The sequence below is a fragment of the Trachemys scripta genome, chromosome 10 (genome assembly GCF_013100865.1).
Source record: "Trachemys scripta elegans isolate TJP31775 chromosome 10, CAS_Tse_1.0, whole genome shotgun sequence".
NCBI classification, from domain to species: domain Eukaryota; kingdom Metazoa; phylum Chordata; order Testudines; family Emydidae; genus Trachemys; species Trachemys scripta.
The window spans coordinates 12,564,664-12,708,842 of NC_048307.1; the positions used below are offsets into that span (position 1 = coordinate 12,564,664).

General features: G+C 40.8%; 2 protein-coding genes and 1 long non-coding RNA gene across 10 annotated transcripts in view; 2 read left to right on the plus strand and 1 right to left on the minus strand.

Moving 5' to 3' along the window:
* Window positions 1-6,035: 6,035 nt before the first annotated feature.
* Window positions 6,036-71,771, minus strand: GPR146 (G protein-coupled receptor 146). Of its 6 annotated transcripts, none has more exons than XR_004647457.1 (5): window positions 71,192-71,770; window positions 28,260-28,386; window positions 16,237-16,340; window positions 10,858-12,391; window positions 6,036-10,588 (listed from the first exon to the last, which is right to left on the minus strand). XR_004647457.1 is itself a non-coding variant. In XM_034784058.1 (5 exons), exon 5 carries the CDS (start codon window positions 12,345-12,347, stop codon window positions 11,346-11,348), a length of 1,002 nt encoding a protein of 333 aa, XP_034639949.1. In that variant the 5' UTR covers window positions 12,348-12,391; window positions 13,490-13,592; window positions 16,237-16,340; window positions 28,260-28,386; window positions 71,192-71,771; the 3' UTR covers window positions 6,036-11,345. The 6 variants fall into 6 exon arrangements, 5 of the variants coding, with proteins under 5 accessions (XP_034639949.1, XP_034639947.1, XP_034639946.1 ...); XM_034784058.1 differs by adding an exon at window positions 13,490-13,592 and having other exon boundaries at window positions 6,036-12,391; window positions 71,192-71,771; XM_034784056.1 differs by adding an exon at window positions 17,406-17,483 and having other exon boundaries at window positions 6,036-12,391.
* On the plus strand, window positions 70,098-121,209 carry C10H7orf50 (chromosome 10 C7orf50 homolog). Of its 3 annotated transcripts, none has more exons than XM_034784060.1 (4): window positions 70,098-70,270; window positions 83,121-83,308; window positions 115,824-115,905; window positions 120,767-121,209. In XM_034784060.1, exons 1-4 carry the CDS (start codon window positions 70,190-70,192, stop codon window positions 120,947-120,949), a joined length of 534 nt encoding a protein of 177 aa, XP_034639951.1. In that variant the 5' UTR covers window positions 70,098-70,189; the 3' UTR covers window positions 120,950-121,209. The 3 variants fall into 3 exon arrangements, with proteins under 3 accessions (XP_034639951.1, XP_034639953.1, XP_034639952.1); XM_034784062.1 differs by lacking the exon at window positions 70,098-70,270 and adding an exon at window positions 71,819-71,968; XM_034784061.1 differs by lacking the exon at window positions 70,098-70,270 and adding an exon at window positions 74,393-74,552.
* Window positions 121,210-128,856: 7,647 nt separating this feature from the next.
* Window positions 128,857-144,179, plus strand: part of LOC117884155 — a 21,219-nt gene continuing 5,896 nt past the window's right edge. The window contains exons 1-2 of the long non-coding RNA XR_004647503.1: window positions 128,857-128,988; window positions 130,845-130,982. This is a non-coding gene — a long non-coding RNA (uncharacterized LOC117884155). The remainder of the gene's footprint in view (window positions 128,989-130,844; window positions 130,983-144,179) is intronic.

A 144,179-nucleotide genomic window follows, 5' to 3' on the forward strand; every position in this document is an offset into this window, starting at 1 on the left:
AAATGAGAAATATGAGCTCCTTGTCCCTTTCCCTTAGGCTGCTTTGTCTGTTACTGCTGTTGATTTAACCATACCATATATTCCTGCTCTTTTGAGGCATCAGTGTAATTAAGAATCACTGTGCCTGTGTACCACAATAGTCTTAGAATTTCCCATGACAGCTGCCTAGGGTGACCACCTTTTCAAATGGCAAAAGTGGGACATGTGCAGGAGCCCCATCCCTGCCCCTCCTCTTCCTCCAAGGCCCTGCCTCTGCTGCTTCTCTTCCACTTGAGGCCCTGGCCAGGTCAGAAGCTGGAGCCAGGCTCTGGTGAGAGCTGCCTAGGGAACCTGGGCCACTGTGGGGAGTCCCGCACCCTCCACCTCCCTTGGGCTGGGATGCCTGAGAGCAGCCTCTGGCCCATGTCTCCACCCCCTGGGGCGCGCTGCCCAGGGCAAGTGTAGGGCTGGGGCTCCCCACAGCAGCTCAGGCTCCCTGGGTGGCTCTTACCATGGCCCAGCTCTGACTTCCGGCGTTGGCAGGGGGTGGGGCCTTGGAGGGAAGAGGAAGAGCAGGGGTGGGGCCTTGTGGCGAGGAGGGGGCTAAGGCCCACCTCCCCATCCCAGCCCCCCTCCAGGAAGAGACTGATGCTACCAGTGAGCCTCGGGCATACACAGAGCGGTGCGTCAGAGAATCCGTGACAAACGCTATCCCAGAGTCATTCCGGTCAGGACCAGGACTTAAACTCTGTATTTTGGGACTGTCCTCTCCAGTTCAGGATAGGTGGTCACCCTACAGCTGCTATACATTTAATAATATCCTGTGGTCGGGACAGGAACAAGTGCTCTGTTCTTGGCTGAAGAGAAGACTGGAGATATTTGACGAACTTGTTTTTAATAGGTGATTGAGGATGTGTTTTGCTTTTCAATTATTTATTTATTTATTGCTTCTCAGGCTGCTATTTAATCAGAGAGAGGAAGAAAGATAAAACTACTACAGTAGTAGGTTAAGAGGGGGTTAATATGTATACGTTGACTATGTGCCAAGAGATTGCCATGCTTGTGCTTTCTATTGACTGCTTTATCTGATTGACTAGTGTTGTTCAGAGGAATCATTCACTGACCATGTTTAGGCAATCCTGTCTCAGCAAAGTGTTTGCTATCCAACACCTTCAGGTATTAAAGAACATATTACTACAACTAGGGCTGCGGTACGCACCGTTTGTGCACTGATTTAACTACATTGTTTTATAAATTGGTCTACTTAAATCCATGCAGACCCCATGTGCGGATATTATTTTGGATTGAGTGCCCTAATAGATTTAAGGTAAATCTGTAAAAATATTATTTAAGCTAAATTGATTTTTGACGATCTTAAACAGATTTAAGAGTTTCTATGCAAGGGAGGTTTCACTGATTTAACTATATTGGTGCACACATAGGAATTGTTATTCTGGATCAGAAACCTCAGGGTTGATCTAGTCAAGCATTCTGTCACCAGCAGTGCCCAGTACCAGATGCTTCAGAGGAAGGTGCAAGAAACCCCTGAATTTTTTTTGGTTTACTGTTTTTTTAATTTATATCTCCCTCTGAATAGTAAGTCAGGTTAAATAGTTTGCTGTTACATTCAAGTTCTTTCCATGAAATCTATCTGTGTTTCAGGTTTGTTTTTTTACAGGAGGGTTCACCCTTATTCATCTCAGCCTTGCAACAGCAATGTGTGTGCTCTCATGCCTAAAATACTTGATTTTCATTCCCTCCCACGAGAGCTTATAGCAGTGCTCCTTCTTGTGTGCAGAAAGGAGCAGCATGTTGGCTCGCATGGTTTTGAGCAACTATGATCAAATGATGCCTGCTCTGTATATTTTACATTGACTGGGTTTTTAAAGCCCACAGTGATGTGGGCCCTGGCTGTATGCGAGGCCTCTTCCTATGTTTCTTTCTGACTGGTTTCTATGCTCACACATCACCTGTCTTTTCGAGATCCAGGAGTACTGTAGTATTTTAATCAGCAATTATTCTTTGACTGTGATGGGCCTTAATGTATGGAATTCACTCTCATAGAATATCAATCTATCTGTCCCCTTCTTCTTTTAAAAAAAACCCCTTAAATCTTTTTTTCCAATGGTGCGTTTTAACATGATTGCTGGTGACCTTATATTTATTACCTTCCTCTCTCAGCCTCATTTAGCACATTTATCTTCTGTTGCAGATGCCCTTTCTTTGCTTAAAGACTTTAATAGTGCATTTTATTATTTTAATATATCACATAGGACCTTAAGTTCCCACAGGGGGTGGGAAATGGAGGATTTACTTTAGAAACATAGTAGTAGTAATTCCTCTCTTTCTGTTTTGACCTGCAGAACATTTTATTCATGCTGCTATAGTTATGTATCTGGTTATTTCCAAATGCCCATGTGACCTGTTTAGGAGAAGTCTTTCAAGGCTTGGATTTGCTACAACAATCATGTTGAAGGAAGTGGTTACAGCAGAGTTGTTCCCCAACGTAATTAAATGCTATGTGATCTTGTAGTTGAGACCTAACTTTATTTCAACAGTCCGGCTTTGTCCAAGGCTGTAGCGCAGTTTTTGGACAACCATGGTTTCCAATAGCTGATTTCCTTGATTCCCTTGTTACAAATGAGCCTCTACTGTAGGTTGTCAACCCTCTAGGATTGTCCTGAAGTCTCCAGAAATTCAAGATTAATCTTTAATTAAAGATTGTCATATGATGAAACCTCCAGGAATACGTCCAACCAAAATTGGCAACCCTATTCTAGTGTGCAGAACCATTTATATGTCTAATCTAGATTTAGTGGGAATTTAGTGTAGACTATTTCAACACTATTATTTTTAAATTATATTTTATTAAAGTAAACTAACTGCTATAGTGAACTGTAAAAATATTCAGCAGGTGACCACAAGGTGGAGTTTCTAAAGAGTTTACAATCAGGGCCTTGATATTTCTTTAGCTCTAATTCTAGAATTAATTTGAATATTGTTTAAAAAACATTTCATATTAATGCTGAAACAAAACTTGTGTTAAAAAAAAAAAAGGGACTTGTTCTCTGTAACTCTCACCAGTTAATTTTAAAATGCAACAGATTGTACCAGCTTCAAGATCAGTTTAATCAGGGTAAAACTGTCAAACCTGGATGCCTAAAATAAGACTTCTAAATTCGTGTTTAAATAGCTAAATAAAATGGGCCTGGTTTTCCGAGGTGAGGAGCCCCAGTGCCTCCTCTTGACTTCATTGGGATTTGTGGGTATTCGGCACCTCTGAAAATGAGGCCACTTCTATTTAGGAGGTTAATATGTATTTGGAAGCCTGATTTTAGCCCTCCAGATTTGAACATTTTAGCCATATGTTAAACAAAGTTGTTCCAGTATTGAACCTTGCAGGTTTCAACTTTGTACTTTGCTCCCTGTATACCTCCCTACTCTTTTCTCCCACCAGGACTCCAGGTTGGCACTGATTTCCCCCCCCCCCCCGCTGTTTTTTAATCTCCTGTGTAATAAGCCCTCAAATGCTTTAAAATCCAGGTTGAACTGATTCACTTTCCTCTTGTCAGTGTTTGGTTGCAGTTTCAAAGAACTCTTAAGTATACTTAAAATCATTTGTACCATTTTGTTTTTTAAAACTACAAATCTTCTTATGAGAAACTAGTAAATTCAAAATCAGTCTCTGGGTGTGACATGCAATAATGTGGGAGCTGCACCTGCTAGAGTTAAAGTTGTTAATAAATATTATCTCCAAAATTTTGAGCATTCTTGTTGATATAATTAAAGATGTTGGTACTCAAACCCAGAGAAAAGTATACGGGAAATATTATTGCTTCTGATATACGAAATATTTAAATGAACAAAATAGACAAGAAAAGTGGTTCTATTTCCAACTTTATGAGGGTATTACAAATAATGAAATGTTTAAAAATAAAAAAAGGGAAAATGCCTCTTTTGGCTCATTTTTCTATATATGGAAAAATAACATTTGGAATATGTTGAAATGCTTTGATTGGTGGACAAGGGAAAAATTAAAAGTAATAAGTATAATACATGAGACACTTTACACTTAAATTCATTTGCTACATGGCAATCTAATGTTGCAGTTGTTTGACATAAATTTGATTGCTTTTATTCATAGATGAACCTGGCATTATTTAGTAAAAGTAGCAATAACTTGCACTTATTAAAAGCTTTGCAAAAATTAAACTTTCCAGCACATATTTGCGGCATGTAAGTGTTTTACTCACTTTTCAGCTGCATATATGGAGGCAAAAATGATTACTTGGCTTCTCAGGAATTAATTACAGAACTCTGCTCTCCCTTTCACGGTTGTCAATATTATTTAATTCCAATAAAGTCAGTGGCATCACTCAGAATTTCTACTAGTATGAGAGCAGAATTTGGCTCCAAACCTAACTACTGTACTATTGTCACTCTTTCTTAGTAAACATACATAATACAACTCCATTTAACTGAGTCTTGTTTTTTTTAAAAAGCTCAGTTATTTCCCCCAGGATTTTCATATATAGTCACCTGGCATATTTTCACTGCACTCTGACACAAACAACTCCCATGATTCTGTCCTCCCACCTCAGAATACTAGTAACTCTCACCTGAAGTGAATGAGAGTTAACATCCAGCAAGCAATAGGATCTTGGAACTGTGCACCCAAAAGGGCTAATTCGGAACTCTCGTACACCAGTTTTATACCAACGTAATTCAGAAGACTTCAGTGGACTCACTACTGATTTACACTAATGTAAATGAGATCAGGTCCAGGGTTCAGCCTCTACAAAACTCGTGGCCAGTTAGCCTGTTGTTTATAAACTAGTTTATCTTCATTAATATGAAACCTTTTGAACAAATGGGGTTGTAGTGTATAAAGCAAGATGATGAACACGGATTGTCTTTTTGTTGTGTACCATGGAAATGGAAAGTTCAACAGATGAACACAGGATGGATCATCTGAAACAGCCTTTAATATATTGCTCAACTAATTTGTTCATTGAGTGCTGGCTCTCTTATTTAGACTAGTAGAGTAGTGGTTCTCAACCAGGGGTACACGTATCCCTGGGGGCAGGGCCAGCTCCAGGCACCAGCCGAGCAAGCTGGTGCTTGGGGCGGCAGATTGAATGAGGCGGCATTCCGCCCAATCCTAGGGCGGCATGGCCGCTTTTGTGTGTGTGTGTGTGTTGTTACGCTCCGGCCGCCCTGTAGGGGGCGGTGGCGCGGAGGACGGGAGTGCCCTGCAGTAAGCCCGGCAGGGCAGCCCGCGTCCTTCCCTCTCAGCCGACCAAAGCGGCGCAGAGCCCTCCCAGCAGGCGGCGGGGCGGGAGGGGCCACGGGGCAGTGCCCTGCTGAAGCCCTGGCTGCCCTCCTCTCTCTCTCCCTCCCCCTGCACCCTGGCTCCGGCCGCCCCGCGTTTTTTTGTTTTTGTTTTTTGTTTTTTGTTGTTTTTTTTTTTGCTTGGGGCGGCCAAAAAGCCAGAGCCGGCCCTGCCTGGGAGTATGCGGAGGTCTTCCAGGGAGTACACCAACTCACCTACATATTTGCCTAATTTTACAACCGGCTACATAAAAAGCACTAACGAAGTCAGTACAAACTAAAATTTCATACAATTACTTGTTTATACTTCTCTATATATTATACAGTGAAATGTAAGTACAATATTTATATTCCAGTCAATTTATTTTATAATTATATGGTAAAAATGAGTTTGGTTTTCAAATGGAAAGTATGGAAGCTAGTGATTTTATCAATTAGCCAACACAAATCAGTCTGAAAACCAGCGGTAGCGATAACATAAGCAGATGCAGAGGTGAACAGTTTTGTTAGTTTATTGATTTGACATAATTGGCTCTTCTGAAAGCAGAGAGGCTACAAACCATAAATCAACTCAAAAATACTAAACTCTGTGAGAAAATAATACTGTTAATAATGGCACTTTTCTTGTGCTGACTTTCTAATGTATAGCATATGCAAATAGAAATTTATACAGTACACTTTAATCATTGAAAGAGGTTTACATTTAAATGGTGATAGACGTATCATTTTTTTGAAATAATTTAATAAATTCTTTGCAAATTTTTTTACATCAGTAGGCTACTTTTATCTGCATATATACAGTACTTTACCAATATTAATTCAAATGCAAAACAGATTGGCTCATATTTACAAAGCAATCAGAAACCTTCAGGCATTGAAATGGAAAGGCCCCACTTTTGATTTACTGGTGTTTGCTATGTTTGAGAACTTGTCATATCAAGGATTCGTTCATAAAACTCCTTATATTTTCACTATCCCATATTTAATTTTCCCCCAAGGACAGTTTCTAATGTATGTGCTCATATATTTTTATAGTTGTATAACCACTACAAAGTTGTTGCCCATTTGGATGTTTACTTCAATGTTTATTTTTTTTTAAATCACTACTGATCTAATATTCAAAGAGAGTGCATGCGAATACAGTAAGCCTTGTTAGCATTTCCCGAGAAAAGTAGTAGGGCAGTTGCATGTCATAGTGTCTATGGAGCAGCCAAAAGATTAGGGTCACTATTGAAAATAACAACCCAGTCTAATCCAGAAACAAAAATGAGGGGGTGGGGAGGGGAATCAATTGATGATATCCTCATATTTAAAATATTTCTGAGGATCTGTGCAAAAATATTTAACTTCAGGCACACACACATACACAAACTAGGACTTTAAAACAGTCTTCACATTTGTAGAGTATGTTGAAGAAAACTGATTAGAACTTTCTTCCCCTCCCCTCCCCCCCCATAAAAACAGCATCTTCCATTGTATTGGACAGCATTGAATTACAATGTCAAATCATTCCAATAAAACTGAAATGTCATAAAAAGACAACGGAACAGAAGCTAGTGAAGCTAAAACACAGTGAATGGTACCACGGATAAAGTGTGAGGCCCCACGTGAAAGAGTAGAAGAGCAAAATGAAACATGAAAATCAAATTTTATAGTACATTAAAAGTGACAAGAAATGATAATCTGATGAGGTTATAAAAGATCAATAGTGTGAAGCAGGGAATTTCATGTAAGTGGAAAAGGACAGAAATTAATGTGGCATTTTATAGTTTGCAAATGAAGAGGCTGCATGTTTGTGAAAATTAGGGATAAGATTATGTGTAGGGTGACCCGATAGCAACTGTGGAAAAAACTGGACAGGTGGTGGGGGTAGCGGGGTAATAGGCGCCTATATTAGAAAAAGTCCCAAAAAACGGGACTGTCCCTATAAAAATGGGACATCAGGTCACCCTAATTATGTGGGGACATAAAATTAGAAGTGAGCAAGGAAAGCAAATAGTGAGAGTTAAAATTGACAATGCAGTTAAATCTCTAAGCCAGGCTTAACATTCTGGAGGTGTGTTTTAAAGAGGCAATCAGTCTGGCGTGACTCTATAGTCACACCAGGTAAAGCCAGTTTCCTTCCTTCTAGAAATTGTTTCCTTGGATGCTGGACTGCACTTCAGTAACAACTTTTACAGGACAGAAATGCTGGGTTTAATGTTGCCCTTCAGGAAATGGATTTCCTTTTGGTAAGAAGAAGAGGAGAGTTTATTCTGCTAGATGGGTATAAGAGAAGTTTTATTATCTGTTCACTTGTGGGTGGGAATTAAAGAAGGCTCTCCTGCAATTGTTACAAGTACTCAGAGTAGACAAGGAAACAGATGATTTCTAAAAATGCCCATACAGAGCCAGGTTAAAGCACAGGCACAATAGGCCCTCACAAACTGAGTGCAGCTGGTGCCATGAAGTATCCCTTAGTCTGCAGACCGCCTGAAACAACAGCTCTGAGAGGTACGAGGTGCTCTGTTCATTTCAATGCGATGTTAACTCCAAAACCTATTGTTCTGGGAAGCCCCACCACCAGAAGCAGAAAGTGCAGTGGACCTGGTGTACACATCCACCTACCCATCCAAGCTGATACATCTCAGATGCTAGGTTAAATACTAGTCCCCACTGTTCAAAAAAAAAAAAGAGGGAACATCTGCTGCCAGCCTTGCTACTTTTGAGAGGGGGTGTGTGCATGTCTGTTGCCTCTCCTGTCTCTGGGAAGCAAGGGAGGCTCCCCTGCCACAACTACTCCAACCAGGGATGGGACCGCAAGGGTAGAGCCACCAAGAGTCTTGTGTCCTGGCACACCTTGTTCCCCACATTGCCTCCATCTTTTTCTGTGCCCATAACATTGTGCCGTTGTTTAAAAGATTTCTACAGCAAATGAATGGAATAAAGTTTAATGACTTTAGAAATGCTGCAAAGAAAGTTAGAAGCAGTTTTTCAAGCAACTAGTCTGAGCTCTTTAGGACAAGTAGCACTTGACTGAACAGAGCCAGCAAGCTCTTGGGAAAGAGGATCTCATATTGAATTAAGCTGGAGCTGCGAGAGGATGCAGTTGCTATGGCAAAAAGAAAGATGCATTTGTGTCCCTATGCCTGTGTTTTCAGAGAAATGATTTGAGCGAGTTCCACTTCAGAAATAAGTTTCAAGAAGATGAGATAGTAGAGCATGAAGAGACTTGGCAACATAGCAAAAATTATTTAGAGGAGGAGATTCATGCTTGTTAATTGGCGCTTTCCATCCTATAAAGAAGCTGCTAATGAGGTAGTGAAGAGCTCACTTTTAAATCTCTCTACCTTTTCATTTTTACATTTAAAATAAAGGCAAGATTTTTGATACTATGGCACTGAGAGGCTCCATAGTACTGGAAAACATAAAGGCAGATACTGAATGTGTGCAAAATTTAACGGCTGTCTGATATGCTGGTCAGAAAAGAGATTTGAGAGATGACTGTTACAGTATTCTATTTATTACAGTAGATTATATTTAGTGAGATTCAAGGCACATGATATATGAAGAGCATGAATGATCATGTGGCTGAAAGGGGTGTATTGGCTCAAAATTAGGTGAAATGTAAATCAGACACAGTAACAGGGAAAGGTCAGGTTCATTCCCATCAGCTGGTATGAGGGAGATTTGTGAACTAATCAACACACTGAACCTATGAAAAGGATCAATATGATTGAGTTGAATAGTCCTTCAAGTGGTTTAATGTACAGGGAATTAAGAGTAAAATTATTTTGAGCAAAGTCTTAATTAAAATAAGTAATTATTAAAAATATAGAACAAGATACCAAAAAGAACAGTAGAGGATAATCAACATGTTCATGGGAGAGCTGAATAAATTACTATCCAGAGAGGAGAAGCAGAGACAGGTGTGTGGAGAATTGAATGGAATAGTACTGAAGGGGAGGAGGGAAAAGAAGTGGTAAATAGATTGTGAGCTCACTCTTCCTGGTTCATATAGTTTGTAATCTATACAGAAACAGACAAAAAACCTGAGACAGTGTATGGTGAAATGGTACTATTAATAACTAAAAGGGTTTTAAAGTTATTTTTTCTCCTTATTTCTTCTGCAGCAGAATCTTGCTAATTTACACTTTGGTAAACTGTAAATACGCACTAATGTGAAATTTTAGTTTTGCAATTTAACTTCTAAACCAATGGAATTCTGCCACTGTGTTGAGACAGGGCCAGTGTAGATGATGTCATGTTCCCCACAAGCCAATAGAAGAGTACCAGCTCATCTTCTGGCTTCTCTGCTGTCTGCCCAAAGGGAGGGCACTTACAGTTAACCATTGGATCAGATGCTCTCCCTGAACGTTTCCTAGCCCCAAAACCTCTCTAATTTGCATTCCCCTGTTCGTGTAGGTCAATGAGGTTCCACTGTTTGTGTTTGCAGAATCTCTGTTTTTCAAATACTCTCTCAACTGTAAAATTTGGCAATCTGCACTGAATTTCTTCATCACTATTGTGAATTTAAAAAATTCAATTGATACAGTGCATTCTGGAGTCAGGCTGCAAGGAGTTCCACGAAATATTTAGCAAATAACTAGTGCTGGTTTGAATGAATAAATATCTATTTTAAATATTATTCCTATTATGGATTATTTTCCTTATTTCTTTTATGTATAACTTGGCTTATTCTATATTAAATAAAATACAAATTATTCTTGCTTATGTAAACAAAGCAATTTCAACTGGTTAAATTTAGAAGCTAAAAATGTATGTTTAATAATACTAGAAACTATAGAATTTTTCTTTTCATTCTGCATCATTTTACATTTCCTGTCACTTCAAGTGCTTGAATTTTGGTACTTAAAAAGTAAGATAGTGATAACTAAGCCTATCTTAAGAAAGACTGCTCATAGCCTGACACATTTTAAAGGAAGCAACATATTGTTCTTCCTAGTAACTTATGAGACTTACAAAGGGCTCCAGGTCCTCGCCCATTTTAAAACAATACCTACATCGAAAGCTTTCCCCCTCCCCCCAAAGTTTAACAATGTCCCATGATTAAAGAGACTTCAATTTATTACTGTCACCAGCATATCCCTTAAAAATGCAAAATGTTCATTAGAAACGTATTTATTTGTTTAAAATAATTCACTCTATTTACATGAACTTTTGTGGACCATAACACTTAGCCAAACATTCTTCAACCATGTACATTTTACTTTCACTCTAACTTCATGAACCATTGTATCCTTCGTTTTAATATGCAGAGCAAATATCTCTTCATTCCCTTAAAATAGTTAATAAATATTTCTGAATCATTGAAATGTTTTTATGATACACAGAGAGCAATGAAGACTTAAATGCATGTTTGTTAATTGTTACATCTAGGAAAATTTGATTTGTCAAAGATATTAAAATGTAGCTAAGTCTGCATGAGCATATCCTTTCTTAGAATTGCATTTTAGGTTCCTCTTCCCTTCTTTGGGGAAGGGAGAGGAAGCAAATTAATTAAATACTAAAGTAAATTATAATTAACACTTCACTATTAAAACTTACATAGTTGAACAGTCTGATCTTTAACAGAGATCATCTTCATTGAAAAGATGCTGTCTTCACCACCACCAAGAATAGCTCTACTTTTAAAATTAAAACAATTGTGTTCCTTTATATGGAGAGTAAAATGCTTCTTTTTCCTGTATAAGATAACAAAGTGCTGTGTATTCAATCAAGGCTTCATTTAACCCCTTAGTGATTTCTTCAGACAGGATTATTAGAACTGTGAAGACAAAGCTTATGCTTTTTAACTGACTCAGTGCATTGAAAATACTGGAAAACACAGGTATTATAACATGTAGACAGACGCTTAAGAGATTTTTTGCAACCATTTTTACTATCTGTAGGTTTAAACTGTGGAAGCTCTTTTCAAGCCTCCTTGCTAGGTGCTCCCAAATAAACGATCTTTAAGAATCAACAAAACATTGTCACATACTGAGTACAGTATACAAAGTACTGCAGTAATTGAGGACCATGAGATTCTTTCACATCTACGTCATAACTTGCTGAACTACTGTGCGTTCATGAGAACATCCTTGATTTCCACAGTGTATTCTTTTAAGCAGCCGTCGTAATTTGTGGGGAAAGTTTTTGTTAATATATCGGTAGAGTAGAGGCATTACAAAACTACTTGAGAAAGCCAACAATTTTGATAAACCCTTCATAAAACGTAATATTCGAATGTAATTCTCATCTGTAAGTTTTCCTTGCACATTAATAAATGTGTTTACCAAAAGAGTTACATAGTAGGGTGTCCATAATGTAAACTGTGTACAGACTGTAGCAATCAAAAGCCTGTGCATTGAAGGATCTAATCTTCCAGTGTCTTGGTCCAGTGGTGTAGCTTCATGACGTATTCGCAAAATTAACACAAATGCGTACAGTACAGCAAGAGCTGGTACGACATACCCAATAAAAACCATAATGGCATCTGCTGCTTCTTTGTTTTGCATCTTGGAACATTCAATTATTTTAGTGGAGACATGATTGCAGACGTAGAATAAGAGAGATGAAAAACTTGTAAGCATAGCTCCTCCCCAGATGAACCCACAGACGTGTTTTGTGTTGTACACGCTTGACATATAAGTTCTTGGTAAAGCACGTTCAATGTAGTAGTCCAGGCTGAGCAATGTAGTAGAGTACATGATAACTAAAGATGAAACATTGAATAAAATGAGTAATGTAATATAAACTTCATTGTTAATATTCCAGATGGCCCATTTTGTATTGGCAGGTCCTAGAAGGTACATTGGTGCCATCGCACTGATGATGAGGCCAGCAATTGCAATATTGACAAAGTAAACATCCGGCATTGTCATAGTTGCTTTGTTACAGAGATTAACTAGGACCAGCAGGGCATTGTAACAAAAGCCAACTGGAAAACAGATGATGAGGTAGAGTAGGGAAAAGATGAAAAGAACCAGATGGAAGTCATGGCAGAGATGCTGGTTCTCGCTGTTCTTGGTACTATTGAAAGCTTCACAGTGCCACATAGTGATCTTAACTTTTGTATCTTTTCTTCTGGTTACCAGCTTTTCTGAAGGGAGAGAAATAGCAAAAGTAAATAAATTGTTCATGTTTTAAATTCTAAATAAAATAGAATCCAAGCATGAAGAAAACATCTCAGACACCATACATGATCATTTTATGTGCTATAAATGGCTAAAATGCCTGGGCTCTTGTTAGTCTAGAAGAAAATTGTTTATGGCCCAAAATTATGTTTGAGGAATTTTAGTACATGTGCTGAATTCTTAATAATAATATAATGAAATAATGAATAGTTTGTTATAAGGCATGCAACAGAAGTTAACACATAAGCTATACCTCTCAAAAATAAGCTCCAACAGATATATAGTACAACACATTTGACTACTATTACGCAGCACCCTTAATAAACAAACACAGTACAGAGGGAGCCAGTAGTAAGCTGGAGAAAAATGGAAGGTTTTAAGATGAATTTTAAAAAGTGGAAGTGACACAGAGAATGGACTGTAGAATTCTATATGGTGGAGTCAGCATAAATAAGAGAGTGATTTCCCCAGCAGAGAATGTAAGAAGGGAACAGCCATGAGGCCAAGATAGATCAGAATGGGAGGTGGGAGCAGGTGGCTAATAGGCCAGTGGTAAGGTGGACCAAGGCCACAAAGAATTTTGAAAACTAAATGTATTTCTAGTGGTGTTTCCAAATGAAGGCTTCAAATCTATGAACACTTAGATACTTTACCCATTGATTTCAGTGGGACTACACATGTAAGTAAAGTTATGTATGTAGTTCAGTGTTTGGAGGATTGGGGCCCAATTTATTAATTGTTACCTTCCTTACCTAGAGAATAATTTCAGAAAATATAAGTACCGGTAAGGGGTTTTTTTTGTTTTTTTTTTGTTTTGCAATAGCATTTTAAAATATTCCTTTCTCAATTTCCACATTTAGCATGATTTTGTTAGAGTTTTGCCCCTATTATTAACATTGAAATCTGCAGTTTAATAAGAGATATGGCTAATTTTCCACGTTGTGTGTCAAATATTGCACTATGTTACATTTATAATGTATATTTCAAAAAAGGAGTTTATTTCTTACAAATTATGGAGGGAGTAATGCCTTTTCCATAATATTAATTAAAGATTGTTAGCTTACCATGATAAGTCTAAGATGAGGATAGTGTAGGAGTTCAGAAAGGTTTGGTGTCCCGCAACTTGAAAGACATCTCTGAGATGCATGTTTCAAGTCTCTACTTTTCCTAACTCATAGAGAATATACATAGACGATCCTTATTATTTCCAGCATAAAGAAAATACTGAAGTCAGCACTTCAAATAAAATCAAGAAATGTGTACATTGACACTAAATACACATTGTAATGTTATGAGAGCCGGGTATCAGGACAGTCTCATTTCATTTCAGAAGGGTAAGAATTATTCACCCTTCCTCTTCCTGAATTGCTTGAACTCTTTAAAAGGAACCCTGATCTTTAAACTCTTTAAAAACCCTGTACACTAGAGTTTGTCCAGCTACTCCATGCTTAATAAACATAAGGATAACTTTTCTACTAAAACCAGTTTTAATCTAAAACAAACCGAAACAGAAGCTCTGAGTTTGCGAAAGTATGGAAGAAATCTCCCTCTAACATTGTAAAAATGAAAATATCCATGGCTGTGGTATCAGCACTGGGGTATTCCCACAGTACTATATTGTACCATCAGTTTTTAAGCAGAACTCCCCATTGAAGTACATGGGGAGGTCTGTTTAAAGATTGCTGACATCTGTCCCCCAGTGTTGATCTGTATGGGGGTGATCTTATATGTCAAACACAGAGCGATAGTTAGATGCTCAGTATTAGTTTAAATTCTTTGTTTTTAATGTATGAGGGAGAGAATGTGAGCACACATAAGCACACTTTATAAAAAGAAATAAAAGGGAGACAAGATTAATCAAATATGTAATAAAGATTTCACAATTAAAATGAATGTCACTAGACAGCATGTTTAACTAAATGAACTGCCTTGGATTGAATTACACAAAATGAGTTTTGTAAACACAATAGGGCCACATTTGACTCTCAGCTTCACAGGTGTAATTCAATTGAAATGTCAAAGGAGTTGCACAGAATTTGACTCTGAGTCTGTAAGGCTTAATCCCCATACCTATTGCTGCTGGTTAGTGGGTGTGTTTGTATTTCCAATTACCTGTATCCATCATGTTCCTGCAGCAAGAATCAATCCAAAAATAAAATTGGGAAAATGAATCTCTTAACTCACTTTTAAGAATGGACTTTTCTCAGAAAAACTTTTTTTTTTTTTTCAGCAGAAGTACAAGGTAAATGTTTAATAATTGTTTTAAAGTAGCCTTATTTTCCTAGCTGATTGTATTTTTTCCTTTAGTGTGTTCATAAGCTACAGCATTGCAATGGTACACAGTATCTTAGTTTTGTTTAAGTTGTCTCTTAAAGCTTGATATTATCCTTGAAAAATCTAAAGCAGTCTAGTGGTTTGAGCATTGGCCTGCTAAACCCAGGGTTGTAAGTTCAGTCCTTGAGTGGGCCACTTAAGGGATCTGGGGCAAAATCAGTACTTGGTCCTGCTAGTGAAGGCAGGGGGCTGGACTCAATGACCTTCCAGTTCTAGGAGATAGGATATCTCCATTAATTTATTTATTTTATTTATTTTCTTGTACAGGAAGTGTACGCTATTTTAAATATGTTGAAAATATTGCTGGTGACAGCAACCACAAGTCAACTCATTACATTTTCAGTGAGTTGGTTCAACTAATTTTGCAGACTGAGAGCTAGACACTGCAAATGGATCCACCCAAGTCTACCCCTGCACCCATGTGGAGCCCCTCTGACTGCAGTGGAGCTATGTATAGACACGGGTTTTCCCAGGGAAATCCATTTTGTAGTATCTAACCCTAAGTGACTAATAGTCATTACCCCAGACTAAATTACGTTAGACACAAAATACTTCCCTTTCTATTGTCTCATACTGAAAAGAATGCCATTTTCATCTGTGCATTTAATGTTTGGTTCTGCAAATGTTTAAAGATTAAAACCATTATGTTTATATCATTTAAATTAAGTTAAATTTAATGTCATACTTACATCATAGGAACTGTAGGCAATTTTTTTTTTGTCCAGTAATTTTCTTGTAAAATTACAGAACTCTCATTAGAAATGAACATAAATGAAGTGATTCTAAACTCCATAATAAACATACTTTCTGGGGAAATATATAGTTAAAAGGTGTCTAAAATACTAGACAAACTACTTTTTTGAAACAAAAGCACCTGGTTTTTAAGCATGCTTATTATTCACATGAGAAACTACTGTACCTGATGATGCATTTGAAGAAGTGAGGTTTTTACCCACGAAAGCTTATGCCCAAATAAATCTGTTAGTCTTTAAGGTGCCACCAGACTCCTTGTTGTTTTTGTAGATACAGACTAACACAGCCACCCCCTGATACTGTACCTATTGGGTATACAGCTATATAGTGTCCAATCCTGCATTCCTTATTCAGCCGAACCTCCTGATCATTTCAAAAGGAGTTTTGCCTGAGTAAAGACTGTAGGATTGGGTCTTTAGGATGCTTGAAATTGAGTTGTCTCACTTGATAAATCTGAAGCAGTTATTGTTCAGTTTTAGATCAAGTCTCATGCAAAAATAAATCCTGTAGTTCCCCCATACGTTGTAGTTTGACTGTTTTCCCCAAATGCCCTCCTCTCCAGCTTCCCTTTTTTACACTAGTATTATATTTAAATTTAATACCCAATTCTGGTTTTATAAATCAACTCCTTGCCCACTACTCCTAAATTTCTGCTTGTCTTTCACTTTCTCGTGGCCCCAACTTTATTTCATTAGCTTTGTTGTAAGACCTTTTAAATTCTTACCTTCAGTTCATGTTGCGCACTCCTTTGTACTTCAAGGTCCAAACACAGTTGGTAACTAACATTTCAGAGGAAGGAAGTAGACTGAAAAGGGCTGTCTTGTTTCTCTGTGAAAACATTGTGATCTCCTATCAGCAGAACACATACAGCATGGTATTTTCTGTGCGTGTGTGCGCTGCACTTGTTTTTCCTCTAGTAAATTACTCACAAAGTTTCTGCTTCACTTGGCAAGCTACTGTGGCTCCTCCCTTTCTCTGTTTACAGCTATTTTTAAGAAATGAGAAGCCGTGCTCAAAGGGGAGTGGACTGTTCGATTAAGCTGCTAAATGTTAGAGCTTCAGGTTTACCACTAAAGCATATAGGCTCCTGGAGCACTCTGGTTGTTTGGTAATCAGACAGTTGCATTTGCATTTTTTCTCCCCTACTTCTTTCTCATTAAATGGAAGATTTAACTTGCTGGGCAGCAATTGTTCAAGGATGTATGCAGTGTTTGACTTTGGAAACTATAATTGAGAAATTCAGCTTAAGGTTTTATTTTTGTAGGAGATGCATCCTAGATAGTACAGCATATCTAAATACAGATTACAAGACACTGAAGTGTCCCTACTACTTACATAAGAACTAGTATGTATTATGAGTTGTTAAAAACAAATTCAGAAAATTTACTTTCAGTTTAGAGATTGAAAATATAAAAGGCATTGTAGTGAAATGTGAATGTATAACTGTATGTTGCATTGGGCTTTGTGCAGGCATTTATATTCTAATTTAAAAAATCAGGAAATGGAAAAATTAATGTTCTCTAAGCACTTTTAATTCACTTCCCAGGTGTGTGTACGGACAAGATACGTGAGGTAAAATCTTGTTGGTTCCCCTTCTGTTGTTAAGAGAAACAAGCCTGTATATGGATGGACAGACAGACACAGCATTTCTGAGAGCTTGAACTATGCTGGCTGAACTATGGTTTGGCAATTTATTTTGTACTTTTCATTTTTACTCTAGCTGTTCTTTTGTTTGTACAGAAGCCATTCAGACTATTAACATACTTTTCCCAGATGAAGCAAAATAGAAGGATTTACTGGAAAAAAGAAGCTATTACCTGATTTTCAATGTACATTTTAATTGACAGTATCAACCAAAAGCAAAATATTGCTTTACTTTTTGCCTTCACTTACTTTATAGCTGTGGTGCAGATGCTTTAGTTTCCCTCATTGTTATTAGGGATTTATTCATCTGTATAGAATAGATTCTCTCTAAGCCAGATAGATAAACAGGGTTTCAAACAGTGATATTTTAAGTTTTGATTATTTTTCATTTGACTTAAAAAAAAATAAAGCTTCCGCCATGAGACACTGGAATTTTTGCTGTGTAAACTCGCAGAACCTTTTGTCTAGAAAATAATCTTTTGCTTAAACTATAGATTTATCATATATGTGTGAAATAGCTAACTAAACCAGGCTGTATGAGCTTTGATAACTCATATTCACAAGTTAAAAATATTGACTGTCAATCACATCTAACCAGTAAATTAATCATGTGTACTTTTAGGTCTACGACTCTTGCACATTGCTACCTGATCCTGCATTGTTTGGAGGTCTCTAAACTCCTGTTGGCTTTATAGAGATTGAAAAGAACAATATTGTATAATGGGAATGAAGGTGCCTAGCACCTTACTGGGCTGTATAGAATTTCTTCAGATCAGGCTTGAGATAACAACTGGAAAAGAATTGTCAGAAGTGTGGCAATGATACTGTAATCCTAGCTTGATAGTTAATCAAGTGTTTGTATAGTACTTTGAGAATTTAAGTGCTGTTATTGATTGTAATTATGGTGCTTTCCCCCCAGAATTACCAGTCACTAGTCCCGTGGTTCCCAAACATTTCATGCTGCACCCCTCTTTGAGCTGAAGAGGGTGGCTTAAAACTATATGGAAATATCTATGCTCAATAAAACACCTTGTAACATAAGGGCAATGAGGCCCTAGAACAGGGGTGGGCAAACTTTTTGGCCCGAGGGCCACATTGGGGTTGCAAAACTGTATGGAGGGCTGGGTAGGGAAGGCTGTGCCTCCCCAAACACCACCCTAATTGCCCCCTCCCACTTCACGCCCCCTGACTGCCCCCCTCAGAACCCTCAACCCATCCAACCCCCCCTGCTCCTTGTTCCCTAACTGCCCCCTCCCAGGACCCCCACCCCCTGGAGCCCCACCCCCATCCAACCCCCCTGCTCCCAGTCCCCTGACTGACCCTATCCACACCCCCGCCCCCTGACAGGCCCCCCAGGACTCCCACGCTTATCTAACCCCCCTGTTCCCTGTCCCCTGACCGCCCCCCCCTCAGAACCTCTGCCCCATCCAGTTGCTCTGTCCCCTGACAATCGCCCCCCCCCCCCCATCCAACCTCCCAGCCCCGGTCCCCTTACTATGCCGCTCAGAGCAGCATGTCTGGCAGCCGCGCCACCCAGCCGGAGCTAGACACGCTGCCACTCTGCTCAGCAGGAGCGCGCAACCCTGCCACCAAGAGTGCTGCCCGCACGGCAGTGTGGCTGGAGGGGAGGGGGGAGAGCAGGGGAGGGGCTGGGGGCTAACCTCCCCTGTCGGGAGCTCAAGGGCCAGGCAGGATGGTCCCGCAGACCAAATGTGGCCTGTGGGCAGTAGTTTGCCCACCTCTGCCCTAGAAGCACAGATAAAATGCCTTTAGCATTAGTGCAGAGGAGAATACTACTTGATGCAGGGTGTTGGGCTGAGTAACCCAAGAGGCCTCTTCCAACCCTGTCATTTATGATTATATGGTGCAGCTGGTGACCAGTTTGACTGGTGAGGTACTTGTAATTGTTTGTATGCTATAAGACTGGTGGTGTAAGGTAGTGAATTGAGTGCAGTATGAGAGAAGCAAAGAACAAGTGACTCGTTCACAAAATACTATTGAATCAAACAGTAGGTTTCAAAAATACAAGCGAAAAGGCCAGAGTTGGCCACAAGGTGGAACAGACTAATTTCTCCACAGCTCTTGCAATCATAACTTATTTTGGCCCAATCTTGTGAAATGCTGAGCGCCTTCAATTCACTGGTAAAACCTCATTTGGAATAATGTGTACAATTTTGGTCAGCCATGTTCAAGAAAGACACAATTAAATTGGAACAGGGGCAGAGAAGAGCTAGTAGGATGATTAGGGGAAGAGGATGGCCTATCCTATGAGATGAGACTGGAAGAGCTTGGTTTGTTTAATCTAGCAAAATTAAGACTGAGAGGGGATGTAATTGCTCTCTATAAATATATTGGGGGGGAGACGGGAAATACCATGGGAGGGTGAATAACTGTTTAAGCTAAAGGACAACGTTGGCACAAAAACAAATGGATATAAACTGGCCATGAAGAAATTCTGTCTGGAAATTAGAAGAAGGTTTCTAACCATCAGAGGAGTAAGGTTCTGGAACAGCCTCCCAATAGGAGTTGTGGAGGCAAACAACTTAACTAATTTAAAGAGAGCTGGACAAATTTATAAGTGTGATTGTATGGCGGAGTTGCTTGTGATGGTAGGGGGTAGGACTCAGTAGCCCAGGAGCTCACTTCCAGATTGTTTAATGTTCCTAAATGTTCATGTTTCAAGGTTACAGCCGGCCACCTGCAGGGGTCAGGAAGAGATTCCCACTCCCCCCACCATGCATGCATGTTTGTTTTTAAATCTCCTTCCTCTGAAGCATCAGGGTTGGCCACCGCTGGAGATAGGACATTGGTCAGGGTGTACCAGGGCTCTGAGGTAGCACCAAGCATTCTCTTTGGCTGGTTCTTGCTCACATGCTCAGTGTCTGATAGCCAAATGCGTAATCGGGAAAGAATTTTCCGCTAGGTCAGATTAGCAGTTATCTTGGCTTTGGGTTTTTTTTTAATCTTCCTTTGCAGCATGAGGGTGTGGGTCACTTGCCAGGATTATCTGGATATATCTCACTTAATCATTTCCCAGCCATTATGGCGTCCTCAGGTACTGGTGCACTTCAGCCTATCCTACGAGAGGAGACTGGAAGAGCTTGGTTTGTTTAATGTAGCAAAATTAAGGCTGAAAGGGGATGTGATTGCTCTCTATAAATACATTGGGGGGGAGACGGGAAATACCATGGGAGGGTGAAGAGCTGTTTAAGCTATGGCAGAGAATAGTCTAGTCTCCTGTGGGCTGTAATACATTGGTCTAAAATCTGTTGTGTTTCGTGTTTGGGTGCTGGGGGGTGTTGGTGGTATGTGATACCAGAAGGTCAAACTAGGTGATCTGGTGGTCCCCTTCTGGCTGTAAACTATGAGACCGACTCCGTGACACTTATTTTTATTTAAAAAAAAAAACAATGAAGCTTCCAAATAGTACACACAGCTAATATTTGCAACCCTTTGTTTCTGTACTGTGACATTTGTCTCCTCTCCCCCAGTTGTGTTGTGCCTCCTTGTCCTTATTTAGATTGTCAACTCTCTGGGAGTTTATATATGAACAGGGCCAGGCAAATGAGACTCCAATCATGACTGGGTCTTGTGAAGACATTCCTTTAACTATTTGGGTAGAGAGAAAAACCATAATCTAGAAATGACGACAAGGGTTTTTCAAGATGAGCATTCCTGCTGACTGTTCTATGTAACACTGCAGCGTGTCTGACTCCAAAAGGAAAAGTATCTCAGAGTTTGTTTTATTCAGAAATGAATACCCATCCGCAGTGGTTCTCAAACTTTTGTACTGGTGACCCCTTTCACATAGCAAGCCTCTCATTCTGACCCCCTTTATAAATTAAAAACACTTTTTTATATATTTACCACCACTATAAATGCTGGAGGCGAAGCGGGGTTTGGGGTGGAGGCTGGCAGCTCATGACCCTCCATGTAATAACCTTGTGACCCCCTGAGGGGTCCCGACCCCCAGTTTGAGAACCCCTGCATCAGAGGGTATATTCCCTTTCTTCTTTCTCTCTTTTATTCTTTATTTGGTCTGTTTCTCTCTCCTCCTCTCCTCCCTCCCCCCCTTCTTTTAAACTAAAATATGAGAACATTTCAGATAAGCTCAATAAAATGGAAGATTGCTTACAGGGAGAAAGACAAAAGGATTGATTAGTTTGGAAACCACAATAACAACTGCCAAAGGGCATGTTGCCGATTAAACTGCATTGTCTCTGGGACTAACTGGCAATGTGGTAGCAAACAGTAATCTGGAAAATCTTGAGAACTAAGCAGGATTGGCAATTTCCCAGGAAAAACTAATTTAGGACATGGTGCTGGTAAATATCAGCTTCAACTGGGAAAGGGAAAAATGATGGCATCAGTGCCCAGCAAGTCCTGCAAGCATAGAATGAATCTGTTCAAACTTTGGATACATCCATTCAAAACTGAGGAACAGGCTCAGTCTATCCACTACATCAAAGGTGCTCTTCTGCTACAGAATACTGCATGGCCAAATGGACCTGAATTGGTGGTCTATAACCCTGCATACCTCTGATTGCTTAGTACTTCAAGCCTACAACTCTGCATTATTGTCATTTACACATAATCAGATGTTTTTGACTCTTATTCATATAATATTGAAAACTGAAATATGAGTCATGACAGGCATTTATATCTTAAATAGTAATAATGACTGGAAGCAGTGTAGAGAAAGGAAACTAAACAAACTTTACATGATGATGACTTACACAATCGCCTTTCCCAGAACAGGAACATTTGGAACACAAGAAGTGACAATTTAAATGTCAACATTGTTGATTACTTCACTCTTGATCATTTAACATGAATATCCGGTCATTGCCATTATACTACCATCCCAATCCACCTGCCATGCCTTTTTGTGTGCTGCTTTTTCCCAAACAAACAATTTCTCCAATGACAGGTTTCAGAGTAGCAGCCGTGTTAGTCTGTATCCGCAAAAAGAAGAACAGGAGTACTTGTGGCACCTTAGAGACTAACAAATTTATTAGAGCATAAGCTTTCGTATGCATCCGAAGAAGTGGGCTGTAGCCCACGAAAGCTTATGCTCTAATAAATTCGTTAGTCTCTAAGGTGCCACAAGTACTCCTGTAATTTCTCCAATGCAGTTACTCGCCATCAGTCCAAAATTCTGCAGTACATTGAAAACTAAGAAGTTGAGGCAGCATAAAATGACTGTACTTTATATCAAGGTGAATAACAGAAAGGTTGCTGTATATCTTGTAGTATTCATTTTCATATTTGGGTCAGTAAAAACTTCCATTTTTAAATTTAAATGACCCCACTGCAGAATTTCCTGTATGCTACACTAGTATGTCACATAAACTGTTTGCTGTGGAGCACTTCACATCTTCAACCTTAAAATACATGCACATGAAATTCAAAGCTGAACATAAATCGAATTTTCTTTTAATATGAAATACTGTGAACCTAGAGACCTAACAAAGAAGCAGAGAAATATAAGTAACTTAGAAAATAATTCATTCTATAATGATGTGTTTAGCAATAACTTTCAACAGATTTAGGCCTGTTGATGAATTTGGCTTATCCTATGTAATGGAAGTATTTAGTCAAACAATTTACTCTGACTTCTTGAAAATAATGCACCATTTGGGTCATTACGTATTAAAAACAGAATCTTATTCTATGTATCAGTCTTTGGGACGATTTGTTATCTGATTGACATTTAAACTAACACAGTTTTCATCTTGTCTTGCAAACTCTTGCAGACCACAGAATACCAGTGCATAGAGCAGTTATGATTGCTTTTAAGAGAAAATATTTTACCTTTTATGGAGCCAAAACCAAAATAAGAATGGGAATGGGTACATCAAGATCACAAGATACAAACAAATACTAAGGTACTATTTGTGAAAGCACAGAAAGTTACAAGACATTTCAGAATTAAAGCCCTGAAATGTTTTCATTTAATCTGTAAAAGGAAACTGATGGAATCCTGTCCATGTAAAATATACCATTCACATCTTCTTTTATGGGGCAGCACAAGTGGCCAGATTTCAGAATCTCCATCATACTTAAGAGTTACTTGTTGAGCAGGGGAAGCAGGTTTGTATAATTTTTGGTGGTGCCCAGAATGGGTCCAAGTCCTTCCTGCCCCCCCCCCCCACACACACACCTGCCTAAGGCTATGGGAGAGAGTTTGGGTGTGAAAGAGGTGTGGGCTCTGGGAGGGAGTTTGGGTGCAGAAGAGGTGAGGACTCTAGGAGAGAGTTTGGGTGCGGGCTCTAGGCTGGGGCAGGGGGTTGGGGTGTAGGAGGGGGTGCAGGCTCTGGGAGGGACTTTGGGAGAGGGAGGGAGTTTGGGTGTAGGAGGGGGTGCGGGTTCAGGCTCTGGGAGGGACTTCGGGTGTGAAAGGGGTCAAAGGTCGGGCTCTGGGAGGGAGTTTAATGCTGGGGCAGGTGGTTGGGGTGCAGGATGGGGTGTGGGGAGCAGGCTCTGGGAGGGCGTTTGGGTGCAGGCTCTGGGCTGGGGCAGGGGTTTGGGGTTCGGGAGGGGGTGAGGGTTGCGGCGCTTACCGTGGGTGGCGTGGCTCCCAAAGCTACCCAAGGGGTCTCCACGCTCGCTGCTGCCCACAGGCGCCGTCCCCTTGGATCTCATTGGCCACAGCTCCCGGCCAATGGGAGCTGCGGAGTTAGCAATCGGGGTGAGGGCAGCACGTGGACACACACACACACACACACACACACACACAGGGGTCACAGGGACATGCCGTACCAGCCACTTCCGGGAGTGGCATGGAGTAAGGGTGGGCAGGAAGTCGCCTTAGGCCCGCTGCACTGCCGGTGGTAGCGGCTGGGGCCCCCGGGACCTTTTAAATCGCCTGGGGGTGTTCTCCGAGAGACACTCCGGGGGAGGTGCGCGGGGCGGCAGGCAGGGCTGGGGAGAGATCTGGCCCCATAACTACAGCAGAGCTCCCAGAGCCACTATATTATTCTATAGATTATAAATAGGAAATGTTGGAGTCATTCTTTTACCTTTTCTAATGTCTAATCTCCTCAAGTCAAGTGGCCACTCTTGTCATTTGAGCCTGCACTCAAAAACACAACAATGTAAAACTCCAGAGCCGACAATTCCACTCAGTTCTACTTCTTGTTCAGCCAATTGCTAAGACTTGTTTACATTTACAGGATATAATATTGCCCTCTTCTTATTTACAGTGTCATCAGAAAGTGAGAACAGGCATTTACATGGCACTTTTGTAGCCGGCATTGTAAGGTGTTTACGTGCCAGATATGCTAAACAATTGTATGCCCCTTTATGCTTTGACCACCATTCCAGAAGACATGCCTCCATGCTGATGACGCTCGTTAAAAAAAATGCGTTAATTAAATTTGTGACTGAACAACTAGGGGGAGAATTGTATATCCCCTGCTCTGTTTTACCTGCATTCTGCCATATATTTCATATTATAGCAGTCTCGGATGATGACCCAGCACATTTTGTTCATTTTAAGAATACTATCACTGCAGATTTCACAAAACGCAAAGAAGGTACCAATGTGAGATTTCTAAAGATAGCTACAGCACTCAACCCAAGGTTTAAGAATCTAAAGTGCCTTCCAAAATCTGAGAGGGATAAGGTGTGCAGCATGTTTTCAGAAGTCTTAAAAGAGTAACATTCCGATGCAGAAACTACAGAACCCGAAACACCAAAAAAGAAAAATCAACCTTCTGCTGGTGGCATCTGACTCAAGATAATGAAAATGAACATGTGTTGGTCCGCACTGCTTTGGATTGTTATCGAGCAGAACCCGTCATCAGTATGGACGCATGTCCCCTGAAATGGTGTTTGAAGCATGGAGGGACATGTGAATCTTTAGTGCATCTGGCACATAAATATCTTGCGACACCGGCTACAACAATGCCCTGAGAACACCTGTTCTCACTTTCAGGTGACATTGTAAACAAGAAGCGGGCAGCATTATCTCCTGCAAATGTAAACAAACCTGTTTGTCTGAGCGATTGGCTGAACAAGAGGTAGGACTGAGTGGACTTGTAGGCTCTAAAATTTTACACTGTTTTATTTTTGAATGCAGTTTTTTTGTTCATAATTCTACATTTGTAAGTTCAACTTCCATGATAAAGAGATTGCACTACAGTACTTGCATTAGGTGAATTGAAAAATACTATTTCTTTTGTTTTTTTTACAGTGCAAATACTTGTAATCAAAAATAAATATAAAGTGAGTACTGTACACTTCGTATTCCGTCTTGTAATTGAACTCAATATATTTGAAAATGTAGAAAGCATCCAAAAATATTTAAATAAATGGTATTCTATTATTGTTTAACAGTGCGATTAATTTTTTTAATCGCTTGACAGCTGTACTTTCCATATTACAATGTCATAAAATCATTTATGATTAAGAAGTGGTACAGACAGAACCCCAGTTCATCACACCATTTTAATCAACTTTATAGATTTTAAGAAAGTGTTCATTAGTGTCCACGGAGAGACTCTGTGGAATATTGCTAGAAGCTATGGGACACCAGACAAGCTGATCAACATAATAAGGAGTATATATGATGGAAGTAGATGCATAGTAAGATCAGATACAGGCCTGGGTGAGTGGTTTGATATTGTGACTGGAGTTAGACAAGAGTGTTTGTTATCAACAGTCCTCTTGGCGTTAACAATAGACTAGGTGATCAAGTGATCATTGTGGACAGTGTCAAATGGGTTAGCAGGGATGAGTTACACAGCCTTGACTTTGCCGACAGTATTGTTTTACTAAGTATGACATGGAACGACATGTGGCCCTTACATCAGAGGTAGAACAGGAAGCAGCAAAAATTGGATTGAAAGTAAAAGCTGAGAAAAAACAAGTTTATGAAGGTCGGAAACTAGACCACAGATGGAAAGGTGTACGTGGCTGGAAGAGAAATCGAACAGATAGAAGAATTCTGCTATCTGGGGAGTGTGATGACATTTGAAGGTGTCTGTAATAAAGATATTCATATGAGATTAGGAAAAGCAAACACCACTTTGGAAGGATGGACAACATCTAGTCAAACAAAGGTCTCTACACCAAGCTAAAAATCAGACTATACCATGAGATTGTACTGAGCAAGCTGCTGTACAGAACAGAGACTAGTCAAATTTTCCCATAAGTATTTCTGTGCTTTCTTGAATGCCCCCCCATATGTGTGGGGAAAGCATTCCATAAAAATCCAGAAAGCCACTACATTATTCTCCTTCAAATCCTTCTGAAAAACTCAGCTATGCTGGGATGACTACAAAACATTTGATAATGGCTAGGCAGTTGCCACCTATATTAATTGTCTCACTGTTATCTTGTTCTCTCTCCATCTATCTGTTGTATGTTTTGTTTGGCTCTCATCATATATTTAAACTGCAAGATTTTGGGGCAGGGACCTGTCCGTTGTTTGTTTACAGTGCCTAGCACAAAGGGGCCATAAATCCTGATTGATGCTTCTATATACTACCCCAATACAAATATATAATAATGAAATGATCAGCAGTGAAATAAATATCAGTACTTACAATTACATTGTAGTCTTTAAATTGACTAGTAATTAATTTATCACACAGCCAGGTTTTTTGCAATGGATGACAAATTGTTTTTACACAGCGCACGATGTAAAATATATATCAGTGCTGAACCACAGTTAGCAACAGGGACCTTGCACTGGTGGGATCTCGTATATGGAGATACACCTATCTCATAGAGCTGGAAGGGACCCTGAAAGGTCATCAAGTCCAGCCCCCTGCCTTCACTAGCAGGACCAAGTACTGATTTTGCCCCAGATCCCCAAGTGGCCCCTTCAAGGATTGAACTCACAACCCTGGGTTTAGCAAGCCAATGTTCAAACCACTGAGCTATTCCTAAACAGGGACCTTGGGACTACTAGAACATAAATTTAAGCATATGCAGGATTGGGGCCTAGATTTAGCTTTTTCAAAATATGTACAGTTCTCTTTTCCGTTCCTTGAAGGTCATTATTACAGATCAAGAACAGAAATTCAAAGGAATTATCTTATTCAAAATGTTTGACTGCCATTTTCCTTGGCTAATTTGGGGACCAGTCCAACTTCCATTGATTTCAGTGGGAGACTTTTCTTTTGACTCTAATGTGAATTGAATTGGGCCAACAGAGTGCATCACAAGAATGTTACGGTGATAAAGGAAATAGCATTTTTGTCCTTTTTTTCCTGGTTCTTTAATTTATAAAGAGAGTCCTAAAGTTCAACTGACAGTTAAAGTCCTAGTGTACGCGGGGCCTAATTTCTATTAGGTGCAGTAAGAAAATACACACAGTGATGAGCATAGTTTATTTACCTAATCAGCTTAAAAAAAATAGTTTATTTGAAATAGTTTATATTTGTTATTGCTGAAAAGTACTAAGCAAATCTGTATCATGATGAAATTTCAGTCTGGCTTACTTTCTGTTGTAATACAGAGTAAATGAAAAAGCAGGTTAATAATTGGTTCGGTGACTAATTGGTTTTGTTTCTGACTGTAGTATATTGCAATGTCTTTCAACTACTTCCCAATTATATTTCACAGTACAGTTTACTGTAGTTTTTGCTATTGTAGCTGTGAATAAAATATTATGTAAAAAAAGAACATTTTTTTCCAATAAGTATACTGGTTTTTCAGGGGATGTATTTTTTCTGTTTTGTTAAAAGAATAAACAGACTAAATTCTCTGCTGGCAGAACTCCATATTTAAAATAAACAATGAGGGGTTAAAAATAAGGATATAATTAATTTATCTTTTAAAATTGTACAAAAATGAAAAGAAACAATAGTTGAAAAATCAAGGTTAATATGATGGAAATGAATGAGGATTAATGTGCGCACAAGAGAGTCTACTGTAGTATTTTCCTTTGAACAGTCCATAATCAAAGCAGCAACATGCACACATTTTAAAAATATGGTTTCTCTTTCTAGAGGTGCATCATATAAGCTGCATGTTGTCTTCTGATGAAGAAACTATTCAGCTCCACAGAGTTGGTGTTTGTGTTACCTAAATCATTATGCAGGCTGCTTGAAAAATGAGAGCAAGCTACAATGTGAACTGGTAAAAACTCACCCGGTAAGCACGACCCTGTTGTTTGAGGCTGTAGCAAATGGGTTTCTTGATCGCAGGCAGAAACATTTTGCTGGTATTGGAACCTTTTTCAGAATAAGTTCAGCAAAACCTCCGATATCTCATTTCTCTATTAAGAATAAACAATAGCAGAGCTTAGAAAAAGAACGCTGACTCCACTGCACCACTCTTGTTAGTGTTACTGAACTCTGTATATACATGTGACTTCCCCCCACACATACACAGACATGTATAATCCTTTAAGCTTTAGCTGCATGCTCTGATTGGCTGAGAGGTCTATTACAAAAACAACCCCTCCACCGTGATATCTCTAAGTGATTAAGTCAGGAGGGTTAAGGGGCATTAATCATGGGGTCTGATCGCTATTCTGAGGCCTATTCTGTGTAACAGTATGCACAATTATGTACACTTTGTGGGGGGGGGGTGTTTAAAAGCACATATTAAAAAAGCATTATGCTGGTTTGAGAACTGTTAGACCTATAATACAGTTACATAACATAAAGCAAATACTAAATGGATCCAGGGTATAACTAAGGTTAGGGGTGAAAATAAGAGCCATTGTACTTTAGGGCAGTCTTTAAAACATGCTTACAGTGGTTTATACTACTGTAATATGGCACGTTCTAGGAACATGTTCAGTCATTCAACAAGAATATGTCATGATTTTAATAACAAGATATCACTAAGGAAGACTATATCAATTGCTCATTCAATGTTATAAACATTTTTTATTTTAAACTAATGAGATTTTAAGTATCTAAATTAGTTGCATTTGAATAAAGAGTGTATTGTACATTGATTCCAGTTATTTAGCTTGGATTCACCTGACCCTGAAATAATTTGCCTGTACTTCAGACCATAATGAGCAATTTAATTTATGTAGGTTCTCCTTCCTCCCCTAAGCAATAATCAGCAATGTATAACACAACTTTTTATTAACAGAAGAAGGGAGTGATCCTCCTCCCATTGAAGTCAATGGGAAATTTGTCATTAATGTCAGTGGGAGTAAGATTAAGCCCAAAATGTATTTTTTCAGCTCCTGAAACCATTAGTTGCTTATTTTTATTCTTAAATTATCTTGTAAGATAAATCTTCACAATACAAAAGACATTTAAATCAACCTAGAGTGAACAACTGAAAAGCAGAACCGTATATTGTTTAGCAGTATTTACAGGTAAACCACAATTGCCTAATTAAATAATGTTGTGGCTTATTGAGGAGATTAGACATTAGAAAAGGTAAAAGAATGACTCCAATATTTCCTATTTATAATCTATAGAATAATATAGTGGCTCTGGGAGCTCTGCTGTAGTTATGTCTGTCAGCATTTCCATTATATGCTCTATTGTTAGTTGGCTGTTAAGTTGTTAGATAAGATGCACATTTCCCCCCGCAGAGTTGTATTTATATGGAGTAAGAAAGGTTCGGCAGCTCTGGATGATGATTTTTCTATTGTTAAAATGGCTTGTACAATTTTATATTTATATATGAATTACACTTTTGGCAGTTAGCCCATTATGTGGATAGGATTTTATTTATTTTGTATTTTGAAACACACAAAAATTTGATCTGTTGTGATTTACAGTTGAGAAAACACCCAGGATGGATGTAGAGATTATAAAATGTAATGTGAAATATGCTTTACTGGTGAATTCATAAACCTCAATAAATGGGCTTTGTGGAGACAACAAATGTAAGGGTTGAGGGATGAAATGGTTCTCCCCCTTCCATCCGTTAGCCAGACCACAAGGCTCCCTTGCATGTTTTATTCTACAGCTGGAATAGTGGCCACAGCTTGTGTTATAGGGGTCTCTGCACCCTGTGCCTCAGTTAAGGCAGGATCCCATGTCCCATGCCCCAGTAGTTCTCACTTTAGCCTGTTCGGAGCTCCTCTGAGGCTGCTTTGCACACTAAGGGCATGGCTACACTTGCAGATGTAGAGTGCTTTGAGTTAAACCCGCCTTCGTAGAGCGTAGTAGGGAAAGCACTGCAGTCTGTCCACACTGACAGCTTCAAGCGCACTGGCGTGGCCACATTTTCAGCACTTGCAGCGGCATTGGGAGAGGTGCATTATTGGCAGCTATCCCAGCATGCAAGTGACTGCAACATGCTTGTCAAATGGGGGGGGTTGGAGTGTGACTGGGAGTGTTGTGTGTATGTGGGGGGAGAGAGAGTGGGTTTTTGGGGTGCTGAGAGTGTGTCAGCATGCTGTCTTGTAAGTTCAGACCCCCTTTCCCCCTCACGCCTCTCTCACTCACTCAAAGCAAACAGTAAATGCTTGCTTTTTCTCAGAGCTGATAAGCAGCCGGCTTCACCGAAACGGAGCTTTGAAAGGGCATTTCCGCATTCCTGCAGCTGATTTCACAACAATGATAAGAGTGGCCACTTGACTTAAGGGGATTATGGGACATTTCTGGAGGCTGATCACAGCGCAGTAACGCAACACCTCGTTCACACTGGCACCACGGCACTCCAGCGGGGCGCAGCAAAGGTTATTCCACTCGCCAAGGTGGAGTACCAGCAGTGCTGTAGCTGCAGAGTCCGAGCACTCTACGTGCCCTGCCAGCGTGGACAAGGAGTGAGCGAGGGCAGCCGGGGCTGCTTTATTGCATTGTAACTCGCAAGTGTAGCCAAAGCCTAAGGGTGCATCTACACTTCAACAAAAAACCCTGGCAGAGCGTCTCAGAGCCCAGGTCAAGTGACTCAGGCTTGTGCTCTGGGGCTAAAAATAGCAGTGTAGGTGTTCCTGCTCAGGCTCTGAAACCAAGCAACAGGGGAGAGTCTCAGAGACAGAGCTCGAACCTGAGCAGGAACGACCACACTGCTATTTTTAGCCCCATAGCACACTCAAGTCCGTTGACCCATGCTCTGAGACTTGCTGTTAACAGGGGCTTCTTTTGTCCTGTAGACGTACCCCTCAGAGCCCAGGTCTGTAGACTTGGATTCGTACTACAGAGTTTAAAATAGCAATGTAGACATCACCACCACCACTTGCTGGGTTTCAGAGCCCAAGCTCCAGCCCCTGGGGGAACGTCTTCACTGCTATTTTAGACCCGGGCTCTGTAGACCCGGGCTCTGACTCATCGTCACAGGGGTTTTTTTGCAGGGTAAATGTACCCTAACGTACCCCAGCTCTCCACCCCCATCTCCAACCAAGCAGAAGCATTACAGGGCTTGAGTGGTTCTTAGAGCTTTGTGGATCCTCATCAGCATAAATTTCAATGTTAATTTCTAGGAATACTATCAGTCAAATGTACAATTTTGTTGATGTTAGCTTGAGGAATATACAGTATGAGATATAACAATGTCGTTGGTATAGTCCCCTTTGACGATTCCATAAAGCTGTTGCATGTTTCTAGTTAGAAGTAATGTGGATAGCATAAAAGTCTTATTTGATTAGAGCAGAACCTTGACTACTAAGTGCATTGTAATGGCTCAAATGAAGCTGAACTCATTGAATGGTTCAAATGAAGTCTCTTCTGGAGTATCAGCAGACCTGATACAGTCAGTGGAAAAGTCAGGTGTGTATTCTGTATACAAATGTTAAATAATAAAAACAGTCTTGTATGGACTTTGGTTTTGTTCATGCAAGTATGATAAATAAACATTAGGTTTTTAAGGAATGTTTAATAATATATATAATACAATAGCCTATATCTGCTGAGTTAGGTTAAAAATGACTAAATCAGTTGAATTCATCAGCAGACTGAAGAAAAAATAGGGCTTAGTTGTTTAATATTTTTGTGGTGGCTGCAATATAACTTTATATTTACTCAAGTCCATGTGTTGAAATACATTACATTTTCATTTACTTGTGTAACATTAGTAAATTAGTGGATATACAATAGTGTCATTGCTATATGGTATAACGTGTACAAACATCAATGGGAGTTATTGACACATTTGGAAAGCTGAATGGAGGTACTTCTCAATAGTGGTCATGCTCTTAGTTAATATTTATCTAATTTTTCCAGTATAATATCTTTCAGTATAACTGTTTAAGCGTAAGAGAAATAGTAAATATAATAATAATATTTGGATCTATTGAGGTCTGGTTAATTCATTTGTATTAGGTGTGTGAGTATTCAAAATATTAATTAGTATCCAGTCATAAAAATATTCATTTCGTGAATTTGGTAATTAATGTAAGAAAAATTGAAATTGAGATTGCAGACTGGCTCTCATGAATGAGACTAATTTGCAAGTTTTAAATTGTGAGGTCTTAAGAGCAGGAACTGTTTTCCTATATGTTTATAACTTAGTATATTTGAGGGGTTTTGTTCATTTTTCCAGCTACCAAACAATTAAAATTGTTATAAAACTCAAAAAAAAAAAAAAAAAAAAAAAACCCACCAAAATACCTCAATATGTTGCAACTTTGACTATCCAAATATTTGAAGCCATTAGAGTCTACACTTCTACTATAGAAACCCAGCCAGTTTCCCTGTTGATAACAGGACTGAGGGGTCTCACACCGAGCCAGCTAACTTGGGAAGCTGGCTAGCAAACTTCTGAACCTTCCTGACACACTTGAGGGACATGACCATGTATTTAGATAACAGGAGTGAGGAGGATGGATAATTGAGGTTCTATTAGAAAAGTCTGTGCTATACACAAATCTTTTGCTCTTTGCCAACAATGGACAAAATCCTGCTATTCTCATTCATGCAAAATTCACACTCATTGGTAGTTTTCATGAGTAAGGGGAGTAGGATTTGCCCCAACATAAAAACCTTGAGTATGTAACAGCCCCCCCTTCCCATCCATTGTTCCACGCCTGCCCCAGCTCCAAAAAAAAAAAAAGGGGGGGGGGTAATCAAACATAAAACCCCATTCTATTTAGAGTTGTTAAATCAGTTTGCTTGGTAATTGAAATCTTTTCGTTCCTATCTCTGATATGAAGAGGTGTTGCAAGATTCTGCAATAATAAGACCCAGTCCAGTTCTCTTTGAAATCAGTGGAAATACTCGAATTGATTTCCCTGAGAGTTGCATCAAGCCCAAAATGAAGTGCTATACTCTTAACTTTTGAAGCAGGAAGCTTCTTCTGAAAGTTTTTAACTGGAAAAACAATTTAGGATGCTCACACTAGGACACTCTAACATGGAAAAACCTAATTGGAGTTACATTAACATAGATATCATTTTTGTTTATGTGCGTGCATCAACATTTTATGACTGAAATCAGATTTCATATTTGATAGTTATCACATTAAAATAACAGTGCTAATCTAGATCCGTCTCCACTTTTTAGTTTTCTTATCTAGAGAGCTTTCAAATGCCACTAAAAGCAGACCCATATCTCTTTAGTGTTTTTCCAAGTACACAGCAAAAGTGATATTGGCCTTTTCATGTTTGTAACCGCAAAAACAATCTTTCTTCTTGATGTGCATAAACAACTGGTGAAAATTGCATTTTATATATATATATATATATAATATTAACAAAGTACTACCCTTCAGTCTATGCAAGATAAGGATTTCATAGTTATGGAATGCAAATAATCCAGAGTATGCAGAACTGCACCTTGACATGGCTTTATATTACTCATAATACAACACATTCCTGACTCATATTATTACTAAAGAGACAACACCTTGTATTGCTAACTACAGCAATGGAAATAAGCCTTGTTTTGAATTTGGCAATTTCGTTCTAATTACTAAACAAGAGTATGTGTGCTCAAGATAAATGTGAAAGCCAGGGCTGACAGGGTTTATAGTTCTATAAACTATTCCAGTATTAATTTAAAATTCAGGAACAAATCTATAGTCTCTCTCAGTGCATGCAAACAATTTGAATTCACTTTAATACGTATGGCAGGTTCATATAAAGATAAAATACCTCTATGCGGAGGATTAAGTAATAGTATTATTTAATATATAACCAACAATATGTTTCCGCATAATTCTTAAAAGCGTGAGATTTTCCTTACCCTTTGTTGTATCCCTAAAAGAATTTGAAACCCTCAATCTCCAGTTATGCTGGAGTGGCAGCTGATAAAATCCTATTGCATTCCATACAAGTGGATGTGGTGCTAATGGCCAGAGACATGAATATCTCTGTCTCTTGTACTTAGAAAACCTATACATAGGCTTATTTGCATTTGATCTCTAATCTGAGTGGTTAAAAGGGATCTACTAAAGTTCACTGTTCGGTCACTCCTGGTGTAGATGTATTTGGAGACTACAATGGTGCTTCAGTTTGCTTCTTTGTTTTTGCATACTTTTGGTAATTATATTAGCTGTTGTTTAAAAATGTCATTAAAAGTTAAATCAGTTTATTTAGCTATTCGGGACTAATTCAAACATGTATAATATAATACACTGGTCCTTTTTATTAAAGCAATTGCCAACAGGGTTCTTTTCTGCAGACCTTCAGGAGGTCGAGACAAGGGAAATGCCCCTTCCCCTCAACCAATCTCCTTTCTCTTCTCCCTTTATCTTCCCTCCTTGTGTACTTCCTGAAGATTGTAGGAAGAGAGTCCTGCTCCTGCAGACATTAGGAGATCTGGGCATGCAGAGGTGACTGTAAGGAGACAGAGTCTTTGAGGGAAAACTCCTAGTGCTCATTGGTCCCTCTCATGAACTTGGGGGCCCATCATCTCCTCTGAGACTTTTTAGGGCCTAATTAAACTGGTTTTGGTTCCGCAGGGGCCTAATGAGCCTGATTTGCCTTATTTGGGGCTGAAGAACCTCCTAAAGCTCTGGTGCACCCCTCCAGCCTTAGTGTTTTTCTTAAGGAATGTTGGTAGCCCAGATGAACATCTTAAGGCTCTGGAGTGGGAAGCCACAAGCCTCCTAAGGCTCCAGGTCATAGAATCAGAAATGTAGAGCAGAAAGGGATCACAAGAGGTCACCAAGTCCAGCCCCTATGCTGAAGCAGGACCAACTATACCTACACTATCCCTGACAAGTGTCATCTAACCTGCTTTTAAAAGCCTCCAGTGTGGGGGATTCCTCAACCTCCCTTGGAAGCCTATTCCAGTGCTTAACTACCGTTCAGGTTGGAAAAATTTCCCCAATATCTAATCTAAATCTTCCCTTGCTGCTGATTGTACCTTTTACTCCTTGTCCTACCTTCAATGGACAGGGAGAACAATTGATCACAGTTCCCTTTATAACAACCCTTAAAATATTTGAAGACTGTGATCAGGTTCCCCCTCAGTCATCTTTTCTCAAGACTAAACATGCCCAGATTTTTTTAACCTTTCCCCAAAGGTCATGTTTTCTAAACCTTTTATCATTTTTGTTGCTCTCCTCTGGATTTTCTCCAACTTACCCACATCTTTCCTGAAGTGTGGCGTCCGTAATTAGACACAGTACTCCAGCTGAGGCATCACCAGCTCCAGGTAGAACAGGACAATTACCTCCGATATCTTATATACAACACTCCAGTTAATACACCCCGTAATATTAGCCTTTTTTGCAACTGCATCCCATTGTCGGCTTATAGTCAATTTATGATGCATTGTAACCCCCAGATCCTTTTCTGCAGTACTACTGCCTAGCCAAGAATTCCCCGTTTTGTTACTTGTGCATTTGATTTTTTCCTTCCTAAGTGAAGTACTTTGCACCTGCCTTTATTGAATTTCATCTTGTTGATTTCAGAATCAATTCTCCAATTTGTCAAGGTCATTTTGAATTATAATAATTATGTTGCTCTCTTCCAAGGTGCTTGCAACCCCTCTCGGCTTGGTGTCATCTGCAAGTGTTGTAAGCCTACTCTCTACTCCATTATCCAAGTCATATATGAAAATATTGAATAGTACCGGATCCTGCACACACCCCACTAGATGCATCTCCCCCCCGTTTGACAGTGAACCATTGATAACTACTCTTTGAGTACAGTCTTTCAACCAGTTTTCCATCCACTTTATAGTAATTTCATCTAGACCACATTTCCCTAGTTTGCTTATGAGAAAGTTATGTGGGACTATGTCAAAACCCTACTGAAATCAAGATATATCACATCTACTTCTTTCCACTAGGCCAATATCCATGATTTGTTCTTGACTAATCCATGTTGGCTATTTCTTATAACACTGTTATCCTCTGGGTGCTTACATCATTTAGCCCTCTGCTAAGGTAACCTTTTTTTAATATCTGCCTGATGGGAGAACATTGCAGGCACCAGTGGAGGGAGCCTTCAATCACTAGAATTCCCTTCACAGGATCCTGGGTTAGGAGGGGGAATGAGAAAGGAGAAGTGCTTGAAGCTGGGGGAGAAGAGAGGGGCTCATCATTGCTCTCATCTCCCTTTATGAAGCCTGGAGTGCAGCAGTACCCACAGAGATGGGTGGGGGGACTCCTTTTTATGGACCATAGGAAGTCTGTGGCATGAGGACAGTGGGTTGAAGATTATGGTTAGCTAGCAGGATTTCATGACCAACAGACCAAAGTGTCTTTCCTCCCCCTAGTTCCTAAAAATATGTAGGATTGAGCCTCCCCCCTTGTAGTCTCCTAATTTTTGCAGAAAATTTCCACACACAAATCTTTAAGAACATGTTAAGGTTTCAATGATGGGAGTACATATTCCTTTTCAAGGATGTTAAAGAAACCTAAGAAATATAGATTTCAGAGTAGCAGCCGTGTTAGTCTGTATCCGCAAAAAGAACAGGAGTACTTGTGGCACCTTGGAGACTAACAAATTTATTAGAGCATAAGCTATATGCATCCGAAGAAGTGGGCTGTAGTCCACGAAAGCTTATGCTCTAATAAATTTGTTAGTCTCTAAGGTGCACAAGTACTCCTGTTCTTTTTAAGAAATATAGAGTTAAAGCTGCAATTCTCAAACAAGTCATCCAAAAAGTTATGCTGTTGTTACTTAGGACTGCTGCTGAACAAGAAATTCAGTCTGTTAATGTCTCTCTCTCTCTATCTCTGACAGGTGTCTCTGTGGTGTAATTTCAACCGTGGTTACACTTGTATTTGAGAGGAAGGGAGAATGGAACAAAACTGCAAATTGAGCTGTGTGGATTAAAATTGGACTGTTTGCAATAACAGGAAATTCAATGATTTGTGACAGTAAAGTCATTTAGTCAGGGAAAGGAAATAAACAGCCCATATACGAAGTGGGAATGGGGGAATCTAACCAAGAATCCATGGCCATCACATTAAAGCAACCTTATTTTAATCCTTTCTCCTTACTGTCTTAATATTAATTAATGGGATTGGGGGGTTGGTAATCAAGCACTATAGTTGCTGAGGGTAGTTAGGAGATCTGGAGAGCTGTCCAGACGGGGTGCTTGTCTTAAGAAGTGGTCCACAACATGAAAAAGTTTGAGAACCACCAATATGATACTTGTATACTCACAATTTATGTGTTAGGTTTGGAAGACAGTGGCATGTGGTTTGATGGTTTCATCATCATCATGTTCCTATTACACGTCTGGCGTTTAGGGCAGCGACAAAGCTCCTCCACTCCTGTCTGTTTCTGGCAGTATTTGATGGTTTAATACTGTTATATTACAGTGCTCTGGCATAAAAGTGGCTCATCTTTCTATTTGCAAGTTAGACTAATGTGAATCAGTCCATATGAACTTTACATATGGATTTACATCTTTGAAGAAGAAATGTGGCTGTGAAAACTCTTGTGTGTGTATGATGGAGTGGCGGGAGGGTTAACTTATTGACTAAATATAGTAGGAAAATGTTAGAAACTAGTTGGACCTATTCTAGAGTTTGAATTTTTGCTTCTAGATTGTAAAATGCATTTTTCCTTTAAGGTAAAGGTAAATGGCTTTTTCAGACATGGCTTGTTCATATGTTATACAAATCATCTTTACCTCCGTTCAGTCTATGAAATTTTGGCATTTTCTGCAGTGTAGTCTGAAATCCTAGAACAAAAAATACCTACATCTTAAGTTCACAAAAAATTATTTGAACAGAAATAGGAAGGCCTGAAATGGCATACAACTGACTTGTTTTAATTAATGAATTGTTTGTTTCTATACTTAGCAACCGCAAAGATGGGGAGGGGGTCACTTTAAGGTGACCTGAAAAGTTGTGCATAAGCAGCCATCTAGGGCTGCACTTCAAAAGGAAACACCCAGAGGAACAACAGAGAGGAAACTGCTTAGCAGTCCAGTCAGTTTCCTTTTGCACTTCTTGGGTAAAGTACAGGCAGAGGGAAACCAACTAGGATTAGTCAGTTTCCATTCATATTAGCCTCTGAACAACCAGCTACCTGCAAGTCAGACTAAAAGGATGGTGCAATAATAGTAATTTTTCCTTAGCATCCACTTGACTATAAATAGCTTGATACTAAGGCTTTGTGTACACTGCCAATTGAAGGACAAAACTTTTGTTGTTCATAGGTGCTTTAAAAAAGCTTCTTCTCCCTTTCCCCCGAAAAACAAAAGTTTTGACGTGGCAAGTGGCAGTGTAAACGGCTCGTTGTCCGCAGGAGCGCTCTACTATCGACAACGCGAACCCCGCTTGTAGGGGTGGAAGTATTTTGTCGGGAAAAGTACCAACAAACAGCTTTTACACTGCCCGAACGGTGTTCAGTAGGAAGCACCAATGGTGTTCTTCCTAAGAACCTTTCCAAATGACTGATATGTACCTTCTCAGCAACAGGGAACATAGATCATTTAATCTACAATTTAATTCCATCTACAAGTATAAAAAGATATTTTCTAATTGGCAGCCCCACAAATTCCCTCTTGGTCCTTTTCATCTCATGCATCATCACCAGTCACAGACTCTGCTGGCTAAATAACACCCGTACAACTCCATTGTCTTCTGATCATGCCTTCAGTGACATCTGTGTAACCCAATTAACCTTAAGTGAGTTTGCATAGGTGTGACTGCTGACATCCTCTGAAAACAATAGCACTGCACAGGAGTAACTGAAGGTATAATTTGGAGTCCAGGACCAGTAGTTTGATAGCTGAGTGAGAAGTTGCAGAGCCATGACTAGAATTAGGGGGATGAATTAGGAAATGCACGCAGGAAGGGGAGTGTTTCCTGGTATGCTTCTCATGGCAAACACCTGAGAAGACAGTGCTTGAGGCTTTCATTTTGATTCTCTGGCTCCGACCCCCTACGGAGCTTGCCAAACTTGTTTTGGGTAGCAGGTCCAAGCTTGTGAGCCCCTGGAAGAAAGAACTTTGGTTGGATTTAAAAAGACATGCACTCCTTCAACAGGAGCAAACAGGTTACTGTGGCTGAGACTTAGACCCCAGGCAGGCAGTAGGGTAAGATACACATGCATGGAGGCCACTTGTTGTTCTAAAATCCTTTTGTCTTTTATGCTATGCTTTTTTCCAACTGTTAAGATCAAACAACACTTTTAAAAGGCTCTTTTCGGTCATTTGGACCAGAGTTTGGTGAAGGGACAAACCAGCTTTTGACAGCTGTAGCCTCTTCTGCAAGTGCAGAGAGAACATTTTTGTTGTGTCATTTTATTCAACTAGCTCAGTTCAATAGTTCATTCAAAATTAAGAAACGGATTGAGTCATTGTAATCCATTGGTCATACATTCCCAAAGGAAAGAAACACAGGAACCCAACTAGGCCTGCTTGGTAAGAATGGTCAATATGCAGGGTACTGTAGCCTAGGACCCGGTGTAAGTGTTGGATAATTTCAGGATTGTACCCCAGAACATATAAGTACATGAGGTCTAACACCTGTGTGGTGTACACCAGTGAGACCAGAAGAGGGGTCAGAGATGCAGCTAGCCCTTTAGCCATGACACACACATTTCATTATGCACTGCAGTTTAACAGTAGCGGATGTCCTTAGCACATGTGAAGTTCATTAAGGTAGATCCTTATGTTCACTCTTCTTTGCTACAGTGCCAATATATATATATATGCTTGTTTCTGCAATTTTCACTTCATGGATCTGAAGAAGTAGGTTTTTTACCCATGAAAGCTTATGCCCAAATAAATCTGTTAGTCTTTAAAGTGCCACCGGATTCCTCGTTGTTTTTGTGGATACAAACTAACACGGCTACCCCTCTGATATTTGCTACAGTGGTTATCTCAAATAGCTGTAGGGTGGTTAACAATCAAAGGGGTTTTAAAAAAATAAAAAGGGATTTTTTAAAATTTAAATATAGGTTTTGTTTTTTAACAAAAATTAGAATTAAATTTGAAATTATGACAACCAATGTTAAGGCCTAAACTTAATATAATTATTAAAATCATTTCAACTAAAGAAAGAAAGAGCAGTACATGTTGGCATCTAAGTTTTACAGAAAGTCAAACCACTGAACTGATAGAAGCTGCTGGCTAAGTGCCTGAAACCAGAGTCTGTTGAAGTGCCAAACCAACTATTGACGGTAGTAAGCCTCTCCTGCAGGTGCAGAGAGACTATTTTCTTCATTTCAGTTTATTCAACTAGTTCAATTCGGTGACTAGTTCATTCAAAGTTAAGAAACCAATTAGGAGTTAAATAAGCAGTAAAAGCTTATTTGCCTCTGCCCAATATATGAATAAAAATGGGTACAAGAGAGGGATGCAGTCACCAGAAACAATCAGTTCCCTAACTTCAGATAATACTGCCTGTGTTTAATAAATCTGTTACTTTTAAATGCAAACTTTTGGAGCAACTTTTTGATAAACTTTTTTCTTATGTATATAGCGTTCTTAAGGTACTTTTGTTTAATTAAAAAAAATTAAATGATATTTTTATACGTTTTAATTGAATTTGAATTTCCATCCAAATAGAATTTGACACAAATCACAATTTAAAAGAAACCATGGTCTAGTAAATAAGAAATGCATCATTCACCATTTTCTAGCATAACAAAAAATGTAACAAAAATTAAGAAGCTGAATAAATGTAAGGTAAGCTATATGACTGCTTAAACAAATATATATAATTATAATGTATCCTTCTGGTTAGTAAAAAGTAGCACCACTTTTGTTCTACATTTAGTTTCAAATCAACATGTTTTAATGGTTACAAACCAATGAGATTCAATCTTTCTTTAGGAAAATAACTGAAAAGTATACATGCAAAACAAGATTAAAAACCATGATTTAAATCAAGGTTAAAATTGATGATTTAAATCACTTTGATTAGTAGTTAAAGCCGTCAACGGAAGATTTCAGTTAAGAGGTGTGTTGTCTTGGGTTATACGTTATCCACAGCTATTTTCTATGATTATTTGTTTAATTTATTTTACCACCATATTAGTAAAACAACATGTCTGTTTTATAATAAATAGTAACAAAAATTAGAGAGAGCCTGAGTCAACTCTGGGCATTTTGTTTGACTCTCATCACTTTTCTCTTATTAAAACCTCAAATGTTCTAGATAGAATTAATTTGATTTAAAATGTAGCCATCATCGGTATCAGTTTTGACCATAAAATGCAGAGATTTGATTCTGTCAGTTCATGAAGCAAAAGGAGAATTGTTTTACTTCTGTTTATCTGTTAGTGTAAACATTCCAGTTCAGAGTACACCAGAAAATAAGGTCTGAGAATGGATGGTGCAATTATTCTTTATTGCCGAAGTGCAGTTATTTTTGGAGCTGTGGTAACCTACTTGATTGTATAGGAGCCAATCACCCCGCTCTGTGGAAAAACCCATAGGATGTGGAAATGGAGGAGGGAAAACTCTACCAGGGCATCTTTGTGGGGGTTTTCTGGGCTTGTTTCACTGGAAATAGAGGAAAGTTGTGCCCCTTCTGAGCCCCTCACAGAATGATTGCAGTTTAACCTCCAAAGTCTACAGATTCCCCAAGATCTGCAGAAGCCAAGGCAATCTACACAGAGGCCCTGTAGCCCTGGGACTGTTTGCCTTACCCCTTTCCCTTTGTCCCTTGGCAGCTAGGCTACAGTAATGTTTGCCACAGGGAGTATAGTGAATGTCTTTTGGTGCAGCCTCTTTGCTGCTGACTTTCCTTACCCATCAAGACTTGGGAGATTTGTGTGGAGGGATAATCTTGTGGGGAATAATCTGATGCATAAAAAATTGTCCTGGGATCTTGTTATCCTGCCTGAGGGTCTACATCCTAGTACCAGTCTACTCTGTCCCTTACAATACAAATGATTTTTAGAATCTGGTGCATTTGTAGGGAGCAAAACATCAGTTCGATCTCCATTTAATATGACCAAATCCCCAGTTAACAGAAGAAAGAAAGTAGCATTTAGCTTATTGTTTATCCTGAGATTGCTATCTGAGATGTAAGTGTCAGAATAAAGAGGGAAAACACCATAGCATTTTGTAATGCCTTATATATTTAGTAAATGCTAAGAGCCCTAAATTGCTCTTAAACATCTTTCCTTCTGGGCCTCCTTGATATTTTCCCCACTATTCATATTTACTAAAATGCTGATACAAAAGTTGAATTGGGCTGGCCTTTGTGCAGAAAGACCCTTGTGAAAATCAGATGTGTGGAGCCTTAGGCAGATTTCCAGACGCTACCCATTTGCACGGTGGGGTTAAAGGGTCTGGCAGCTGAGTGGGTTGCAGGTGCATGACTTGGGGGGTTGTTTTGAAAGCAGAATTCTTCTAGGCCAGCTATGTAGGGAGTAAACTGGTAGTCATCTTCTCTGTAAGCTCTGGGAATATGTGCTCATTGTTGGCCTTTTGTTAGTACAGCCCCCCCTAAGTATGGGTCCCTAGGGAGCAGGCACTGGCAATGGGTTGGCCCGCAGTGAAGAATTTAAACTAGACATTTGTGTCAGCATCGCTCAGCTTTTAATCTGTCTTTTTCACCTTTCATCATAAAATAGATTCTCAGATTTAGTGTGGTTCAGTAACACAAAACATTCATAGAAATATTATCACATGTTAAAAGCATAAAGTGAAAAAGGAAGTGCATCATTTATTATAACACCATGTATACTAATGGAAAAACATAGCGTGGGCTGGAAATTTGATAAGAGCTGAATTCAGAATGTTTCCATTCCCAAATATGCCTTGGGGCCTCTTGCTATAAGCATGTGGCTAAGGAGGCCCTATTGTAAATTGACATAAACATTCGGCTCCTGTTTCACAATCATTGGTTAGAAATAAATAAATATATAGTGTTACCTTTTGTGATATTGTGTATTCTTTCTCTCCAATAGGAATCAGAGGTAAAAAGAGACAGTGTAGTCTAGTGGTTAGAATACTCAACTGAGAGTCAGGATTTCTAGGTTTTTTTTGCTCTGCCATTAAATTGCTCTGTCATCTTGGACATATTTTTATTCCTTAGTTTCCCTATCTGTAAAATGGAGATACTTCACAAAGGTGTTTGTAAAACTAAAATAGTGTTCACAAAGCACTTTAAGGCTTTCAGATGAAAGGCACCATAGAAATGCAAAATATTATTTATGTATTACATTGTTTAACTAGTGATTTTATTATGTGCACACAATTCATTAGGAGCTGGACTGAGAACACCAGCTCATCTCATATTAACCAGTGAGCAGCCATCAGATAGTAACTTTCTGTAATTATGGGCCTAAACTGGATTCAGACTGATGAATGTTTATCTAATTACCAGGTACCCTGAGGGATGAAGACACCCATCCTGAGACTATTTTGATTTGCTTGCATTGTAAATCAGACAACTTTTGGTTGAAAGAATAGTTTCTTTATTAAGTAGACTTAATATTTTAGAAATTCTTTAGCAAAAGTGCTAAATATGGATGATAACTAAAATGCTGAGCTTCATACATATTGTTCTTCATTTCTTTAAACTGGTAGAGACAAATAATGAATTTTGCAGTTTAGATACTTATAAATTGATTTTCAGAAGCTTTATTGAAGCCAAGGAGCCCTTTTGTGAGATGTTTCACATAAGCAATTTTCATGGACCAAAAACCAGGTTATTCAGTTTGTAAGTGCTGCAACTACATTTTCAACATGTGCATAAAATGTGTGGCTGCCAAGAAGAATATAGTCCATATTAAAGAGACAAATGCTAGGTAGTATGTGATTCTTGTGAGAGTTTTTAAAATTTCCCATGTTGGGACATAACAAAATTTTAAATTGTATGTTATCAACATTTTCTTTCTAAAACTTCTTCTTTGCAATGACCCTAAACTAAGTTTTTTAAAAAAAGAATAATCTGTTGTATTTTGGAAGGTATGTTACAGTATACGTGAATAAAATATGACCCAACATACATTAGGGTAACACAAAAGGCCCAAAGCTGAGTTGGGTTAAGCACCATCATTTCCCACAGATACCAATGAGAGTTGAAGATTCTGGGCATTTCACAGGTTTAGACATTGAATTACAGAATAAATTCTTGCTCTTATGCTGTTAAAAAGGATACAGCCAAAGGAGGAGTTAATTTTCAGCCTGTCAGTGGCAAATATCCATTGTTAAACAGAGAACAATACCTGGATATTCCCAGCTCAAACTAAAGGAAAACAATATTCCATCTTGTTTCTGGGGCTGAGTGATGTAAAACTGGTCAGTTTATAGCTTGAGAATCACCCACAAAGTAAGGGAATACCCACACAATTATATTCAATAAAAATGAAAAAAATCTGTGAGCACTGGAACAATGACTGGAAAGGAACTGTTTAGGTGGATTGTTCATTTTTGGAGGAAAGGTCCCAGTTTGATCTCCTTTCCCCACCAAGATCCCTGACTTCTGTTGTTCCTTCTTGATCTGGGGAAGCATCTACTTCATAGCATTAAAAAGCAAAAAAAAAATATGTAGATATTGGCTTTGCACTGGGCACTCAGGACCAGATTCCATGATCTGGCCAAGCTGTGCTGAGTGTGGAAGTAAAGGTGGCTTTAGGACACCATTACACTCTCTCTAATCCCAAGGCTAGCAAAGGGTGAGTCTCTGGCATGAGGCTGAGCACCCTTTGGGCTGTTTGGATGAACGCCTGGCTGCCCTAGGACCCTGGGGCAGTTGGAGCAGCTGGAGTTCAGCCAGATGCAGCAGCTGTCTAGCTGAACCCATACGCTGTGAACTTGAGGAGAAGTGGCATAGGAGCTGCAACCTATGACACCTGGGGATTCCAGAGAGTCTTCAGATAGGCTCTTAATCTGGCTTTCTGGCTACTTAGTGCTGCCAGAGCAGGGGCCAGAATCTGGTCCTCAGTTTATCTTGGAAGAATTTGGAAGCTTCTTCCCCTTTATGAATAAATCTCTATCGGATGGGAATGTTTTTGTTTGTTTTATGTTTTGTTTTTTGCCCATCTGGCATGGCTGGAGGCTAGATTTGAAAAAAAAAGAAAATCTGTGATTTAGAATTGATTAATTAGGTAATAATTGTATCATGCTTTAAACATGTAGAGGGCTATATAAGTGGCTATTATGTATTTATCTTTCTTTGTGCCAGGTACAAGAATTTGGGTGATATCTCTGAATAGCGAGGAAGTTGTCTCATGTCGGAGAGTGACATTTTGATTATTCTGCCTGTGAGAAATATTAATATTCACAAAGGGAGATTGTATATGCCCTCTCAATTTAGAGTATCTTTTAAAGATTCATTTAATACTTTCAGAGCCAACTCATCCATGAAAGAGAGAGAACCTGTGCTCTCTTATTTGACAAAACTCCTAGGGCACTCCAGATGATGGAATGTCAAGGCCATCCAGTTAATGGGAAGTTTAATCCATCTGTTTTTTCAAGAGTAATTAATGGGTCTGAAAAGCCTTCCTGGTTCTTTGGGGTTATTTTTGTCCTATTTTTCTCACAACGTGAATCGTAACACTAGATCAGGTTTAGAATTCACCACTTCCAACCACTGTCTAATGGATCAAACTGCTTGCACAGAATATGACATTGACTGCTTCATGGTGCCTCCTGTCAATATGAATGGTTATCTTTTGGCATCCCCCCAGAGATTCTGGGGAGCAAAGAATGCTCCCTCCACTTTTGCTGGTTAGTGTTATCCCACTACTAGATGTCTGAGTGTAAAACTTTTTAAATTTTAAATTAATGGAGATATCCTATCTCCTAGAACTGGAAGGGTTACATTTGAAAATCCCAACACCACTTAGTATTTTTTGTCAGTTCTATATTGTATCAATAATAAAGTTCTGTAGATGCTCCAAACAAAATATTACCAAATTGGAGGTTGAAGAATTCTAACGCAGAGTAACAATGTCAATAAGACCTGCTTTGTGCCACTTTTTTTTGTTCAAAATACCCCAGAAGCTGAGATGCTTGGCATTTATATGAAAACATGCAAGACCCTATGTCATCAGATTTCTGATGTGCTTTACAAAATATTTAATTCCTGCTCTGTGTGATTGGATATAAATAAATTGGCAGCCATTATGTGGCTGCAACATTCCATGAGTGTTTGCTCTGGAAGCAGTTACATCTGTGGTGACATTAAGTGAGAGAAGGCAGTTTGGCCAGAATACCAAAGTGTTCCCTTTTTTTAATGCTCTCGTGGGATCTTTAACTTCAACCTGAACAACTGCCAGAGCTGGCAGACTGGACTTGATTTAACATCACACTTTATGAACAGCATTTCTCCCAGCTTGCAGTGTGTCACAACCCCTATTTCCTTAGCTACGATTTGAAACCTGTAAACCGTCGGATTCAACTGAGCCACCAGTGTCCTCACTTTAACCTGATGCATTTCTTTTGAATATATTATTCAGTCCGGGTTCTGGTTTGGGCAGATAAATGGAGAGTACCTCCCAACTTGCAAAAACAATCATCTGCTAACTAAGCTGAAGCAGTTTTCAACTCATTCACCCCACTGAAAATACTCTGTTAACATAAACCTCAAGCATATTGTTAAATACAGGACATCAGATTTTTATAAATAAAAAATAATTTATTGTCAATAAGGAAAGGGTAGCTTTGAAGGAAAGTACTTTCTGATCAAAACCAAATTACACTATTTCAGTTAAACACAATAAGCTAAACAAACAAGAGTATTGCTGCAGACAAGATTTATAATGGAAGATGGTGTAACTAGTTTGACTTTGGAACCCACTGTGAGTTTCTGTGCGTTTTCCACAGTGTAATACAGCTAATATTTTTCACTTTTGATACAGTACTTGTGTAGTTTAGAAACAAACTTCTGGGTTGAAGTGGAATCCTGTGAGCTGTAAAGAGTTCTCATTTTCTGGCCCTGTTCAACCAAATAAAATATGAGGGCTGACAAGTCTAAGTTAGAGTTTAACTTTTTATTCTGTACATAGAATTGGACAGACAGTAAGCAGTCTTTTAATCTGGCCAAAAAGAAACTGGCAGATGCTGCTGCAGATGTTTGCTATTGTGTTGCTGGCCATGTTGTGTCTGTTCTGCATAGATAAAAATTCAGCAGATACATCACTGTCAGAGTTGAATGGCTTCAAATTTAATTTACTGTATTGCTGAAATCCTAACATCTCTGATGACCAATTCTTTCCCAGGGCGCTGGTTTTCTCTGAAATTGTGGATGTGCGTGACATACATTATGTCAGCTCTTCCTGACTTCCTCAGTCTTATCAGTAAGCAGTCTCTTGAAACATACAGGAATTGTGCTTCCACAGATCTCTTGATGCTGGCTGAAGGCCAAGCAGGTATCAGGGGGAGGATCTTTTTGGGCCTCTCTCTCTCCAACACAAACAGCATACATGCTAGCTGCCCAAAGGAGACTGATTGAAGCGAAGTGCTGAAATCGGATAGCATGTATTGGCAACAACAGCACACGCACAAAGGTAAAAGAAAATCCTCAATACAGAATTATTGTTTATAGGAAGAGTGGTCTTACAAAATTACCAAAAGCAGGGATGTTGCAGAAAAATGGAAAATGTACTAGTCATCCACCACTATATGGGTAGGCTTGGCGGGATTTGATTTTTTTTTTTTTTAATAATTTCAATGGATATTTAAACTTTTTCTTTTGTTTTTTCTATTTTAAATTTTCTTGCAGGAAATTATGGAGGGGACCCATCAGTAAGGGGTCAGGCAATAATTACTTAGTGACAATAGGTGCTAAGATTCAAAAAGTTAAAGCTTATAACTTAAAACTTGTCAACATCACATGTCAAAATATACAAAGTAAATATTCTTAAATCAAACTCTAATAATTTCTCAAGCAGCTTTTTGCTTACTTTGCCTCTCTATAGAGTTCATTATTAAAGACGGAGATATTTTTTCCTGAGTTTGTATGTGTGTGGTGAAATTGACATTTACTGATAAAAATCTAATCTTTCCAAGCCTATGTATGGGTTAGTGAGCCATGTAACTCCTGTTATTACATACACACTGATTAATCATAGCACATACAGCAGCCTGAACCATCACTCCCATATGTCCTAAAGACTTCTTTGTTGTTGTTGCAACCTGCATAAATGGAAAAACCACTTTTCAGACCCTGATTTGTAGAAGTCCTTCTATAATTAAGTTAGACTTCAAAACTTTGAAACCCAGATACAATGTGGTGTAATCATAATTTTCTAACTATACTTATGCAGATACAATGGTTTTTATTTTCTGATAAAAATGAAAGGATTTACGAAAGGGTCAAGTGTTGAAATACTACTTTTCAAAGTATAGCTTAGGGCTGTTGGCTAATCAGCCAAACTGCCTTCGCAGACTGAAAGATAAATTGCTTGAGAAGTACCTACTAGTACAGTAGGTACAGTTTTTTTTAAAGGGGCAATTCAGAAATCTGATTTTTGTTCCGTTAGTCTGCAGACAGAAAAGGCATGGTATGTGTGGAAAGTTACTGCTGAATGTGAAAGGTAACTTACAGCGTGGGGAATCAAGTTTGCATTCAGATACTGAAAATCCTATGGGGCATGTTTTACTTTAAATTTTTTAAATAAACAATTCAATTTGATGTCAACATGCTTCCTAGTGTGAGACTGGTAGAACTCCCCAATCTCTAAAAGTTATTTTAGTCTCTAAGGGCAAAACTAGCGGCCAGGGACATAAGCCATATTCCCCCAACAGTGGTTTCATGCCTCTCTGGACCTTCAGTCATTTGAACATTCCAGTCAGTTCCTTCTTCATCATGATAGTTTGTTGAAGCATTCCAGTTTGTCTTCTTTGTTTAATGTCCCTATCTTCCAGGCTGATTCTTTAATTTAAAGTTAGCAGACTGTGATCTCTACATGTACTAAACAGAAGACTGTTGACTGGACAATGGACTCTGGCCCTGCAGGTGCAATGGTTCCTTCCTAATCTTTTGAGCATGATCTCGATGTTTTAGCACAGGGTGGGCAAACTTTTTCGCTCGAGGGCCACATTGGGGTTGCAAAACTGTATGGAGGGCCGGGTGGGGAAGGCTTTGCCTCCCCAAACAGCCTGGCATCCACCCCCTCCCACTTCCTGCCCCCTGACTGCCCCCCTCAAAACCCCCCAGCCCATCCAACCCCCCCACTCCTTGTCCCCTAACCACCCCCTTCTGGGACCCCCTGCCCCTAACCGCCCCCCCCAGGACTCCACCCCTATCCAACCCCCCTGCTCCCAGTCCCCTGACTGCCCCGACCCCTATCCACACCCCTGCCACCCCTCCCAGGATCCCACACCTATCGAACTCGCCCTGTTTCCCATCTCCTGACCCCTATCCACATCCCCGCCCCCTGACAGGCCCCCCGGGACTCCCATGCTTATCCAACCCCCCCATCCCCTGACCGCCCCCCCGAACATCCCCCATCCGACCGCTCCCTGCCCGTTATCCAACCCCCCCCCAACTTCCTGTCCCCTGACTTCTTCCCAGGATCCCCCGCCCCTTATCCAACCCCCGCGGCCCCAGCCCCCTTACCATGCCGCTCAGAACAGCATGTCTGGCAGCCGCGCCGCCTGGACGGAGCTAAACATGCTGCCGCCCTGCTCACCAGGAGCGCACCGCTCCGCTGCCCAGAGCGCTGCCTGCGCTGCGGCGTGGCTGTGGGGAAAGGGGGACAGCAGGGGAGGAGCTGGGGGCTAGCCTCCCTGGCCGGGAGCTCAAGGGCCAGGCAGGATGGTCCCACGGGCCGTAGTTTGCCCCCCTCTGTTTTAGCATTTTGTTCAAGGCTTGGCTTTGTGGCTCTGCCCTTCTAGCCACGAAAAGTCTCAACTCCGTGGGGACTGAGCACATTGCTTTGGGACCTGAGGCCTTGCCCTATCGCTGGGCTTTTGATGCTTTGCTTTTGTACTTTGACACGCCATCTCAGAGTCTCGTTATGTCTGAATGCTCCAGTTCTGCAGAGCTTGCTTTGAGTGTGCAGCACTTTCCCTCAACTCTCCCCCACCTCCACAAGCTCGGGAATTTGCCATGGTGCTTAGACATGGTTGTCGGAGGCTAATGGAATATTTTCCTTAAAGCTTTGCATTTGTTTCTTGCCTTTTAGGTTTGAAAGTTTGTGTTCCATTTTTTGGTATTTGCTTTTGCTTTTTTTTAAATATATATTTTCCAGGTCACTGCAGCAGACTTCAGGTTCTAAGCAGTGTTTTCTTCTTCAGTCTCATTATTCTGTGATTCATAGAATCATAGAATATCAGGATTGGAAGGGACCTCAGGAGGTCATCTAGGCCAACCCCCTGCTCAAAGCAGGACCAATCCCCAACTAAATCATCCCAGCCAGCGCTTTGTCAAGCCTGACCTTAAAAACCTCTAAGGGAGGAGATTCCACCACCTCCCTAGGTAATCCATTCCAGTGCTTCACCACCCTCCTAGTGAAAAAGCTTTTTCCTAATATCCAACCTAAACCTCCCCCACTGCAACTTGAGACCATTTCTCCTTGTTCTGTCATCTGCTGTCACTAAGAACAGTCTGGATCTATCCTCTTTGGAACCCTCTTTCAGGTAGTTGAAAGCAGCTATCAAATCCCCCCTCATTCTTCTCTTCTGCAGACTAAACAATCCCAGTTCCCTCAGACTCTCCTCATAAGTCATGTGCTCCAGCCCCCTAATCATTTTTGTTGCCCTCCGCTGGACTCTTTCCAATTTTTCCACATCCTTCTTGTAGTGTAGGGCCCAAAACTGGACACAGTACTCCAGATGAGGCCTCACCAATGTCGAATAGAGGGGAATGATCACGTCCCTCCATCTGCTGGCAGTGCCCCAATTTATACAGTGCAAAATGCCGTTAGCCTTCTTGGCAGCAAGAGCACACTGTCAACTCATATCCAGCTTCTCGTCCACTGTAACCCGTAGGTCCTTTTCTTCTTCCAAAGTACCGGATCCTAAAGACTCTCTCACCTACTAGAGGTTTTGTTTTTTGGGGTGCACCTCCCTTGAGTAGCTTGAATTTTAGAGCATTCTTTTCTGTTTATTGAGATAGATCCTATAGGCCACAAACTGACTCAGGCTGATACATTTCTCCTTCTTGTTGTAAACTCTAAAAGTATCAATGCAGATCTGGTGTGTAGTGTATCTAATCTCATTTCTAGGTTTGCATTTTATTTCTGTGATATTAAAACTCCAAGTCTCCTTCCTTAAAATGGTTAAACCTAGAAATTCAAAGTTTTGAGTCTTTTATAATATCACTATACTACGTCACCGGTTGTTCAAAAGACACTTGTTTTTTTCCAAATATTCTGGACTTGTGCACATGCAGTTTTGATATTTTGATTTAATTTGAAATCTATTTATACTCTGCAGCAGTATGTTGGGTCTGATATTCCAGGTTGTTGTTGTTGTTTGTTTGAAAAGCTACATGCAGGATTTACATTAAGTCATACATTTCTGCAGATTAAATGAAGGCTGATTAGAATTTTAATATTAAGGAAGGAAATGGTCTTGGATAGCAAGCTGCAGAGCAGAACAGGCCTTCTGTTAATACACAAGAGCATTACTGTTTTCTTGAACTTTTCCTTCCAATTCAATTATCATTTGTGCCTAGAAATCATAACGGTGACATTTCCCGTTAGGTTGTTTGACAATGCAGAATGCAATACTGCCTCTAGTTTGTAGCGTTTGCCCAGCAGAAGTATTCTAGATTATAAAATCACTAGACAGTGTACCCCCAGAACTGAACTATAGGCAGTGTTATGTTGATGAATAAAGCTGATTCAGGATGATACATTAAATTGGCCCTATTCTGTCTCTGAGGGTTTTCAAATTATATGAAATCAAGAGGCTTCTGTATTGAGATGTGACACCATTAAAACTTTCTATATGCCACTCTTTATGTTACAAACCTAGACAAAGCTTTAAACCCTGCAAAATGATAGTACAAAGTGACCAAAATTACAGCACCAGGTACCTTGTATAAGCACAATGAATAAATAATGCTGGATATGTTTAATAAACTCATATAAGGGTCTATCACATTTATTATGGCATAGGCAGGAGTCAGGATAATGGGCCAGCTCCTCCACTGGCTTAAATCAGCATAGCTCCAGTGAAGTCAATGGATCTTCACTGATTTACACCAGCAAAGGAGCCAGCCCAATCAATATTTATATTGCAGCAGTACCAAAAGCCACAGCCAGGTTGGGCCCCATTGTGCTAAGCACTGTACAAACACATACTGTCATAAATGAAAGTTCCTTCACTCTTTTGCAAATTGTACCATTGATGTAACTTAGTCCATATTGTTGATCATTTGTTGCATTTTTATAGCAGAATTTCATTACTGGCTGTGCAGTATCAAGATCAGTCAGTCATTTTCCTTGTAATTCTGTATTCCTACATGAAATCTAGTTCTGATCATTGGATGTTTCAGAGTACACATGTAACATTTCAAGTAATAATATACTTTCTGATGGATAAACATCTTAGCCTTTGATGAGATACTCTACATGAGTGGTGGGCAACCTGTGGCCCGTGGGAAGCATGCAGCCCATCAGGGTAATCTGATTGCGGACCATGAGACGTTTTGCTGACGTGGACTGTCCGCAGGCACAGCCCTCCACAGCTTCCAATGGCCACAGTTCGCCGTTCCCTGCCAATGGGATCCCTGTGGCCTGCCGCTTCCCGCAGCTACCATGGGCTGGGAACGGTGAGCTCCCATTGGCCAGGAACGGTGAGCTGCGAGGGGGGATTTGTGCCTGCGGACGGTCGTCAGCAAAATGTCTCGCAGCCCGCAATCAGATTACCCTGATGGGCCGCATGCGGGCCGTAGGTTGCCCACCACTGCTCTACATGCATTTGTAGGGCCATAATGCCCTATTATGGTGGTTATGCTGGGCTATTTTTGCTGTTTGTTCCTGTAGTTTTGTTGTCCAAAACTATTGAGAGAGCATTCTCATTTCAGAGCCCACATCTGTTGCATCTCCCAACATAGTAATTCACACAAGCCTATGCTAAAGCAAGCATTAGAGAAAGCAGGAGGCATATTTGTTTATTTGGTCTTTTAAATGTTGTGGCAAACTCTATAGTTTATGAAGTTAAAATGGTTGTCTCTGATTGAGAAACTGTTGCTTATAGTTGTTACAGCACCCAGATGCTGCAGGAAAGGGCGCTGCCTAAAAACACAAATTCCACTTGAAAAGGTAATGCACCACGTACAGTTTGTTATGCAAGTGTCTTGACCTCATTTGTGGAGTGTTTTCCCCCATGGCTATTTGTGTAATATGTATTTAAAATGCATGTGTGATGTTAATTCCTTCCCAGGTTCCATAAAATGATTGTGCATTTGATGTTAGAGGTTAAAAGGGCAGACTACTGATCAGTCATGCAAGCTTTATAGAATCTATAAATTACAGCTTTTTGACTGTAGAATAGTGTTCTAAAGAGAGTGCTGGAATCCCCCACACTCAGAACATTTAAAACTAGGTATAGCAAAATATAGTAAAATATATTATATGGGAACAATCTGGCAAAAATGGGCTAAATGATAAAAACATAGTTTTCATCTATGTAATTTCTAGGATTTTTGTATTGCAAGATACCCAGCATGGGGATCAAAGTGGGTCCTACAAAATATGAAATGAACATCTGGCATAACTTTTAAAATTAGAAACAGACAAAATAAGATTTGCTGCCATAAGCAGTTGTTCAGTTTGTTTTTGCATTTACATAATAATTCATCACTGGGAATAGTGGAAATAAATTCACACATTGTCTCAGTACATTTTTTTCTTGCATTAATATCCCGGTGCTTAAATAATCCAGGGCTAACAGTTTTAGTGAGGGGTTGCTATAAGTCGTTTGGAAACCAAGAAACATTCAATGCATTTTTCCTTTCTTTATCACCTACACTACAGTAGAAAATTGCTAAGGTTTCCTTTCTCTTTCTCAACTTGCTAACTAGAATAGTCTTTGATAGTGCCCCAGGGAAAAACTGGGCCTCAGTGATACTCTTTGTGGAATGCATGAATTCTTTCATATAAATTGTTACAGTTTTGTAGCCACACTGTAATAAATTAAACTTCAATAACCAAGCTAAATACAGTAGGATAACTGTTCTTCCTATATTTTAAATGGTTATCTAGCTGTGTATTACTGAACTTGCAAATGATCCTAGAGTTATAAGAGTTTTGGTTTGCTTCTAGTCTTGTACATTATCATCATCAGCAAGTTAACAAAGAAGCAATTTGTACAGGCCAGGGAAACCTTGAGAAATAATGTGAGAAATTTGAAAGTTTGGGGGCTTATCTGACGGTGTTATAAACTGAAACAATGGTTACGAATGTGCTTTTGCATACAAATGTTTCTTGCCTCTTGATGTACAATTTTAAATTATGCTTTATTGCATACTGTTCCCTGTGAACTGCATAAGTAATATATACAAACAAAATTAAAGTACTACAGCGATTTTTACCTATGGGTGTTTTTTTCCTGTTGAAGTTTTCCCTTGACTATAATCTAACTTGATTTAGGGGAGAGAGAGCCATTCTGCATCCCTTATTTTCCTTCTCAGCTACCCAAGAACCCATATTAAGTTGACCCAATTGTAGCTTAAAACTACTCCTGGGATGGACAGAGGTGATCATGTAGAAGTGACTAGCAAGTCTTGATGCCATCCTTCCAGACCACTGTTACCCAGAGAATATGGGACCAAACATAAAGTAACTTAAATCAAACAGATTTTTATATAGTTAAAAATATAAAACTAGTACTCTTTCCAATTGGTGTCTCCTGACCCAGTTGTAGTGATTACTAAATTGATGTCATGACTACTTGGACAGAGTGAGACCAATCAGGAATTCTCCTACACTGTTTCTGGTCTTTGCCAACAGGATGAGAGATCAGCCTGTATCCACACAAAGGCGATCTCAATGTTTCAAATGGCCTTAGAACTTGCTTATATAATTGCTCGTTTGGATCTGCTTGGCAGAGCAGGGCCCATTCCACCAGCCTCTGCAGCTTTGGTAGGCCATTCCAGTCTCCAAAATTTGCACAACAGATACCTGAAATTCAGTTCACACTTTCAGCCGGTACTACTCATTAGTACGGTCTTGGCTACACTGGCAATTCACAGCGCTGCACTTGCTGCGCTCAGGTGTGTGAAAAAACACACACACACCCCCGAGCACAGCGAGTGCAGCGCTGTAAAGCGCCAGTGTAATCAGCGCCTGCAGCGCTGCACGCTCGCTCGCAGCGCTGCAAGCTATTCCCCTCGGAGAGGTGGAGTACTTGCAGCGCTGTAAATCCGCGAGTGTAGCCAAGGCCGTAGAGGGCTCGAGATCTATCACCCACTTTGGCAGAGCTGTCTTCCAGTTGTTGTTTCAATTGACTATAAACACCTACCGTCAGGACTTGAAGAAGAAAGAACTTAGCCCAGAATAACTGTTGTTCTTTGGGATGTGTTGTCCACATGTATTTCACAACCTGCACTCCTTCCCCCCTACTGCAGAGTCCTGGGTCAAATGGATTCTGTTTTGGCGAAGGAACTGAAGGGAATTTTCAGCCATTTTGCCCTTTATGCCCTTGGCTACAGGTTGCTAGCTGTCATTCAGACTGCAGGTGTGACCCCCACGGACACTGCTGTTCAAAAAGATTCTGATCTTGTGTTTATGGGGCACATGCACACCAGAGTGAAAAAAACCTGTGGACAACACATCTTGAAGAACAATAGGGGGAGGGATAGCTCAGTAGTTTGAGCATTGGCCTGCTAAACCCAGGGCTGAGAGTTCAATCCTTGAGAGGGCCACTTAGGGATCTGGGGCAAAATCAATACTTGGTCCTACTAGTGAAGGCAGGGGGCTGGACTCAATGACCTTTTGGGGTCCCTTCCAATTCTATGAGATAGGTATATCTCCATATATTAAATTTAAATATATTGTCGGTTACTGTAGGGTAAGTAAACTTTTTTCCTCTAGTTTCTTTAATTCTGGTGAGCAGTCAGTAGAAAGTGCCATAGAAATGCTGCATGACTTTCTGTCTCTGTAATAATTACAATGGGTTTTGTGATTTCATGTTTTCAGCATTGATTACTAATTGGCAAAAGCAAACTTGTTATAATATCTTTTTATGCCTCTACTTTCAAATATATTTTAACCTATTCAGAGTGTATGTTGCCATTTCATTTAATGAACTGCGTCTTTAGTAATTAGTTTTACAGACTCAACATACCACTTGACTTAAGTTAGAGTTCATAATTAAGTCTATGATTTTGGCACGAAGGTCATGGTATTCATGGTAATAGTGAATTTGAATAAAGTCTGTGACCCCTCACATTAGTGTCTTCTTTCCTCTGTGGGCATTGCGACTTGGCCCATGTGTTGCAGCACCAGTCAGGTTTGGCGCATCTGCCCCTCACCCCTGCCCCACACACACTGTTGGAGAGGAAGAGATGGAGGGCCAAATTTAGTTGGCGTTGCAAGCTGGCCTACATGGTCATAACACCAATCGGAGTTCACCCTCTGCCCCTCCCTCTTCATCTGTAAGAGGTGGTCATGCTAAACTTGAGTAGCACTGCAATCACATGTGCCAGCTTGCAACTCCTGAAGTGGGGAACTGGGCCCAGCCCCCCAGGATAGGAGCCGCTGCTCTGGGGTGAGTACCGATGGGCTTGCAGTCAAGCACTGCTCCCTCCCATGGGGTCCCCACTTCTCCCTCCTTCTGTGACACAACCTCATTTTCCGACACCTCTGCTGGGACATTTTCCATGAAAAAAAAAATAACCTTATTCATAATAGATGAACTACTTGTAGTGGCAAAATAAAAGCCCAGTCTGCAAACCCATACTCATATAAATAATTCTAATCAGCACTGCAGAATGATTAGATTCCATACTGTAACTGTTTGAAGTAATTCTATCAGAAAAAAATTGTCGAATCAGACCTTAAGTGATAACCAACTACCCTGAAACTCATAGTAGCTAACAAAATGCAATTAGGAACTTAGTGCTTGACTAATATAACTGGAGAAAGTCCCCAGTTACTTTAGTATATAAGAGATTGGCTAAATATTTACAAGTTTGAGGTTTTTTTGTATGGAGATAGGTTTATCTCATAGAACTGGAAGGGACCCTGAAAGGTCATTGAGTCCAGCCCCCTGCCTTCACTAGCAGGACCAAGTACTGATTTTGCCCCAGATCCCTAAGTGGGCCCCTCAAGGATTGAACTCATAACCCTGGGTTTAGCAGGCCAATGCTCAAACCACTGAGCTATCCCTCCTCCCCTACAAACTTCTCTACTCATTTATCAATCCGGGTTGTGAAAAATTATAAATATTTGCAAGTTTTATGATACTGGAAACACTAGGTTCTCATTTCAGTCTGAGAATGAAAACTTTATTCTAAAAAGCTGCCAGGGGAGTGATGAGGCTATCAAGGAAACAATAAGGGAGTTATCGGACTGCCTAGAAGAGAAGGGGCTGGATGCAATTTTGAACTGTTGAGTTTCTGCGAACTCTCCATGTGGGATTTCAATAATTGTTTTTATTTAAATGAAAAGATGAACAAATGGATTAAACAAAATACCAGTTGTGGCGGTACTGTATCTCGTTGAGTAGATTAAGGATGCGCAAGTAACCTTGACATTGAGGTTGTAAGGGTAATCTGAGACTTTATTGGAAAAGGTTGGGTTCTGCCCCCCCCCCCCCCCCCATTTAGATTTCTAATAACCAAATCCTAATAATTTAATTTAGGTGTTTCAAGTCCACTGTTCATTCAGAATTAACAGATGATTTTTCCTCCCTTGTGGTTGTGCTGCCTTAGGCCTGGTCCCCACTAAGCCCCCACTTCGGACTAAGGTACGCAAATTCAGCTACGTTAATAACGTAGCTGAATTCGAAATACCTTAGTCCGAACTTACCGCGGGTCCAGACGCGGCAGGGAGGCTCCCCCGTCGATGCCGCGTACCCCTCTCGCCGAGCTGGAGTACCGGCGTCGACGGCGAGCACTTCCGGGATCGATTTATCGCGTCTAAACTGGACGCGATAAATCAATCCCAGAACATCGATTGCCTGCCGCCGGACCCTCCGGTAAGTGTAGACGTACCCTTAAACTAGAGCTAAACTGTACTTGAGATGATTACACTTTTAACTTATTTTATCTCTTTTCTGTCTATATTACATATTTTGTTAAGATTTTAGTATGAACCTTTCTTCTTTCATTTTATTTTGCAGTCAATGTTTGCCTCCCCCTTTAAAAACAAGTAAACAAAACCAAACTAAACAAACCAAAGTTATATAACATTTCACCAATGAAAAGTTTCTCTGTTCTTTCTTTGTAGTTTTTGAATTTAATGGAGACTTAAATTTACACAATGTATCAACTGTACCTAAGCTGCAGTACTAACTTGCATCTTTAACATGACCAATTTTCTAGTCAAACATTATAAAATTCAGTTTTTAAAAATATTTGACTGTGGGCATCCTTTATTATACTAACACTTTCTTGTGTTAGCAGTTGAAAAAATATTATAAATTAATCTGCTGCTGTCAGTTGCAAGTATAGTAACAGTAGTTGTAATCTCAGGTGTAACTCCTTTTGTACTTGGACCAGATACCAGTTATCTATTATTTTCATCCAGATGATTAGCCTTTGATATATTTTGATAACAAATGTCTGAAATGTGTCCTCATCTCTTTCAAACTTAAGCCCACTCTTTTTGTCTTTCCTTCAAATAATGATGCCTATTAGCGCTATCTGCTGTTGCTCTTGTGCCTGATTCTCACAGCTGGCCCAAGTAAATCTAGTTATGTCATATAATTATGCTCCCAGTTGAACGGTCTAGCATTCATTGTGTGATGGCCACCTCACGTGTATTAAACTTCTGTGCCTGGCCACTATGGGAGGGTATCAGCTCCACAAGATGAAGAGAATACAGAATGCATCCAGAAATTCTGCGTATGTTTGTGGGAGGGAGTAACTGGGGAAATAATGGATGGAGGATTCTTGTTAAACAGAAAGATGGGGGAATTAGAAGGACAGTGTCAGTGTGACCTAGCCAGGTCATGATAAAAAGGGAGACGTGATCCCCAGGAGGTTAAATTATTAACACGGCAGAGCGTCTACATCACAAACCAGCTTGTACTCCACAACATACAGCACTGGAGCAGGAGTAGTAAACATCTTCCTCACATTTCAGCCTGTCCCTGGTAGGATAGTACACTCAGGAGCCAGAAGCTGTCTGTGGCTACTGGTCTGGCAGTGTTGTCTGAACTGGCTCTGCTGCTGCTTACTCATTTGATCCTGCTAAGTGAAGAGCACTTTGCAGTAGCAGGGTTTGTAATGTGAATGTCCAAATTAGACCAAGATCCTCAGGGAACGAAATGTCTTCCTTCTGGATTAGGCTGCCTGTCCACCAATGGTGTTATAACAGTAATATCTTAGAAGGGTTCTAATTTGAGGTTAAAGTTCAATATATAAATTCTTTGAAATATTGTGAACTAAATCCAGATTTTGTTCAGCGTTTCTAGGGAAAGAAATAATTTAAGTTCAGTTTGTTCTCTGTAATAGGTAACTAACTAGCTGCATTTCAAATATTTGCTCTGCTGTTCAAATATTGATTTAATGTTAGAAGAAAAAAGTTAGTCTAATGTTTGAGGAATTGGAGAATTTGAACCTGAACACTTTTCTGTTCTAGGTCATTAGGTCTCTACTAATTCGTCTAAGCACTTTGTACAAAACATAAGTTCCTCATTATGAAAATCAATTCGATAAATATATGTTTGCAGTTTTTAATAATGCCCATTACCAGATGCACGTATTTTAAAAATAATATATTTGAATGTTTCACATTTTACTGGTTTGTGAAAGAAAAGCTGAATAACATTACAGTACCCCTTTAATAACAAAAATGTGGTAATTTTTTTCTAAAGGAATTGGAAGTATAAAGGATGGCTATAATTACAATTTTCCATTAATTAGCCAAAGTTATATCAAATAGGTTGCATATGCCTAATGTAATATATGTAAATGAAAAGAATACATTTATAAGTCAGAGCTAAGTTAATACAACAAAATTCAGTTACTAGGCTATCTTATTTACTGAAGAAAATATAAATTTTTCTGTGTGAACTATTATATCCAATAAACTTTGAAAGTATTTATTCCACTTTCATTATCTTTTTTCCCTGTACTCCTCTCCCTCCCCTAAGATACATAAATGACTCTTATTAAAGATTTTTTGGCTGCACTGCAGATAAAAACAGGCATTTCAGGCAGCTGTGCATTATTTTCATATTATGGCAACACAACTCCAGATGAGTGCGTTTTAACCAGAAAGGATATCTATAGCTCAGTGCATCACTACTTTATATTCTATTACCCTGACACTGACTTAATTACAAAACACCTAAAGGTGAAAATATTATTTCATTCCTTTAGAGGAATAACTAACGTGCATCAGTGTCCTAAAATGTCTAGTCACTAGGTAGCTGAATGAAGATCTCTGAAGAACATTATATAGATTTGAGATGGGATAGATGTAGTCCTGCTCTCATTTGTTTCATGTTGTTTAAAGGGAAACTGTGAATGAACTCCTTTCCCTCAGATTAGCATGATGAATTTCAAAAGACAATGAGCAGCTTATAGCATGGAAAAATCAGAAATATGTATATAAAGTACATTTCAAATGGGTAACATCGATAGGTGCTGGAACTAGGAATACTGCAGCATCCCCTGGTTTGAAGTGGTTTCCATCATATACAGGGTTTACAGTTTACAGCACGCCTGGTAACATCTTTCAAACTCTGATTGTACTGAGGACTATCGTCTTCTGTTTTGTACAGCACAAAGCACATTGTCCATGCTCAGTAAATAATAAGTATAGATCCATTCTAATTCCTCAGTTCAATAGTTATTACATGCTCTGTTTATGTAATGCAGCGTCTTTAACCTGTTACTTGATTTTAACCTCAGTCAACCTGGCATTGCCTCTGACTTCCTGTAGTATACTGAGCTGAATTAGCACTTCAGAGATGGAACTTCTCTAAGGGCAAGTGGTGGCAGATGACAGAACAAGGAGCAATGGTCTCAAGTTGCAGTGGGGGAGGTCTAGGTTGGATATTAGGAAAAACTATTTCACTAGGAGGGTGGTGAAGCATTGGAATGGGTTACCTGGGGAGGTGATGGACTCTCCATCCTTAGAGGTTTTTAAGATCTGGCTTGACAAAGACCTGGTTGGGATGCTTTAGTTGGGGTTGGTCCTGCTTTGAGCAGGGGATTGGACTAGATGACCTCCTGAGGTCTCTTCCAACCCTAATCTTCTATGATTCTAAGTCTATATTGGCGCAACTGCACTGATGCAGCCTCTCCCATGGGCATAATTACTCCATCTTGGCGAGAAATGTAAGCTATGTTGGCGGGAGAGCATCTCCCACTGACGTAGCGCCGGTGTGGACAGCGTGAAACTTTCATTGCTTGGGGGAGGGTTGCTTTTTCACACCCCTGAGTGACATAAGTTCAGTTGACTTAACCGGTAGTGTAGACCTGCACTAAACAGGAATGAGATGAGAGGAAAAGTACAAGGGAAAAGGCAAAGGATGGCAACAGATGGCAAATGGAGAACAGAGCAGCTTTAACCACTTTAATCACACTACCCATATGCTGTTGTATTTTAGTATATGTAAATATCAAGTTATCTCTATTGGGCTAGGTTCTTAATTATATAATATTTTATTAAAATTAAGCCATCAGTGTTGTTAAAAAAAAATCCCTAGATGTGAAGGATCAATTAAAAAAATGTTGCTCACAAAAAATACTTAAGGATTGAAGTTCTACTTTAGTTTAATATATTCATCAGTTTAGTATAATCCTGCTCTTCTAAATTGCAGGAAGAGAGGGAGTCTATCAACTAAAAACCTTAGTTTATTTTGGTAATGTTACCCTCTCATAACAAAAGTAGATTTTCTTTGTATCTAGAAGAATTCTGGATACAAAGAAAACCTAATTATTAGAATACTGCAGTACTCTGCAGTTTAACAACTGTTGTGCAGCTACTCACCCAAAAGTAGCAAGCAAGAGTGTGAATCCTTTTAAAAAAACGAACAGAAGTGATTTTTTCTGATGGGTGTTTTCCTTTTGTTTAATCTGCTGACTACATAGAGCAGAAATTGCAGGGGCTGAGGGTGGAGGTTTTACTGATCACAACCCCATTTTAAAATACAGAAAGCAAACCAGCATCTTGCCACTACAGAGAGAAATTGACACAGCTAGAAAAGCTTAGAACTCCACTTGGATTCTAGTTATTTCCCTGGCTGCTAGTGTTTGTGTTTCCTGGATTTGCTTTGCAGTTCTCTTTGGGCAGGATGTCAATGCATTTGCTGAATAGTTAAACCCTGTGATCCAGGAAATAATAGCTCCAGCTGCCAAAGGACATCATCTAAAGGAAGAAAAGAATTGAACAAACAAATCACTTAAGACCAAATAGTTATGATCCAGAAATAATTTGTTTGTCTCCTTGGTGTAAGAAGAAATGTTTATGTAATGTTGTTGAAAACATGTGAGGTTTATATGGTATGAAAACTACTCTAACTTGTGCACCCGTGAGCTGCTCCACTCCCCGTTGTTCCCCTCCCAGTTGTTCCCCTCCCCTCAGACTTCCCAGTGGTGCAGCCCTGCTTCATTTTTCTCCCTCCCTAGCAGGAAGAGGCTATTGAAGGACAGCTGTGCTAGCGTTACCTTCACAACATTTTTCTATTATTTTCCTTTTTGTCTATCTGCTCACTCCCCCATGACTTTTACCACACGCCTCTTCTGCATCACAGATAACCTGCATCTTCCTCCTTCCTACCACCTACTGGCTCCATTTCCCCATCCCTCTTACCACCAGCAGTTCCCACCTGCTCTCTTCTCCCCTTCTCCCACCAGCACAAATGCAGATCCCGCAAGCACAACCTCTGCTGCCTGCTGACTTCTGATGACATTTGCCCCAACCGTGGTGCTCCCTCCATCCCCATCCTCTCCACCTCCCACGCCTTTCTCTGCCACCATCTCTGCTCCTCTCCTGCCACTATTCCTAACATCACACCTATCCCTCCTTCCCTTCCTCCCTCCCCTTTCTTGCTGTATCTGAACTGCCCTCTTGGTCTCTCATAGGGTGACCAGATGTCCCGATTTTATAGGGACGGTCCTGATTTTTGGGTCTTTTTCTTAAATAGTCTCCGATTATCCCCCCCCCGTCCAGATTTTTCACATTTCCTGTCTGATCACCCTAGTCTCTCAAATGATTTCAGTCATCCACTTTCTATCTCGCTCCCTCTGTCTCTTGGCTCTCACAGAAACCTAAATCCCTTCATCAGACACTGCATCTGCATCTACCCTCTCTTGTCTCTTGTGGAGGTCTCTCCTTTTCTCACATGCTCTCCATGGATCAGATGTTGGTGGGGTTATTGGGATTCTTCTCTCCTGTTCCTGCCACTTCTCTATGGCACGTTTCTTGCTAAACAACTCTACTTCTCCAGCTTCATTGAACCCCACATTCACCGCTCCAGCTGCCTTTTCACTGTCTTTACTCACTCCTCGAACCCTGCCCTCCTTTTGCCGCCACTTCTCTCTGCGCATGATCTTGCCAATTTCTTCCAAGAGTGACAAAATACAGTATAGCTTTCACTGTCCCTTGAGCTTGTCTTCAACTACCGCCTCATCTCTCTTCTCCCTTTCCTCTCTAAACTCTTTGAACACGGTGTCGGCAATCACGGTCTGGAGTTCCTCTCCTCCTAGACCCTCTCGAATCTAGTTTCTACCCCTTGCACTGCACTGAAATTGCTCTCGCCAAAGGCTCTAATATCCTCTTGCTAGTTAAATCTCAGAGTCAGTACTCCATTCTCATCTTCCTTAATTGGCCTTTGCCACCATCTTCTTGAATCATGTACTCCCTTTACTTCAGCAACTCTGGCCTCGCCTGGTTCTCCTCCTAGCTCTCTAATCACTCTTTCAGTGAGTTCTTTGGACGATCCCCTTCATCCGCCCTCCAACTTTCTCTGAGGGTTCCACAGAGCTCTATCTTTGGTCCCTTTCTGTTCTTCCTCTACACCTTATTTCTGGGTAATCTCGTTCGCAAACACAAATTCAACTACCATCTGTATGCTGATGACTCACAGATCTCCCTGTCTACTCCAGACCTGTCTCCTTCTGTTCAACTACAGTCTATGCCTGTGTCTGGCATCTCCTGTTGGATGTCGAGCCATCAACTTAAGCACAACATGGCCAAAACAGAGCTTCCAATCTTCTCTCCCAAGCCCCTCCCCATTACCTCCTTTCTCTGTTAGTGTGGTCAACACCACTATCCTGCCTGTCACTCAGGCCTGTAACCTGGGTGTCATCTTTGACTCGGGTCTCCTTCTAGGTCTTCACATCCATGCTGCATCTAACTCTTGCTTATTTTTTCTGTATAATATACAGCCTTTCTCAGCTTTCATTCACTATCAAGATGTCGACTCTTGCCTCTGCTCAACCCATAATGCCAGCCTCCCGCACCCACTGCTTAAATTTTCTAAGAAGCACCTATGTGCTTCCCTTCCCCCCCCCCCGCCATTCTGCTGCTCATACATGGGAGGAGCTACCCATAAACATCTCAAAGTAACCTCCTTCAAATTCCTCATTAAACTCTGCTGTGATACCTACAAAAAACATAACGACAAATAGGGAGCTGGTGTGCTAAGACCACTGCCTATCATGCTGATCAGTTTTGTCTCATTGTTTCCATGTGTTCCTCCATCTTTCTGTCTGTATCCACCTTTTGCATCTTGTTTAATGCTTTGACTGTAGACTCTCTGGGCACTGATCGTCTTTTTCTTCTCTGTTTGTATATGGCCTAGCACAGTCGTCAATGACTCCTACATGCTACCACAAAACAAATAATAAGTAATAATAATACATAAAATTATTACAATATACATTTCTTCCCCTTGCATAGTAAGTATTTATTCAGGGATTTGTTTCATACTGTAGCTAATATGAGCTATGAGCTGAAAGAAAGCAATGTGACTTCTTCCACCACAAAGGTGTAAAGATTTTCAGAAATAGGATGTTCCAAACTGAAATCAGGACATAACTTCCATACTTGTGAATTAAACAGTTAATATTTATGTTTATAATTAAAAATTTTCTGTAGCGAGGTAGAAGGTGTTTGAGGATAAAATAAGTTTTAGCATAATTGAAAAAGACTGATTCCTGACTCTTTTTGGTTCTGTGGTTTGTGGGGGGGGGGGGTTTGGTTTTTTAATTTGTTTTTTATTTTGGTTCTGTTTTTATAAATCCTTGCTTTTTATGCTAGTTGTATTTAAAATGATCTACTTCAGAGGCGTTAGAGAGGCAAGATGGATGAGGGGGTATCTTTTATTGGACCAACTTCTGTTGGTGAAAGAGACAAGCTTTCGAGCTACACAGAACTCTTCTTCCAGTAAAAGATACTACTACCTTACCCACTTTGTGTGTCTAATGTCCTGGGACCAACACGGCTATAACAACACTGCAAACTACTTCAGTATGTCTGTTGAAAGGCAAACAAGTTTTATTGAGTATTTTTACTAAACAGTCGACAGGTTTTAATTTGGGGTCTTAAATCATAATTGGTTTTCAATTTTCTGCTCTGCCTCACAGAAACATAATGAAGGTACACCTGATGCTATGAAAAACAGATGTCATTTTAGTGTTCTAGTACTATGTAGTAAATGTAGAGAGTTTTCAGGTTAGTGTCACAAACAGAGAACTAGCAAGAGCAGAAAACATGTAAAGACTTAATAGAGAAATCTGGTATTTTGGGAACAGATTACACTTTAATTCCAATGCATCTTCAAATACAGAATAAAATGGATATATTTTTCCTGAGGACCTTCAAGGAGACCTTCTCTTATAGCTTATGAGTGCACTACAGAAGTACATAATCTGATCAAATTCTATATGAAGATAATTCAATTCTTCTCTTGCTGTCCTGATGTTTTTAAAACAGTTTCATATGAAGATTCCTCAAAGAGCAACCTCTCTTCTGGTGGAAGAAGGCAGGAATTGTACCTCTGTTCTGAGATGGAGCTTTTACTCAGGTCCTCAAATGTCTAAGAATCTCTTTTTGAAACCAATGCAGCCTAGTATTCAGAGTCTACATTAGCTATAGAGTTGCCACCAATCATTCTTTTAATAAGATGTAACCATTTGGAGCTGATAATTTTGGATTGGATTAGAGAGTAACAGATCCAGAGGAAGCTAGAAAATCTAAGAAATTTTAGTATAGACTCTTAAAAATCTTGCTCTGTGCATGAGCCAGAAGCAGCAGTTTCTGCTGTGTTTGTTTTCTTGAGTTTAAAGTTCCAAGGTTTCAGGTGTGCTTACAAGGTTCCCATTGAAATCCATGGAAACCACGTACGTTTGAGCACAGAACATGTCCACTGAAAAATTAGCAGAGAGAGGCTGAATCACTTGTATCCAGTTATTATTAGACATACTCAAAATCAAATGTAAATGCTGGAACATGCTCCCACAGTAGTTCCTTGTTTTGATTAAAATTGGCCCCCAATTCTCCATCTCCCTGGACCACAGGCAGGCATTTATCCTGTTGTAAAGTGTGTGCAAGGTGAGTATGGTAGTTCTGAATGGAACAGTTCACAATAGTAGGATTTTTTGCGCAGCTTGCACTGGTCTGAATGTGCTGGGCATTGGACAATCAGGTCCATTGTACTCTAGCCATTATTGTGAGAAATTCACATCAGAGATGTAGAATAGTGAATTGGGAGGTTATAGAACAAGTTAATTATGCTAAAAAATGAATTCCCATAATGTAAAGTTGCCCACACTATTTGTTTTTTAGTCCATTTTGGTTCTTTGTCTGATATTTGGGCTACGGCAAATAGAAGTACACATAAGTATAGTAATTATAAAGAATAAATGGTAGAATATTTAAATAGTTATTTAAAGGTCCCTAATAAATCAAATTATAGAGGTCCTGGTTCTCTCAAATTAGTAATTTGTCACTCTCCAGTTAGGTAATCCTTTCTCTTAATTTAGGTGGAAGGATGTACAGTTAGACAGATGAAGGTAGAGAATGAATCCCGGAACACTAATTTATCCTAGTTACATATTCTGTTGAATTCTGGAGCTGAGATTAATGATGACAGATTAATAATTAAGTAGATACTTTTTAAAAAGTATGCAAAAATGTGAAACTCATTACCTTTTACAACAACAATTCATTTCTTCCTAAGTGAAATATCAGGAATCTGTATACAGCAGTTGCAGAAAACTACCTTGCCTAGAGAAAACTGCCCATCATCTTCATTTATTAATTACAGTCTCATGCCTTCATTAACTTTTCAGTATGTAGAAGAAAATTGTGCCCTCTCTAACCATTTTTTACTACAGCTTGTCTGTATATTAAAGTAGATAAACTACAGAAAACCAATCAGTTTAAGAGTCCCTCCGCTGTGTAATGACATCACGGGACAAACTGAAAGTGCTCAGTTGAATCCATCTAATGTAGTCAGCATGAACCACCAGTATAAGTAGGAGGGCATAGATCCTCAAAGGTACTTCGGTGTTTCCCATTCAAATCAATGCAAACTAGATGCCCGAATACCTTGGAGGATGTGTGCCAAGATGTCCAGAAGTCTTATGATATTCAAGAAGTGTCGGATCATGTTCATCTGAAAGAGACCAAAACATTCTTTCTCCACTCAGTATAGACAGATATAGTGTTTCAGTCAAGTCTGGTTATCCAGCTCTTTAAATGGGTAGGTAATTACTGCGGTGGTTCATGACCACACTACCATCCTTCTATCGGTGGTGCATGTCCTCACCAGGAGCGTTTCCACTGACGTCAGAGGGGCAGTGTGGGAGGCTGAGAACCCGGGCTGTCAACTCCATTTGCAGCTCCCCTCTGGGAGCCCAGTTGCCCCCAAGACTCCCCATTCCCTGCTGGCAGCATGGCAACCACCTGGGCTCTTGGCTCCCCACCAGGAATTCAGCAGCCACCCGGGCTCCCGGCAGCTGCCTGGCTCCAAGCAGGGTGCCAGGACCTTGGGGGCAAGAGTGGGGAACCCTGGGGGCTGCCAGGCTCTCTCTGGAGCCCCCCACCCGCCCTGAGATGACAGCCCGAGCTGTGAGCAGCTTTCTTGTCAGTTGACAAGAATGACAAGTCAACAGCCAATGATGTAAGTAACCCACAGTGTCTACATGGACACTTCGTCACCCTAACTACACTGACATAAATCCTACACCTCTCGTAGAGGTAGAGTTATGATGTTGGTGTAGTAGGGCACTTACATCGGCAGGAGCAAGGCTGTAGTGTGTACACTGACACAGTTATGTCAACCTAACTCAGTGTAAACCAGGCCTTAGGCTTTTTGGAGAGCTAGAGGCCATTTCTTCTTCTTCTACTTAAGAGAAGAGAGGTCAGGGGTATGTGAAATTCACCTCAAACAGAAGGCCAGTACAAGCCATTTATATTACTTAGTCACATTTAAGCTGTATTTTGAAGGCTTAAGTGGAACTTATGTGGCACGTAGGCCCCTCTGCATAGGTGTGTATTTTGCTGTAAGAATAGTAGAAAAAGTGCTAGTCCATTTGTTGTAGGAGTGACTGCCAACATTCCCTAACCTTAGGTGTTGTCCTTTGTTCAGGGTGGCCTATGGAGGCAAAGGACAAAACAAGGAAAGCATTGTTGGATGAGTGGTTAGGGGAAAGAGTGGAATTTGGGGTAGCTGGGCATATGTCAAAAACAAGCAATATTGTCACTATGATGAATTATATGTAACCTTGTTCTTTTATTTTTAATGGATGTTACTTAATTATATGTTGACCAGCTGCTCTGCCAAGTATCTTTCTTTTGTATACGGTGCTGAAGATTGGAACAATGAAAAAAAAATTAAGATGTGTTGCTACCTCAAAAATTATTACCTAAGATATTTCCAACATTTGATTGAAAAAATATGTGCTTTAAAAAATATTTAAGTAGATACTTGTGTAAAAGTAACAGCTCCTCAGTTCAGTTATGGAGACTTTAACCAAATTCCATTGTTAGACTGGTAACTTGCAAGATTGAATGTCTTTTGTATTTTCATGTAATGGAAACAATAAAGTGGCCATAAAAGGCCAGATTTCCAAAGCAGGAACAATGGGTGCTCCTGCACAATGTGCATGCACCTGTTGTACCAACAAAATTCCACAGCTGTGCAAGCAAAGCAGATAATTGCACACCTAGCTACTAATCTGCACATATAATTACCTCATTTGCATGCAAAAATATGACTTTACAAATGACCAGGACCTAAACCTGAGCTAAGGCTGTCTTAAGAAATGATCCTTCAATGTGGATAGTCAAACATTTATATTTTTAAGAAGATTATAAAAGATAATTGAGAATGTCATACAGCTCGTCAAAACTGTCACCAGTGTAGTTTTCTTAGCTTAATAAAATTAACCAAAAGGATTTAAAAAAAACAAACTTTCATTTTTCAATTGCTTCCAACAGTTAGAGTGAGCTTCTTCACATTCATGTAGTATTCCTTAAAATTCATCCTTGACATAAATGAGGTTCCCTGCTTTGAACGTGTGTTTTAAGGCACCAAACAAGGAATGAATACAGCCTGCTGGAGCGCAAGTGGGAAGGCACAGAAAGTATCTTCTTCCCATCCTCCACCCCTACAGTCATTCAGGCATGCTCCCTCTATAACTTACAGGATTGTGCTGGATGGGTGCGGATACTTATTGCACCAGCCCACAAGACACATTCCTCAGGGGACTTTAGAGGAACCCAGTTTCTCCCCCATCCCACCTGCAATAAATCAGCATATATGTTGCCGTCATCAGCAAGTGCTAGCCAGCATAGAGGGCATGTATGGTGCTCTTGCTCAAAGGGCACCCCCCACATTAAGGTACAGTGGCTCTCCAGCGCTAGCTGGAACACTATGAAAAAAGATGCACACTCAGCATTTTTGTTCATCCTTGCTGTGGTCAGGCTCGATCCCTTATCATAGTCTCATTATAATCTAAATGAAAATTTTATTTAAATTTACTGAAATCTTGTAGAAGGGTTTGCTGCATTAGTAATCTATCTGCACCACTCTCTGCTAGTATCTCCCTGTGAAATGCTATGTTAGTTATTATGGCTGAATGTTTAAGTGCTGAGTATACTTACGTAACATTTTTCAAACAATATACCAACCCAAAAAAAGCCACCTTGGGTGTAATAATAAATGATTTAGAAATGCCTTTAAAAGATACCTTATATGTACATTTTGATGTCAGTTGAGACTAACCAACATATATACAATTTGCTATAATTTATGTTTTAAATCAGCACACAGAACTCAAGTATGTAGTGTAGCTGCTATGATGATTGAGGGCTCTGTAAAATAAGTCAAACAAATTCATATCTACCATATTAGAACTTCATTACTGGCAGTTTCTCAAATTCAGTTCAGTTTCAACTTGTGGTCTCTGTAGTGTTTCAAAATTAAAATAGCAAACAGACCTCAGAGAGCATGGAACATGGAGTGGGTGGAGTTGCGTAATGGCCTGATTCTACCTTGTCAATAAACAAAACTAAACAAAAAAACCCAAGGAAATATATTCTGTGAATATTTGATAATTCTCTGTGAAGATCAGTGACCTAGCAGAATTTTAAAATGGTATAAATCAAATTGCTTAAATAGTATGTAACTTTAAATATTCAGTCTTCAAAGAGTTGAGTTAACAAGAAAACACTTAAAACTTTTTATAGAAACTACAGTGGAAATGTGCATTGCTGATTTCAAACTTGAGAGACGGAATCATTAAAAACAGCTCCAACTTACCCACTATTTTCCTTGTGATCCTGTCTTTTGCATTGAGCATGTATTTTTATAAGTTTCAGCTGCTTTAGACTGTGTATTGCACTGGTCTTACTCTTTTGAATGCAGTTTCAGAAGCTTTCACGGCAGTGGTTGACGTTCTATCCAGTGAGTGTACTTTTTGCTGAATAAGATTCCATTTTTTCTTCTCTTTCACCACTTAACATCCTTTCACTGTAAAATTCATCCCTTTTCTAAGTATAGGATGATGCACTTGTTCGTAGAAGTTCTTCCAGGCAGGATTCAAATGAAAAACAACCCTTTCATTTTCTGAACTCCGTAAGAGAGCAGAGGGAGCATAGAAAGCAGAAGGAAAATTAAAACGTTATCTTCCCACCATCCCTCTCAAAATCTTCTGAGTGCTGAAAATGAAGTAGTTTGTCTTGGTGTTCAAAGTTTAACTTTAGGAAGACGGAGAAAGTGGAAAGCAAACTGAACGCTGTAGTAGAGATTTCTCTCTTCCCCCACTGGGCCCCATGCCGACTGTTTTTATTGATTTCAATCACTGGAGGCTAGCTAGCTCTCAGAAGAAACACTGTGTAATGTGTTCTTTCCTGGCTTTCATTAAAGAAACTCAATGCAGTGTGGTCACGCTGCCGAGTTTGCCTGGCAACCTGCCTACTCTCTGTGGTACTTCTTTCATTGGAGGAGACCAAGCTCTTGTTTTCTTCTCCAGCAAGAACTTCAAAACATCTTATTCTTTTCTACCTTTCCTAAGTCTAAAGCTGTTCAATGTTTGGGGTAATTTTATCCACACCCGTAAAGAGATAACTTTAAGTGATGCAAGTGCTGAATACTATGTTGTTTGTTCAAATGTTCCCATAACAATCTCAGATTCCTTTTATTTAAAATCATTCTGTTCATTTATTCTTTTGGGGGGTTAGCAGAGGATGGAGTAATTTTACAAATCTAAGTACCAAATAAGTGGGTAAAAATGTTTTTCTGACCTTGTTCTGTCTTCTGCTGCATTGCCATTTAATCAGAATGAGCTGGTTTAATTAAGCAAACCATGGTAAGGGAGTAAGTAAAATAGTACTGCAGATAGGTACAGATTCCTGTCAGTGCCATAGTTACAGGCTAAGCAAAGCTGCATTCGCAAGACTGCTTGTTGTTGTTCCTTAGGCCTGTGTTGTGTTCAGAATAATGACACTGAAGTATGATTGATAGAAATTGAGAAATAAAATACTAAGTCATGTTTCAGAACTTGATCAGTTTCAATACATATCACTTTAAAGGAGCATACATTCTAGTGGAATTTAATTGACGTAATAGTTTTTGCAAATATTTTTCTCCCAGGTGCACTTAAACTCTTCTGTTTAATTTAAATTTACTAATTTTTTTTCTTATTCAGCATTTCTTATTGCTAACATTTTGTGTACTCTTCAGAAGCATGTATGTCGATATATGAAATAGTTAAAGCTTTTAATTGGCTACATTTTGCTGCCAGTGAAATTGCATGTCTGCTGAATTCAGTTTTAATTGCAAATGATACCTGCCTCTTGTGTTTGAGTGATCCAGTAGATTCTGATTGTCGCTGTGTGTACGCATGCACTTCCCCCCCCTTCACGTATACAATAGCTGAAGGAATCCTTTCCTGGATCAGAAAGCTACAAAAGCTTGTTCTCATTTAAATCTGGCTTTATGCAGAACTTAGTTGAGGCTTTTCTGCCTGAATTGCATCTATAGAAACCTTTCCAAATCAAGTTAATGTAATTTCATCCCAGTGTTTCTGTTGCCAATAGTTGTAAGATTGTAAGGACGATTTAGCTTTTATGAAAATTATTTTTAAAGAAACAGCAGTTTATTTCTTTGAACAATGTGTCACTTTAAAAATATTTTTTCTTTTGTCCAGATACTGTTTGTACATTTTTAAAATATATTTATTGGATTCTAAGAATATTATTATAGGCCTAAAAATGCAATAAAAATCAATTTTCTTTATAAAGTAAATGTCCATGTATAAAAAGTCGTGTATTGCGGGAGGGGGGAGAGAAGGGAGGGTAGTTACTTTGATTCAAGTCTGCTCTCTGTATCTTCATGAAACTTAAAATGCTTTTTATGCTCATACTTTCTCTGTTCATAAGGTGGTGAACTATAGAAAATGGTTTAAAAAAGTTGGTAAGATTGTGAGGTTTTTTATGTAGTTTCTGTAGTTATAATGACAGTGTAATTGTTTGGCAAAGCTTCAATTAATAAATCATCTATCAACCTTTTCATTATTAACCTTGCTTTTGAGAGTTGTGTAACTTTGGTCTGGTTCTTTGCATCTTTTAAATTATATTTATAGGTGTTGGAATTTTTTAGCTGGAAAATGGCCACAAATCTGTCAGTGTTTGGTGTTTTGAGTGTGAAGGAAGACAGTGAATGTTTTAGCTACTCTGACTTCAAAATTGGGTGGCAAAAGACTTCATTTTAAAATGAAATTCATCATATTTTTGGTCACTAGTGTGAACAAGCCCCTTTTGGTATCACTGTTTAAAAATAGTGGGAATAACTCTAACACTGATTAAAACCGAAGACTAAGGCAATACAATGCTTCTGCTAGGAGCAAAGTGGGAGTCCTTTCTCGTCTTCCTCTTTGGGGAAAAATGTTGTGTCCTCAGTATATTTGTCCCTGTTGATTATGTTAAGATTTGTTCATCTGAACTTGTGTTGGTGCTTCCCTTAACTCGGTCATATCTCTTCATCCTTGCCCATGGTCTTCCATTCCCCTGTTGTCCTTGCTGTGTGCTAGCAGAAAAGGGTGCAACTCCGTTGACTTTTGTGGAGCTGGATCCACCTGCATCAATGGTGAATTTGGCTTCCTCCCTTTTTCATGCCATTTTGTGATGCTCTTTCTTGTCTTTAGCATTGTGTGTCTGGTGAGTCTCCTTTGTGTTGTTTCTCATCCTCTGTTCCTCCCCATTCTTTGTAATCACTTCCAATTCTGTAAGGGTGACTGAACTGCAGTCAGTGAGCCACAAGTAGTTCTCCTACATTCCTAATGGGGCCCTGACACAGTACTCTGCAGCAGTAGAAATCTGTATGTTCTTGGCCACGATGGAGCAGCTAAATGTGCAGCCACTTGGCTCTGTTTGTGCTTGTTGTTGCCAGGGGTTGACAAGGACATCGCATCGAATGGGTTGGCAAGCAGAACAAGTAACAAAGAACACAGCCTCAAGATAGTTGTGACCCAAAGCCTAATTTGTAATAACTGGGAAGCCCGTATGAATAAAAATTAGGTTCCCTTGCCATAGTCTCATCTTCAGAGATCACAAGTTTTATAAACTCCATTTCGTTGCCATCACACAACAGTGACAGTGCAAAGATGGGAATCCTGAAGCAGGTGAGCAAGGATCATGGGCCTTTACAATAATGTCCTTAGTATTATCGAAGTGTCAGGTGGCCTGAGTTTTAGATTAATGGTCATTCTGGAAAGTAGGTAATGAGAAAAAATCTAGTTAAAAGCAAAACCACTTTCAGTTTGCAGTGTAGTCCAGTAGTCTCTGTCTCTTGTACCTAAAACCGTACATTCAGCTAATCGTAAAATGCACCCTCTCCTTTATACTATGAAATACGAGGAACAAAACTGTAACCCACCGTACATCTTTCTACTGGTTATTCTTCAAATATATATTTCTTGTTATGGGGAGACATGACAGAATTAATCATAGATGTACCCTTATTATAATTGCATTGAGTGTACTGTATTACAGTGTTTCCCAAACTTGGGACGCCGCTTGTGTAGGGAAAGCCCCTGGCAGGCCAGTCTGGTTTGTTTACCTGCCGCGTCCGCAGGTCAGTCTGATCGCGGCTCCCACTGGCCGCGGTTCGCTGCTGCAGGCCAGTGGGAGCTGCTGGAAGCGGCGGCCAGTACGTCCCTCAGCCCGCGCTGCTGAGACCATCTCTGTGAGGGTGATGGTATTTTATTGTCTCTTTGCCCATTCAATCCTTAGCCTGTCTTCTTAGTCAGCCAATAAGGTTGCCAATTATGATGTAACTATCTGTCAGCTAAGAACTAAACTGAAACCACTAATTCTCTTATCAAAGCCTATTCAATAGCTGTCGGCGTGTAGGGCTTTTTAGTTGTTACAGACCTGTTTCAAATTATAATCAATGACTTAGAGATATATTGTTCCATCTTGTATTATCAGCGTGCAGAGCTAGCTAGTCCCTTACCATTTTATGGTTTCCTTATATATACGCAATGTTTTCATTTTCATCAACAAAGTTTAGTATTGCTGTCATGTTTTATAGATTGAAGCAGTTTTTGAAAGGGTGTGAATGAATTAGGTGAGAGTACATGATATTAGCCAAACTCTGTGCTGATTTTTATATGGATAGTAGTATCCCAATGCATAATTTTTGAAATCTTTTTATTACTAAAGTATCGTTATCTGGAAATATTGTGTATATATATAACAATATAAAAAGTTATTTTATAGTGATATATAGGAATCACTCTGCCCACCATTGAAATGTAGCCACCTTTGGAGTGAAACAAGTGCAACACCATTAAACAATTTAAGAGAAGAAATTAAGAAATAGAGACAACTGCATGTAATTGCAAATGCAAGGGGTGTTCTAAGTTACAATAGACAGAAACTAGTTACCCAAATAGGAATTTGGTGAAGACATCAGAGCTAGCATCTCTCCTTACTTTTGCAGAAAGTGACCGGGCTTTTCAGTGAGCACAAGTGGTTAGGAATTTTTTGTCTGTCTTATTTAAAAGATGGCACACCTGGTGGCAAAATGCCCCTTAACCCCTTGTCAGGGCATTGGTTCAGGAAAAACTCCAAGTTGAAGAGTGTCACCTCCTTTATCAAAAAACCCACCAGGTTTTCTCTGGATGTCTTTCATTCAAGTGGTAACCTAGCCTGACTTTGTTTAGATTGAGACCTACTGAGTTCACAGACCAAGGTGGTATAATAGCTGGCAGCAGGCTTTGCAAATAAGCAAATGTATTGCACGCGTTTTAAATTTATCACCTCAACAAATGTATCACTTGCTCATATGTGGATTTACATTATTATTATTATTATATTTTTCAAAAAAAGGCACCACAAATTACCATGTCACCTTACAAAGATGGAAAAAGACAACTTGAAACATTTATAATCTAAATAAAACAAGTGAAATCATGATTTACTTTTGTTGTTGTTCTTTAAATAAAGATGAGACCACATCAAAACTCTGCATCTGAACCACTCCTCAAACTTTCAGGAACCTGGATTCAAATCCAAGCTTTGTGCAGAATCCATGCAGCTGTGCCACTGTAAGATTGCTCATGTAGCCACTCTATGCCGACAGGAGACATAATTAAACCATCCCCATCGAGCAGCGGGAGACATAGCACTGTGCACACTACTGCTTATGCTTGTGTAGCTTATGTCGTTCAAGGGGGTGGAGTACTCACACCACTGAGCAACATAAGTTTTGCCGACAGAAATGGTAGTGAAGACATAGCCCAAGTCTCCCAGTATGTCAGGGAGACTCCCATTTGCAACCAAAAAACTCCTGACTCCTGATTTAATAATATTTTCTCCCATATAAAAACTAAATTTCCCAGAATCATATGTGTCAGCCACACATGTGCATCAGCTCTCTGCCCCCCTCCACTACCGCTCCCCACCCCCCAAAGTCAGTGAGAGAGACTGATGTGCATGTGTGGGTGATGCACAAGATTCTTGTATTGTAGGTGCTCTGCTTCTGCTTATGATAATGAGGGAGGAGGGAGAATTGAAATGTGGGGCCTTGGTTGTGTCACAGAGCCTGGACAGCATGAGGCAGAGGCAAGTCCCAGGTTGGGGGCGGGTGATTATGTCAGGGAGGGGGTCATGACTCATTCTTCCCCAGGCCTTGGCTGCAGCAAAGAAGGGGTGGATGAGGGTGTTCAGGGAGAGATGAACAGCTCCGGCCACTCTGTCTTGTTGAGATCAGTTTAGTCTTTGAAAGCACAAGATTAGGGAGATGAGTCAGAGTAAATTTGGCTGATATGTAAAGCCAGACAGAACAAATGTTTAGCTTTCAGCAGGTGTCTTTGGCAAATCAGGTTGCATACAGGTATTATATCTAACATACCCTTCCCTTTGTATGTAAATAATAATAATGATACTTAGCATTGACACTGTGATTTTCATTTTAAAGCATTTCACAAACATTCATTGAATGGCATATTAAGGCTTTGGCATCAAGGAAGTGTAGTTTAGCCAGCCTTTTATTATAATAGGTTATCTGTGCATGCAATTCTGGTTTCAGTCTTGGATGCTTTATACTCAGCAGGGAGATTGAATGGGGTCATTAGTTGGGGGGAAGGAGATAGCTGTGGGGGTATTGGTGGGGCTGGAGGGGGGCAGTGGACTTAGTGGTGGGAGTGTTGGGGACAGGCAGTAGGGGGTATTGATGGGGCTGAGGGGAGGGATGCTCCTTGAAATTCATTTGAAAATGTTGGTCTATGACTTTGTGGTTTGCACTCATTCTTAGATGCTTAAATCTAATGTACAGTATGCAGCTAGATTGCATACAAATGTTCATTAGCAAGACTGAAACTCCTGGCTTCCACAATAAATATATTTATAAAAACCGATGAAGCTAGTATGAAAGGGTTAAAGCTCAGTGTATGTAGAAAGATTCTGTGAATTATAAAACTCCTAGCGTGTCTATAGTGAATGTGTTGGGAACTTTGAACAGAAGCCTGGGTGGATCATGTTTTAATCAGAATGGATTATAGGTTGTTCTGCCAGAAGGTACCTTGATGTATAAACTCTGACTCTCTTAACACAGGATAAATTCAAGTCTAAAGGGAGAACAGTGCTTTTGTTTCAGATGGCACTGAAGAGCCAAAATTGTTATGCTTGAAACAAATGTCAGCGACTGGGATTTTGTATTTAGACCTAGTTACATGGATGCAGCAACTTGTGTTGTATTACGGGAGCAGTAGGGAGAGGGATAAAAAGCTTTTTGATAATGTATGGAATGTGTGGGGGAAGGGAAGATAGATACGCATTTACTGTAAGTATGCGGACGCAAGAGGCCTCTTTCTCAGAACTATTCTAATGACGTGCCACAGTCACTTTATTTGAAAGCTTCATGGCTCAAGGAGAAAAGAAAACACATTCATTACATTATTTTTAAACGAAGATTAAATGTAGTGTGTCCTCTATTGGACGGCTGCTTTAGTAATCTTTCACAAACATTTTAGGAATGACTCCACACTGTTTTTCCTAGATTTTGCATGGCTAGATTGTTATTTTAGTAAATACTACAGCAGCTTATCGAGTGAAAACTTCTCTTCCTGTAAAATAATTACCTTCATCCTAGATACGAATTCTTTTTTAGTATGAATTACAAAACCTCTTCGATACAAATGCAGTGCATGCTCAAGTTGCTTGATTTTTCTAAGTGTTTGTGCCTGTGCATGCTGGCTGCAACCTCTGCTCAAGAAAATATTTGAGAGAACACAAAGCAAATCTCCTTTCTTAGACTTTCCCTCATTTATTCAAATATCTGTTTTCTGTCTCTGTCTTGTTCAGATCAGTTTAGTCTTTGAAAGCACCAGGTTGGGGAGATGAGTCAGAGTAAACTTGGATGATATGTGAATCCAGACAGAAAAATGTTTAGTTTTCAGCAGGTGTCTTTGGCAAATCAGGTTAGCGTACAGGTATTGTTTTATCTAACATCTCCTTCTCTCTGCATGTAAAAATAATAATGATACTTAGACTTTACATTGTGATTTTCATTGTAATCACTTCACAAACATTCATTGATTGACACATTAAGGGTTTTGCCCTTATTAGGGAAGTGTAATTTAACCAGTCTTTTATTGTAATTGGTTATCTTTTTGTGCAATTCCAGTTTCAGTCTTGGGTGCCTTATACTCATAATAGGTGAAAAGGAGACACAGAGAATAGTTAGTTGTATTGTTGGTGGATGTGTTCAGTTTGGCTCCGTATGCTATGACATATAGATAGAACTATGTCCCTTGGAATTATTTTTTCCCTGCTTTGCAAGTATGGTATTGTAGGTACTTTGAGACTATAGGTACGCAATTGAAATTCTCCTCTTGGGGGGTTCATTTTTAACAAATTTCATTTCTTGTTATAAATGCCTTCTCAAAGCTAAAGGGGGTATTACGGAGCCTGTTACAGGCTTGGCTGAGTACCCTACCGGATGGTCACCAGGCTGTTTATAATCAGACTTAACCGTTGAATCCCAAATGCTTTCGAGTCAGCTGGGCCTGGGTAGAGTCCAGACACGGTCTATAGTTCTAGCCAATCAGGAACATTCCCAGGATGCAGGCTCACTGTCTGACCCCCTTCTTGGGACATGGGACTCTGCAGTCCAACTGCCCGAAGCCCTTGAGCCAATACTGAGCCCCCATCTCCCCCTCCCCTTCCCCGCCAACTTCCTCAGCTGCTTATGTACACTCACCCCAGGGTTCTACCCCCGTGGGGACTCTGGTTCATACTCTAAGTCTTTGGGGACACCTTTCCAATAAGGAACACCTGCTTTGTAAATGAACTTCTTAAATACACACACTTTACTTTTGACAACTCAGGAAAGTTACAGATCCAGGCAGGGGTGGCAGATATAATAGCCTCCCCTGGCACGGGCACCGCCGCCCCTGCCACCGGACGCCTGGGCCACGGTGGCCCCGCCTCTTTCCCTCCCTGCTGGGAGTGGGCTTCTACAGAATGTTTTTGCTTATTTATTATGTGCCATGCAGGTTCCCGGGCAGCTGAGGGAGGTGGTAGCTGCCACTCCGCTTCCTGGGTCCCTTGGACTCCCCAGGGAGATTACTGATGGACCCAGAAAGCTGATAGCAGATACCACCTCCTCAGCCGCCCGGGAACCTGCATGGCGCATATAAAAGCTCATCATTCTCCACCTGGCTGCTCCTCTCCACCCCTCTCTCTGGCGGTCCCTGCTGCCACTCACTGGTTCCTCCTTCTCCTACCCCCCGCTGCTGCTTGCTGGTCCCTCCTCCCCACTCGGACCCCCCATCTGCTGCTTGCCATGGGAGGTGGGAGGAGGGATGCGGCGAGGTGGGGGTCTAGAAGGGAGGGAGGAAGAAGAGGGGGGATGCAAGTGGCGGCAGGGGGGCTGAGCAGGGAGGAGTGGGGAAGGAGAGGTGGGTGGCAGGCGGGGAGGGGGTCGAGCAGGGAGGGAGGAGGGAATGGCAAGTGGTGGCAGGGGGGCCAAGCGGCGGGGAGGAGAAGGGAAGGAAAGGAGGGACATCCATGTTGAGCGGGGAGGAGGCAGGCCTGGGGTGAAGTGGGGGCAGGGCCTGGGGCAGAAGAGATGGTACAAGGAGCTAACCTCCCTGAGGGGATGCTTCACCCGCCACCCATGGATCTAGGCAAAACGACCAACAGCTGAATGCAATCCCCACCTGTTAGACAGATCTCATCTCTCTGTTTGAGGACTGTCAATGTTCAGGCTAGGCAGAAACTCCCTTGTCTCCCCTGTATCAAATCCCTCTTGCTGTTGGTGATGGTCAGTCTCTTCTATCCAGAAACCTCCTTGCTTATAAACACAGCCATGAAGTCCCCATGTGAAACTCCATACCCCAGTCATCCTGGGTTCAAGTGCACAACTGCTCTTTCATAGGTATTGGGCTAGTGGATAAAAGTCATTAGCAAGTCCGAAGTCCTGGCTAGTCCTTGTTGATGATTCTTCCTGTGTTAGTTCTCCACAAGATTTAGAAGCACCCCTTCCTCCATAGGACCTTGTTAAACATCATAACCAGGTACACATATATTGTTTAAACTGGCTCACGACATAAGACGTCAAGTATGCTCAGATACAAAATGAAAGCCAGAAAACAAAATGTGTGACATACTGGGTACAGGCCTACCCCAGCCTGTCACAGGGCCATAATTTAGAAATGTGCTTTGTTATTGATGATTGGGAATAAACTACTGTGGCAAAAATATTGGAAAGCTGTCTTGTCTATTAAGCATTAAGATGTAGACTACTGTACTTGGACACACCAGACTTTGAATGAACATGCAGTGATACTCAGATATGGGCCAGAGAGTTCTGAGAGACATCCAAAATGTTTGAGAGTTTCTTTTGTGCACATTTTGTAAATTCCCAGTGACGACATTTCTGAAAGTGAGTTTGGTCAAGAATGCTGGCTCTGCCCTTTCTTCCCACAACTGAAACGTAAAGGACAGAGTAATGGTTCTCTGTTTCATGCAGCAAATCATTTATGTGACCAGAGAGCTTCAGGTAGACTCCGCCCCATCCTAAGACCCTGTCTTTGTTGTGGTTTTCCTTGCCTGGGGATTTTGGAGGCTATCAGAGAAGCCTTTGTGTATCCTAGCTTAAGAACCACTAGAATGGAAAATTGACAAGGAGACATCAGGAAACACTCAACTTCTGTGCAGACTTCCCCAGATGTCAACAATGAGCTTCTCCTTTTCCCCTCTTCACTCAGTTATTTGGATCCCTCTGTGTGTTAGGATTTTGATGACCCCTAAAGTATCTCATATGCACACTTTCCCTCTTCCTCTTCGTCACATGCAAACCTTTCCCCACTGGATTTTTTCAACCTGACGATTTCCTCTAGATGACCTCTTCAGGTCCCTTCCAATCCTACGATTCTATGAATTATTGCCTATAAGTTTGTCATGGACAAAAATTTCTTAATATTCTTGGAATCTTTTATACAAACCTGATCTTTTGCCACGTAACATATTTTTACTATGTGTACTCTTAGTGCATTTAGACTAGATTCTCCCTGCCTAATACAGTGTATTCTATTTCATGCACTTCATGGTTGCCAAATAGATAGGTTAGCATGTGGTATGCTTATGCAGGTATTTTGTTACTTCTAATAATTCCATTTTCAGTATGAATAGCTGTTCCATCTGCAAACCTTAAGAAACTCCAATCTTGGGAGTGGGAGAGGAAATTGAAGTTTCTTTAGATTTGCAGATGGAACAGTTATTCATACTGAAAATGGAATTATTGCAAATAACAAAGTACATAAGTATATCACGTGCTAACCTATTTATTTGGCATACATAAAGTATATGAAATATAACACTCTCTCTCTTTCCGCTCAATCCTTACACTGATGAAAAAAAAGACAAAACAAACAAGGTTCAAATTCTTGGTCTTCACTCACAAGGTGCAAGGTCTTTGCCACTCAGTGGCCCTGGGCCCAGGATATCCAGATTACCTAAAGCTTCAGGATGAAGACCAAACACAGAAGCTAAGGATCATCACAAACCTCTCCACCTTTCGCCTCCAGTGCAAGGCACATGCCTTCTCTAATACAAACGCATAGCAACATGTGTATATATATTTTAAAAAATCCTACCAAAACAAAACACTTCACTGCACACACTTCTCACCTTGGGGAGAGAATGAGAGAACAAACAGCAGGTGACAGATGTTAATCATGCCACTTAAAGTACTCAGATACTATGGTAATGAGCCCGGTATAAAAACCTACATAGAACAAAACTTCTGAAGGCTTGCTCATTTTGGAGATTGGTGCTGAAAGTATAATTATTTACAGTAGCCAGGGCTGGCTCCAGCTTTTTTGCCGCCCCAAGTGGCAAAAAAATAAAAACAAAAAAACCCCAAACGATTGAGCTCCCGCTGAAGTGCCGCCGAAGAAGAAGAGGCGGAGTGAAGGACCCGCCACCAAATTGCCACCGAAGACTAACACGGAGCGCTTGGGCAGCCGCCGAAGTGCTGCCGAAGACCAGGACGTGCCTCTCCTTTCTGTTGGCCGCCCCAGGCACCTGCTTCCTTCACTGGTGCCTGGAGCCGACCCTGACAGTAGCGTTTGGCAGTATAGGAGATTGATAGCGCATACAGTAAAATTAGCAACCTGAGGTTCTAGTATGAAATATTTCATGAGCTCTTCAATTAAAGTTATTCTTGTATTTTATTTCAGAGAACAAAAAAAGTGGAGGAGGAGGCGGAGGAACTTACCAGAGAGGAAAGGAGGACATTGGAAAGAAAACTAAAGAAAGAGCGTAAGAAGGAAGAAAAAAAACTGATGCGGGAAGCTGGAATTGCTGCTAAGAAAGAAGAGCCCAAAAAACCATCAGGAGCTGAGTTGGCACTGGAGTATTTAACTAGGTAAGAACCCTAAAATCTATATAAAGTTCTCTAAGAAAAGTAATCTGTAGACAATATCTTAGCCAGGGCTAAGGCAGGCTCCCTGCGGCTCCAGGAAGCGGCCAGTAGGTCCGACTCCTATGCGCAATAGCCAGGGAGGATCCGCACGCTGACCCCACTGTGAGCACTGGCTCTGCAGCTGCCATTGGCTGGGAACCACAGCCAATGGGAGCTGCGGGGGCGGCAGCTGTGTGAGCGAGCGGCATGCAGAGCCCCCTGTGCCTAGGAGCCAGACATGCTGGCCGTTTCTGGGAGCTGTGCCGAGCCAAGGCAGGCAGGAAGCCTGCGTTAGCCCAGCTGCGCCACTGACCGGGAGCCACCTGAGGTAAGGACTGCCCAGCCAGAGCCGGCACCCCGAACCCTGTCCCGCACCCCAACCTCCTAACCCAGGTCGGAACCCTCTCCCGCACACTAACTCCCTCCCAGAGCCTGCACCCCAACCCTCTGCCCCAGCGCTGAGCTTCCTCCTGCACCCAAACTCCGTCCCAGAGCCTGCACCCCACATCCCCTCCCGCACCCCAGCCTTGTTCCCTCTCCCGCACCCAAACTCCCTCCCTGAGCCCACACCCCAGACACCCTCCCACATCCCAACTTCTTGCCCCAATCCTGAGCCCCCTCCTGCACCCCAAACCCCTCATCCCCAGTCTCACCCTCAGTGGGAGCCCCCAGCCCGGAGCCCCTTCCCGCACCCTGAATCCCTCATTTCTGGCTCACATCTCCAGCCAGAGCCCTCCCCCCCTCCTACACCCCAACCCCCTGCCCCAGCCTGGAACCCCCTCCCGCACCCTGAATCCCTTATTTCTGGCCCCATCCTGGAGCCTGCACCCCTGTCCCAGCCTGGTGAAAGTGAGTGAGGGTGGGGGAGAGCGAGCAACGGAGGGAGTGGGGATGGAGTGAATGAGGCCTCAGAGAAGGGAGCACCTTGGGGAAGGGGGGCAAGGGGCGCAGCAAGGGTGTTGGTTTTGTGCGATTAGAAAGTTGGCAACCCTAAAGAAAAAGGCAGTCCCCACCCTGAAGATCTTACAGTCTAAGTATAAATATTCCTAGAATTGCTGCACTTTCAAAGATTGTTGAGATCTTGCTAACGAAGGTCGCTAAAAAGATTGCATCGAGAGAACTTGTTCTATTTATTTAGTCTGTTGTTTTAAAAGAGACACAGTTGCTTTTACTCTCTATGTAATGAAATTATATTAAATAGTTTGAGATCATGCAATATTACTTAATTTCACCCAAAGCAATCTATGACATTTGGAAGTTATAAATTAGATGCACTAAACTTTGTTTTAAACTTCGTAAAGTACAAAGCCTTATATTTGCATACATACCATGTTATAATTACATGACCAGTTAAGTGATTGGTTTCAGACTGCAAATAGTTATTTACTATAGTTTGCTTTATGCTGGAATTTTACATACAAATATGCTAAGTCAGTGCTTACAATAAAAAGAAATGCAGTGAAACTTTCATAGCATGCTTCAGCCAATTAGACATTATGGATAAACAGAAAAGTAGTGTTTATTTTTTTCCAAACTGCAAGTTACACAGCACCTCTAAAAACTCCAGAAGATTTGCATGTTACAAAGAATAGGTTACCACTTGGAATAGCCCCAGTTTTCTATTTCTGGTAGTGCTTAATACTGAAATTCTCAGACAGTCTGAATGGTTACTTACAACTTACAACTCTCAGTGGGGCAGGAGGAAATTAATTGCATTCCAGACTGGGGGACACGTGCATTTTTGTTACATAAACTTCATCATGGAGTGATTGAAAATATTATTGTCATTTTGCTATCTGGAAAACAGCTGGGATACTTCACCATTGTTTTGAACTGCAGTTGGATTGGCAGCTAGCTACCATCTGTTTCAACTGTACTCTGGAATGTGTGTGTATTAGTGGTGGATATGGAGATAATGGTTTTCAGGATTGGAAAACAAAGAAACAAGCTGTGGGGTTTTTGGTTAATGTTCTAGTATTATCTTTGTTGATTTTTGCCTACTTAGATGGTACATTATGACACCTTCTGAGAGTATTTTTTCTTTGGAGATAAATTTGACTACAAGAGTTTCACTTGACCTAATAGTAAATTACCTGTGAAGCTGTCAAAGTACAGCTGACACGCAGATTGGTCAGGTAATAAATAGTTGGAGTCCTGTGGATATATACCGCAGTAGGATATCCAGGGGATTATTGCATAAACCACTGACTTGTGTCTAGTAAGCTTAACAGAAAGAGGTCGTAAGATGCTGAACTGCAGAGCAAACATGTCGATGTAGGTTTCCAACCTTGAATTCCAGTTAGCTATCCTGCACTAATATAAATTACAGAAAAATCTGCCTGATCTTTAGTCCTTTGGGAAACTTCCTAAACCCCTAGAGATGGGCAACAAAACAACCTGAATTTAAATTTGTCGCAAAGGAACATGCCTATGTTTTGTATCCTCAAGAGCATCTAGAATGAAATCCTGGCCTTATTTAAGTCAATGTCAAAACTCCCACTGACTTCAATAGGGTCCAGGATTTTAGACCTGGTGTTTTGTAATATCTACAGTCATCTTCTGAAGAAAGAAATATGTTGGAAGACAAGGCAGTAGCACAGATACAAGAGTTGTCTGAAATTTGAAATAAACAAAGGAGAATGTTGTGGGTTTGTTTTGACCCTTCTAGGTAATATGACCTACCAGAGATAAAATAGTTGCTAAACGGGTTGGAAGCCTAACTGTCTGAGTACAGGGTGAATCTCCTATGGAACAAGTGGAACTTCACGTCCTCACTGAGGACTGAGACTGTTGTTTCACTTCATTAGCTATAGAATATTCCTAACATTACACAACACCACACTGGCTTCTGAATTCACTAAAAGAAATCAACATCAAGTTGTTATAGGGAAGTTTCTTTTGACAAGTTAAGGAATTCAGAGGAAAATATCAGAAAATCTTCAGTGAGAGATTCATATACAGATCTATATGCTAGAGATGCATGGGAACATTTAAGTTATTATTTTTAGGAGAGAGGAGATTGTTTACATATTCCAAGAGTTATTAGTTCTTTTTGTTTAGCTGTTCTACTATATGGGACAGAATAAATAATATATTCTCACCAGAGATGGGTCAACCCATTTCAATTGATACTGAAAGAAAGAAAGAAAGAAAGAAAGAGGAGTTGGCTTTTATGTTTTGTTAGTACTTCTTTATATAGAAGACCCTGGTTCAGGAGCAACTTTTATGGGGTAATTTGAAAATAAAATGGAAGCACTCAGCATGCAAGCTAGAGTTCCTTCTTTGATGGTGCGTATCATCTCTCCCCCAAGACATGCCTCATCCTCCTAGGTGAGATGATTTAACAAAGGGATAATGTTTATAAGAGGGAATAAGGCATGCACAGAGTGGGGCAGGTAGTAACTGTTGATTGGTTACTTTATCTCCCGATGATTAAAAAAAAAATCACACTTGCATTGAAAATAATACTCAGCATGGCACAGCAGTGCTAGATTTTCCGTGGTAGAAATAACTGTGCTTTTGCTTGTCCTCTTCCTCCCCCAATCCTGCATTAACACTGTTGGTTGCCTGCCTTCAGAAAGTTCTGTACTGCTAGGCACAGTGTGCTAGAAATTGAACTATAGTTTGTTACTAATGAGGGGCAGAGGAATTAGAGAAGTCTGGGCCCTGGCCACATGATATCCTTTGCTACGATGAGATGCCACTATATTAAATATTATGGTCTAGATCCTCAGGTGGTCTAAATCACGATTTATGTCACCAGAGGATCTGCTCTGATGAAAGGCAGGAAGTCTTAGACTATGGCCATATCAGCACCGTCATGAGCGCAGGCCTAAGCAGGATAGGTGACTACATTCACAAATAGATAAGGGGCACAAAATGAAATGGGAAGATGATGAAGAACAAACCAAGTAAAATCAGTTCTGACCAGGATGGATTCCCAGGAAGTACAATCCATTAGTCATTTCATTGATCACATGTGAGCCAACAGGGACAAATCCATCAGGAAATGAACCTTAATATTCTCTAAAGCAGATTATTTTTTCAGCTGACTTCAAAAAGAAAATACCCTGTAAATATAAGGATGTTCATTGAAAGACGCCTTAGTTGACCAAAAACACTTTAAAATGATTTCAGATGACAATGCTGCCTTTTAATTGAAGGAATTTAAGTCACACTAGCAAGAGGAACACTTTAATTACAGTGTTTCCTAATGTTCGGTTATATTAAAAAGAAAAACACACTGTATTTGAATAATATCAGATGTGACACACTGCTGCCCTGACAAAAGCCTGGAAATTGAAAGGTAAGACTCAGCTTGCATCCTTAGTTTATCATGTCTAAAAATAAAACAAATGCATGAGATAGATATGATCAGAACATTTTCCGGCCTTTGTCATATCTGAATTTTGTGTAAATGTAATTTTTTTCATTTTAACTGTGTTTTTAATTATCATAGAATCTTATAAGGTATAAAATTGCTGTGTACTACTGCCCTAATAAGTAATAACTTTGAAGGTTGGTCAATATTTAGTATTAATTGATAATATGAGCTAGTGATGGGAAAGCCACCAAAATATTTAGTTTGGAAAAGCATCCCAAAGTTCAGCAGCTGAACATATCTAGTCCTGTTTGACCAAGAAATTAGTCTGTAAATCTAAGAACAGACTTTCTCATGAGATTTCCTGTTCTTGGTTTTAGATGCAGTAAAAGGCTCATGAGAGTGGGGGTTTTTTTTCTTTCTTTTGGTGTTTTGATATTTTTGCTTCTAATTCTGGATGAAATCAGGAAATATAGAGAGGCATGAACATTTTTTAAAAAGTTAACCAAACCATTTCTAGCTTCCAAAAACGTCAGGTAGTTATTTTATCTGAACTTGCTGGTCCTTCTAAATTATGGATCCTCCTGACAATTATGCAGGTACGTGGGGTTTTATGCGATGGCCAAGTATCAAGATAAATCAGTTCCAAAGGAAAAGTCATAAGCTAGTGTCAGCTAGCAAACCATATGCCAAAACTGGACTTCGAGTAAACCCAGGTATTTGTTTCATGGGCTGGTCCCCTGGATGGGTTTACAAGCCCCCGTCGCAGACCAGAAGCTTTGAATTGCTTTCTGTTCACTAGTGTGAGACCAGACACAACCAGCAGAGGGCAGACCAAAGTTTCTGCCATTTCCTACCAGTCTCCTTCCTAAAGATATGGAAGACTGTTTTCCATCGCCCCTTCCCTTGGCCAGTGAAAAGAAGAAAGGGGGAGAAGAAACCCTCGTTTCCCCATGATTATCTTATTTCATGTCACCCTCAAAATAGAGGCTTTGGCAGCTCCTTCCAACTTGGTTTCCTCAATTTGAAGATCCCAGCATGTCTATAATCTGCAAGTACCAGTTCCTCATCAAAGGGAGACCAGGGAAGAGATTTGAGGGAGTGTGGAGGGGAAAGAATGTTGATGCAGAAGGGAGGTGGAGGGATTATAAGAACATGGAAAGGGAAAGGAGAAAATAGTGTAGGTAGAGAAACAGATGAAGGATGTATGGGGAACAGAAGAAAACCGAAGGATAGGAAGATAGACTAGAAAATATGCCAGATTATATAAAAGGGTGCAAAGAACAGAGGGTTATAGTGTTCATTTGGTAACATGGATCAGATCTTAGTTTCAAAAGCCATCCTGTTAATGTCGCTGCTCTTCATTTATACTGATCAGTGAGGATTCAGTTTTAAGGCTGAATTTAGAGATTCTTTTAATTTCTTAGACGCTTTCAAAGTTGGGGGGAAATTTGCACCTTTCTGAGCGCTACTTGGCTGCAAGAAAAGGATGTTGCGACTCATGGGAGTGCTAATGAAAGATATTGATAACCTGGTTGATTTGCCATGGCACTAAAATGTCTGGCAAAACTTGCTTTGTCTTGGCAACTCACTTGGTGCTAGAGCTGTTCTTTCTATTGTGCCTGATTTAGGAAGGTGGTGTTATATGGATCTGCACACATGGCCTCATCCAGTGCCCATGGAAACCATGCAGTGATCACTCAGATATAACCAAAACAAGTGGAATGCCAAGATTGATTCCGTATACACATCTGAACTGAAAAGGAGATGAATTAATCTCCCTAACTGGATATAGCTATGAACAATCCCTGCCTGGGATGTCATTTATCAGCTACTCCTAAAAAGTACTTTGGAAGTGCTTTCCCCCTCTGCTTTAAAATGCTCCATGTTGCACCAAATAACATCTAGTGTCAAAACACTTTCCTGGGGAGGATCATTTCTGTACCCTTATAGATTTTATCTTCCTCTGCGAATCACTCGTTTTTCTATGGCACCTGGCCAACAGAGTGATTTAGAGTGTATCTAGAGAACTATAAAGCATTTTTAAAAGAAATATCAGAGAAACAGGACATATCCAAAACCACAAAAGTAAAAATGCAGCTTTTGTGATTTTCAGTTTGAGTGGAGAAATTTTGTAATTCTAGTAACACTATCCCTGATCTGATGGACACTGTTGGTCAATTCCAATAGTACTGCAATCACACTAGAACTAGAGTCCTTGCTAACCAAAGGCATTAGCTCTGTCAGCAGAATCAAAGGTGTCCTAACCCTTGGCCAAGGCTGTTAATAGTTGTGCCGAACTTGTTTCAGCTCAAAATAACTCTGCTTTTCCGAAGACACGTTGGCATTTGTTACCAGGCTCCTACCACCAGACTCCTAGAGAGCTTCTAGAGAGCTTCTAGAGGAGGCCAGTATTATCTAGCATAATATCTAGTATTAGGACTTTAGATATGAGAGTAGTAGATGCTTTGGAACTCTAAACATACAGCTAGATATTTCCCTCCAGAGCCCAGAGAGTAATTTGGGTTTGACAGAAATTTAACATCCAGTCTGCTCCCTCCCTTTCTCAGGATACAGCAAATTTGTTTAGGGAAGACATCAGTGCGGGTATTCTCCGCAAACAGTAGGGTTGAGGGGGAAAGCAACCGGTGACCTTGTTTCACTGGCCCTCCCTCCAGAGAGAGAAAAGAACGGAGTGAGATCACTCTCTGTTCTGAAGCACCTCTGAAGAAGAACCTTTAACTCAACTTTTTTTTTGTTATTTTTTTTAAGATTGCAGTTAAACCAAATTAAAGCATATTTAGATTCTTTTTTTAATTGGTGGTATAATTCATATTAGACTTTGGTACAGATAAAGTAATGCTCTGATTGTGGAAACAGCAGCAAATTTATTTTTACTATATCTTAGTATTTTGTGTAATAAAATTTAAATTGTTTTCTACTTTAAATGAAACTTGGATGTCTTTCTAAAAGATGGCTTTGCTCTAGCTCAGCTAGAAGTTATGGGCTTAATGCAGGAATGGGCCATCTATGACCCATGTTATGCTCGAGGTCAGACTTCCATAATGGTGTCTTCTGGCATTAAAATCCAGTAACCTATAAGAGGGATGTCATGAAAATTAAGTTCAAAACAAAGCTGTGTTCAGACTCCAATGCAAATGTTATTAAAACTTTGGGATAGGTTTTCTTCCTTAGAATAATAGCAAGAAAATGGTTTATGCAGAATTCGAAATTCCAGGCCCTGAGTGTATTCATAGCTGTCAAAATAAATAGGACCTACAATACAATCCTAAAGAATCATGCAGTTTTAGGCATAAATAATAGTTTTAATCGTACGATGGTAGCCAGTGTATAAACCAGAGTGTGTCATAAAGATTCCATAAATTCCCAGCCACTCCATAAACTACACAGCTTCATCTAAGGTTCAAGAAGGCTTGAGCAAATTCTTAAACATATCTCTATATCCAGATTTCTTTTCCAAATGAGTGGTGACTTTTGCTTATGTCCCCAGAATGCAGTTACTGAATTATGTAACATTTGGAAGGCTGGGGAATTTGTGACATCTTTGGATTGATGTTGACTCTAACACATAGAACAGCAAAGTCTCATTGCACACTTCCTACTGGACAAAAGAGGGAAATACTATGTATGTAGAAGCCCATGTGTTATCCTGAATTGCGTAAAGATTGCTCAAGAGTTGATCAGATTGTGTCACAGTTAGTTCATTAGCTAAAATGGAATGTGAATAAACCCCTGGAAAAAAATGCTTTCAACTGATTTAAGAGAAGAAAAAACTGTTGTAATTAGGAACTGATTGGGGATTCCCTTCAAAAATTGTAATTTAGTCAGACATGATTCTGGCCATTTGGTCAAATTCATCAAATCAGATGATAAAATCAGGACTATTCCCAGATACCTTAAATGGACACTGCCAGATAGGTGATAAATTCACATTCTACACTGCTATGAGGCAGTAACCATTTTAAGTTTAGACAGGCCACTTTTTGCTTCTATCCTGACTTCAGAGACTTGTACCTACAGTTCTGCCTAATGCCAGAAACCTGCTGCAACTCTCCATCTCAGGACCCATCTGCTACTTCTTTGCCCTGGCCAAACCACTCCAAGCCTCAGGCCTCCAACCAGTCCACCCCAGCCACAGTGGCTGGCCTAAGCCCAGGGCCACTGACTGGCCCCGAGCACCGGCCCGGCCTCCAGGCTGGCTTAACCCGCCCCTGACCGCAACCGGCCAAACCCTGTGCTCCAGGCCCACCATCCTGAGCTGAGCCCCTGCCAGCTTTGGGGGAGAGGGTGAGTGAGGGCAGGCCTCAGGGCAGAGTATGGGCAGGGCCATGGTCTGGGTTAGGGGAGGCTTAGCCTCCGTTGGCCTATAATATCCGATGCTAGGGTGACCAGATGTCCCGATTTTTATAGGGACAGTCCCAATTTTGGGATCTTTTTCTTATATAGGCTCCTATTCCCCCCCCCTCACATTTTCCCCCCCCCTTCCGATTTTTCACATTTGCTGTCTGGTCACCCTATCCAACACCCATGGAGAGACTATAAGTCTATATTATCTCCTGGCTCCATGCTGTGATGTTTTGCTTATGTGGGGCAAAATTGAATTGATCCTTTTTGTAGCCACATCACGTTGCAAGTGCATGTTTAATTTGCTGTCCACTACAACCCCTTGGTTTCTTTACATTATTCATTCTCATGGTAATAAAAATATTTCCCATTACCAGCCTTGAGCATAATAATTTTTTACACTCTGTGTTATTCAGACTTGTTTGTAATGTTGTGGTAGCCGTGTTGGTCCCAGGATATGAGAGAGACAAGGTGGGTGAGATAATATCTTTTGTTGGACCAACTCTGTTGGTAAAAGGGACACATTTTTGAGCTTATACAGTTCAGACTTGAATAAGAGCTCTGTGTAAGCTCGAAAGCTTGTCTCTTTCACCAACTGAAGAAATTGGTCCAATAAAAGATATTACCTCACCCCCCTGGTTGTTTGAACAGTAATTACTTCCCATTTCAATATGGCTCTAGTAGTCACGTACAGTCCTGGCTTGAAGTAATCAGAGATGGGTTTACACATTAATATATATAGATTGTTGGATGATAATCTTCTCCTCTTAATCTGATTTTCAAAACTGTACATTGAGGACCAGATGAATGTCATCTTACACTCCTGTAGTGGTACGGAGTAGCACACAGCTTTTTCCCATTTCATCAAGATGTAGTCACTGCACTTGGATTCAGTTTTCTGTGTCTTGGTGGCAGCTGACACAATGAACTGCTTTTGGACCCACGCCAGTGTTTTCCTAACCTCAAAATGTCCTGCTGCAGGAATATTGTGCAGCTGTTGTACAACTGTTGTTTTAGAAGGATTAGTAACTACATGATGGAGTAGCTGCTCTTTCCATGTGTAGTATAACATGTTTTGCTGCAGTGCTACAGACACATTAACATCTACACTCCTTGTTTTTTGGGCTCATGGCATATGTATATCTTGTTTCTTTGTCTACCCCTAACTACACTGGCAGTGAATCAATAGTTCAGGCAGTGCCTCAAGAGGATTCACCAAGAGGGAGGGCCAGATGCTTTAATCCACAAGCTGCCACTCAGGGTACAGCTAGACAGCAAAAAGCTGCAGCAAATGTCAGAGTCCTGGTCAACTGACTCAGGCTCTCACTATGGGGACAAACGTTGTGGATGGGAGCGGGGGGCGTAGAGGAGGGGGAAAGGGAGATTTGTGGCAGCTTGATGGGGGGGGGGAGAGAGAGAGAACGGTAGATGTGGTATATTTTGACTTTAGTAAGTCTTTTGATACTGTCTTACATGACTGTCTCATAAACTAGGGAAATGCAGCCTACATGGCGCTACTGTAAAGTGGGTGCGGAACTGGTTGGAAAATCATTCCCAGAGAGTAGTTATCAGTGGTTCACAGTCAAGCTGGAAGGGCATTATGAGTGGGGTCTCGCAGGGATCAGTTCTGGGTCTGGTTCTGTTCAGTATCTTCATCAATGATTTAGATAATGGCATAGAGAACAGGAGTGCCACCAGCTTTTATGCCGCCCTAGGCGGCGGAAGGTCCCGCCCCGAAATGCCGCCCCCCACAGAGGTGGCAGAAGGTCCCGCCACCGAAATACCGCCGCGGTCACCGCCCCCCCAAATTGTAGCGCCCTAGGCGACTGCCTAGGTCACCTAATGGGTTGCGCCGGACCTGATAGAGAGTACACTTAAAAAGTTTGCGGACGATACCGAGCTGGGAGGGGTTGCAAGTGCTTTGGAGGATAGGATTAAAATTCAAAATGATCTGGACAAACTGGAGAAATGGTCTAAAATAAAAAGGATGAAATTCAATAAGGACAAATGCAAACTACTTCACTTAGGAAGGAACGGTCAGTTGCGCACACACAAAATGGAAAATGATTGCCTAGGAAGGAATGCTGCGGAAAGGGATCTGGGGGTCATAATGGATCACAAGCTAAATAGGAGTCAACAGTGTAACGCTATTTCCAAAAAAGCAGATATTTTGGGATATATTAGCAGGAGGTGTAAGCAAGGTATGAGAAGTAATTCTTCTGCTCTATTCTGCACTGATACGGCCTTAACTGGAGTATTGTGTCCAGTTCTGGGTGCCAATTTCAGGAAAGATGTGGATAAATTGGAGAAAGTCCAGAGAAGAGCAACAAAAATTATTAAAGATCTAGAAAACATGACCTGTGAGGAAAGATTGAAAAAATTGGGTTTGTTTATTCTGGAGAAGAGAAGACTGAAAGGGACATGATAATAGTTTTCAAGTACATAAAAGGTTGCTACAAGGAGGAGGGAGAAAAATTGTTCTCTTTAACCTCTGAGATTAGGACAAGAAGCAATGGGCTTAAATTGCAGAAAGGGCGGTTTAGGTTGGACATTAGGAAAAACTTCCTAACTGTCAGGGTAGTTAAGCACTGGAATAAATTGTCTAGGCAGGTTGTAGAATTTCCATCATTGGAGATTTTTAAGAGCAGGTTGGACAAACATCTGTCAGGGATGGTCTAGATAATAGTTAGTCCTGCCACGAGTGCAGGGGACTAGACTAGATCAGTGGTTCTCAACCAGGGGTCCGGGGCCCCCTGGGGGGCCGTGAGCAGGTTTCAGGGGATCCTCCAGGCATGGCCAGCATTAGACTCTCTGCGGCCCAGGGCAAAAAGCCAAAGCCTCACTTCATGGGGCTGAAGCCTGGGGCCCTGAGCCCTGCCACTTGGGGCGGAAGCTGAAACCAAAGCCTAAGAAAGTTAGCTTCGCAGCGACCCTGTGGCATGGGGCCCAAGGCAGTTGCCCTGCTTGCTAACCCCTAATGCTGGCCCTGGCTTTTATATGCAGAAAACTAGTTGTAGCACAGGTGGGCCGTGGAGTTTTTATAGCATGTTGGGGGGGCCTCAGAAAGAAAAAGGTTGAGAACCCCTGGACTAGATGATCTCTTGAGGTCCCTTCCAGTCCTATGATTCTATGATAAAACATAACAATGTAGATGTTTCCACTTGAGCTGGAGCCCCGGCTCTCAAACCTGGCGAAGCGTCTCAGAACCTGGGCAAAACCAGCACTTTCCCTTCGCTGTCCAGGCTACACCACCTTCCTATCCAGCACCGCTCACTTTGGGAGCTGTGAAGGCCCCTTCATGCTCCTCTCCAGCCCAACAGAGGTCAGCTGCTCTGTGCTGCCAAAGCCTCAACTCCTACTGGATTTTCCACTGCCCAGCACCTGCACAAAAGTCTGCATTGATACAGATCTAGCAATGACAGTGGCCCTGGTATCGTGTTATGTTTGTGTCAATTACATCTTTGGGATCAATATCGTGAACTTTTGTGATGCATGGGAACCTTTTAATTTTCTTTTTAATTAGTTTCATTTTTGTATTGTGACGTACTAAAAAATAAACAAACCATCATGGGCTGCATCCTACAAAACCCCAGTGAGAAAAAAATCCGAGTAATTAGGTAAATCCACCAAGTCTCTTTGAGTTTCACCGTGAGCTTTGTAAGGAACCGGTGCTATCAAAATTTAGACCTTTTCCTGACCTTTTCTCTAGTGCTGAGCAAATGAGCTTTCTGCTCCAGCTGATCTAATTTAATCCAGGATTCTCAATGTTAAGTACCTGGTGAACTGGCCTCTCTTGCCACTCATCCAGCCAGCAAGGTTATTTTGCACTTAATGCCATTTGGTTTGACCTGCTGTTGAGAGGTGAAATTGAATATACCTCCCCAAACTTCCTAGGATCTTAAATTTGTTATTTCAACAGATGTATATATAAATCCTGATGCTGAGGCTAATTCAGTCAGTCCCTTTATCTGAAGGGAAATTTGCTGTCAGACAAAAACTAAATCGAACAAATTGGTGTTTTTGTTTTGTCCCCCCCCCCATATTATTAGTTACTGCTTCGTTGGAAAAATCGAAGCCAAAAGTAAGAACTGTAAGCAGTTCTGTGCTATTGTCAGATATCTATTTTTATCAAGGATCCCATGAATTACCTCAACCACACCTATAGCATTCTGGACACTGATAAGGACTTCCAGGTAGCCAAAATCATATAATCAAAAATCCCAGCCATCTCTATCCTAACTGGTTGTCCTCTCTCTTTCTATATTGTGTTTCAATTAGGCACATGTCAAGTATTTTGGATGTTAAGAGTTAAAATGTCAGAAGAGAAACCTGATTGAACTCATTAGATAAATTTCCAACTTGAAATAGACACACATGTGAGAATTATAATCCTATTTTTAGTAGCATCGTGTCCTGAAAAGAAAAGAGAAAGTGCTGAAGGTGAAGATGGTTACTCTGCCCCCTGACAAATGACTGACCCATCTCATAGCTCTGTATTTTTGGGGACCAGGTCTGCAGTCTTGGGCAACTGTGTCTACTTTAAGCTATGGTAATACTGGTAAAAGAATAATGAATAATATGACTAGTGCTGAATTAGTTTAGGGAGAAAATAAGAATTACTCCCCACCCCCAAAGAATACAACCAAACCTTTGCTCATTTCCAGAAGCAAGCGAAAGAGAATTGTCTGAAATATGGGATTAACTCCCTCAAACGCACACACGTGTCTCCTTTCCCTGCTGCCCCCCCAGCATTTTCTAATTATGAGTCTGTGAGCTTCTGGGTTCTAGCTGGGACAGGAAGCAGAAGTTCTGAGATCTTGCAATTGTTCTGTGATGTTTCCAACCCAGTCAGAAGAAAGAAGCATCAGAACCTCACCTGTTGTGAGATTTTCCAGTCAAATTTTGTGGGCTTCAGGGGTTCATCTCATTCATATGAGGTTCAGAGAAGCAGTCAGACTTGTGGATGTTTATCTGAAACAAACCTTTTAAGATACAGTCATTAATATTCTTTTAAATAAAACCAATCTACCTTTTGTCTGGAGCAGGTTTGGATTAGCTCACTGCTTAACCCTAATGTATGTCTTAAGAAAGAAAGGGAAAAGCTGCAGAGGTTGTTGCACTTGCCCCTGTTAAGTTGCTGTCAGAATCAGTAGCTGTTTGCATCTTGTTAAATCTGCCCATCATCCTATTTAGTTTATGGCTCAAGCAAGAGACTTCTTCCTATAATCTCCATAATCATAAATGGTCATTCAATTTACAAAAAGGGATAAATAGAATAAGAAACTTTAATCCTGCTTTACAGTTTGTAATCAGTTCCTGCTCCTCTCTGGAACTTTGATTTATTTTATGGAGGGTCACAACTACAAATCTCAAAGCATATTTCAGTAAAAGCTGAAGAGCGATTTACTTTGAAACCCACCCCCCACCTCCCTGCACTCCTACCCTTATGTCTGTGTGAAGCAAAGCTGTCAAAATATTTACACAATCTTTTGGTTCAAACATTCTCTTTGGGGAAAATACTATAATTAATAGTATCATTAACACAAAATCTTAAGTCCCTTGGATATGACATCTATTGAGTCCAGAATCAACTGTGAAAATTATAATACAGCCAACTACCCACCATTAAGTGGATTTCTGTTACTATTTTTAATAATGTCCTCCTTCTTCATCAAGACATAGTAATGATGCTTTTCCATAAAACCTTCCATAGATTTTTACAGCAGCAACCTTGTAAAATTAACCTGAAATGAAAAGTTTCAATGTTGCTTACAGGGTTCTAAGTAGTATAGTGAAACTGACCAGAATCTTGTTAATTTCATTTTTTTGCTGCATGGCAAATCTATGAGCAGGAGCAGAAGCACTGGAGTGGTCTGTCTGCAGATTAGGTAAAACAGTACTACATCAGTTCATGTTTGCAGGATTATCTTCATAATTATAAAGGAGTTTACTTTAAAGCCTCCATGCTTGCCAAGGAAGGTTTCCTATTCACTGCTGGTGAATGGAATTTTTCAAGCCCTAGTTTACTTGTATTTTTTCTCACTTCAGTAAGATCTTTAAAGCTCATCATAAGTCTTCTCAGATAAAATATAATGGTTGTAAAAATGTATTAACAGTGAAGTTGACCATCTGCAGTAAGTGCTTCCTCAGATGGGGGGAAATACATTACAGGTGTTAAACCCAGAAATGCTTTGACCAAAATAGTTCGTTTCTCTGCCTAATTCTCTTTCCTGTCAAGAAACTGCTTAATTTTCAAACTTAATTCCAAAAATTGAATGCATCCTTTCTTAATGACTCTCATTTCCAGCAAAATATAATTTGGCATAAATGAATTTTCTTGGCAATTTCTTACAGTATATTGAATGTAGTCTTTAAATACGTTTGCTAGTTGACTTCCATATTCCATCTGCTTTATATACTGTCCAATAAGGGTAAAGTCACAAAAGACATAGGTGCCTACCTGCCACTTTAGAAGCCTAAATCCCAGAATTAGGCACCTCTGGGATTCACAAAAATCCTGCTCAGCTGCTACATAACCCTAAAATCGCTCATTGCCTGAATTTTTTCGAAGTTCCCTCTGCACATTCGTGCTGCAGCCCCATGCCTAAGCCCCAGAGCGGTGTATGAACTGGAGGAAGATAGGCATTCCTCCAGCTAGCTTCCTTCGGTGCCCAATTTGGTATGCATTCTCAGACCTCACATGTCAGATCGGGCCCCTGTAGCTCAGAGTACACAAAATGGGGAGGGGTCAGAGGAAGAGGAGGCCCTCCCTCATAATTTTTAGCTAAGCGGTTAGGGTACTTTCCTGGGATGTGGGAGACCCCTGGTTCAAGTTTCCCCTGCACCTGCAATGGAGAAGGGATTTGGACAGGGATCTGCCACCTCTCAAATGAGTGCCCTAGCCACTGGACTTTGAGATAGTCTGATGTGGGGCGCTCTCAGTCTTTTCTGTTGAAACCGTTCCACTGTGGGTATTTAAGGAAAGACTCATTGGACCAGAGAGAGAAAGCAAGCGTGAAGATGACTCTGGAGGGTGGTAGTTAGAGCACTCAGACGGCAGGTGGGAGACCCAGGATCCAGCTCTGCTGCGCCAAATGATTTTTTTAAATTGAAAAAGTGAAAAGACCTTTATTAAACATGCAAGAGCTCAGAGAGAGGTGCAGAAACAGAAGAAATATGCAGCATGAGGCCAACCTAGATTAGGACTGATCCTGCAAGTTACTGGGCACCTCAATTCCCATTGAAGTTGTGGGTGCTGAGCACCTCATAGGATCACCTGTGTCTAGTCAGACAACATGAAGAAAACATAGGATACTTTCCTTTTTTCAAGTCACTATAAAAACAGAGTAATAAAACTGACTGGAATACCCTTCTTCAAGATAACAAGCATTATTATCAGTGCATTATTATCATCACTATAACTCAGGAAAATGCTTAAAGTCAGTTAACATTACAGATTGGTGTCATATGCAAAACCTACCAAAATATCCTAGCTATTGGTTATTATTCCCTGATGCTAGATTTTATAGATCAGTCCAATTTTATTCACATGAGATCTCATTTGGGTTTTTATTTATGATGCCTATTCAAGATGCACGGAGCACAACTGTTACATCTTAGTCTCCAGAGTTGATACACTACAGGCCCTCCACACCTTTGGTCGTGAAGGTTTTTCACAGGTCAGGTATTGTAGACCAGATTGTTTTCTATTTATTCTAGCACTCACCTTTTATCCCCACCCACCTTTCTCCACTCAAATTAGTTTTGCTCTTGACATGAGAGAAACACAATGGGATTTGTGCATGATTTCATATCTTTTTGTCACAAAATATGAGACAAACTTTTAAAGAATGAACAATTCTCTCTGGCTCCTGGGAAGTGTGAAGACTTCTCAGCCAAAACCCAAACATTGAAAATATAGTGGAGAGCAGCTTCCTAGCTGCAGGGAAGAGTCTAGGCTAGTTGAACAAAGCCAAAATGTAAAAATGCAGTTGACAATGATTATTAATTGGTTAGCTCCAGGGAGCCATCATGACCTCCTGGCCAAAGTTAAAATAACAAGACATGTTTTTTAAAAATAAAACAAGATGCTTAATAAAATTAGACTCCCACTTCACACATTCATTATTAATATGATGATGCCAAAAAGTAAAAGTTGTTTCTTTTAGATGAATAAAATGAAATTGGAATGGGAGCCATCGCAGGAAGCAGTAATTGGTTAATCGGTTTCCCCAAGCATAAATTGTTGGGGCAGAAATCTAATCTCAGCTGCACCGTGCCTATCACAGCATATTAGGGATAAAAATTGATGCTGTCCTGAACACTCATGCCCCAGTACAGTAGAAGATTTTGCCAGGTATGTGGCATTGCATGAAATGGTAAGATCTGAGAGAGGGCTCTCAGATATCAGGTACATTTAGATTATTCTTTATTGGCAATTGTGTTTGTCACCTTTAAGAAATCTGTCTTTACAAACAGTAGGGTGAATTACTGATCTCCAAGTGGAGTCTAAGTTATTAGTTATGAATGATAAAAGCCTAAATGGCTTAGAACTGGTCTACCTGAGGAGTCACCTCTCTCCTCATTCCATACTGCCACAGCTGCAGTCAGTAGGGAGGACCTGAATCTCCCCTCATTATGTAAGGGATGGGATGGATGGCAGGTCGCTCTCTGTGAAGGCCCTGAGACTCAGGAGCTTGCTTCCACCCTTAGTCCAAAATACCCCAAATTTGGTGATCTTTTAGGCATGGTGTAAAAGCCATCTGTTCGACTGGGTTTTTGGAGAGGGCTCAGAGCATGCTTCTCATAATGATGAAGGGGGTAGAAAGGAGTTTCTGTAAGTGTGAAAGGGAGTCACTTCTGTAAAGTGATTCTATAATGCTGCTGGGATTTATTGTGATGTTAGGGTGTCTAGAGCCTTGGATAGACTTTTTTAATTGTTTCTATGCACTTTGTTTATTTAGATTTTAAAATATCTCCAGTTATCTATCAAGAATTAGAATAGTAACCGTGGACCTATTCAAAAAACAAAAATCCCAGAAACTTCAGAGTTGCCCAAGTGTCTAAGGATTGTATCAGTGTTGATAAATATCAGTTCTCCTACCTATTCCCAGAAGAAATCACTCATATCAAGGGTTAGAGGCTGGAACTGGAGATGAGGAGTACTTTGTAGCTTGTTGGCAATAAAAGTCGGATAGCTCGTTACTAAGGTGAGAATAGTGCCGCAATACACAAACCAAAGCTATATTAAAAACATCTGGTCAAGATGAAACACTAAATTTTCAACAGTGTTGTTGATTAAGGGCTCAGCTGGGTGACACACCTCTTTATGGTGCCAGCTGCACCCTACCTATTGCTGTCAAATAGCTCATAGGGAGATGATGATAAACTTCCAGTGAAATCTATCAAGCCATAAATTGATACTTTGGCATCCTAGCTACATCAAAGCAAAATCACTCATCCAGAGCTTCAGAGTCCAAATTCTTCTCCAAGTTGTTCATTCCTGTTTCCCTTCTCAGGAAGTTTCATTGATGAATTTTCATCCTCGAGTTTAATGTTTTTTCTTCTGATAACACTTTCAGGTTCACTAGGCACAAAAACATGACCTCAGTATTTCCTAAGCAAAAGTTATAATTGGTTGATATTCTTAACCACTGCACATTTTTCTGCTCAAAGTAGCAAGGCTCAGATGACTATATATTTTATCTTTTAATGAATATTTGACTTATTCATAACAGCTTCTAGTAGATTCTCTCATTCCCCCCTCCACTATTCCCACCCTACACAATCTCTAACTATAATCACTTCAAGTCCAATCCTGCACCACTGAAATCATGGGAAATGTAAAACTGATATAATTTGAGTAAGATCAGGACTTTCGGATATACCTCTACCTTTATCCACTTTGGTACATGTCCTTTTACAGGTTTGCAGAAATACCCAGTGAAATTGGTCATATTCCAGACTGATGGGAATCTCTTGACCTTCTGATTGGAAAATCACTAGTTGTCAAACTATTGTTCTCACAGATGGTGATTGTAATCTTATCAGATTATAAGGGCTGCTCAGATCCCTCCATTTGACTGGTAAATTTTGTAGACATCTTAAATCTGTCTTCCAGAGAGTACTAGGTAACATCTTATCCAATGTAATACTTAGGGCTAAATCCACAAAGGGACTTCAGGCACAATCTTGTAATGCCCAACATTTAGGCACCCTGCCACCCAGTGGAATTCACGGCCCTGAGTTAAGTGCCCAGGCTCCCTATATAATGAGGGTGAGATAGGCACCTAAAAATAGGATTCACAGAAGCCAGCAAGCTGAATGGGGAACTGCTTAAACTAACCAATAGGAAATGTCGAGAAGAGGCAGGGATCTAAGCTCCACCCCTCAAAGGGACTTTGGTGCCTTACTCTGGCCCAGACTCTGTTCAGGATTGACAGCCATGAACCCTCCTGGAGTTAGGTGCCTAAACCAGGTCAGCCCTTCCTCATGAAAAAATGCAGGAAAAGGTGCTGGTGCCCCCCTGGCCCCTTATACACAATAGCCCAGTTGTTAGGGCAGGATAAGGAAGATCCAGATTCAAATCCTCACTTGATTTGGAGCAGGGACTTGAACCCACTAGTGGTGCGGGGGAGGAGACGACACCTAGTTTGAGAAACCTACCAGAGCTTAGGTGCCAAGCAGCTCAGCGGAATCAGGACTTAGGCACTTTTGTGTGTGCCCATTGACAGAAGTTTTCGCGCCATGGTAACTTTACCAGTGGAAACTTAAATTCGCACAGCAGCTGGGCAGAGGTTTTGAGGGTCTAAATTTTGGACTTTGCCACTAAAGTGGCAGTTAAGCGCCTAAGTCCTTTTGTGGATATAGCCCTAAAGCCTAAAAGAGACCACACCATCTTGATTTAAAAATTATTGAAGTGGAGAAATGAAGGAAGAAAACAGTTATATTTGAGCACCTGGAGTCAGTCCAGACCAGTACAGTATGTGGTTTAAAACAAATTATTTTCAGTTTTGCTCTTATGTGCAAAGCTGCTACATCATTCCTCCTCTGGATCCGAAACTAACTAGGAAAAAAAAAGGCTAACAAAAGTTTTAGAACATAAAGTGAAACCAGCCCCCCCAAAAAACCCTGATCAGTTAGAAACTGCCAAAAGAAGCAATCAGTCCCAGACAAGCTAGGTATCAGACCTCACCAGGAGTATTTTAATATAGGAATCAGACAGTTTGTGACATTGTGGTAATATGTGGGGGAAGGAGAGAGGATGGAAAAAGAAAACGAGACCTTATTATGCTTTTCCTGAGGCTGGTAATGTATCCTTCATCTGATCATTATAAAGTATTTGTATAAATGAGACATTACTGGCAGCATTTGTAAATGATCTTGCCTGCAGTTGGCTTTTTGAGTTATATTCATGCCAACAAAGGGGCCCCCTTCCTTCCTCACTCACACACATCCCCCAAGATGTTCTTCATGGGAGGGAAAGAATGTTAGTTATTTTCTTCTCTTCTCTCCCATTACTGTACACGCTGTCACTGCTGTTCTTGGCCATCAGGGTGATCAGAATTATGTGTCGAAAAAGATTGACATCTGAAAAAGACTTCAGCACATCACCCAGGTAGTACATTACAGCATATTCATCCCAGGATGCAGATAAGACAGGCAAAATTCTGAAGGGCTTTTGTGGAATAAAAGAGAATACATTGGGAAGGAAGAAAATGGATTATACTTTTTTCTTGTGAGGCTGTTCTATTCCCATCTTTTCTCCTGTTCATATATGTAGGCAAAGTACATTGACAGTGTGTTAGAAATCATACAAATCGCCTTTGGTCTTGGATGCCTACCAGCTAGCTGACTCTTCTTTGTTGCTACAGGAAGGAACACATTAAGTTCTCAACATCACTACTACCACTAGCTACATTTTTAGAGTCAAAACATAACATTTTGCAGTCTCACTAATACCAGTAACTTAATAGCTGCACTATAAAGGGATCTATTCAAAATCAACTACAAATCTTGCCAGTATAATGCTGCTTGCGGCATCTTGAATGAAAAGTAACAAAAAATACTAGAAGAGGCAGCGTGGTCCAGTGGGCAGGGTATTAACTCAGACTCAGGAGACATGGGTTCTATTATTGGTTCTGTCACTGACCTGCTGTGATTTTTGAGTCCTCATGTCAAGTTTCTGGGCCAGTTTCCTTTCCCGCCCTTGATCTGTCTTATCTATTTAGACTATAAGTTCTTCAAGGTAAAGATTGTCTCTCACTGTTTATTTGTACAGTGCCTAGAACAATGGGCCCCAGTCTTGGTTGGAGTTCCTAGATGCAACTGTAATACAAAGAATTAATAATACTAACAATAAAATTATACAGTAGAACCCCATTTATCCAACCCTTCATTATCTGGCTCTCCATATTAACCAAAAAACCAGCGCACACAGGTCCAAAAGTAGGCGATCGCTCCTGTGGCTGCTAGATGGCTCTGCAGCCTCGCACTTTCCCACTCTCCAGATTATTCAATTTTTTGATGATCCAGGTTTGGTTGATGCATATTTTATCTTTATACAGACATCATCATGTCCTTTGCTTCAAGGTATTTCAGGATCTTTTTTTTACTTTATAATGTTTTCTGTAACATTTTGGGTCCTAGTTCAGTCTGCTGTGCAGGTACCACCTGCCCTTTTACTAGGCACCAGGGCAGAAATGAGATATTTAAAGAAGCACTTTTGACAGTGTTGTTGTTTCCTTTTTTCACTGTTTTGGCAGCAAGGTAAACAGCAAAAAAAAAAAAAAGTGTCCATAACCGTTTTTTTCCCCCCCTGCACAGATCTCTAGCCAGTATTCTGTGTCTGAACCAGATGGAAGAACATATTAAAAGTTGCTTTTAAAACCACGGATAGAGCAGTGTTGCCAGTATAGCTATTCTGCCAAAAACATGGTATTGATTCTAGGATCTGTTGACAATTTCAAAAAATTCTCTTCTGGCAAGAGAGCCCAACAGTGACATTTTTTCTTTCAATCATCCAAACAATATGGAGAAACCTTATCTGGGACATAATTTAATATATCCATCTATTTTTGCAAGCATTGGATTTGAGAATAGCAATGTAAGCACATTCACTTTCCCAAAAATGGCCAAAAAAAAAAAAAAAAGAATCATTCCGAATGTAAGAAAAATTACTGGTACAATAAATAAATTTGACGCATTTGTGTCTGTTCTTCTACCTCACCTATGTGATTCCTACATTTTCAAAGAGTTGTCTAGGATTTTACAACATGGCCCTTGTGACATTTTGGGGTCCACCCAGCAGGCCAGTATGAGGTTTGGTCACCATCAACCTTGTAACCCTGGATGTCTTGTAGCTGTGCAGCTTTGGACCAGAGCTCTGACCCAAACAGCTTGCCAGCAACCCACAAGCCTCACTGTGGCTTTGCCCAACCTGGTTACTCCTTGCAATCTGACCTTAGTACCCTTCCAGCCCCAAGTTCACCCCCAAATCATCCTACTTCAGGGACTAGTCCCTCTGACTGGACCCTCACACAGAAAGCAAGAAGGTGAAACATTCCAACCTGTTACCTTTCTCAAAGTACACGCTTCACTGAACTTACACAGCATTGATTGTAATGAAAGCAAAACAAGTGTATTAACAAAAGAGCATGGATTAAGTGATACCAAGTAAAACAGATAAAGGTAGAAATGGTTACAAGGAAATAAAAGTGAAAACACACCTCTAAAAGTCTAAAACTTAATCTAGCAAAATAGTCTGTTCAAGATGGTTTCTCTCACCCTCAGTCTCCTTTCCAGCTTTTACTGGCCAGGACCCATCACAGACATCAGATTGCTTGGTTTCGTTGTCTCCTAAGGTGAAGGATAAAGATGGAGTCTCTCTCTCTTCTTTATATCCCCAAAAGGATTGCCTTTGTCTTACAAGTCAGAGAGACCTCCTGGGGATTCAGTCTCCCGTGTCTCTCTGTGGTACAGGAGCTGGGTTAGTTCTCTGTCTCTTGGGTTCAAGATCAGGATAACCCCGGCTGGTTTAGGTCAATAGCTTTGATTTTGGCTAATATGTAAATTGAGGTAAACCCACATTGGTCTAGGACAGACCTGTTTATTACATTTACCTAGGCTAGGCTGTCTTGTCTTAAACATGTTCTAGTAACATCACACAGAAGAAATTCATAATTTCACATATAATATTAACACATGCATTTTACAATGACATTAATAGCCAGTATGGTATTGGCTTTTATATGATACCTTACACAATACTTTTTGGATAAATACCATGACAACACAGTGTTGTATGTAGTGAGGTGGTTTGGTCTGATGAGAGACAGTGACCCCTATGCCAGTGGGCACTAGTGGCTCTTAGGGCGCAGTCCTCCACTCAGTTCTTTGAAAATGTATCCATACTTTACATTTTGAATTTATTTTTCAAACATGCCAAACTTGCCTAACATCAACTCAAAGCTGAACATTCACTGAGATTTCTTCTTATCCCACAGACAATTCCAGCTCCCTCACCCACTTTGCAGAATCTACACTTCCACAAGCACCTCCTGTCCCTCTCACCCTTCCCCAAGAAGGAGCTGCTCCAGAAAGTGCTGCTCTTTGTGATCTGGATACAGGTGGCTTGGTGCTAGAAGTATAAATCATTAAGAAACCAACTATTGAGAATCAAGAGACTTTTCACAGTCATGGGGAAGACTCTGAAAGTAGTTGAACACAAAATAAATGACCAAACTATAAATAAACAGGACACAAGTATTTTTCCCTTAAATGCTTTCAACATGATGTGGCCTGAGAAAAGGTTAGCAGTGCTAAATGCGCTATATACAGTACAGGGGCAGGGACTGCTCATTCAATTAGGGCTGGTCCACACTAACCCCCCCACTGCGAACTAAGATACGCAACTTCAGCTATGTGAATAACGTAGCTGAAGTCAAAGTATCTTAGTTCGAACTTACCGCGGGTCCTCCTCTCGCGGAGCAGGAGTACCGGCGTCGATGGCGAGCACTTCCAGGATCGATCCGGGATCGATTTATCGCGTCTAGACAAGACACGATAAATCAATCCCAGAAGATCGATTGCTTACCGCCGGACCCGGAGATAAGTATAGACATACCCTTAGTCCAAGTACTGTATTGTAAAAGCCAATCCACATCGAAATGCCTCTTCTTCCACAAAAAATAAACTTGCCCCAAACTCCTCATACCTCCATGCCACCTTCGACAAGCTCTCCAGCTTCCTGGGACTTTCCTGCCACATACGGCTGACCCATTGGCCTGATGTGTGGTGCAGTAACTCTTTCTATAATTTACCTGCTGAATTGGTCTTGACATGCACACATGCTACCCGCCTCCCAAGTGAATGCAATAAGATAGAAGCTTAAGGACACACAAATGTGTGGGTATCATTTATATCCTTATACTGTATTGTAAACTATTGGTTTGTACAAGTCGCTTTGAAGTGCCAAATGTCTGAGTAAGGATTTAGGTATTTTTAATTAAGTTCTTTATAGAAAATATATTTGTGCTTAACTAGGTTAACTCCTTTGCCTTCTAAACAAACAGACTGTGTTCTCCCTACCAGCTGGAAAAGCTCAGATTTGGCAAAACAAAATAGGCAAAATGTCAAGGTAAATCCCAAAAGAAAAGCAGACAATATTTGTTTAAAATGATAAAAAGATTTACATATGGGGTCTGAAAAATCTTGGTCATCGGAATTTCAATTGGCTTGTTTAAAAGACCAAAACAGCAAATCAATTCAGTTTCTGTCTTGAAAGTCAACAAAATATTACGTTGAACTTCTATTTAACACTAACAAGTTTTGGGGTTTGTTTCTGTTTTTTCTTCTGTATGTCTAAGTTATGGCCTCCATCACGTAGTGTCTGAGAGCCTCACAATCTTTGAGAATAAATCCATTAGAAGATTGCTTAAAGCCACTTCAGCCCGTGCCTGTATTCCTGGGTGTACCAGATCTTACCCTTGTCCTTATGGTCATGAGGCGGTAGCTCTCATTTTTTCTGTTTCCTTGAGCTTTGTCTTTTTAGCCCTGTCCATACTACAGCCTTGTCACATAGTTTGTGACATGGTTGGCTCTGAACATAGTTTGTGTTCACACCCAGTATTCTATATACTCGGTTAATAACCATGGCAGCTAATAGTATTCTGCCCTGGCCTGCAGTCTAAACAGGCTTGTGATTGTCTTCCTGTATCCAGTTTGCATCATTTGTTTTGCTGTGTGGCTTGGACTCTCTGACTGTGCTTGTGAAACTGGTTTTCCTTAGTCTCAGGCCTCCGCGTACTAGGACATCCCAGAGCGTGTTGTCCACACATACTGTTAGTGGCCCTCTGTATTCATACCCTCTGGGTGCTATTAGAGAGCTGCCTAGATTTTCCCAGCATTTTTTAATAAACACATGGGTAAGCAGTTTAAGTGTGGATGACCCATGGTTGTGTTATAAAAATTGCTGCTGTGAGTACACAACTCAATCGTGTTTTATATAAAGTCATGAACTGACTTTAAAATCATGGTTGTACTTATAATGTGGATGGGTCCATTTCCTATGTGTCTTCTACTTTTCTCTCTTAAAGCTATGTTGAATCGTCAGTTTAAGATCCATTAAACTTCAGTCAGCTACATGTTTTTTCAGTCAGCTTGTGCTTATAAAAAGATATAAACAGTAACTATATCCAGAACAATAATTAGCAGCTGTATGATATATTAGAAAATTTGCCCTAAGCATAATGGGGAAAATATTTACATGTACATATTTCCATCTAATGCCATAACTTCTTATATTAGATCTGGACATTGTGTTGGATATAGCTACTTCTAAAGACCACCAAAAAAGGGAGTGATTGTCTGTAAAGAGGGTTTATTATTAAGTGTAGTGTAGTTAATCTTATTTATACTAGATTTTAAATCACTCAAGATAAAAGGCTGCATTAGTGCTGTAATATGTCAAGAAAGCCTGAAGTCCTTTAACAAAATCTCTGCATGTGACTAGGATAATCTGCATGTGGCTTGTTGTATTACATTGTATGGAAAGAGTTTAACCTTTATTTGTACTTTAAAGGTAGGTCAACCCAAAAAATAGTGAATGTATAAATATCTAATCCTAACAGAGTTCTCCCACACTCTGCACTTCACGAAGTGATACTTTTGTAGATTTTAATGATCTCACAGTGATATTCTTGTCATTTATCAGTTTTTCCCTCTCATTCAGCCATCTGTATTAATGAAATATTTATGCCGAGTATACTAAAAGCTTATAGGTGGAAGGGTGGGGTTCATTATGTGGAACAACCACACAAATTCTGTTATGAAAATTATATTAACTCTGTATCCATAATTATGGGTTCTTGGGCTCAGAGTGGGACCAGAGTTTGGCACGCAACGAAGTTGGGAGAATGAGGGCAACCAGTACAATCAAGCCAAGAGCACTAGTTAAAAAATGTAGAATTGTTTTCTGAAAATGTGAATGCACCAATAACCCATATGTGGGAAAACATGACTGACATATCATGCAATTTCTTTAAATGACAGCTGACTTTGATCATGACCATAATAGTGCAGAGGGTGGACTAGATTAGAATGAACTGTTCGTGAAGAGTTTGTCCAGTGTAATAGGCACAGATATGGTTTCCATCAACATCATGAATAAACCACATACTATTTTTTTTTTAAAGAACAAACACACTTTGGTTAGTCAATTGATGTAAAACTATCTATTTTTCCATGAGTGCCAGTTTCCCCTTTTGCAGCCATTGCATCTGTTTGGATGCATAGAGAAGTTGCCTACAAATGAATGCAAAGTACCAGTGAAGAATGTTGAATTTTATTCCCTTCTCCTTCAGTGTTAATTTTTTATTCTCCACAAATCTGATACTGGTGCTAGTCATTCTTTTTACAGCAAGCATCCTTGCTGGGTGGTTAAACAACACAAACAGTTGAATCATGATTAACTGAAGCTTTTTGATTTCTTTGTTTTTCATTTTTGTATTTGATTCCATAACTTTTGGATCTTAGCTTATGTCAGTGTTCGTGCTTTTTCAGTTTCAGTCTAATATCTGTTCTCTAATAGTTTGATTCTTTAACTGCAATATCCCGTAGTAGACTTCTGGATTGACTTCCTTAATTTGCAGATTTACCTTTAATTGATGGTATAAAATATAGTGCATTGGGTTGTTAACCATTTGTCTTATCTTTCAATGTATTATCATTTGTTTGCTTTTTACCTTGCCTTTTTTATGGCAGATTTCCATTTAATTTACCAATGAAAACTCTGAAAGGAACTACAGGCTTCTCCCCCCACCCCCACTTCCCCTTCTGAGTTTGGAAACCTCTGAAGTTAAAAAGGAGCTTATTTTGTATACTTGTATGTTTCTACAGAAGCTCTCATGAAACCCTCCTAGACAAATTTGTGATCACTTGGTCTTTGTTTCACAGAGTTCACTGAACAATTGATTTGCCAGCGCAGAAGAAATTTAATGTGAGGGCGGTTTTGCTCTATTAGACTTGACAGTGTTTGAACAAAGTTAATACTCTTGCCCAACTGGCTTTTCAATTGATTTCTATACTCAATATTACTATGTAAAACAAAGTGGAACATTAAAGGTGGACTTGCATCATACCTGTAGAGATGAGTTTTTCTTCTTCGAGTGCTTGCTCATGTCCATTCCATATTAGCTGTGTGTGCTCGCCACATGCACCGGTGCCGGAAGTTTTTACCTCAGCAGTATCTGTAGGGGAACAGCTCTGGGTGCCCTCTGGAGTGGTGCTTGCATGGCACAGTATAAGGGGCACCGCCAGCTCCCCCCACCCTCAGTTCCTTCTTGCTGCCGGTGACGGTGCTGGAATGTCTGCTGCTTCAGCTTGTGTTGTTTCGTTCTCTGTTCTTGTGAACTTTGAAATCCTGTAAAATAGTTATACATAGTTAATAGTTTCTTAGAGGCCCTTAGTAGTAGTTCTCAAACTCTTTATTAGTCCCGAACGGGACTCAGCCAGGGGACGGGGCATTCCCCGGTCCCCAGGCTTTAAGCCCTGCGATCCACATACCAGCTGCCTAAGGTGCTTAGGCACAGGGCACATAAGTGACAAGTGCCGTATCTGCAAGTCCTTCAAACCTAGGATGAAGAAGGAGCACGATATCCGTCTAAGAGCACTCCTAATGGAGTCGGCACTGGAGCAGCACAGTGTGCAGTGCTCCCCTGGCGCCATCCATGAGCTAGCACCGGTCTCCCTCCCTAGCACCGGGGGCACTGATCAATGGACTCGAGACGTACTTCGCCAGTGGATTGGCACAGATCCTGATGCACATGCCACCCTGCAAGAACTCCGGAGAGGACTGTGGAGCAAACAGACAGCAAATTGCATGGCTTCAAGGACTCTTGCACGACCCTGAAGACCCTGGGTCTCTACATCCCAGCCCCAGCACGTAAGCGGTTCAGACCACAGCAGCTGCCAGGCCAACGGAGCCAGCCTCATAAATGATCCAAGAGCTACAAGCGCCGCCCAAGCCACCCGCCTCCACCCTCTGCCCAATTGGGCTTGACCCAGAATAACTAGGGGGCCAAACGGTCGTTTTGAGTGTGTGCCCGAGGGCGACCTACCAGACTATTCCCTGGATCCATCTGTCCCAGTGTTCTCCAACCACCTTTCCCTCTTCCTCCCTGCCTGGTTGGCTATAACCTTGGACCAATGGGTCCTCAGCACAGTGGAACAGGGTTATACCCTCCAGTTCCTTTCTACCCACCCCGCACCCGCCTTCCCCATTCCTCTTCAGTGACCCCTCTTACGAGAGTCTCCTCGCACAGAGGTAAAGGGGTTGCTACATCTCGGTGCAGTCAAAGAAATTCCTCTTGAGTATAGGAACAAGGGGTTCTATTCCCGGTACTTTTTAATCCCAAAGGCCAAGTACAGTCTATGGCCCATCCTGGATCTGCAAGACTTCAACAAGGACCTAAAGAAGCTAAAGTTCCTCATGGTTTCCCTGGCTTCTATTCTCCCCTCCCTGGATCTGGGAGACTGGTATGCCGCCCTTGACTTGAAGGACACATTCTTCCACATAGCGATCTTTCAAGGACAGACACTTCCTCCGATTTACGGTGGGGCCCCACCACTACCAGTTTGCAGTCCTCCCATTCGACCTGGTGACAGCACTGAGAGTGTTTACCAAGTGCATGTCGGTGGTATTGGCTTACCTCAGGCGTCAGAGTATCCAGATCTACCCATACCTCAGTGACTGGTTCGTCAAGGGCAGCTCCAGGTCTCAAGTCCAAAGAGATGTCACGGTGCTTCAAGCTACATGACACGATCGGAACCTGCTGGTAAATGACAAAAAGTTGACGTTAGTGCCAGTGCAGAAGATAGAGTTCATCGGAGAGGTCCTCAACTGGACCTGCGCCAAGGTGTTCCTGCTGCTGGAAAGGTTCCACACATTGATGAGTCTCATCACGTAAGTCTCCGCATTCCCTCTGACTACAGCCAGGGTCTGTCTGTGCTTCCTGGGTCACATGGCAGTGTTCACTTATGTGGTCCGCCATGCCAGACTCCAGATGCAGCCCCTGCAACAATAGTCTATTCCCAGTCCCGTGACACCCTGGGAAAGATTGTTACCATTCCCCAGGTGATACTTACCTCGTTGGAGTGGTGGACTGACTGCAGGATGGTCCTGGAAGGGGTTCCCTTCGACAACCCTCCCCACTCCATTGAGCTGGTGTCGGACGTCTCGGACCTCGGCTGAGGGGCGCTTATCGGCATCGTCCAGACTCAGGGGACGTGGTCCCTGGACGAAGCGCGGTTCCACATAAGCATCAAAGAATTCCGAGCAGTCCGGCTGTTGTTCCGAGCAGTCCGGCTGGTGTGCGGAGTCTTCTTGCCCTACCTGTCGGACAAGATGGTACAAGTCCTGCCGGACAACACAGCCTCGATGTTCTACATCAACAGGCTAGGCAGAGTGTGCTCGTCGGCTCTCTGTCAGGAGGTGCTCCGCCTATGGGACTTCTGCATCAGCCACAAGATCCACCTGGAAGCTTGTCACCTTCCTGGCATCAGGAATACACTGGCGGACCAGCTCAGCAGGGACTTCTCCTCTCACCACGAGTGATCGCTCCATCCAGAGGTAGCCTGCATGACCTTCCAAAGGTGGGGAACTTCCCAAGTGGACCTGTTCACTACCAGACAGAACAGGAAAGGCCACCAGTTTTGTTTTTGGCAAGGACTAAGCAAAGGCTCCTTCTCCAATGCCTTCCTCCTGTTGTGGTCAGGGAGCCTGATGTACACGTTCCTTCTGATTCCGCTCATCAGCAGGGCCCTAGCAAAGATCAAGAGGCACAAGGCGCAGGTCATCATGATCGCCCTGACATGGCCTCGCCGACACTGGTTCAGCACGCTCCTGGGCCCCTGCCCAACCGACCAGACCTGCTGTCACAAGACCACAGTCAACTCCTACACCCCAGCCTCAGATCCCTCCACCTCTCAGCGTGGATGCTGCATGGCGGAACCCAGAGGAGTGGACCTATTCGGAAGGAGTCCAACAGGTCCTCCTGGAAGGTAGGAAGCCCTCAACTAGACTGACTTACCTGGCCAAGTGAACGTGGTTTTCCTGCTGGGCATCCGAATGGGGTATCTCTCCCTCGCATTCCTCCATACAGGCTGTCCTGGACTACCTGCTCCATTTGAGGAACCAAGGCCTGACGCAGTCTTCCATTAGAGTGCGTCTCGTGGCCATCTCCTCTTTTCACCCACCAATCCAAGGACAGACGGTGTTTTCCAATGACATGATGGTCAGATTCGTGAGAGGGCTCAAGAGACTCTTCCTGCAGGTACGGTCTCCTGTCCCACAGTGGGATCTTAACTCTCTAGGCTCACTGGCCCGCCCTTTGAGCCGCTGGGTTCCTGCTCCTTTTCCCACCTATTGTGGAAGGTCACATTCCTGGGGGCGGTGACATCGGCGGGACGGGTCTCTGAAATTAAAGCCTTGACCTCAGAACCTCCGTACAAAGATAAGGTTCAGTTGCGGCCTCACCCGGTCTTCTTGCCAAAGGTGGTCTCCACCTTCCATATGAACCAGGACATCTTCCTCCTGGTGTTCTGTCCCAAACCGCACAAGACCAGTGAAGAGAGGCGTCTTCACTTCACGCCCTGGACATCCGGAGGGCCTTGGCTTTCTACTTAGAACGTACCAAGCCTTTCCATAAATCAACTCAACTCTTCATTGCTACAGCAGATAAGATGAAGGGTCACCCAGTGTCCTCGCAGAGGATTTCCAATTGGATTACTTCGTGCATAAGGACCTGTTACGACCTGGCGGGGGTTCTGCTGTCACCAATTGTCAGAGCCCATTCGATGAGAGTGCAGGTGTCTTTATCGGCCTTCCTGGTGCACATTCCTATCCAGGTTTCAGAGTAGCAGCCATGTTAGTCTGTATCTGCAATAAGAACAGGAGTACTTGTGGCACCTGAGAGACTAACAAATTAATTTGTTAGTCTCTCAGGTGCCACAAGTACTCCTGTTCTTATTCCTATCCAGGACATCTGTAGAGCTGCAACGTGGTCCTCAGTCCACACGTTCATGTCTCATTATGTCATCACTCAGCAGGCCAGGGATGATGCTGGATTTGGCAGAGCTGTGCTGCAATCTACATGTCCGTGAACTCCTACCCACCTCCCGGGGTACTACTTGGGAGTCACCTAATATGAAATGGGCATGAGTAAGCACTCGAAGAAGAAAAGACAGTTACCTTTTCCGTAACTGGTGTTCTTCGAGATGTGTTGCTCATGTCCATTCCACAACCCGCCCTCTTTCCCCACTGTTGGAGTTTTCTGGCAAGAAGGAACTGAGGGTAGGGAGAGCCAGCGGCGCTCCTTATACTGCACCATGCAGGCACCATTCCAGAGGGTGCCAGAGCCGGTCCCCTACGGATACTGCTGAGGGAAAAACTTCCGGCACCGGTGCATATGGCAAGCACACACACCTCATATGTAATGGACATGAGCAGCACATCTCGCAGAACACCAGTTACAGAAATGATAACTGTCTTTTTTTCAGATTAAAATCTAATAATTTTAATTTACTAGGGTTAATGTTCCCTTGTATTGGGCTACATCTGTAATAATGCTTCAGTATATTGACTAGTACTGTTTCATATTAAGATACTAGATTTTTGTGTATTATGTTGTAGAGGCAAAAAAGCAGTATGCATTTCATAGTGAGATTTGTTACTCGCTCATTATTCTACTGTTGTTTTTAGAAGAAATACCCATTTTCTCAAACGAGTTTTCTTCCCTCTTTATATTTATAGCAAAATATACCAGCTTTCAAAACACAGTCTTACTATATGCAAATTGCACACATCAGTCTGACATTTTAGCCCAGCTCAGTTTTTACATATTTAAAATGTTTGCATGTGAGGCATTCAGAGAGTATTTGCAGACGTGCATTTGTTTTGCATGCTTTTAAATGTACTGTATTTTTCAAATATGATGCAAAGTTATCCTATATCTTGAGCAAGGGATTGGTAGTCAGGATTCCTAGGTTCTTCGGCTTGCTCTCCCAGTGATTTGCTTGACACTTAGGGCAAGCCACTTAATCCTTCTGTACTTCCCTTTTGCCACCTGTACAATATATACTCTAACACCTAGGTCACAAGGACGTTGTGAGGCTTAGTTAATGTAATGCTGGTAAAGCACTTTGAATCATTATATAAAAGTGCTACGTGAGTGCTGAGTATTTTTATTATCCAGTATTTTATTTGAGCAATTATTTTTCTCATTTATTTTGTTACAGCTGGTCCAAAAATCCAAAAGAATGGAAGTTTCAAAAGACTAGGCAGACTTGGCTTCTTTTGCACATGTATGAGAAAGAGAAGGTTTGTATTAATATCACTTTTTATTTAGCAAAATAATATCTTAAAGCAAGTAGTTATAAATTAATTACGCCTATTTTTTGTTAACCAAATGTTACTATGGTATCCCAACACGTTTGTAATTTTTTATTTAATCTGGACAAGGAGTCAATGTATACATTTGATTCTAAAATCATCAGTGTTTAGAAATCATTTGTTACTATAGCCTTTCAGAACAACTGGCAAGACATGTTTGCCAATCTCTGCTTTAAATCGTTTGTAGTTAATGCAGCAAGACTTAGAAGAAAGGTCATAATAGACCAGAGATGGTTTGGAATGACCTTTCTCCTGTGTATACTAGATTGTTATAATTAATGTACAAAAAGTATTATTGCATTTTGAATTCAAATGAATGATAAATTTAGACCATATTTCAGCTGTATTGGTTAATCTTAACTTCTGAATGTGGCACCCAGTACTAAAATCATAGATACTCACATTTTAGGCAGCTGAAGCTGTTGCAGATCTTTTCAGGCTCTGACTCAGATGTGAAACCATGCTAGCGGGCTGCTAATATGGTTTCTCACTCAGTACAATGTATATGGGACCTTAGACTGATTATAAAAGGCTTGGCAGTGCATCTATGTTAAAAATCAAAGGCTAGGCTTGCACCAGTGGTAGAATCCAGCAATTTAATAACTTTTGAAAACAAGAGATTTAATTTCCAGTTAGCCTCTGGTTATGGTGGCATTGAGGGAATCTTTCAGATCATTCCACTTTGTTGCATAATAGAGCAAACCAGCTTGCCAATCTATAGTGGGTTGTTCATTTGTTCTTTTAGTTGTCTGGATGTGTCCATACAGTTAAAGATTTTTTTGTAAGTTTACTTTATACATAACACAATTAAAATAGTTGTTGGCCTATTTGATGCAGATTTCACGCCAGCTACCAACTTAAAGTGTTACCTTGATGAGAAGAAAGATTTAAGAAAAAAATAGTAAAATCAGTGTTTTGTTTAGGCAAAAATGTTCACATAGCATTAGTACAATTTTACTGGCATAGCTGTATTTAGGAAGTGGCAAAATAAAAGTTTAATTTCAGGTATGGGGAATAATTTGCTTAGTACTTTAGATTTGTTTCTCCTTTAAAACCGTCCTTAACATCCTACCAAACACAACATATGTTCTCTACAGCTGTCTAGGAGCTATTTTAGAGCCAAAATGATGTCCTTGCTTTTACACCTGTTCGTCTTTGGGTTTCTTTCTTTCCACATTGACATAAATTGGTTAATAGTATCTTCAAATAGCATGTTTTCAATAGATTTGAGTATCAATACATAGCTTAATTCTATATTTCTCAACACTGAAATAGAAATGTTTCCTATTTTGGTATCTTCTTTAATCCATTGAGATTATTATGAGTTATTTATACTAACATATTTTGAACTGTTTATTACTGGTGAGGTCAGATTGCAAATGGTCTTTAAATAGGCTGCTTCCACTGATTTCTATGAGTTTGAATGAGGAACTACTCAAGTACATAAAGTTAAGCACATACGTAAGTATTTCACTGCATCAGGCCCTTAGTGAGGGTGACCACTTTGGTGAATATATTTTTATGCCTAAATTCTGCTCCCTCTTCTTTAGCCAATACAGTCTACCGAGTTCCAGTCATGAATAAAATACAAAAGAAAGCACTTTTTCTGTTCCTTCCCAAGTTCCATCTTCAGCTTCTGGTGGTGCCCAGTTAATAACTGAAGGTCCTGCAATAGGAAAAGTGGGATTCAGAGAGGAAGGTGTACTTGCTTCTGTCTATAAAATCAGTTAGGACTGACTCTGTAAAATCCAGATGGTGGGTGACTGGTGTCATAGGTCTCGTTGAGCGCACCCTCTTAGCAGCTCCCTGGACTCTTGTGAGGGGATCCAGCCTGCTGGATTCTGTGTAATTTAAGACTCTGGAGTCTCAACAGATACCAGGCGTAACCCCAGTCTTGGAGCTGCTGGGCACATTCTTGGAGTTCAGACCCTCTGTCCAGCACTCCAGCCTGAGAGCTGAGATCTCTCCAGTCAAATTGCCTCTCCCCTGTTACCAGTTCTGACTCCTCGTGTAGTTTAAACTTGGTCTTTTCCAGAACTCCACTCAAAGGTGTGAGCCTTCTGGTTTACATCTTTGCGGGGGCCCGTGGCATGTGTAAGTGCTAAACACCTTCACAGTTATATAGTACTGTTGAACACTCAAGAGTTGATAATATTTGGTTCGCTTCTAGATAGATATTTCCATTTAATATGTTTGGCTGCTACATATCTACATTGCACTGTTGGACTGTACATGTTCAATTGATTTATTTCCTGTGGCATCAACAGCCCGCTGGAATATTGCCTCAGGCCTAATTCAGATTACATCAGGGAGATCGTCATTTTACATCAGGGAGATCGTCATTAAAAGAAATGATTCTGCAAAAATTATTCTCACTTATTAATAGTGATTATTTGAATTGTGTACAACAAACTCCCTGTCCTTTGGAGCCATGGCATCATTTTGTTGAAGAAAAATAATTTTTCAACAAGACGTTCTTAAATATTGTTTTGGTGACAATCTAAACTCGGAGGAAGATGTGATATTTGCCTTATTTATTTATTTATTTTTCCTGCCAAGCCCAGTTGGCGTGCTTATGCAGCCCTGTGGAACTAACTGTAGACAAAGCAAGTCTACAAGCAGCAACCGTTCTCCAGATAAGGCTAGAGGCAAGGAAACTGTTTGGAAGAGAGGAAATGAAACAAAAGCCAAGATAAATGGCAGTGGAAATGATAGACAAAACCATAAACCCATTAAGTTTGTCTACCACTATTGCATATTCAGTGGAAGGAAAAATACATAGAATACTCTCTGGTTAACATGGTTCTTACTTGGAATAAATTATATAGCTAGATTAAAGAAATGTTTCAAAGGTTTTCGTTTGCCTTTCTTTGAGGCTGAAAACTAAATGCTTTATAGTCTTAAGAACAAAGCAGCCACATGATTCTCTCCACACATACAATTTCTAAGTTTAGCATAGACTACTAATTGCCCCTTTAAGCACTTTGCTTAAATTATATAATGATAGATATAATTATACATGATGAGGTCTGACTACACAAATAAAGTCTGGTAAAAAGAAGGGTAAATTATATATGGATGTTTTGGCTAAAGTACAGAGTACACAGAGGCTGTTGAGTTCAAACATTCACTATAAAGAGAATTATTTCCATTAAAGGAATATTATCAACCTAAACCTCATATTTGTGTCTTATCTTTTTTGTCTGCTATTGTTACAAATTTACTGTAACTGAACCAGATTAGAAAACAAGAAGATGGTTTTATTTTTTCAGTATATTTACTCTATGCATTTGACAGCACTTTGTGTATAGTTAGTTTCATCACTATGCCTCTGGTTAATTTCCTTTTTCATGTAGGTTTTTAACAGGAGTGTTGTAGCTGAAGAGTGATAGTTGGTTTCCCTACTGGATAAATTATAAGTCTGAATATAGACTTTGCTTTTGGTTTAGTGCTCTGTATTATCCTTCATTTACTATTACATTGTTAGAGGCTCATTTCCTCAGTGCACTGCAACTGATAGAACTTTCAGTCAGTGAAGTTACCGGGCTCAGTGATAGTGCAGAAATAACTTGTAAAGTTCATTATCTGTTAAAATTCTTTCTTCTGTAAAATGATATTTCTCAAGTAGAATAAAAGCATACAGACCTCTGTTAAGTAAGGCCCTGATCCTTCAAACGCCTGTGCATATGCTTCACTTTACACATATTGAGTAGTCCTGTTGAAGTCCTGTGTAAAATTAAACATGTGCATAAATATTTGCCGAACGGGTCATTTTAGCTTCTTCTGAATCCCAGGGAAAATATTTTATTAATAACAAAGATTGCTGTCATAGAAATTGTACATACATTTAAGAAATGCTTCGTAGAAAATCAGGTTATGTGATCTTCTTGAAAATACATTACTTTATGGTTAAAAATGTGGAATAAACTAATGTCTAAAATGTCTTTATTGGATTATCAGTAATGTAAATACAACTTATTGGTTATAACAGCATTATATCCTAACTGATGAAGCTAAAATGTAACCTATTACTAACTAACTAATGAGAAGGGAAGAGAGAAGAGAAAAAACAGATGGGGTGCTTGGAGACAGTGACGCTGTTTCACATTAGGCATATTTTAGTTAAATGATTCTATCAGAGTCTGATTCACTGTGATCTAAAAATGGTTTCCATATGTCTGAATTTATCTGTTGTTGTTCAAACTAAATGTTAGCTCCTCCTATGATGGTTCTGTCAACGTCACAATCTATTGTTTGACAGTGGGTGGTATCTCTTCCCAGCAGCTCAGATAATTTTGGGCATTGAGGGTGGAAAGTTGCTATTATTATACGTATTCTGAGCTGTTTGGCCAAGTCTTTTCCTCAGATATGAACATACAACTCTCATTGAATTCAGTAGAACTTGCACACACATATCCAAGGATAGTATTTGGGCCACCGTTTTCTCCTTCAACAGCTCGTATAGGGTTGAGATGTTGGTCAGTAAGTGGAGGGATGTACTAATAGGTATTTCAGCATTTGTTGTGATTGCATTTTGCTTAGAGTGTTATCCTAAAAGCTGAGCACAGAGCAAATATGTAATGATTGTCTCCCACAATGATTAGCACACTGCCAATAAATATCCCCATTTGAGTTGAGAATTGCTTGCATCTAATAACCATGTATTCCTGATAGTTGTTTGACTCAGCCTGGTATATATTCAGCCTGGTGCCATCACATGACTTTAATTGTCAGCTGAGATTTTCTCCCATCACGTAACTTACATTGTCAATTATCTCTCTTCTTAAAGGTTCCAGATGAATATTTCTCTATTTTATTGGACTATCTGGAGGGGCTTAAGGGCAGCGCGCGAGATGTAACCATGCAGAAAGCTGAAGCTCTTATGAAAGAATATGACAATTCGGATACAGAAGATCCAGACCTGTTGGAGAAGTGTGAGCGCATACGAAAAGTTTTACAGCTATTATCATGAAAGTGTGTAAACCTTGTCATTAGATTTCTAGATTCACCTGTCTCTATCATTGTATGGAGAACAGGTGAAATGCAACAAATAACTTCCAAAAAAATATGTAAATACATGTTTTTTCATTAAGAATTGTAATTATGATAAAATTTCATGTTTCCATTGTACAGTGTTTTAAAATCAATCATTAAACAGTTTATAAGGAGACTGTAATCAAAACGAACCATAGTGTTTGCCCATTATTAAACATTCTATTTTGGCTCCATCAAGTAATTTTTGCATGTCTTGGAAATGAGTGGAAACATCCGTCTCACTTTAGTTCTTCACGTATCAACATGTAATTACTATTAACCGATGAGAGGAGCTTTGTGTCTCTTAATAAAAGCAAAACAACCAACAGAAAGCCTGGAGGTTCTTTCACAAAGGGTAGTTTTAAAAGCGAATGTAAAGCACAGTGCTTTATCAGCCAGCTGTAATCTATCACTTTCAGCTTTAGCAGCATGTCATTTGGATTTGGGAAAGATCATTTTCAGTCTGTCGAACATGGGTTTATAACACATTTACTTATTAGCAATTTAAGCAAAGATCTGGAGATTGTCGGCTTTGTTCGTTTTCCTCTGGATATTGAAAGTTTTTGGGGTGCTTTATGGCAATAGCTAGGTATTCAGAAAATGTAGAGATGTGAATAGTCCAAATCAGATGTCCATTGTGAAATCACCCAATCATACCTTTAGTAAGATGCTATTCATAACAGGAAATGCTGTGTTAGAACATTTTGTGTTCAGCCTGACAAATTACATCTTCATCTTTCTCTTGTAATTGTTTTCCAGTTGAGTTAATCTGTATTCAGCTGCTTCAACTAGGGAACATTTGTATCCTAGGAGAACGCTGAAGACCAGACTTTTATGCAAAAAACAAGGGCATTAATTACTCAAAAGTTTGAGATCTCACTTTAATAACAATACAAATTGAGTACTTGTTCCTAACCAGCACTCATGACCTGATTCTCAAAAGGTTTTGTAATTACAGTATTTGGCTGGATTTTGACAACCTACACATACATGAATTGCTGTAACTTTTGAAATATACAGCCAGTTATAAAAGCAGCTTATACATAGTGACCTCTTTAAGACAATTATTTTGGGAGCCAAAAATTTTGAGTGATCTAACATGTGCTATTCTAATATGGTAACTATTATGGAATTTAACATAATGGGTGAGCCAAGATATAAGAAAGAGAGAACAAAACAACAGAGAGTGCCTGTTAATCCCCAGAGCAGAAACAGTGAGGACACACATATTGCTTATGGACATTTTCTTACTTACCAGTTGTGCTACCTGGCTCCCTTCTCATTCTCTCGCATTTTTCCCCTTCTTGCCATATCTTCATCTCTATTGGGTTTTTTTCGTTTCCTCCTTTTTTGCATTTGCCCCACTCACTACTCATTTGTATCCTTTTTCCATTTTTTTTTTTTTTTTTTACTACAAGCATAGGCAGCAGCAGATTAAAATTAAAATCAAACAAAACCTAAAGAGCTTCATGCTTTCACCCAAGATGAAGTTCAGTTGGAAGATAAAATGGGAAACTCAAGAAGACATCCTCATCTCATAAACATTGGTTTTGCTTCTTCAGATGTGCACTCTGATGTCTGCTGGTCTCAGTGTAGTTTACCATCCAAGATTATGTGAAGGCGGTAATATCACACCTCTTGTATTTAGAGTAGCATTCAGAATATTAAATCATCTGTTTTTTCTGTGCTAATGTGAAAAGGAGCAGTTCCATTTGCATGAGTAGACTGTGTTGGCAAACTACCTTGAATTTAGAACATAGGTTCTCCCTTTTTCCACTTAATTCACCTGACCCTAACAGAGTCATAAGATTTTCTCCTGCCCCCATAAGGCTGGGAGGTCCCTCATTTCCACCTGTTTCTTAAGAGCCCTTTCACCTTTAGATTGATGTAATTTGAAGGAATCTTGAACAGGGCCTGTCTGTAGATGAGTGGCTGCATGGCAAATTAGGTAGATGAAAGCATAGAGGCCACATGTCATGAAAAAAGGCATGGAGACAGGTACACAAAGTCCTCCTATACCATATCCCAAGTCACCAATCAGTGTTTAGGTGGCCTGTCTCATCTACTTTCTTCAGGAGGGTAAAGCTGGGTGGAAGCCATTTAATTATACTAATAGTCCTGCATGCATTTTGGAGCACACTTGTCAATCAACTTGTTGTTCTGCTTAATCTAATTCTATCATTGACGTGTCTCAGAGAACGCCATCGTACCCATGTGCTGCCGGCTGGCCTGAGGCTGATATATGAGCACTGTTGGCTGTCTGGAAGATGAAGAGATCCAGAGCCAACTGAATTGAGTCATTCACAATAAATAACTGAGATGAAAAGCAACTGGATGAGATGAGGTTCAGAACAGCAAGTGGTGACACAAGGAACTAACGGTCCTATATAATAAGGGCTGGGTCAATAACAGTAGGGTTGACTCAGGGCAGAAAATATGCCCCTTTTATGATGAGAGTGACTGAATTCTAAAGACTTGCCCATTCATGCAGCCAACACCAAGGTACCATGTAGTTCAGCAGAGAAAGATGAGAAAGAACCAGAGATGAGGGGTCTTCTGTATCAGGCATGTCTTTTTCTGTTGTTGTTGTTGTTAGATTAATCAGTGTGGCTAATTCTGAAGGCTTGGGAGAGTGGGGGGAAGTGTTTTCTAGGTTCCTCTCAAAGCCAATGGTGATGTTTGTTAGAGAAGTGATATAGCCTTGTATGAGAGCAGAAATACCCATCTCCCCACCAGATCCCATTCCTTCCATTTCCCCTCTTTTATACTGGCATGTTCTAAGCCACTCCCCAATACTAGAAATTATTAGGTAAAAGGAACCTAAAACTTCATGTATTGTATTGCTACTGTATATTTGTTAGCTTAAAGTTACTAGGGCTCTTAATTCCTCAGTGTTCTAAGTTCCATCTTTGGTCTAACATTGTAATTAAAACAGGAAAGGGCAAATTGTGGTCTTTGATTCTCTTAATAATACTTTGCACTTCTACAGACCCTTTCACTGGAGAATCTCACACTGATTTATGAACAGGTCTTTCAGAAAACTTGTAGGAAAGTAGGTATATGTTGTTAGCTGCATTTTACAGATGAGAAGTCTCAGGCACAGAAGCACAAGAAGTTAGGTGCCTTAATACCTTTGAGGATCTGAACCAGAGAGCTTGACCAAGATCCCAAGGAAAGTTAGTAGTTGTTCTGGCAATAGAACCCAGGACTTCTGACTTGCCACCCCGTGAACTAACCACTAAGCCATACTCCAGCTTCTTACACAGTTCACTATTTTAAATGTTTTTGTTTGTTTGTTTAATACAGATAACAAGGCCTCCTCTTCGATATTTTAAGTTCTAAAATATATATTTTCATTAAAATCTTGTAAGCAGTCTAGCCTATGGAAGGCATTTGGGTTTGTCACTTGCTTAGCTTTTTTGTCTGTATAGTCATTTTAAAATTTTCAATATTTTATAACACTTGTAGCTTAGATACTCAGCAAATGTGTTAATATGAATTGACAAAATCACGTGTCTGCTTCTCTTTTAATCAGCCAATTGTATTGTTAATAAAAATCAAATCCAAGACTAGAAGTAATAGTTTGTACCGACTGACAAATTACATTTTCTTCTGCTGACTCTAATTGCCTTTCAACTGAGTTAAACTGTATTGTGTGGCTCTGACTAGGAGAATTTGTACACTAGGAAAATGCTGAAGTCAGGACTTCTCATGCAAAATATAAAAACATTAATTACTCAAAATTGCTTAAAGCTGGAGATGTGCCTCTAATGACAATACTAATTACTAAAAATTTGACACTGTAGAAGAGTTCTCTTTAATTTGGATGATCTCCACTGTGTTTTGTGCATCTTCTTGGTTATCTAGTGTCTGCTCTCACTTTTAATTTGTTACCATGGTTCTAAAATTACTGAGGAAATGGATTCTCCATCCTCATTTAGGAAGCAGAAATTGTAGATATTGAATGTGTAGTTCATTTTTTACCCAGTGCAGGATGGCTCTGTTTTATTGGTAGATTAATTTTAAAGAAGGGTGGACCTAGTCTGATCTCACACCTTCTAGTTACTATGGGTACGTCCAGACTACCCGCCGTACTGACAGGTAGCGATTGATTTATCGGGGGTCGATATATTGCGTCTCGTTAAGACGCGATATATCGATCGCCGAACGCGCTCCCCGTCGACTCCGGAACTCCACGGTAGCGGACTCGACGGAGGAGCCGCGGCCATCGATCCCGCGCCGTGTGGACCCCAGATAAATCGATCTAAGATACTTCGACTTCAGCTACGTTATTCACGTAGCTGAAGTTGCGTATCTTAGATAGATTCTCTCCCCCACCCCCAGTGTAGACCAGCCCTTAGAAATTCTTCTTCTTCCTCCCACCCACTACATGGACCAGAGCAGAGCAATAGCCATTAAAAAAGAGCGATCCAGTGTCAAACTTATGCATTTTTGGAGAACAGCATGAAAGATATGAGTGCAGCTTAACCTACAGTATTAAATGTACAGCATAAACCATCAGATAGTATATTCAGTCTATAAATAATTTACACACCAATAACTACAGGAAAGGAACCTGTGCAACCTTCATTCACTCTCTGGGTGCGTAAACGTTACAACACAGTCATGAATTGCATGATCACGTACTATTTTTTCCACTGAGTAAAACAGATATCAAACATTTTTAATTGGTGAAGCTCTGTATTTTCCACCTTTTAAGAAGTCAATATCTTTTTCTGTTTCCAAAAATTAGATCTACATCGTTATGCTGAAGCCATGTGAGTGACTGGGGGGAGGGGGTCAATTCTGCACCATTGAAATCAATGGGAACTTTGCTATTGATTTCACTGGGCCCAGGATAAGGTGAGAGATGTCATTTGATTGAATGTTTAATTTTTTAAAAAAAGTTTTCCAAAGATCTGGATTTTATTATTAGTGTATAATCCAAATATTGAACTAGTGTTAATTAAACTAAATCAGGTTTTATCAGCTTGTTGAAGCTTGAAGAAGCAGCTCCAAAGTTAGGAAATGCCTGTAGGCATGTAACTTTAATTCTGCCCCCTTGTGCAGCCAGTCGGGGCAGTTAATAAGGCTTTTTTGTTTAAAAAAAAAATAGTATGCATGTAATGAAAGACTTTTATAACGTACACACACAAGGAGGTAGAATTAAGGTTGCATGGGCAACAATAAATATAGCATATCCTAACTTTCAATTGCTTCACTTCCAACCTCTATGACATTCTTGTAATATAGTTTTTGTGATTTCCTAGTTTTTTGTGGGGGAGGTTAAATGACTTTCTAAAAATTAGGTACAAACATAAGGGTTTGAACCCTGCATTGCAGCACAGATGTCTACACCTTGAGCCTAACCATAGTGGCTGGTAGCAGGAGAAAGCTGTTATCCCAGAGTAGAAATGGGCCACTGGTCCCATGTGCTGTGCCCAGAGATGGTCAAGGATAGCCTGACCCCACGCGCTCTCTCTCTCTCTTCCCCCTCTAGCTCCTAGGAAGTGGGGGCACCTGCCCCAGGCAGTGTCCCAGAGGAAGGTGATGGGGCACAGGTCCAGAGATTTAATCAGGGGAATTTTCCCTGCTGCTACAGCCGCTCTGGGACCTCTACACTGTTCTCAACGCAGCAAGTGCTACTCCTGCTCCTGCTCTGGTGGGAGCATGACCCCAGTGCTTTAGAATGTTCACGCTCCGTTATTTTGGCATGCTGCCAATTTTCTTCTGAAACATGCAAGCAAGAGAAGGGAAATAGTGATTTAATTGTTTATAACAGCTCAATCGGAAAGGAATTTAATGGAACAAAGAAAAAGCACTTTCCTAGCCAAATAATTTCTTCCTGCTGAATTTCAAAGGCCCGCTGCAAACAATAGTGGTGTTAGCGCTTCTCAAATAAACAATCTTTTATCATGGAAAATGTGAAGCAACCTAAACTGGGGGGATCTCCCCCATAATTACACGATTCATTTTTTTAAAAAAATGAGCTAATGAGATGTATGTGTAACTAAAACATCACATGATCTTTTACTGTTGTAATGCTCATCCTTCATATACACCAATCCTTTCAACCCTGTCTGGGTCATCCTTTGCTGTGCTACGTCTAAATTAAATTGTGAGCTTCCGAAGGCAAGAACCTGGCTGTGGTTTGACTGTAAGTGTCCATGTGTACCTGTGGCACTGCTAAAATAAACATCTGCAGTTGGGCTGGCTTGGAACCAAAGCATGACTTTGAAACTGGATGTTTGTCTGCACTATTCTAATGGAGCTATAAAGGATGCTTTGGTAGCATCCTTTGAATTAGCCATACCTCCCTAAGTTTCATGAAATTGCAACAATATAGTACCGTGATACAGTACTGCTCATTGAATGGTGTGTGAACCAGGGCATCCATCTATGGGGAATTCTGTGAGTCGCAACAGCAAGACAACAGCCACCCCTCTGCACTCTTAAGCAGAACCAGCCATATCTCTTGCTTGAATGTAATGCCCCATTTACGGGCTGCTGCTAGTCACAACCAGTTATTTCAAACTATTTCTGTCCACAGGCTGAAAGTGGCTAGGATGAAGCCCATAGTCAAAACTAAACCTTCTATTGGGGGTGCATGAATAAATGCAAACAACCTCTTTGTCTTTCACAAAGGAAGGATGTCCTGCAGAAGAGGAGGTCCTGCAAAATGCTGGAAGTTGCCCACCTGCACCCCTATTTATTTGTTGCCTTTGCCCTGTTAAAAATGGCCCACTCAACCTGTGAGTGGGCACGCACGGTTACATGGACATGATTACCCAGAGCAAAGAAACCACGTGTGGAGCATGAAACATGCCTGAGGGCAGGAATGATGGTAAGGAACGTAACCTCCTGAAGCTGTGTGCTTATGGTTAAGGCAACATGCCACCTGTCATGACTCTTGGCTGCCATAACATCTCAATATTTAAAAAAAAATAGTCTCCATGTTACATGAGGAGAGTTTTTGTCCTTGTTGAATTGTACTCTGTGGTGTGCAGAGGGGAACAACTTGTAACTTCTTTGAACTGTGTTTGAAGTTCCCTCTTAGGGTCTAAACAACTGAAAAACAGCACTGTTCCTTTTTATAGGGTCTTGCATACAACTATTGTGAAAGAGGTGGAATACATGTAAAAAACTTTAATTCGTGTGTAAGTATGCTGAATAGCAGCACAAAGCTGACTCATCTCCTTCAGGACATCTCAGTCCAAAGGAGAAGAATGCAGAGGTATTTACTTTTTATGACATTAACCAAACTATAATAATAGTATTTAGCACTTGGAATGTACTCACATGTTCAAAGTGCTTTGCAAATATCTCCTGTCATCTGTGAGTAAATCTGAACCATCATCCAGATACTCTCCTACAACTGGAAGCAGAATCTAAGATCATATATGGATCTCATTACCACAGTATCTGAGCACTATGCAATATTGAATATATTTATCCCAGCTATACACCTGTGAGATAGGGAAGTGCTATTATCTGAAGCTAAGTGACTTCTCCAAAATCACAGAGGAAATCTGTGATGGGACAGTGGGGTTCAATTCCCTGCTCCCAGTGTCCTAGGCTAGAGTCCTAATCATTGGACCATCTTTCTTCTTTGGAGTAGAACTTGGAGTAACTTAACTGAAGTCAGCAGCTTTGCTCTGGATTTAAATTGGTTCAAACTGGAGCAAAACTCCAGTTTCACTCTGCTCTGTGGGATCATAATTCCCGCACCTCACAGACCTCGTCATGCCTGTGGACTTTGCACCACTACCAGAAGTGGAGCTGCCAGCACAGGGGAGATAAGCTGCCTGCCCAATGCTCATGTGAAGAGCCAGAACAAGGGATAGTGGATGACTTGTGAATGGAGAAAGAGCTGGTGCTGGCGGAAAGGGGATAACTCTGGTACTGGAAAAAGGGGAGATTACACTGGGGTGAAATCTGTCTGCTTTCAAATTTGTTTTTCTCTGGATGGGTAAAAAGGTAAGCAATTAAAAAGCATGGAGAGGGGAAATTTTGAAGTTTTGCTTTAAGACTCTTCCACAAGTCACCATACTCTGGTTTTTATCACAAAGCACCTGGATGCTATCAACTCCTAATCTGCAGTCCTCATTCAAACAAAACTCCCTGGATGTCTGTAGGAGCTTTGCCTGAGTGAATGCCTTTGACTTGCATCATAGAACTCAGCTTGTGGTCAGTTGTCTAATGGTGAAGCCTATTGCATAAATGCAACCAAATATTAGCTGCCCCTAATAAACTCCTCTTTGTAGCTTTCATTGCCTGTTACAAATAGGAACTTTGTTTTTTCTTGGGTCTAAACGAAGAAAAACTCCTACATGTTTTAATTTAAAGGCTTGGTTATTTTTTTTCCCACAATGCGCTTTTTGTACCGAAACGATGAAAAACCTTCAATAAACAGATGATTGCATTACAAATGTTACACTGTGAATTACCCTGTGTTCTTGCTTTCCTTCCTGGAGGAGAAGTTCCTAAGCAAATTATAGTTAAGCCTAATTAATATGTGGAAAAGTTTAGCCAAGTGAATTAGTACTGAAAACCAGGACGAAAACCATTCCTCAAAGTTAGATAAAATCTTACAGTTAAATGCAGGAGTTGGCCTCAGTCTCAAAATAGCCTGGATAGCTGTTTGGATTTCAAATTTTTGTAACATTTAAATAAAAATTGAGGCAAAAAGTGACCATCAATGCAGCAATTTGTCATGAAATAATACTCTGCATTTTATTAAATCATATTACTTTATTATTTTTTAAAAACAGTATATAGCGGAGAACAGGCTATGAAACTATAGTCATATTGACAATTGTTTACAGAGATTGGCTGAGTCATAGAAAATGTTGAATGGCTTTGTTATGTATATAAAATATCTCCAGGGGGCCCCCTCTTCGTTTTCTAAATAATTTTGAATCGTATTTCAGCTGTCTTTGAACAAAGCAAAAGTCAAAACTGCTAATGCAAAGAGATCAAGAATACATCAGTGACATTGTTTCATTAAAAACAACGAGGAGTCCTTGTGGCACCTTAGAGACTAACAAATGTATTTGGGCATAAGCTTTCGTGGGCTAAACCCCACTTCATTAGATGCATGGACTGCAAAATATAGTAAGCAGTATATATATACAGCATGTGAAAAGATGGGAGTTGCCTTACCAAGTGGGGGGTCAGTGCTAATGAAGCCAATTCAATTAAGGTGGAAGTGGCCTATTCTCAACAGTTGACAAGAAGGGGTGAATATCAAGAGAGGGAACGTTATTTTTGTCGTGAGGCCAATGCAATCAAGGTGGACGTCGGCCATTGCCAACAGTTGACAAGAAGGTGTGAGTATCAGCAGAGGGGAAATTACTTTTTGTAGTGACCCATTCACTCCCCGTCTTTATTCAGGCCTAATTTGATGGTGTCCATTTGGCAAATTAATTACAGTTCTGCAGTTTCTCGTTGAAGTCTGTTTTTGAAGTTTTTTGTTGAAGAAGTCCAGTTTGCAAATTAATTTCAGTGTCCAGTTCTGGTGTTCATAGCTTTGAGGTTCTACTGTACTTGTCACCATTCCTCTAAAGAGCATGCCAAGCCTTACACGGGGAAGTGTATTTTATTATCCCTATATTACAGATAGGGAAACAGAGGAAAAGTAGTTAAGATTTGCCAAGGTCACACAGCAATCAAAGCAGACCTGCAAATAGAATTCAGGTCTCCTGGCTTCTACTTCCCACCTCTGTCTTCTAGTTCATGGTACCTTATTAAAAATGTAAATGCAAACAGATAAAGCCTATCCTCCTTGAAACCTTCCCATTAATATTTTGTCCTTTTGACTCTTTTCCTTGCAGAATAAACTGGTGGATTGGGACTCAGATCAGAGACTTGGTATCTAAATGGGACATGCCTGCTAAATACGGAAAAGGAAACCAGAAAGAACCACCGTAACCTCAGAATGCCCAAAAGACCAGGACAGAAGAGAGGAGGAGGTTTGCTTCTATTCTGAGATTAAAGATTATTCAATAGCTGTAGGCTACTGTTCAAAATACTTTGTGATTACTATGTTTAAAGATGCCAAAAGCGATTCTGGTATGATAGTCATCAAACCAATGTTTATAAGACGTTGTATTCTAGAAAGTATCCTTTCTTCCAATGTACCACTGACTTGAAGCTGGGAGTTGAAAATATGTTGGCATTTTAACCAAATCATGAAATTTGAGTAATTCACAGCCCTGTGGGATGGTGTAATCAAACATAAATTAAAGCATTCGATACATTGCCAGAATGCAGTGGTGAATCCATTTGTACCAAGGGACACTTTAGCCACGTGGCCCATTCCTCTTTTAAACTAGAGTAGCCAGCAATGCCATGGTCCGTTCCTTTGGGTTTGTCTCAGCTCTATGTTGTTCATGTATTTTTACAGGCTGTACACAGACTCAGTATCCAATAATAGCAAACCCTCATGTGGAACATGAAGAGTCACGACAACCAGAGTAAACGTCGGCTAGTCTCAGAGAGATGGCGCCGCTTACTCTGTTGCATCCAGTGAGATGATCAGACTGTCAGTGGCTCACACGGAGAGGAAAAGGGGAGGGAAGATGGGTTCACACACTCCTAGACCCAGGTAGCCTCCTCGCCGGACGATGCCAGGCCGAGTTAGCCCACCGTGGGTCGGATCTCCTAAAAGATCCTCTAGTTACCGGGCTTGCGTTAGAGTAGTTCTGGTCACGAGCCAAAAGACTTCGCAGAGTACTCTGGGCGTCTTCCGGTAACACTCAATTCACACTGGTGTACACACACACACACACACACACACACACACTCCAAGGCCTTATTCCAGGTACTATTCCCAAGTACCTCCAGGTACTATTCCCAAGTACCTCGATGCATCACTCGAGGCGGTAAAAACCCCTCCTGAGGCGGTAACAACCCCTCAACACAGGTGCAAACCCTATGCACCTAGCATATGCATACAGGGGGCGGCAACAATTCCCCTAAGCCGCTCAGCATCTGACCTTGCTGCACAGTCAATAAGTTCGGATGGCGTGAGCCCAACAGGGACAGACGGCCCCACGGACAGTCCTCCTCCGACACCCCAATAGAGATTTCAAAAGGTCTCCTACCTCTATTGTGGCGCCATGAGGTTCAAAGGGGAACGATCCGTAGCAGCTGCCGGTGCCTCTGCGGGCGTTGCCATCCCGGACGAGCCCCCAAATTGTCGGAGAAAAACAGAGTTCTCACTATTTGTTTAGGTATAGCAAGTCAGATGCTTTATTAACTCTCACAATTGCGCAAAGAGAGAGAGCTAAGCAGGTCTCTCAACAAGTAAACAATTACAGCAAGCATTTATACCTTTTGTTACAGACAATAATGAGCAACAGTTGCATTTTGTTTATACATAGGTCATTTTGATATCTTGTTTTGCTCACTAATGTAGACTCTTAGTCTACATTCCATATTATTTACACAAGGTCGCAGCAACTTCTTACACAGTTCTTTTCCGCTCGCTTCACACATTCCTTGCTTCTACAAATCTCGCGTTATTAGGGTTACAGTTAGCCTAACTTTTGGTAACGAACTGTCATGCATTGTATCCCCTTCCTGTCAGTTCTTTTTCTGCTTCCACAACGGAAACTGGATTTTGAAATTCAGCTGCATCTCACTCTACAGAAAATCCACAGTTAATGCTCCTATCACTTATATGGACAACTGTTAGAAAGCAAGCCCCTTTTATGGGAGGTTATGATACCTAACCACCTTCTCTAGTGTGGCTAAGAAAGAACAATACACCTCTACCTCGATATAACGCTGTCCCCGGGAGCCAAAAAATCTTTCCGCATTATAGGTGAAACCGCGTTATATCGAACTTGCTTTGATCAGCTGGGGCGCGCAGCCCCGCCCCCCCGGAGCGCTGCTTTATCGCGTTATATCCGAATTCATGTTATATCAGGTGGCGTTATATCGAGGTAGAGGTGTAATACTGCAAATTATGGGCCAAATCCGCACATGAATAAAGAAGACCAAGTTTAGCCATAGTCACTGAATATTCTTGGCAGAGTTCCACCATATCAGCTAACCTGTGCATTGTGCGTACCAAAAATATTAGCAGGTGTAATTATGTACATGAACAAAGGGGTCAGTCCATTTCATTTTGCCAGTGGGCACTTTCTGAACCCTAGATTTGGAAGAGTAAGTTAATGTTATTGAAGCTGGTATTTGTAATACTGCCTCCTGCAAAATGCTGAGTGGTTATCCTCCTGTTGAAGGCAATGGAATTACTCTCATTCACATTTAAACTAATGGCATGGGGCAGGGATCGCTAGCAGGAGGGTTCTCTGCCATTTGAAGTCACTAAGCCACAGGATTTGGGGACTTCAACAGCAGAGTCAAGGGAAAGGGTAGGGACGGCTTTGTGACCTGCAACATGCAGGGGGTCAGACCAGATGATCATAATGGTCCCTTCTGAACTTAAAGTCTATGAGTCTATGAGGGACAGAATCAGGCCAAATGGCAGTTGTGGACACATGCCCAAAAGTAGCTTTTCATCCCAGGATTCAACTCTTTCTGAACTCCCCTCTCAAAATCACCCCATTCCGAAGAGGCCTGGGTAAACTGGATGAAGAGAAAAGGGAATGTCTGTTGAATCGTTGTAGGTAGCTACACACAGTCTAAGCGCTCAGGATTTCTTCAATTTTGGAATTAAGTGGTGGCTTGCTGTAAGACACACATCTTGTAGCCACTGTTGAATAATTCAGTAGTGATGTGGGAGTGACACCTGGTGGCTCATGGATTTGGGGTAATAGTCAGGCTAAGTTGTGTAGTTTTGTCCCGTTCTGGTTGTGAGTGACCATCACTCAAGAAATGTGAAAATGACTCAGTAACTTCTGCTTAGAATATTTTATGGTGATTATGAAATCGCTCTGCATTATAAAAAGTGCAAACGTTTTAACAATGACTCCTAAGACTTTATTCTGACAGCTAGGTTTACCTTATCATAAGCTTAAAACTATACTGTGTACGATACAATGATTGTTTCTAGCTTTGTTTCCCATCATCTCCTGACTTAAGGGCTCTAGAGCAGTGAAAAGAGATTCTAATTCCTGGTTAGAAGGTCCCACATTTCAGCACATTTTAAAGAAGTTTCTATGTTTGTGTCAAAATGTTCACCATTGATATGATGGCAAAAGACTATTCTTCACAGGCAACATTTTCACCTTTTCTATTTTGACCAATTCAGAAAAAATGTGAAAATGGTAATGGTGATGCAACTTTCAAAATTCCATGGAAAAATTCGGAAATGTTTCTGAATTTTGTGAGGATTACAATATTATTACCAAATGAGCAAGCATTATTAACGCACAGTTTTTTTTACCAGACCAAGCCCATGCATTTTATGACAATTTCCGTTTTTGCAAGCTAACACTTTATGAAGCAAACATTGTTTGATTTAATGCCTGTTTCCTGAAGGCTCTGGCGGGACCTGAAAGCACACTGAAGAGGGGAGAAATTTTGGAAATTGTTAGGATCCTATGGAAAGGCAGATAAGCCCCTTGTTTGCTTGCTTTGGACTTGGTAATTGTACACACTGTTTATTTGGACTTCTAAATTTGATACAGTTTAACTTGAAGTCATTGATTAAAAATTAATCTTTCTGAGATAAAAAGGGAAAACATTGCTCCCTTCTGTGAAGTTCTCATTGTCATGTAATCTGGCCAGGTTCAGGGACATTGACACATGGAATAGTTTAGAGACTCCAGGACATGTTTTACGTTCTTCCCATTTGGCAAAATGTACCTATTCGTGACAGCTTAGCTTATTTTATTATCCCCTGGGACATCAGTCCCAGTTGGTGATTTTACAATGCAACCTAATTCTGTAGAGTGTCTATTGGAAGGTATCCTGAGTTCTAACCCTGACTTGTGTGGTCTTTTACTAGTCACTTCACCTTTCTTTCTGAAAATCCCCATTTGTAAAATGGAGACAATAACATCCTTCTTACTAGAGTTCACTTAACGTTTACATAAAGAATGATGTGCTATCATTCATCAAGGCTGAGCTGACCCATGGACCCAAGGGCATCACAGAGATGCTAAAGAAAATGATGGTTTTATTCTGGAAAGCATTACAAGGAAACTGGAGAACTGGTATGCAACTCTGGCCCTTGAGCTTCTACTTTCTTTTAGTTAACTACTGGCAAAATCAAAACTAAAAACCCCATCAAACCCTCCCAATAATAACTCACGTCCTTGAGCCCTATTTATGGAGAAGAGTCTACATTAAGTGGCATCAATTCTAGCCTATTAGCAAGAAGTCGTTGCTTTTTTAAAGTTTAAGGACTGGAATGCACCTACTAATTTCCATAATCAAAAGTAGTTTGGCGCTGTGTGTGCTGTAGTAGCTACCTAAGAGGTGGAATAGAACTTCTTTGAGGAATCCAAAATTCTGGATTGGGCCCCGCTCTAGCTACAATGAGATAAATTAAGGGTGACGAATCAGCTTTTCTGTGCTCGTTTGAGTCCCAGCTGATGGCAGGTGTTAATTAAGGTTCCAAGAGAAGGCGCCACGGGTGCTCATGCTGTTCAATGGGCCGTTCAAAATAACATTCAAAACATAGTTTGAAAGAAAAATAATCGTAAATGGTCTTGAACGTTTTATTTGGAAACTTATAAGCTGTGGTGGCTGCCAGGGGCACAGAGCCCAACCACCAAACAGCTGATAGTGCCAGCATTAGACATTCCAATAGACCACCCACATCACATTGGCCTTCAACTCCCCCCGTCTCTCTCAGCTCCTTCCTTGTCTATCTGCAGTTTGACACTAGTACTACAAGCTAGTTATGCACTAACTAGCCCCATTTCCTGCTTCACTTATTACCTTCCTGGAGTACAAGCTCCCATCTGTACACCTCTACAGCCTTGAGTTCACTTAGCAGTGGGCATGTGGAAACTGGGAAGCCCAGTCACAAGAAGAGTGTTGTATGTCCCAGTTTGCACAGGGCCCCCTAAAACCAAGTGCTTGCCTTGCCTATAGGCCTGACACCGTTGTCTCAACCAACTTGTAAGCTAGCACAGCAAGGCAAACACATCCGTCCTTCAAGCTGTGAGGGGGTGCTGGATTTTTTAGTGCACATCTAGTAACTCAGCTATATAACAGCTTGGGACTGTGGGGGTAGGAGCCCTGGGTGCTATTCCTGATTCTGCCTGTGCTTTCTTGTGTGAGTTGGATGTAAATCTGTCTGTTGGTCTGTGAAAGGCATCTAACAGCCACCTGCCTCCTGGGGAGGTTTTGAGGATGAATTGATATTTGGAACACGATTTGAAATCTTTGGAGAACAAATGCTAGAAATAGTGTTGTTTTTATCATTCCATAGATGGCAGCCAAGCTTACTGGTAAACCACCCTCCCTGCCCATGGGCAGCAGGTGAACTGGCCCTTGGGGGAGGCTAGTCCCCGGCCCCTTCCCTTCTGCCCAAGGCCCATCCTCTCCCCCTTCTTTTCCACCCCACCCCCCCAGATCCCAGAGCACCCCCACCACAGCCGCCGGCCTCCCCACTCTAGTCCCTTGTCCCGGAGCCCCAGGCATGCGGCCCCAGCACCCCTAGCCCGAGCTCTGGGCAGGTGGCGTGGCTGCAGCACCCCCCAAGCCCAGCCCCAGAGCGCCGGGTAGGTGGCATAGTCCCAGCACCCCCAACCCTAGGCCCGGAGCACCAGGTGGGTGGCGCATGGATGGGGCCATGCTGGGCTGTTTGGGGATGCTCAGCCTCCCCCAGCCTATGATACCCACCACCCATGTCCCTGTTCCAAAGAGCTGCCTACAGAGGCGAATACAATGTAACAGGGAGAAGATTGCTCACAGGCATGGATGCAGAGAGATCATCAGTATAGGGAGGCGATGGAGTTTAGAAAGGATTCATTGGAGTAGAAATCTCCAGCTCGAAGGAAGAGAGAGAAAAGATGTTGGTTTTCTATATGTGGTATTTATTCATAATTAAACTCCAGATAGAGATTGGGATTGAGGTTTGGGGGCATGGCAGATGGGCGGGATTGAGGTTTGGGGGCATGGCAGATGGGCGGGATTGAGGTTTGGGGGCATGGCAGATGGGCGGGATGAGTTTTTTTTTTTTTTTTTTAAATGCATAGATTGACTCATGCTCAAAATACCCTACAGGTGGGATTGGCCCAGAGAATTGGTGGGGACAATGGCAGAAGGAGCATCAGGATTAGGAGGGGATTCGGAAGCCTTTGGAGGGAGTACAAAATGAGAAGAGCACTTTTGAGACCTGGGCTTCTAAAGTAACGCCACATCTGCTCAGAGCAGTGTCAGATTGGAAGAAGCTGAGCAGGTCTGTTAGGGAAAGGGATGAAATGTTACTTTCCCCTGTATACATTCTTTGTTCTCACTTTAAGGAAATCGATACAAATTATATGACCTAAAAAGAGATGAGGAAGAGCTTGATTTCTAACGGAGGCTCCTTTCGCCCAGTTTATTTTCCTCTTCATGTGAAATTCAATTCTATATTGATTTCTAAAGACTTATGCAAAGCCAAGGAGAGCTCAGAAAAGGCAGCACTTGCAAAATGCTGCACACATGGCGAAAACTAACACCCCCCAGCCAGAATTCGATTGTGTACTCGGTGGACTCATCTGAGTGTCTAGAGAGCATCAGCCATGCCACTAAACTGCCTGCTCCTCCAAACTCTCATGTCCTGCCTTGTCTGGTTTATTGTTTGTGGTTATTTTACATGTTGTGGATTTAGGGCTCCTGAAAAGTGCCAGAGGGATGCTACTGGAGACTGATTTATCCACATGATACAGTGCAAAATGCAGCATCTCTGCCAATGGACCATGTCCCCAACTCTGACCTGGAGGGAACGTCCCAAAGGGCGAGAGAAAGTAGTTAAGTTTCTGTTGGCCTATCAGCCCTGCTGAGACAATTACGGCCAAAAGAAGCTGATCTCCACACGCAAGACACACAGGCCATGGAATGGCTGTCAGATGACAATGACTTTCCGTCACTACTGGCCTGGGCTGGATTTGATCCAGCGTGTCTGGCAGGCTTCTCTTTCTGTGCCTCACCGTCTTTGACATTCCCAGCATCTCTGTCAATGGCCTGGCTCTGAAGTAATTGCCAGTGTTTAATTTTTCATGAGGGTCATTGACTTCCAGGTAAAGTTTAATTTTTTCTGATTTAATATTTAACTTAAATCCCTGTGTGAAAATGTATTTAACGCCAGTTGAAGGAGATATTCTGATCTTTGCTCAGCTTTGTCTTTTTCATGGGTTATTTCACCCTGTGTGTAGTGATCCGTCTTTCCTCCTAGTGCATGTAGCTATGGGAGAAGGCAGGGAGGGTAATAGGTTCACAGATGGGTGACTGTTGGTTAGTTAATCTGATTGCTCCATTAGTCCCTTCCATTAAATAATTAGAAATACGTTTTCAGTCTAAGGTTGGCATTTCTCAACCTACTGCTCTTAGCAACTCTAATGTTGTAAAATGACAATTATTAGTAATACTTTGCACTTACCGTGTTTTATTTGTGGATCTCAAAGCGTCTTTCAAAAATGGCTACATGTTTTACAAAGAGTAGGAGTTGAATCAGTTCAATGGGAGTTGTGTCAAGCCCCAGATTAGGCTGGGGTCCTGCAGACCACAGCCTCATTCACTACACAACCCTGCTTCATTCCCAGAGCAGGCAGGGCAATACAGAGTGCTGACGTGAGTCGCTAAGCATCAGATACAAAGTCATTGTTCAAGTAAGGACCGGAACCCAAATATCCAGACTCCTAGTCTCTTGCTCTAACCACTAGAAAACACTGTCATTTACAACACAAGTGGAATGGGTTCGTGATGTAATATTTCAAAGCACTGAGTTCCCACGCTATTTGTCACCGATTTATGTGGGATGGTCCTGATTTTAAGGAAAAGTCCCATGATGTAAAAGTGAAGCTTGCAGGACCTTGGAACCATCCCAAAATATCATCCAGACTGACACAGTTTCATTACATCATAACAGGGTGATGCAAAATATTTTTCCTGTAGAAAGTCATCAGAAGGTGACAAATGGTATTTTCCCATTTGTGCTTAAAACGTAGGGCATACGTACAGGGTAGTATCCCTTTAAAAAAGTTTAGAGAGACAAGGTGGGTGAAGTAATATCTTTTATTAGACCAACTTCTGTTGGTGAGAGAGACGAGCTTTCAAGCTTACACAGGATTCTTCTTCAGACCTGAAGACCCTCACACTTCATGGGGTCCCAGAATTCAGGCTCCAGCCTAGGTCCAAATACCTACATGGCAATGAAACAGCCCCTTAGCCCGAGTCCCACGAGCCGGAGGCAGCTGCCATAGGCCAGCCATAGGAGTCTAACTGCACTATAGACATACCCTCAGCCTCGTCCGGTGGGCAATACAACAAATAATGCTTACCTACCTCTCAGGGCTGTTGTGGGGCTAATGTTTGCAAAGCATGTGTAGAATCTATGGAGGACAGTGTGTAGAGGTGACTTCACATTAAGGAAGAGGAAGAATTGTTTATGGTTCTGGAAAAGACCAATTAGATATAATGGGATGAAAATGAGCAAGGGAAACTTTATAGAGTGGTAGACGTGTTAGTCTGTATCAGCAAAAACAACGAGGAGTCCTTGCGGCACCTTAGCGACTAACAAATTTATTTGGGCCCACGAAAGCTTATGCCCAAATAAATTTGTTAGTCTCTAAGGTGCCGCAAGGTCTCCTCGTTGTTTTTAAGAAAAACTTTAGGCTGCCATCAGGAAATATCTCCTTACAGTAAAGCTATTTAGACTGTGTGAGAGTCTGTGGGGGAAGAAGTAGAGCCACAGATGCTGGACAGTTTACTGCAGCAGAGAGCAGACAGAACAATTCTGCACTAGTCTCTGGGAATGAAGGAAGCCTTTCCCATATCTCCATTCTGCGAGTTTGTAGTTTTAAGCCTCTTTTAGTTGTGTTCAGACTACTTTTTGCAACCTGCTAAGTTAGCTCATGATCTCAGTGTGTGAAGAGAGGATGAGTTAAATTCCAACTTTAAGGTAGTGTGCAAAAACCTGACATCAATAACCACTTTCTAAGAACTCTTCAACCAGCTTTTCTCCTTGCTCACCAAAGCTAAGCAGCAGCTAATCATGGGTCTTCTAATGGCTCTACTTTTTGATCCTGCCATTATTTGTCTGCTGGGTGTGCTGCTTTCATTCGCTGCAGCCTATTTTTCAACTACCTTTAAATTTGCCTCCTGGTCCCCCTCTTCTTCTGATCATTGGTAGCCTGCAGTTGCTGGATATGAAAAGGCCTGATAAATCACTAAGGAAGGTCAGATAATTAATTTATTTTCAATGTATCTTACTATAAATATACCTCAACTCCGATAGAACGCTGTCCTCGGGAGCCAAAAAATCTTACCGCGTTATAGGTGAAATCGCGTTATATCAAACTTGCTTTGATCTGCCGGAGTGCGCAGCCCCGCCCCCCAGAGCGCTGCTTTACCGCGTTATATCCGAATTCGTATTATATTGGGTCGCAGTATATCGGGGTAGAAGTGTATAAACATTTGCTGATTTAAAATTCTATCACTTGCTGCAATTCAAAAGGGACTAAGCAGTGCCAAAATGTGGTTTTAAAAAATGTAATACATTTTTAAAGGTTTGAAAATGTTCTGGTAATCTTTGAGGCCCCAGTCCTACAAAGACTTACACACATGCTTAACTTTAAGCACATGAGTGGTCCTATATCAACAGGACTACTTGTGCTTAAAGTTAAGTACACGTGCGAGTCTTTTGCCGAATCAGGACCTACAGGCCCCATTCTGCTATCTTTACTCCTGCGAAGTGCTTTACTATGTCAGCTGTCCTTCAGAAATGTATACATCTACTCATGTTGTAAGGGACTACTCAGCAGGAGAAAAGGTGTCAGAACTGGGCTCTTCGTCAGTTGCTGGTCTTCCAATTACCTTGTCAGTTGATGCACATCACAGTATCTGAATGCTCGCGCTTTCACAGACAGACACTTTTCACACATGACATTTCCTTTCCATGACAGTTCATGTAATACATTTTATATAGGGCTTGTGGCATTTTAAAAGCAATGTGACAGCTGCAGTGCCAGAAGGCTTTTAAGGCATTAACAAATAACTGACGTGAAATAGAAAATCCCCATAAAGGAGCTAAAGGATTTCATCATGAAAGTTTACAAAACCACACGCTGTGCAGTAGGTGAAGCATCAGCTGCAATTTTATTTTCACCAAATGAGCTGAAATAATTTCCCTGTGAGCTGCTTTTGTTACAATGTAAATAAAAGTTTCAGTGCCATCTGAAACCAGGTTCTGGCGAGCTGCACTAGTGCAAAACACTGCACTGGGGTAAACTGTATGCACCCTGCAAGTTTGCACTGGGACATCCGCACTGGTGGGTAAAATCTCAGAGAATGTCTAGACAACGAGTTTTTGGGTGGCAAGCAGGGTGTAAATCTACCTCGCGCCGGTGAGCTGCGCAGTGTCTGTCTGTGTGGAGCCTGGTGCTGCACTCTAAAGGTTAGAGAACTTTCAGTGCACATGCATAGAGTCCCCATGGACAGTTAGCGTGTGACATGCTGGAGTGCTGTAGATTCACACCCTAGCTTGCAGTGCACCGAGGTGTCATAGAGACGTGCTCTCAGCATAGACTGGGCCTTAGATGGCTGAGATTGCCAGATCTTGGTCTTGTCTCACAAGACATCCAAGGCTTAATTTTGATCTCTCACTAGTTTTACATTGATGTAACTCCATTGACTTACTTCATTATTTACATCATCGTAAGCAGGGCCGGCTCTACCATTTTTGCTGCCCCAAGCAAAACAAAAAAAAAACAAAAAAACGCCCAAACTGCTGAAGCGCAAAAAAAAAAAAAAAAAAAGCTGCCCGGACTCTGCCGCCCCAAGAATGGACAGAATGCCGCCCCTTAGCATGTGCCGCCCCAGGCACGTGCTTGCTCTGCTGGTGCCTGGATCATAAGGCATAACAGGATCAGGCCTGTGAGCCTTCCAGTTACCTTTCAGAGAACTCTTACTACCTAGTATCTGAAATCTAGCTAAGGCATACCACATTTTATTGCTTAATAATGTACATGCACCCCACTCCGCTGTTCAGATGGTCTGGGCAATTCAGTTTATCACGGCTGATTAATAGAGAATATTATTGTTATTGGTTTCTTTATATGAACTCAGAATGTTGTTTAATTTGTTAGGCCTGCTTTAGTGTATGTAAGTCATTTGCTGAATGATATTAATTCACATCACGGTAGCCAAGCTTACACTTAACTCTTTTATTTGAATAAATAAGCATAGGTTTGACTCTCTTGTATCCTCTTGTGATAGACTGAGGTACTACAGCCCTGCTAATTCAGCAGTCCTTAGTCTACACTACAGCTATCCTGGCAGCCTGCTAAAGGATCACACGTTGTAATTTGTATTGTAACTGTCTTGTTAGGCCTGGCCTGTTTCAACACACTGGATCGCGCTACAGTAGAAACTCAGAGTTACAAACTGACTGGTCAGCCTCACACCTCATTTGGATCTAGAAGTACGCAATCAGGGAGCAACAAAGACCCCCCCCCCAAAAAAAAAAGAAAGAAAAGCAAATACAGTACAGTGCTGTGTTAAACATAAACCACTAAAAAAAGTGGGGGGGAGTTTAAAAAAATGGACAAAGTGAGGAAACCTGTTTCTGTTCTTGTTTCATTTAAATTAAGGTGGTTAAAAACAGCATTTTTCTTCTGCTTAGTCAAGTTTCAAAGCTGTATTAAATCAATGTTCAGCTGTAAACTTTTGAAAGAACAACGACAACGTTTTACGAACATGCCCGAGGGGTTCGTAAGTCTGAGGTTCTACTGTATCTGGATATGTCAGGACATGAGTGGGCGTATGGAGGCAGCTAAGCTAGAATTTCCAGTGTTTGCTTGGTTTGTAGGATGTATGTAGGAGCTATGAGGGGCTGGAGTATGTTGGGGTGGCCGGTGTAGGCCAAATCTGGGGCTGTTTTCATGGGGACAGCAAAAGGCATATCTTTGCTAGAAGGGCAGCTCTCCTGTCAAGTCTGTTTCCTAAAACATGGAGCTGCTAGAATTTCTCAAACAGTTGTAAGGGTTTTTTTTAACATAACAAAACAACATATTTTCCCCTTATCTCGTTCTCTGAAACATCTGAACTGTTGAATCTGAAACTTCCCCAGAAAAATGCAGCCAGAAGCAGTCATGCAGCAAGGAAAACTTCAGCCTGAAATTTTAGTTTGGCAAAGTTATAAGCAACTGAAAAGAGGGCCTGATAATGAAAAGTATCAGAGGGGTAGCCATGTTAGTCTGAATCTGTAAAAAGCAACAGAGGGTCCTGTGGCACCTTTGAGACTAACAGAAGTATTGGGAGCATAAGCTTTCGTGGGTAAGAACGTCACTTCTTCAGAAGCTTATGCTCCCAATACTTCTGTTAGTCTCAAAGGTGCCACGGGACCCTCTGTTGCTTTTTATAATGAAAAGTGTCAGGTGTCAATCTTAACTATCAGCACCACTACCAGTTCCACCTATAATAAAAGCATTAAGACTGCTATCATTGGTACAACTCCTCTTTATAACTCTCAACTTATTTCCCAAGGATGTTACTGTAATGAGTTTCTTGTGTAAAAGCTAACTTGACTATGTTATAAATATTATTGTAGAAGTCCTGCTAAGTGCATTACATGGGATCCTTCCTGGAGGTGTATTCTTTTTTTCTGGAGACCTAGGGAGAATGACATAGATTCACCATAGCAAATATGCGGGATCTCGGAATAGGTTAAAAAAATAAACGGATAGAAGGAAGATTTCTTGAAGAGTTTCATTTTCTTATTATGATGACCAAATCTTCAAAGTTGAGGTGGGAATTTGTAGATTAAATGTCTCATAGATTCATAGATTCCAAGGCCAGAAGGGACCATTGTGATCATCTAGTCTCGTCTTCTGTATAACACAGGCCATAGAACTTCCCCCAGATAATTCTTAGAGCAGATCTTTGAGAAGAGACATCCAAACTTGATTTAAAAATTATCTGGGATAGAAACTCCACCACAACACTTGGTAAATTGTTGTAATGGTTAATTACCCTCACTCTCAAAACTTTATGCCTTATTTCTAGTCTTCATGGTTTCATGTTGATTTACAGCACTGCTGTAC

What these genes read in the sequence shown, in the direction of transcription:
- GPR146 (XM_034784058.1), bottom strand. Translation starts at nt 12,347, where the DNA reads ATGTGGCACTGTGAAGCTTTCAATAGTACCAAGAACAGCGAGAACCAG.
- C10H7orf50 (XM_034784060.1), top strand. Translation starts at nt 70,190, where the DNA reads ATGTTGCCGTCATCAGCAAGTGCTAGCCAGCATAGAGGGCATGTATGG. An exon ending in AGGGCACCCCCCACATTAAG is followed by an intron (nt 70,271 to 83,120) that starts GTACAGTGGCTC and finishes ATTTTATTTCAG; the next exon opens with AGAACAAAAAAAGTGGAGGA. An exon ending in ACATGTATGAGAAAGAGAAG is followed by an intron (nt 115,906 to 120,766) that starts GTTTGTATTAAT and finishes CTCTTCTTAAAG; the next exon opens with GTTCCAGATGAATATTTCTC.